Source organism: Phascolarctos cinereus, unplaced genomic scaffold (assembly GCF_003287225.1).
Source record: "Phascolarctos cinereus isolate Bilbo 61053 unplaced genomic scaffold, phaCin_HiC Scaffold_1;HRSCAF=81, whole genome shotgun sequence".
NCBI classification, from domain to species: Eukaryota; Metazoa; Chordata; class Mammalia; order Diprotodontia; family Phascolarctidae; genus Phascolarctos; species Phascolarctos cinereus.
In genome coordinates this window covers 210288215-210406469 of record NW_027555514.1, presented here as the reverse complement: position 1 = coordinate 210406469, position 118255 = coordinate 210288215, and the positions used below count along the sequence as shown (strand labels likewise).

Here is a 118255-nt window from a genome sequence, read left to right as displayed (position 1 = left end):
TTTTACTTGTATGGACTGATGCTGAGTGAAGTGAGAAGAATCAGGAGAATACTGTACACAGTAACAGCCATGTTGTGCGATGACTAACATTGATAGACTTAGTCTACCTCAGCAATGCAAGGATCTGAAGACATCTCTAAAAGTCTCATGATTGGAAAATGCTATCCACATCCAAAGAAAGAACTATGGAGTTTGAATGCAGATCAAAGCATACTATTTGCTCTTTTTTTCCCTTCTGTTTTGTTTTGTTTCTTCTTTCTTGTGGTTCCTCCTATTGGTTCTAATTCTTCCTTACAACATGACTAACGTGAAAATATGTTTGATAGAAATGTATACGTAGAGCCTATATCAGATTGCATGCCATCTTGGTGAGGGAGGTGAGGAGGGAGGGAGAGAAAAATTTTAAACTCAAAAGCTTATGGAAGTGATTGTTGATAAATCAAAATAAATTAATAAAAATTTTCAAACAAAAAAACAAAAACACAAAAACAAGTGTTTCACTTTTGTTCATCACCTTCCCCAAACACCCTCCATTTTATCAGTCCCCCTCCCACTTATACTATTCCCATCCCTTTTTACTTCCTTATAGGGTAAGACAGATTTCTATATCCAACTGAGTGTGTATGTTATACCTTGTTTGAGCCAGTTTTGATGAGAGTAAGGTTTAAGCTTTGCCTGCATGTCTCTTTTTTTTCTTATTTGTTTGTTTCTAGGCAATTGGGGTTAAGTGACTTGCCCAAGGTCACATAGCTAGTAAGTGTTAAGTGTTTGGTCTGAGGCCAGATTTGAACTCAGGTCCTCCTGACTTCAGGGTCGGTGCTCTATTCACTATGCCATCTAGAGGCCCTTCATGCCTCTTTTATGTAGGATAATTTACCACATTCAATCTCTCCCCTCCTTCTTCCAGTGCAATATTTTTTTATCTCCTCTTTATTTTGTTTTTTGGGATATCATCCCGTCAAAGTCATCTTATATTCACAGCCCTGTCTACATATACTCCTTCTAATTGCTCTTATAGTAAGAAAGTTGTTAAGAGTTACAAATATTATCTTGCCATATAGAAATATAAATAATTTAAACTTATTGAATTTCTCAATGGTTTCTCTTTCTTGTTTCTTTCTTACCTTTTTGTGTTTCCCTTGATTCTTGTATTTGGTGATCTAATTTTTTTATTCAGCTCTGGTCTTTTAATTAGAAATGCTTGAAAGTCATCTATTTTGTTAAATTTTCATTTTTTCCCTGAAAGATTATATTCAGTTTTGCTGCGTAGGTGATTCTTGGTTGTAATCCTAACTCCTTTTCCTTCCAGTATATCATATTCTAAGCTCTCTGCTTCTTTAAAGTGGAAGCTGCCAAATCCTGCGTAATTCTGACTATAGCTCTACCATATTTAATTTTTTTTTCTTTTTGGCTACTTGCAATACTTTCTCCTTGATCTGTGAGCTCTGGAATTTGGCTATGATGTTCATTTTGGGATCTCTTTCAGGTGGTGATAGGTGGATTCTTTCAATTTCTATTTTGCCCCTTTGTTCTAATATGTTAGGGCAGTTTTCTTTGATGATTTCTTGAAAGGGGGCAGCTAGTGGCACAGTGAAGAGAGCACTGGCCCAGGAGTCAGGAGGACCTGAGTTCAAATCCTGCCTCAGACACTTGAAACTGTGTGACCCTAGGCAAGTCACTTAACCCCAATTGTCTCACCAAAAAAAATAAAAATAAATAAAGGATAATTTCTTGAAAGATGTTGTCCAGGCCTCTTTTTTTTTTTATCATGCTTTCAGATAGCCCAGTAATTTTTATATTATCTCTCCTGTATCTATTTTCTAGGTCAATTATTTTTCCAATGAGAAATTCCACATTTTCTTCTATTTTTTTTTTTTACTTTTTAATTTCATTTTCTCATATCTTAATGTTTCATAGAGTCATTAGTTTCCACTTGTTCAATTCTAATTTTTAAGGAATTATTTTCTTCAGGGAGCTTTACAGTACATCCCTTTCCATTTGGCCAATTCTATTTTTTAGGGAGTTATTTTCCTCAATAAATTTTTGCATATCTTTTCCCACATTATTGACTCTCTTTTTTCATGATTCTCTTTAACTACTCTCATTTCTTTTCCCAAATTTTCTTCTACTTCTCTAATTTGCTGTAGCTCTTCCAGGAATTCTTTTTGAGCCTGAGACCAAATTACATTTTTCTTTGAGGCTCCACACGTAGCCATTTTGATACTATTGTCCCAAGTTTATGCCTTGATCCTTCTTATCACCATAGTAACTTTCTATAGTCAATCTCTTTTCTTGTTTTTTGCTCATTTTTCTGCCTTTTTTGTGACCTGGTGTTTTTATGTGAGAGCTGGGCTCTGGTCTTGCACCGTCCCAAGCTTTTTGTGCTAGGGCTCTGGGTCTTACTGCTGGTTTTCACTGGGCTTCAGGGCTTAGCTGCTTACTTTCTTTGGAGGGCAGACTCCCCTCCTGGCTTGTACTTGGGAGTGGGGCCTCCTTATTGGCCTCCCTTAGGTGTGGGCTTTAGCTGCTGGCCTGCTCCAGGGGTGTGGCCTGGTTGCTGGGTTGTTACAGTAACAGTCTTTCTGGTGGCTGGCCCTGGAGGAGGGACCTTATTGCTGATCTGCCCCAGGGGTGCTAGGCTGCTGAGGAAATAGGTCCTCTTTGCCAACAGGCCCTGGAGGAGTAATTTTGTTGCTGTGTGACCTCAGAGGTGAACCCTGCTGATGGGTTGCTATAAAAACAGGATCTCTCAGCTGGTAGGCCCCAGGAGTGGGGTGGGGCTTCGCTACTGGTCAGCGATGGGGTGAAGGCCTTGCTGGTGGCTTCTGCTGGGGGTGGGTCACTGGGTTGGGACCTTGCTGCACTGCACAGACTGCTTACTTGCCTGTGGGGCTACTGGTTTGCAGGAGGGCAGGGCGTTGCTTGTGGATTGCTCAGAACCCTGCTGCAGGCCCCCTGCTATGAGGCAAGCTGCTGCTGCTGCTCTTGGACCTCACTCTTCTCCCACCCCAAGTGAGACAGACCTTTCCTGCTGTACTGGTAAGCTGCTTCCCTGCTCGTAGGCCAATTCTGAGGTGGTTTTCTAGCTGTTTGGAGGGGAATCAGGAAGGGCTCCAGAGGGTTCCTTCCTCACTCTGCCATCTTGGCACCAGAAGTCCCAGATCTTCCCATCCGTTTCTGATGTTGAACCATCTGATCACATCCAGAAACTATTTTTTTTACGTCTTGGCTATTATTCAACACAAGAAGTAGCCCCAACATACCATGCATTAGTCAGACCAAATATAGAACACTGTGTTCAGTTTTGGCATTTCACATTTTAAGAGCCAGAACTTGTCCAGAAAGGGCCAACCAGCAGAGAGGGGAAAGTCAAGAGCAAAACCATATGACAAGTTGAAGAACCAAGGCTGTTTAATCTACAGAAAAGGAGGCTTGGGGAGAGTATTGAATCATTTCTTCCAAATTTGGAAAGTTTGTTATGAATAATAATAGCTAGGATTTATACAGCACTTTAATGTTTCCAAAGTACTTTACATATACTATCTAGACCTAGCTTTACAACAAACCTTAGCGGTAGATGCTATTATTGTCCTCATTTTACAGAGGAAGAAACTGAGGCAGACAGAGGTTAAGTGACTTGCCTGGGGTCATGTAAATGTCTGAGGTAGGATTTGAACTCATGACTTCCTGACTTCAAGTCCAGAACTCTACTAATACACCTCATGAATGCCCTGTACCCCTGGGGCCCCTCTTATTGAAAGGTGTAACAGAGAGCTCCTATCAGAACCTCCATTTAAGGAGGGTACCCAGGACAGCCATGTCTTAATTTCCTGACAGGCTGCACACCTTTGGACTTCTCCATCATGCCCCCAGCACTAGGTACCTTCCTCCTTTCCCCCCTTTTCAGGTTCCTTTTATGTATTGTTTTTAGATTGTAAGCTTCTTGAGAGCAGGAACTATCTTTTCTTTTTGTATTTATATTCACCATGCCCTGCATAGTACCTGGTATATAGTAGGTACTTAACAAATATTTACTGATTTACTGGAGCATGCTTTTTTTGGCCACATGAAGGGAAAGATGTGCTCCTAGTACTAAAAGACTTGTGCTTTGGGACCATTGGGATCACGATGCATGTATGGTGACAGGTCACTACTGTGGCCTCTTGCTAAAGGACACATATATAAGCAAAAGTTCTTGGTTGCTACCCATGATCCTTATCACTGGGGGCTGGGTGGGAGATGATTGAGGAGTCACCCACTCAGGTTTAAAAGGAGAATCACCTGTTTCCTTCTCACTGAACTTGGTGCTTGGGTCTTAGCTAGCAATGGAGGAAGAAGGAATGAAGCCACTGGCATTGGGACATGGCAGCAAATGTTTATGCTCATCTGATCTTATGCCCCTAGTTGCCTCTTTGGCTTTGTGTTTCTTCCCCTGAGCACAAGTGACTGAACAGTGATCCTGAGATTATGTGACTACTCTTGAACACTGATAAGGAGGATGAGCCGTGAATAAATCACCGCTGGCTACAAGATATAGACCCAGCCACAAGTTACTTAGACAATGCAGATTGAGTTGAAAATGAAATCCATTCAGCCACCCCACAAGTCTCCCAGGGAGTCTTTCCTACTTTCCAGGAGGATATAATAAGAGTGATGGGTCACTATTTCATGCTTTATTTGTTAGTACGTACTTGGGAGTTTCCCTGTGCTTTCAGAATTAGGTCTGCTTAACATCAAGGAAGTCCACCCTTCATTCAAATATCAGAAGCATAGCTACCCAGTCCTGAATAGTAGCAAACTGGGGAAAACTCAGGGCAAACAGCTGCTTCCAGACAGGAGAAGCACCCTCTAAAAGCTTAGCTCTGAAGCCTCTGAAGCAGGTTGTTCACAAAGGGACTGGAAAACATCCAGCTGATCAGCATTATTTAATTATTTACACAGATAATGATGAACAATTATTGAATTATTTAAACTCAGATAACAAGGGCCCTCCCTAGCCTACTTCTAGGTAGTAATAGGGCAGGTAGGAGACCTCTTTTTATCTTTTTTTGGCTAGGCAATGGGGTTAAGTGACTTGCCCAGCGTCACACAGCTAGTAAGTGTTATGTGTCTGAGGCTGGATTTGAACTCAGGTCCTCCTGACTCCAAGGCCGGTGCTCTATCCACTGTACCACCTAGCTGCCCCTTGGGGACCTCTTTTTAGAAGACTAGGCCTTCCTGATTCCCACTTGAACCCATCAGAATAGAGATAGTTAGATCATCTATTCTAGCTAATTAGCATGTTTTAAAAATGATCTTACAACAGGGAATTCTGCATCAATTCCCCCAGTTTATGGAATTCAGCCTCAGTAAACAAATCACTGGCTGCCTACAAACGAATCTGCCAAGCCCATATCCAGCCTCCACTTTCCAAAAGTATATAATCTCCAGGAAGATTATTTCCCTCCCAGATTACTCCTAATTTTTTCCTGTTCATACCATCTCCTCCACCAGAGCATCCTTGAGGTGGTGATTGGATATGTCCTCAGAATCTTGATCTTTGGGAAGGGCAAGGAGCCAGCACTGGGGAAAATCTTCTTCATTCCAAGCCTCAGTCTTCTAATTTTCATTTCTAATAGCTCTAATTTCCTAGAGCAGATAGGTTAAGTTAGGGTCTGATTCTGATGCCCACTGTTGGCCAGTCCCTGACGGGAATGGAGCCCCTCACACAGGCCATTAGATGGTGCAGTAAATAGAACACTGGGCCTAGAGTCAGGAAGACTTGAATTCAAATGTGACATCAGACATTTACCAGCTGTGTGACTCTGGATAAGTCACTTAACTGTCTGTCCCAGTTTCTTCATTTGTAAAATGGGGATAATAATAGCATCTTACTTTCCAGGACTGTTGGGAGGATCAGATGAGATAATATTTGTAAAGCAAGCCTTCTTCCAACTGGATTGTCAAAAAAATCCATCAACTGTCCTTTCCACCTTCTGTTTGGGTAACTAGCTCGCTCTCATTTAGTTTTGATTTTGTTAATTCAGTGACCAAGTTTTCAATAGCAGTTGGCCAAAAAGTAGTGCATCCTAGAGGATTTTTATACACCCAGAACCCATCCCTAATTCATTCCATATAACCCATAATTCCTTCTTCACTGAATAATAGGGAATCAGCCTTATAATAGGAACACTTCTATCTTTTTTCCCTTCCTTCTTTCACTACTATCCTTCTTTCTAGCAAGCTTATCTTCATTCTCACCAGGTCCTGATCCCCAAGACAGGCTGGCCCAAAAGGCAAGTTCCAGATCTTTAGTAATTGAATCAATGAGGCGAATAACAATAACAACAACAATAATAAGCACTCCTTTTGGTAAATATAAATGGATTACCTTGGCCTCCCCTACCTAATGGCCAGGTATAATAGATTTAACCTCTTCCTCCAGGGTTCTTCAACACTCCTTAGCATGGCTGGGATATGTGTCTGCCTAGGCACCTATCTTTTCTCATAGCTTCAGTCCCGACCCATGGTGTTCCCCCCAAGCATAGTAGTGGCCCATGTACCTAGTTCCACTCAATAGTCAGATCAGCTTTTTACAAAAGAATATTTACTTCAAAAGGTATAATCACAAAATTTACTTTCCCAATATGTGGGGCTTAATCCTACACAGAAAGTTTATTACCTCAGTGTCTGGGGAGAAGAAAGGAGAGAATAATTATTTACATTTACTGCCAAGCACTTTTTTTTTTTTTACAAATATTATCTCATTTGATCCTCATAATAATCTCTGATGTAGGTGCTGTTATTATTCCTGTTTTACAGTTAGGAAACTGAGGCAAAAAGACATTAAAGAATCACACAGCTAGCAAGTGTCTAAGGTCAAATTGGAACTTGGGTCTTCCTGACTCCAAGTTCTATTCACTACACCACCAGCTAGCTGTCTCTGATGGAGAAGGGGATTAGGTTTATAGTTTAGCTCAGTTCCTATAAAGCACAGTCCTAAATCCCAAACCCCCTCAGGCCCAAGTCCCAGCAATTCCCAGACACTTTGGATTCTCTGGGCTTTCCTGGCAAGCTGGCTGGCTGTAAGCCTGCAGTCTGGGTTCCAAGGTCACCAAAACTCAAACTCTGTGGGTGTGGTGGGGATTGCCGTGGCCCTTGAAACTGAGAAGGACAAGTGAAACAGAACAAGACAAACATTACTGTAAATATATATATATATAGGCTGTAAAAGGAGGGAGACAGGAAAGGATATGCCCACTCCTGGTTCAGTTCATGATACCTGTGCTGTGGGTCTCAAGAAAGAGAGAGACTATCTCAGTCTGTCCAGTTTTAAAGATACAGCCTGGGGACAGCTAGGTGGCACAGTGGATAGAGCACCGGCCCTAAAGTCAGGAGGACCTGACTTCAAATCTGGCCTCAGACCAAACACTTGACACTTACTAACTGTGTGACCCTGGGCAAGTCACTTAACCCCAATTGCCAAAAAAAAAAAAAGATACAGCTTGCCCTAACTACACAGCCCAGCAAAGGAGGCTGCCTCCACTAATGTGGTAGGAAAACACAAGGTACCTCTGTGTTAGGCAATCTGGGCACACCCAGGGAAAGCCCCTTACGCATACAAAGCAAAGATATATATATATATATATATTTTTTTTTTTTAAATTTGGCAGGGGTATACTGGTATAGCTCTGTGGGTCTCCACTTACAGGGACAGACACACCCAGATCAAGAATAATAGCAAACTTAAGAATAAAGTTCATCATATCCAGAGAGCTACCCTCCCATCTTAATATTGGTTCATATAAGTTCCTCCCAAAGCAGACCTTAGTGCATTGCTGGGGGCACAGTGCCTATGCCCACGGGTCTCCATGACTTAAGGCCATATGATTATTCTTTAAATCATTAAATCAAGTAGCCTAAGGGCCCAAGGCCAGAGCAGAACAAATAAAACCTAAAATAACTTAATCCTGGAGGAGAATAGTCCTTGCCTCCCTGTTTGCTCCCAGAATGAATAAAAATAAGTGGGAGGCACAAGGGATCCTGGGAGCTTCTAAGTAAAGTTGTTAGTGGAAGAGAACTTTGACCCAATGTATTGGTTCATCCTAGAATGGTTGCCCGCCACTCTACCATCCACTCCCGTGCATCATTTAAATAGAAAAATAACAACAATAGGTTATGCTTTGACAGAATTTAATGTGAATTTTATATCCTCCTTTATACCCGTCTTTACAAAATAATTTTCCCTCTTCCTCCTTCTCCCAGTCATATGTAGTTTTGAAAAAGAATTAAAGCAAACAGACAAAGTACCAGGGGAATTCCCAGACTGGTAAAGTGTGACCAAATACAAATAGAAGAGACCTGAAAAAGCCCCAAAATGAGTATGTGTGTTTACACATCCACACAACTCACCTTACACATGAATCAGCCCCCCTCCCATCTCATATACATCCAGAGGTCCAACCCCCTAATGAGAGATCCAGATAAACTAAAGTGAAATAATCTTTTCTGACATATGTCATACAGACATATACATATATACAATTAGCATATAGTATTTTAATATCTGAAAGTACTTTATATACATTTAGTCATTTAATTCTTACAACTCTGAGAAGCGCTATTATTATGTCCACAAGAAATTGAGGCTGAGAAAAATTAGTGACTTGTTTGTGTTCACACAACTAATAAGTATCTGAAATAGGATTTCAACTCAGATTTTCCCTACTCCAACTCCAGCATTCTATATATTGTACTACCTAGCACACACATACATGTGTAGTGCCCTGTCTAAGATATTTCCCCAACCTGGAGCTCAAAAGTTGGGTCCCTAGGGGTGTGACTAACATAGATTCAAAGTACTTTGTGGGGCATTTACCTTTAATAGTCATCCATAGATATAATTAACTCAAAGTAAAGGCATTTAGATATGGTATCCTAAAAACAATAGTAATAAAGTATTTCTCCCCATAAACCTGGGGAATACTCTCACACAAATATACAGTGTCAGTAGGAAGCATGAATGTGCTGATAAATGTTTAACAACTGTCTACATGGAAAAAATGTATATAGAACATACTTTTAAGTTTAAGTTGCATTATTAACATTTTTTCCACCACTTTTTAAAGTCTAGGCAATTAAAAAAAAACCAAGAAATCAATCCCTGATTTGTGGTGTCTGCTTTATTTCCAAGGTGTAAATGCTCACACTGAAAATTGAAGGATTGGCTTTGTTCTGTCACGCCCCTGGTGGGAAGGGTGGGCACACATAATACATGTGAAGAGGCACACACCAGTGCCAGCAGCCGGTGTGATGTGTGACAGAGCAGTGAAGAAAAAAGGGGAAAGGGAACTGGAGAAAGAAAAGTCGGGCTAGGTGAGTCTGAGACTGATGCTCATAAGACTGGTTTATTTTCAGAGGTTACAAGATTATATAGAAAACAGCTTTGCACCATGAGAAATGATCTACAAGAGCTAATTGATAACATAAACAATCTAAGCAGCTAAAGATCCTCATTATCTCATGAGAAAGTAGTTTTAATGCCAAATTTCATATCTATTGTTTTCCTGCCCAGTTCTTAGTATTGTCTACCCGAATCAGCCACTTAATCTCAAGGCTGGGCATGAGTAAGAACTTAGAAGCAACAAACTATAACAAACAGAGCTAGGGCAAGAGTCATGGGAGCATTTATCCCGAGGCAAGCCTCTATATGTACTGACCCCTAAAGTCTATAAGGACTTAGAGATTTTCCATAAGGACTCAGCCTCCCACACACCAGAAACTCATATGGCCCATAGAATTCATTCACTAAAGTCCTTCTTTTCAAAGCTGCCTCCTGACTCATCCTGAATGAATGAATGAGTGAGTAAGTGAGTGAATGAATATTAGTAAATAGCACCATGCTAATGTTGAAGATGAGGCAGCTAGGTGGCTCAGTGGAGTCTAGAAGACCTGAGTGAAAATGTGGCCTCCAGGGCAGCGAGGTGGAGCAGTGGATAGTGCTCTGGCCTTGGAGTCAGGAGGATATGAATTCAAATCTATTCTCAGACACATGACACTAGCTGTGTGACCCTTGGGCAAGTCACTTAACCTCAATTGCCTCACCAAAAAAAGCAAAAAAAAAGTGACTTCAGACACTCAGTAGGTATGTGACTCATGGCAAGTCACTTAATCTCTGTTTGCTTTAATCCACTGCAGGCAGAAATGACAAACCAATCCAGTATCCTTGCCAAGAAAATCCCATACAGGGTCATGAAGAGTTGGACACGACTGAACAACAACAACATGAGAGAGTAGATAGTACTCTGTAGTGCTCTACAGTACAGTAAATATTCCATTACTTTAATGTGCCACAATGCATTTAGTCATTCTTCAACTGATGGTCATCTACTTTGTTTCCAATAGTTAATTATCACCAAAAAAAGTGCTGCTATAAATATTTTGGAGTACATAGGGACTTTCCTCTTATCAATGGCTTCCTTGGAGTATAAGCCCAGTAATGGAGTCTCTGGTTCAAGGTATGAACAGGTTAGCCACTTTCTTTGCATAATTCCAAACTGTTCTGAATGCAGATCGAACCATACTGTTTGCTATTTTTTTTCTTCTGTTTTGTTTTGTTTTCTCTTTCTGGTGGTTCCTCCTATCAGTTCTAATTCTTCCTTACAACATCACTAATGTGAAAATGTTTAATAGGGATGTATATGTATAGCCTATATCAGATTGCAGGCCATCTTGGGGAGGGAGGTGGGGAAGGAAGGGGAGAAAAATTTAAAACTCAAAAGCTTATGGAAGCGATTGTTGATAAATCAAAATAAATTAATAAAATAAAGAGTATCACTCAAAAAAATTAATAATTCCAAACTGCTTTCCAAAATGTTTGTATCATTTCACAGCTCCATCAACAATTTAATAGGGGTTGCAATCACTTTTTAAATATGATTTGGCATTGAGCTCACAAGATTCTGGAATATATCCTTTAGTTTTTTATCATGAAACCAAACATGGCATTGGCTATTAAACATACCTTTAACGAGCAGTCCATTTTCCTAATTCTAGCCTTTATTATACTGCATTCTTTTTCTATGGGGCTTAAATCAAGAGGGCTCCCAGGCCACTGAAGCATATTTCTCTCTATCTTTTGGATAAAATTCTTAACCTTTCATGACACGGCATTGTTGCAAGGTTTAGTTGCAGTATTCCATCTCTATTGGAAGATGGAATTTCCATAATCCTGGAACAATTTTGCTTCTCAGTATATCAATATATTTATCAGACTTCTTCATTCCCTCAATGAGGACAAGAATTCCAAGCCCATTGGAAATAAACCCTCCTCCCAAAGAATGTTTAGGGGTCTTACAATCCAATGAAGATGCCTAGAACTTAAAGATTCACCTAGACTTCTTCCAACAATAATTTTGGTGTAGCCTTAAATGAAAAAGTGAGTTTCAGGAGGAAAAATTACCATTTTCCAGTCAAGACTCTTGTCTCAGTTATTGTCTTGTCCACAATCATTTTTCTTCATAGCAACAGTTAGCTGGTGATTTTTAAAAAATTATCTTTTCAATGTTCTTCCAGCTTTAAGAAAACCACATTGAGGTGTCAGGTCCTTCAAAAGGCCTTTGCTTATTTTCTAAGGACTTATTAAGCTGTAAAGCAACAGTTTATCTGTTCTTGACGTTTTCATTTTCAACAGCACTTCCCTTTGAGCTTTGGTGTAACTAATTTGTATTCCTTGTGGTCCTAAGTCATCCTTGAAATAGCTGGAGTACTCATACCGATAGCCACTGCAATACCTCTGTGCACTACAACTTTTGTGTATTTCCTAGAAATAATATCCATTCTTAAAAACCATAGAACTAAAAGCAATAAAAGAGAGCACTGAAATGTGTATGTATGCTCTGAAATACAGCATTCAACTGACAGAGAACTAACTAAATGTGGGGAGATCGGCTCAATCCAGTTTTATCTAGTCAAAGTGAAATATTAAGTCAGCCTAGTATCAAGAAGTACACATGCATTACCATTGTTGAACCCCAAAAGAAATAACATCAAAATTATTGCTTGCTGAGGTGGCTGGTGTGTATAGAGCTCAGTGCCTGGAGATGGGAAAATCTTAGTTCAAATCCAGCCTCAAACACTTACTAGCTGTATATCCCTGGACTTTACCTTATCCACTTTACCTTTATTTGCCTCAGCATCTTCAACTGTAAAATGGGGATAAGAATAGAACCTACCTCACAGGGTTGTTGATCAAATGAGATATTATTTGTAAAAAGCACTTAGCAGGGTACCTAGCACATAGTAAGTGCTATATAAATGCTGCTTCTCTTTCCCCTTCCCTTGCCCCAAGTAATATATAGACCACTGTGTATATTACACAGCATACAGATCTACACAGTGTATATTGCATAGTGTATAGATATATTATCTATTTGTACACACACATACATATGCATGTGCACATATATATTCCAATAGTCATGTCCACAGAGTTTATAGATACCATTACTCCATCTTTAAAAGGGAACCTTAGGAGAGAAGCAGTTATACTGTCATTTTGGAGAAACTGTTAGCTGTCATGGCTAGAAAGAAACTGTTTGAGGACAGAGAGAAAGGTCTGAGAAAACTTTCCTGAGAAACTGAGCTTAAACCCTATCCTGTGGAAAAGATATAGTAAAAAGAATTCTTGAGCAACTCTGACTAACCATTTCAAGAGAAATGAATGGTAGGACTCTATTTCCAGAGAAAAGATATTAGCAGTTACAGTTGATAGATCTAGCTATCATCTTTCTTACTATGATATTGAAGTATTTAAATAGGGCTTTGTATTATTTGTCATAGTCTTAATACATTGTAAAGCCAGTAATACTGATATTTATTGAAGCCTACGAGATTGGGGGGGCAGTATATAGAAAGAAATAAGTGAACACTTTTGGGTGAAAGTTTCTTCAGTTTATTCAATAAATTAAGGTAAGTGGTTGTAGTGGGTTTTGGCTAGGTCCTCTTGTGACCTCCTCCCCCTCCCAAGTCCTGGTTGTTTACAGAGAATCTGGGTAAGGAAGTACACTTAGGGTGGCAAAATAATGGAAAATTAATTGTGAAAAGCAAAATTGTAAAATAGTTATAGTTAGCTTGAGCGAGTCCAAAGCTGTTGTAAAATGAAGTACTTGGGGGAAGAGGAAGTCATTGTTTTTATGACCTATCAAGATCCTCCCCATTCATGCGAGCTGTATCTATCAGGACCCAGGACAAGCCTCTTTGAGAGACTTAGACAAAGACATGGAAAGCCAACAAAAATTGTCTCCAACTTTTCATCCTATTCCTTATTCAACATTTCCCTGTATTCTTTGATGGCTTTAGTAAAGATTATTAGCTCTCTTGCAGTCTGAATGTGGATTCTTTGCCAAATCAAGAACTTGAAGCAAATTCAGGGGCTCAGAGCCAGTTGGTTAATTAATAACAGAGATTGTACATTTCTGTTCTTTATGTGCAGGTATTGGAACATCCCCCTTGGTTGCCTTAGAATTAGTAAATCAAGTATTGAGCTAAGGAGTTGGGATTTATAATACAGGCCACCTGACCTCATGATAGGTTAAAAAAATGTACGTATAGATGCATGTGTATGTGTACATATACATGTAGGCATGTTTTCACTTGACCAGACCTATAATTACATTGGTGTAGAGAACTCCCAGTGAGGAACTTATTCCATCAATGATCCATACCCATTAATTGTGGCCTCTCCTCCCTTTTGTGGCTGTTTACACAAGGCACTTCCACTTCCTCTCTTCTCATTCACATCTAAATGCTCTACAAGCTGGTTTCCACCTTGTCACTCAACTGAAACTGACCTTTCCAAAGTTATCATTGATCTATCTTTTAATTGACAAATCCAATGGCCTTATCCTTATCAATCCTTATCCTTCTTACCTCTCTGTAGCCATTGACACTGTCAGTCTCCCTATTCTCCTTGATATTCTTAATGCCCTCTTCTCTCTAGGTTTCCTGGATAACTGCTCTCTTCTGGTTCTCCTCCTAATAGTCCCACTGGTTCTTCTCAGTCTCCTGAGGATAAGCTGGGTCTTTATCCAAGTCATGCCCACTAACTGTGGGTATCTCACAGGGCTCTTGTCCTAGGACCTCTTCTCTTCTGCCTCTATACGATTTCATTTGGTGATCTCATCAACTCCAATGGATTCAATAATCATTTCTGTGAAAATGACCTAAGATCTCTCCTGATCTCTAGTTACACATTTATAATTGCCTCTTGAACATCTCAAACTGGATGTCCATAGACATCTTAAACTCAACAGGTCCAAAATTGAATTTATCTTTTCCCTAAAACCCTCCCTTCTTCCTAACTTCCTTATTTCTTCCCAGTCAATCAGTCACACAACCTAGATGTCATCTTTGACTTTTCACTCTCTCTCATATACACCCCCCCTTCTAAAACTGATAAAACCTCGGTAAAAGCCCTCATCACCTGATGCCTGGACTATTGCAATAACCTGGTTGGTTTCCCTGCTGCAAGTGTCTCTCCACTCCAATCCATCAGCTCCACTCTTTCTATAGTAGAAGTTCAACCATGTTTGACCTCTCCCACCCCAATACAACCAATTCCAGTGGCTCCATATTGCCTAAAGGATCAAATATAAAATCCTCTGTTGGGCTTTTAAAGCTCTCCATAGCCTGACCCCATTCTACCTTTCCAGTCATCTTATTCCTTACATTCTCCTTCCTCCATACTCTACAGGCGATTGATACTGACTTCCTTGCTGTTCTTCCAATAAGACACTCTATCTCTCAACTTGGTGTCCTCCTGTGCCTGGAACTCTCTCCCTAAGTTCCATGCCTGGAACTATCTCTGCCTAATAACTTCCCTGGCTTTTTTCAAGTCCCAGCTAAAATCCTACCTCCTATATATAAGAAGCCTTTCCAGATTCCCCTTAACCTTAGTACCTTCTCTCTGTTGTTCACCTTCAATTTATTCTGTCTTTAGCTTGTACACAGTTGTTTGTATACTGTCTCCTCCATTAAACTGTGAGTTCCTTGAGGGCAGGGGCTGGCTTTTGCCTTTCTTTGTATCCCCAGGGCTTAACTAAGTCCCTGGCATTGGTAGGTACTTAATTAATGTTTATTGACTGACTGAGACTACTTAGAACTTTACCTGCAATTTACAGTGTCAGGGAGCTGCCTGGGGGCAGAGATGTTAAGAGACTTGCCCAGGGATGTCTAGTCAATATGTGGCAGAGATCATGCAGTGTGTTCTGCAACTCAGGAAGCTTCTCTCAGTCCAGGTTTTGGGATGGTGCAAAGGACTGAACCAGTTCCACTATGAGGGTATATAAAAAATAGGTTACTTACTTCATAAAGATACCTTGTTGAATACAAAGCAAGGATACTTGTTGGTAGGCCCTGTGCTGGTGTTCATGCTTGTATCCAGTTCCAGTTAACCCTGACCCAGTTCTAGTTCAGTTAAGTACCAAGATCTCCATTTGTTTCCCTTTTCCCATGAAGGGAATGCTCTCAGTGATGGCTGGTGGCTAGTACAACTCATAGGGTGTTGGAGAACCCTTAGGTTTGAGGATGTATCATATTTCCTGGGCTGGTTGGTTTTGTATGTCCCAGGGGGCTACCAAATATCATACTAGTGAAAAGGATCAAACAAAGAAACATTTGTAGCAACTTAAGGGGGAAGGAGGCTACTGGCTAAAAGCATCTTTTAATTCTCAGGGGTGGGGAACCTGCAGCCTCAAGACCACACGTGGCCTTCTGGGTCTTTGGGTGCACCCTTTTAGTCTAAGGTTTACAGAACAAATCCTTTTATTAAGGGGATTTGTTCTCTGAAGTTTGGATTCAGTCAGAGGGCCACACTTGAGGACCTAGAGGGCCATGTGTGGCCTTGAGGTTGCAGGTTCATTACCCCTGGCACTGCTAGGGAATTCTGTCCACACTGAAGCGTAGGAATTTTCCTCTCTTTTCATGTATATTTTATTGTTGTTGTTCAGTTGTTTCAGTTATGTCTGACTCTTTGTGACCCCATTTTGGGGTTTTCTTGGAAAGATACTGAAATGGTTTGCCATTTCCTTCTCCAGCTCATTTCACTGATGAGGAAACTGAGGCAAACAGGGTTAAGTGACTTACCCAGCTACTAAGTATCTGAGGCTGCATTTGAACTCAGGTCTTCCTGCCTCCAGGCCTGGCACTCCATCCACTTCACCACCCATCTGCCCGTTAATGTGTATAAGCCTGGCCATTGCCTAACATAGGCTGGATCTGAATCCAGATCTGACTAAATCCAAGGTCAGGTTCTATTCTTCTATGCCATGCTGTATATATGTATGTTAGGGTATGATCTAATACCACTCTGAGACTTTGGACTGATAGTATCTACATATCAAAAGGCCAGAAATGTGGTTAGGTAGATAGAAGAGGCAATGATCTGATTAACTAGTCTGTATGATTTATTTTCCTTCACTCACTCATCTACAAAGGAGAATGGAAGAGAATCTGAGTTTAAAAACTGAGCAACCGGGGCAGCTAGGTGTCTCAGTGGATAGAGCTCTGGCCTTGGAGTCAGGAGGACCTGAGTTCAAATCCAGCCTCAGACAATTAATATTTACTAGCTGTGTAACCCTGGACAAGTCACTTAACCCCAATTGCCTCACCAAAAAACAAAAAACAAACAAAAAAACCAAAACTGAGCAACCCCCAACCCCAATTCTAGGCTAGTTGTCATTGCCCTGGCTAAAAAAGTACTATGGCATTTCAACAGAAAAGACTGCCATAACACTTCAGCTGAAGAGAGCACAGTATTATCCACTACATAGGCAGCGGAAGACTGAAGCTGAAGCTGCCAATTTGAGAGTGCGCCTAGATCAATCTGTCTAGCAGAGATCTTGTGCCCTAAGATGAGTCCAGTGCTGAGTAGTGTTCCCAACTGAGTACAGTTCAGTAACCAAGTGACCCGCCCATTCCAGTCTGATATCAGCAGCCCAGAGGCAGAACAACTTGCCTAGACCATTCCAGCAGTAGCTACCTTATGGCAAAGTGGCCAGCAAAGTCCAACAACAGTTGCCCAGTGACCAAGAGACCTGTCTAGTCCAGCCCAGCAGTAGCCAAGCCCATTGAAGAGCCAGCTCAGTAGCTGAATGACTCGCTATGAGAATGTGAGGTCTGTGAGGTCAAGGTCTAGTTTTGTCTTTCTTTGTATCCCAAGCACTTAGCACAATGCCTGGAACAGAGTGAGCACTTGATCAGTGTTTGTTGACTGACTGACTGATGGCTTGGCCTAGCCCGGAAGTGGACTGACCCATCTAGTTGAGATAACACACCCTACAAGGAGAAAGCCCAGCTGAACTGTCCACCCAATGCTGAGCCTTGAAAGAAGCCAGTCCAGCTGATCATGAGAATGACACGTCCATAAGTGATGTCATATCCTACAGTGAACTTCATGAGGAACCTCCAGAGAAAGAAAGGACTTCAAGGTCCTCTAGTGCCAAGGTTATGAGTTACCCAGGCCAGTGGAAAGAGATTCAGAGGGAAACACAGATGAGTGAGACAGCTTCGGATCTCATGCAGTGGAAATTCATGGTTCCATGTATAATTCTCTTTTTCTTTTCTTCTTTACATAAGGAAATGTTCACATTTGTTGACATTTGCCAAGTTCAAAATAGTAAAAAAAATTAAAATGTGTTAAATAATAAGCAAATACATTAGCTCATGAAAACCTAAAAGCCACATTGGGATGTAGGCACTACAGATATTATTATCCCCACATATGGGGAAACTGATGCTTTAGGGCAAGTAACTTACTTATGGTCAGACATCCAGAAGTTGTCAAAGGTAGAATCTGAACCATATCTCTCCTAACTCTGAGTCCAGCTCTCTTGCCACAATCCCACACTGACTCAACAGCATATCAATAAAACAATCAACAACTATTTATTAAGTGCCTACTATTTGCTAGAAACCGTGCCATGGTGCTAGAGATACAAGTACAAAGAATAAAACAATCCTTACAATGAGCTTATGTTCTCATGTACACAATGTTTTACTTTGTCATAAGAGAATTTTAGTATAGCCACTGAATTGATTAATTTATGAAATTATGAAGTGGGAGCTGGCACACTTGGTTCTTTGGGTACTTACCAGGAAAGACTACACCTGGCAGTGGGAAATGGGATGGCAATCACACTTTAATCAGGCACAGAGAGTGTGGGGGTAAATACCAGGGCAGAGACAAGTAGAGAAAGGGGTAGAGAAAGGCAGACATCACGGGGACAGGGGATGGGATGGTGAAGGAAGTCAAGCAGTGTAACAAAGAGGATGAGGAGGAAAGGTCTCATGATGGAAAATGCTATCCACATCCAGAGGAAAAACTATGGAGTTTGAATGCAGATCAAAGCATACTATTTGCTATTTTTTCTTCTGTTTTTTTTTCTTCTTTCTTGTGGTTCCTCGTATTGGTTCTAATTCTTCCTTACAATGTGACTAATGTGAAAATATGTTTACTAGGAATGTATATGTAGAGCCTATATCAAATTGCATGCCATCTTGGGGAGGCAGATGGGGAGGGAGGGGGAGAAAATTCAAAATTCAAAAGCTTATGGAAGTGAATGTTGAAAACTAAAAATAAATTAATTTAAAAAAATTTATTGAGAGGATGCCCAGCAATTGGGGAATGGCTGAACAAGTTGTGGTATATGAATGTAATGGACTACTACTGTGCTACAAGAAATGATGAACAGGCTGACTTCAGAAAAACCTGGAAAGACTTGTATGGTCTGATGCTGAGTGAAGTGAGCAGAATCAGGAGAACGTTGTACACAAAAACAGCCATGTTGTGTGGTAACTAATATTGATAAACTTAACCCTTCCCAGAAATACAAGGATCTAAGACATCTCCAAAGGCCTCATGATGGAAAATGCTATTCATAAAGAAGAAAGAACTATGGAGTTTGAATGCAGATCGAAGCATACTATTTGTCATTTTTTTCTTCTCTTGAGTTTTGTTTCCTCTTTCTGATGGTTCCTCCTATTGATTCTAATTCTTACTTATGACATCACTAATATGAAAATATGTTTAAAAGAAATGTATATGTATAGCCTATATTAGATTGTGTGCCGTCTTCGGGAGGGTGGTGGGGAGGGAAAAGGAGAAAAATTTTAAACTCAAAAGCATATGGAAGTGATTGTTGATAAATCAAAATAAATTAATTCAAAAAAATTTTTTAAATGTTTTTAAAAAAGAGGATGGGGAGGAAGAGAGGGAAGAGTATCACCCACATCCATAGATTAGAGCCTTGGAGCACTAGCCAGCATGGACTTGATAGAGATGGAAGACTGCTGGGGATGGGGTAGGAGTTTGAGGTCTCATTTTTATAGTTTTTTTTTGTGGAACAGACCAACTCTTACCTGTTCCACCTTGGGGTTAGTTCATTAACATATCCAAATCATCTCAAAATTGTCAGTAAAACTTTAAGGTTAACATGTCCACATCATCTGAAAATAATCAGCACCTTTTGGAGTTCTGCTGGTCTTACTGTAGATGTCTAGAACTTATCTAGAACATATCTTAGGACCAAAAGACCCTAACAGCAGAGTCTAGATATCTTTCCCTGATTCCACACATATTACCAGGATGTGATTTTTTGGTTAATATATGAAACAATTTAAAAATTGTAATCCTTTGATCTTTGGAACAGTTAATATGTGACTTCTAGGTTCCCCTTTGCAATCTTCCTTATAAAGGGGCCCCCTTTATACTGGCTACTTATGAAGTTATTATACTGACTACAGGGGGGGGGGAGCGAGTGGTCAGGGAGATGAGAACATGATACAATTTTAACATAGCCGCCAATGGCAAGTCACATACTTAGTGGAAGCTTTTTGGAGTTTAGCTAAGAATTCCATCTGGTTAAGCATTAAAAAAAAATTCTGGCTGAACTTTACTAAGTTTATTTACTCATGATAGATATTTCCTGGCTAGTTGTAAATTCCAGAACAGATCCCCTAGTGTTTACTGATCAATTTACAAATTGACCTGGTAAAAATTTTCTCCTTCTACTATCTTTAATATGTACATATATAAATAGATACAGCATAAATAAAAAGTTAATAAATATTTCCATATATACATATACACAATATATACAAAGAAGTTAAATACAAGGTAGTGTGGGACAGAGAACACTAGCAGTTAGGAGTATAGAGAAAGGCTTCAAGTAGATTTATTTAAAGGAAGAAAAGGACTCTGTGAGTAAGAGGTAAGAGACATGTGGAATGACAGGCATAGGGATGGGGGATAGAGTGTCCTGTATGAGGCCAGTTTGGTTGGATCAAAGAGCTCGGGAGGAGTGGAGACTGGAAATACAGTTTGGGGCCAGGTTATATAGAGCTCTAAAAGCTCAACAGAAGAGCTTATATTTATCCTCGTATTCACGGGATTTCATTAAGCAGGGGAATCACATGGGCACATCTGCACTTAAGGAAAAATATTTTGGCAACAATGTATAGGATAAACTGGAGTGGGGCAGGTAGGTGGTGCAATGGCCTTGGAGTCAGAAGGACTTGAGTTTAAATATGGCCTCAGACACTTACTAGCTGTGTGGCCCTGGGCAAGTTAACCCTGATTGACTGAGAGAGAGAGAGAGAGAGAGAGAGAGAGAGAGAGAGACAGAGAGAGAGAGACAGACAGACAGACAGACAGACAGACAGAGACAGAGACAGACAGAGTCAGAGAGAGAGGAAAGAGAGAGACAGAGACAGAGACAGAGACACAGAGAGAGGGAGACAGAGAGAGAGACAGAAACAGAGAGAGACACACACACACAGAGACAGAGATGAACTGGAGTACAAAGAGTATTGGGCAGGGGGGATCAATTAGGAAACTAATACAATAATTTAGATGACAGATCATAAGGGACTAAATCAATGAGTTCCAGTGAGTAAAGAGAAGGGGTCAGATGAGAGAGATATTGTAAATTTAGCAACAGCAAGATTTGACAACTGATTGGATGTGGGGCATGAAGGAGGGTGAGGAGTTCAGGATAATGACAAGATTATGAGTCTGGGAGACCAGAAGGATGAGGGTATCTTCAACAGAAATAAGAAAGTTTGGAAGAAGGGAGGGTTTAGGGGAAAAGATAATGAGTGCAGTTTAGACATATCAAGTTTGAGATATTTACAGAACATCCAGTTTGAAATGGGAGCTCAGGGGAAAGTCTGGGGCTGGGTATATAGAACTCCAAGTCATCGTCATAGAGATGATTGGTAAAATCACAGAATCCGATGATGTTACCAAGAGAGAGATCATAGAGGGATAAATGGAGAAGGGTTACGGTACGTCCTGGGAAAACAGTCATAGAGAGAAAAGTAATAGGAACAAAGGAGATTGAGGAGTGGTCGGACAGGTAGGGAGAGAATAGTTTCACAAAAACACAAAGAAGAGAGAATATCCAGGAGGAGATACAGGTCAATGGTGTTAAATATGAGGGTAAGGTCAAGAAAGATTTAGGACTAAGAAAATATCATCAGATATGGCAATTAAGAGCTCACCAGTAACTTTTGGAGAGGACAGTTTAAATTGACTGATGAGATCAGAAGCCAGAATGCAAATGGTTAGGGAGTGAGAAATGAAACTGAGACAGTGATAACTTTTTCAAGGAGTTTGGCTGAGAAAGGGAAGAGAGATATAAGATGACAACTTGAGGAGGATACTAGGATCTAGGACCATCACAGAAGTCAAAGATATAGACAGCCTTATCCTGCAAAACTAATTCCCTGCTATCCTACCTCACAATGCAGGGGTCCACCATCCCATTCTTCACTATCACGGCTCATGACCCAGAAGTCCATGGGGATTGGGAAAGAAATGAGGATATAGGAAGGGCACAAGGTAGGATGTTACCCCTTTGTTTCAGGACCCTGTAAATTATTCCTCACTACAACAGAGACCACAAGGAGATTACCAATACTTCCCAAGCTGAGCTCTGGGGTGGAGTGGAAGATGTGTGGGAAGGAGGATCAAGATGAAGGAAGGAGCCCCAGTTTGAACAAGCTTGGGGAGCTCAGAGTCATTCCCTCGAACATTCCCAACACAAACATATAGGTAGTTCAGCAAGGTTGACAAGACTGGTAGACTAGAACAAAGGGCAGAAGATATCTCTTACTGGCAGATAGCATGGTTCAGTGGAAAGTTCAAAATATAAGATGTAAGATATTTGATATAAAAAAAAACTGACCTGGAAAACAAGTCAGGGAGAGATAATAGCAATCATGATGCCAAAAATAATGAAACATTTTTAAAAATTTTTTTCCTCTGAAACATTTTAAGAAATGCACAGAAGAGAACAGAAAGAAGGTCAGAGGGAAGCCCAGACAAGTACAACACTTTTGAAAGGAATTTGTGGAATTGATTATATACTTTTTGTTACTCAAAATTTTGCTGGTTATTGTGTCTCTCTATAAGGCCACTCCTTATTGGGCAAAAGTATCATTAAGCCAGCTTCTCTGAATTCTTCTGCTTCTTCTGAATTCTTCTAGCAGTCTCTGCTAGTCTTACAATTTCAAGGCCAGTTTACCCTTCTCAATTTCAGTCTGCTAGGGTATACTGGCTAAATCTCTACGTGATAAAGATAGGCTTTTAGCTCTTTAATCATAATCTTTAAACATAGCCACCAGACACAGCTAACAAAATCCAGACGGTGCCCCCAGGGTAAGATTGGGTCTTTCCTTTTCTATCCCTATATCGGGGCTGGAGATCAAAGCCTTGTGTTACACATAGCTACTTAGTTTAAAGTGCAGGCAATTTGAAATGCTCCTAAAATTCTCTCTAATTTAGAATTTGAGCCAGAACCAAATACAGAATAAGGAGGCAAGGTCAATGCTCTTCATCTACCTGCCCAAATTCCTGTCATTATGCCCATTGTCATCTCTATCAGAAACAAAGCCTGAGTGCTTTGGTTCTGTATTTTGGCCAACAAAAACCTCAGTCTTCCTACTCTAAAATTTGGCACCCAGGACTGAACACAGTAGTACAGATGTGGACTGGCCAGTGTAGTGTACAGGGATTATCCCCTTCCCTATAACTGGACATTGTCTCACTTACTGCAGCCTAACATCTTGCTATCTTTGGAGGGGTCAGACATATCATGCTTAGAGCTTTCAGTCTCACTAAAACCTCCAGATTGTGGGGTGTTTTTTTTCCTTTCAAATAAACTGTGGTACAATCAGATCTCTCCCATCTCATACTTCTGAAGTTTTTTAAACTCAGGTGTAAGACTTTGCATTTATCCCTATTGCCTTTCATCTCATCCTTTTTGAGCCAACATCTCATCAATATTTGAGTCAAATGTTAAGATCTTTGGGAATATTGCTTCTGGAGCTTTCTCTCCTTGCTTTGTGTCATCTACAAATTCAATAAGCATGCCTTCATCTGAGTCCCTAATAAAAATGCTTGCTTCACAGGGTCATAGTACAGATCCCTGGGGCATTCCACTAGACTCAAATGTAAACTCCTTGAGCTCAGGCATGGTTTCTTTATCTTCTTCTTTTTTTTCTGCTTTTTGGTGAGACAATTGGGATTAAGTGACTTACCCAGGGTCACACAGCTAGTAAGTGTCATGTGTCTGAGGCTGGATTTGAACTCAGGTCCTCCTGACTCCAGGGCCAGAGCTCTATCCACTGTGCCATCTAGCTGCCCCAGATGGTTTCTTCTTTATCTTTGCTTCTACTCCCCATTGCTTTGCACAGTGCATACTCTAGGTCCTTAATAAATGCTTACTGAATGATTTATTAGATAAACTTTATGGGGACCCATAAGGAAGTGAATTAGGATAATGACATAGGGCTATATCCTACTATCCTCAATGAAGTTTGGGGAAATAAAAACTCAGAAAATCAAAATGGGATGATGCAAGGGGCAGTGGGTAATCCCTTCTTCAGAATATTGCCTTCCACTGCCATAAATCACGCCATTAGAGGTTCATTGTTTTTGGTGTTGGATGACTTTCTAGAGTCCCTTTATCACAATGCAAATATGCCTGGTTTTCTCCTTGGCTGGGGACTGTGACCACTAACTTGTCCAGGTCCACAGTAGAGCAGGCATAGCTATGTCAGACTTGCTGTTGCTTTAAAAGTAGGTGCTTAATAACTGACCTATAGAAGAATATTGTCTCAAGTTGAAGACTTCTCATGAGGCAAACAGCAATTCAGCAAAGTCTTACGATACTCACTTCCTGGTGTTTCCTGACCTATTATGTACTGATTTCCCTCCCTCCACCCAGTTTTAGAGCACCCCTCTGGTTTCTGTTCCATGATTTCTCAGGAGTTTTTTGACCCCTGCAAGGCATTAAGTTTCTCTTCTGGGATCCTGGCTGGGACAATGACCCTACTCCCCTTTTTTCCTCACAGTGTGCCCTCTATCTCTGGGCCTATTAGTCATCCTTAATCACAGGCTCAGCCACATAATGGGCAGGGGCTCCACAACTCTATGAATAAAGTCTGAATTTCTGGTTAAAATAAACAAAAAAAAGATCATAAAGGAGACCAGCTGTATGTCTGTTACATATATTCCAGCAAATATCTAAAAAGGGGACCAGATAGAGCAATGTTCAAGAAAACTGAAGATATAAAGTAAACTCTCCAAATCTGGTCCATGACTAAAAACAAGATGGCCAAAAGCCTAAAGGTGCTAGCAGAAAGGTCATGCCAGGAAAACCATCTCAAGAGCTGCTACAAATACACCTGAATCTATGAGTATTCTGAACAAAGACACTGGTTGTGGGGGTGGGGTGCAGGGAGAATGGTAGCAGAAGGTGGGGAGAGTGTCAGAAGTCATCATAAGCTCATGTATTCTTATAAGTATACTTATTCTAATATCAGTTAACCAGCATGATTTCAGCCCTGTCCTGTCAAAACTGAAGCTGGAGACAGACCCATTACTTGCATAGAGAGACAGGGCCTAGTTATACACTCTTCAGAACACTGGGAACCACAGCAAATTATAGGGCCAGTCTGGTGCCTGGCATGCCAGGGACCTTGCAGGAGGCCTGAGACTGGCATCAGTGTAATAACCAACCGAGATTCCAGGGGACCAATAATGAGTCATGCTGCCCATCTCCTAATGGAGAAGTAATGGACTTGCTGCAGAATGAGACATACAGTTTTGGTCATGGTGAATGTGGATGAATTTGTTTTGCTTGAACACATATATGTTTACTAGGGTTTTCTTTTTCTTTTTCAATGAGGGGAGAAATAGGAGAGAGAAAATATGAATCTTGCTAATTGAAGAAAAATTAACCAGTAGAGGCAAAAAAAGAATAGCTGGAAGAAATGAAACAAGAGGTAAAATATGAAAATGAAATTGAAATAACAGCTCTGGAGGAAAAATTGGAAGGAGGGCAAATGGTTTGGAACAAAAGGTAGAAAACCTTACCTTTAAGTGAACTCCTTGTAAACTGTAATGGAGCAAACAATTCAATGATTCTATGAGGCCACAAGAAATATCAGAACCAAGTCTAAAAATTTGAAAAAAAATAGAAGAAAACATAATCAGCCGCCCTGAAAACAATACAAAAACAACAACAAAAACACCTGGATTTGATATTGCAAAAGAAAATTGCCCAGATCTATTAGAATCTAAGGGGAAAAGAAAATAGAAAGAATACCCCAATCATTAACTAAAAGAAATCCCATGCTAAAAATATCCAAAGACTGTTAGAGCCAAAATCCAAAGCTTTCAAATCAAAGGAAAATTCTGCAAACAATCTGAAAGAAAATATTCAAGTTGCAAGAACCCCAACAAAAACCACACAAAATCATGCTGAAATTATTATAAAGAAGAGAAAATCTTAGAATTATATCTGAAAAAGACAAAAGATAAGGGCTAACAACCACCATGAATAACTGACCCTACAAAAATCCTACAAGGTAAAAAAAAATTATCTCTAATAGAATAAAGCACATTCAAGCATTCCTGATGAAAATATCAGAGATAGACAGAAACTTTGAAATACAAACACAGGAGTCCAGAAGAACCTAGAAAGGTTAACACATTTTAGCAACTAAAGGGGCTAAATGATGGTGAAATGCTTGTATTCTAATGGGGAAAGAGACACAACTGTCCCTTCAGAAATCTCACTGTCTTTAACGATCACAGAGAGAGTTAAGAAAGACAGAGACACTTGAAACTTAGTAGCTGTGTGACCCTGGGCAAGTCACTTAACCCCAGTTGGCCAAAAAAAAAGCTTAAAGAATAAATAATGGGCATTCGATAAATATTGGGGCAGCTAGGTGGCACAGTGGATAGAGCTTCGGCCTTAGGGTCAGGAGGATCTGAGTTCAGATGTGACCTTAGACACATAACACTTACTAGCTGTGTGACCCTGGGCATACTTACTACACTTAACCCCATTGCCTAACCAAAAACCAAAACAAAACAAAAGACAGAGACACAGGGGCTAGGTGTAGTTTTATTCTCTTTTGTTGGTTTTAAGAAAGGGGGGAAAAGAAGGGAAAGAGAGTTCATTACGGAAGACATAAGGAAGAAGAGAGAAGAAATTACTATTTCTCATAATTGAGGTATGTAAGAAGAAGAGTACACAGATATGGAAGAAAGGGTAAAGAGATAGGCATTAATGAAACTCATTTTTATCTAAACAAAAGGAGGGTTTAACATACACACACATAAAAAGAAACTGGCTTACAGATATATTAAACTTGACAATGAAAGTCAAGGAAAGGTAGAAGGGTTTAAGAAGGTAAAGGCAGGATGGGAATAGTCATAAACAAACTTTAGCTTTAGAAGGTAAATCACATAGGAAGGATTAAAAGGAGGGAAAAAAAGTATAAGAAAGAAAGAAATCAGGGTTTGGTCTACAAAGAAAGGAGAGGAAAAAAAGTAGAAACAACACGTTTCAATAACAGATTACTAGTGTTGATCAGATTCTGTTTCTTTGTTCTTCTTTGAAAGGAGGTGAGATGGAGGCAGGATACGGTAAAAAAGAATATGATGTGGGGAAAAATAAAATTAGCTATCATAACCACGAACTCACAAGTGGCAGTGGCAACCACTGCCAATTTTCCTTTACCTAACATCAGGAAGGAATTAATACACCAGAGACAGAAAAATAGGCAGGCTATGCCTTTACAAGCCACATGTAAGCTCAGATGGAGAGTGTCTAAAGCCTTTTTCTCCCCTCTTCCCCACAGAGACTCATAGTATATCTTCTCTCGACTGCTGCTAGGAAAAACAGAACAAATGTGACAAGTCAATGTCTTTTATAAGTATACTCAGTTCAGGCTCAGCAGCCAGCCAAAAAGCCCTATCTTCACCACACAGTAAGGGGGTAGGAAATAGTTACAGAATATCTACATGTTCTCTGAAAAGGAGAGTTGGGCCCCTTCACTGAATGACATCACAAATTTCTGGAAGCAGGTTCCCTAAGGCACCAGAAGGACCTTCAAGCGTCTCTGTGCATGCTCCAAGACTGAGCCATCACTGGCCTGTCCCCTGTTATACAAGCCATCACCAACCATATGAAAAAGCACTTCAAATCATTAATAATAAAAGAAATCCAAATGAAAACAACTCTGAAATTCTACCTCATACCCATCAGATCGGCAGAGATGACACCACTGGAAAATGCCAATGGTTGGATTGGCTGCAGGAAAAGAGGCACAACAATGCATTGTTAATAGAAGAATGAGCTAGTCCAGTTATTTGGGAAAACACAATTTAGAACAGTGCTCCGAAAGTCACTAAACTGTTCATGCCCTTTGACCCAGAGATACCCAAAGAGATAAAAGAAAAGAGGAAAAAGACCTATGTGAACAAAAATGCTCTAAATCACTAATAATTAGACAAATGCAAATTAAAATAATTCTGAGATACTACCTCCCAATCATTGGGTTGTCTAAGGTGACAGATATACAGGAGGCAGCAACAAAGAAAAACATACCAAAGAAAGAGAAGACAAGAAAGCAAAATGGCTGCCTGATGAGGCTTTACAAATAGCTGAGGAAAAAAAGGAAAGGGAAAGGAAAAAGGGAAAGATACACCCACCTGAATGCAGAATTCTGGAGAACAGCAAGGACAAATAAGAAGGTTTTCCTAAATGAGCAATGCAAGAAATAGAAGAAAACAATAGAATGGAAAAGACAAGAGATCTCTTCAAGAGAATTAGCTCTATCACGGGAACATTTTGTGCAAAAATGGGCATGATAAAAGACAAAAATGGTAGGGACGTAATAGAAGTAGAAGAGATTAGGAAGAGGTATCAAGAATATATAGAAGAGCTATACAAAAAAGATCTTAACATCACCAATAACCACAAAGGTGTAGTTACTATACATCCTAGAGTATGAAGTCAAGTGATCCTTTAAGAAGCATTGCTAACAATAAGCCTAGTGGAGGTGATGGAATTCCAGCTGAGCTATTTAAAATCCTGCACTCAATATGCCAGCAAATTTGGAAAACTCAACAGTGGCCACTGGATTAAAAAAGATCAGTTTACGTTCCAATCCTAAAAAAGAGCAATGCCAAAGAATGTTCAGATCACTAAATAACCAACCACGCTCATTTCACATACTAGCGAGGTTATGCTTAAGATTCTGCAAGCTAGGCTTCAGCAATATGTGAACCAAGAATTACCAGAAGAGCAGGCTGGTTTTTGAAGAGACAGAGAAACTAGAGACTGAATTGCCAACATTCACTGGATTATGAAGGAAGCAAGAGAGTTCCAGAAAAACATCTACTTCTGCTTCATTGACTACACTAAAGCCTTTGTGTGGATCACAACAAAATATGGCAAGTCCTCAAACAGATAGGTATACCAGATCATCTTACTTGTCTCCTGAGCTACCTGTATGTAATCCAAGAAGCAACAGTTAGAATCAAATATGGAATAACTGATTGGTTTAAGATTGGAAAAGGAATATGACAAGGCTGTATACAATTGTCACCTTATTTATTTAACTTAAATGCAAATCATGCAAAATGCCAAACTGGTCTTATCAAAAGTAAGAATTAAGGTTGATAAAAGAAATATCAACAATGTCAAATATTCAGATGATACCACTTTGATAGCAGATAGTGAAGAAGAATTAAGAAGCCTCTTGATGAAGGTGAAAGTAAAAAGTGTAAAAGCTGACTTGAAGCTTAACACCAAAAAAACTAAGATCTTGGCAACTGGTCCCATCACTGCCTGGCAAAAAGAGGGAGAAGAAATGGAAACAATGTCAGATTTTATATTCTTGGGCTCAAAGATCACTGCAGGTGGCAGCTGCAGCCATGAAATTAAAAGATGCTTGCTCTTTGGAAGAAAAGCTATGGCACATCTGGATAGCACACTAAAAAGCAGGGACATCGCCTTGCTGACAAAAGTTCATATAGTCAAAGCTGTGGTTTTTCCAGTAGTAATATATGGCTGTGAGTTGTACTATAAGGAAAGCGAAGCACCTCAGAATTGACACTTTTGAATTGTGGTGCTGGAGAAGACTTTTGAGAGTCTCTTGGACAGCAAGGAAATCAAATCAGTCAATACTTAAAGAAATTAATTCAGACTATTCATTGGAAGGTCAAATAGTGAAGCTGAAGCTTAAATACTTTGGCCACATAATGAGAAGACTGGATTCATTGCAGAAGACCTTGATGTTGGGAAAGATCGAAGGCAAAAGGAAAAGGGGTTGGCAGAGGATGAGATGGATAGATAATGTCATGGAAGCAATGAACATTACTTTGGGAAATAGTGAAAGACAGAAGGGCCTGCTGTGCTATGGTCTATAGGGTCACGAAGAGTTGGACATGACTGAATGACTGAACAACAACAAAAGATGAAGAAAAGAAAAATTATAAATTCTGAAGGAAATGTGGGAAAATAGGCACACTAATGCACTGTTGCTGGACCTGTAAACTAGTCCAACTGTTCTGGAGAGCAATACAGAACCATGCCCAAAAAGCTACAAAACTGTGCCTACCCTTTGACCCAGCAATACCATTACTAGGTCTGTATCCCAAAGAGATCAAAGAAAAAGGACAAAGACCCATGTGTACAAAAATATTTATAGTAGCTCTTTTTGTGGTCGCAAATAATTATAAAACTGAAGGGATGTCCATCAGTTGAGGAATTGTTAAACAAATTATGGTATATTAATGAGATGGAATACTGTTGTTCTGTAAGAAATGGTGAAGGGGATGGTTTCAGAAAAACCTGGGAAGAATTGTATGAACTGAGGAAAAGTGAAGTGAGCAGAACCAGGAGAACAATCTACATAATAACAACAATATAGTAAAGATAATCAACTTTGAGAGATTTAATAATTCTGATCAATGCAATGACCCATGACAGTTCCAAAGGATTTATTGTAAAATGTGCTATCTACCTCTAGAAAGATAACGGATGGACTGAGAGTGCAAATTAAAGCATGTTTTTTTTTCCTCTTTCTATTTTTTTTTAAACATGGCTAATGAAGAAATGTATTTTGCATGACTACACATATTTGTGATAGGTTTTGTTTTTATTGTTCCTCATGGGATTGAGGAGGGAATAGGAAAGGGAGAAAATCTGGAGCTAAAAAAAGAATTTAAAAGTCCCTGTTCTTTAAATAAATAAATAAATAAAATTTAATTTAAAAATAAAATACATAGACCCTATTTCTCCTAGGATCAACTATAAAATCGACTAAAATTCAAAGCCCTTCATAACCTGTCCCCCTCCCTTACTTTTCCAGTCTTCTTACACCTTACTCACTCCCATGTCCTCTTTGATCCAGTGGTACTGAGTGGCCTCCTTGCTGACACATGACACTCCATCTCCTAACTCCAGGCATTCTTTCTGGCTGTCTCCCATTCCTGGAATTCTCTCCCTCCTTCTCTCTGCCTCCTGGCTTCCTTGGTTTCCTTTTAAGTCTCCAACTAAACCCCTGCCTTCTATAGGAAGACTCTTTCCTGATTCCCCTTTATTCTAGTGCTTTCCTTCCGCTGAATCTCTCCAATTTACCTATCTGTATCTTGTTCGTATGTAGTTGTTTACATGTTGTCTCTCCCATTAAACTGTGAGCTCCTTGAGAGTAAGGACTGTCCTTTGTTGTTCTTTGTATCCTTAGCATTTAGCACAGTGCTTGGCAAATAGTAGGTGCTTAATAAATGTTTATTGACTGATGGACTGACTGACTGTAGGGGACAGCATTATAATTATTGTTAAATTTAATTCATACTTTTAAAAAAGCTGTTTGATGTAGAGACTCATGCTTTCATATACAATAATCTTTGTCTGTTCTTTATATATAGAAATGTTCATACTGACAATTATCAAATGGATAATGAAACACTATGTTGCAAGCCCTGCTATTCCATAGGAATAGGAGAGATTTAAGCAGACCATTATCTCATAATCCACCAGCTGGTGACATGTTTGAACTTGGATTTCTGGTATTTTTGTAGGTCTTCTAGGAGAGGGAAGCTAAAAGCCAGAATAACTAGTCACTCATGGGGAGAAAGGCAGGCAGCATCCATCTGTCAGGAGGCCCAATATCTGGGTACCAGCTCCTCTTCCCTTTCCTCAATGGGAATCAGAAGCCTCCCCCACTCCCCATTCCCCACTCCCAAGAATTGGTCAGCAACGTCCAGAGGGAAGCGTGCATTTTCCTTCACTTACCTGGTAAAGAAATATTGTCTCAAAGCTCAGATGTCTCTTAAGCTGGTAAGTTATTTCCTCTATCAAGCAGAATAAAGATGATGGAGGAGAAGAAGCCTTTCGGTCTAGCTCATCCAGTATAACTCCTGCTCAATGACCTAGAAAATACACCAAGCCCAATTCTGATGAGACAAGCCAAGAAAAAGTCACAATGAATCATTCTTCCAGCCCAGGGCAGCTTAGAGAGACAGAGAGAGAAATCTACAGATGCCGCAGTTGGGGTCTGGACAGGAGCCCACAGCAGTGGGGAATACTCCAGTGCACAGAGACAGAAAGAGGGCCAAGACAGAGCAAGAGGGCAGGAAGCCCTGAGGCAGAAAGTGATCCCAGAGGATCCCAGAACTAGCTCACTGTGCCAGAACGGGTACCATCCAGAAGCTCTGTTGTCTACTATCCAGTTCTGGGTCACAGATCAAGGATGGAGCAGAGTGGTCAAGAGCATGGGCCCTAGCTGTGTACTGGGCAAGGAGCAAATTACAGAAATGGAGCTGTGTGGTTCTGACCCCAGCAAGCAGAACAGGAACTCTGTTCTAATCTATGGCCCAGCATGTAAGCCTGTCATGGAATAACCAGGGCAGGAGTCCCAGGCCAAAAGAGAGCCTCAAGTTCAATCACTCCAAATATGCAGAACCTCTCATCTGGCTTACAGTGACAGAATCCACCAGCAATTTACCAAAACTCAACTGTACGAAAGGAAACGTACCCAAACCTGGGTTAGGAACTAGCAGAGCTCAGACCAGGAGGACGGTGAACATACCTCTCCCCAGATCACACACCTTGGGGAGCACTGAAAACTTGTGACCCCCACCCAGACTGAGCTTTGAAAGCAGGGAGTGATTCCATTCCAAAGTCACAAACTCAGTGGAGGCACATTAAAATAGTATCTCTCCCTTGGCAGGGCAGCTAGATGGTGCAGTAGATACAACACTGGGCTTGGAATCAGGAAGACTCATCTTCATGAATTCAGATATTGCCTAAAACATTTACTAACAGCTTCCTCATGTATAAAATGAGCTAGAGAAGGAAATGGTAAACCACTCCAGTATCTTGTCAGGAAAACCCCAAAATGGGGTCACAAAGAGTTAGACATGACTGAAACAACTGAACAACCCCCTCAGCAAGCGTGTTTCCATAAATAAGAGAGTCTATAAACATAGAGATTTAAAATATAAATATAAATTGACCATCCCCCCCAGGCTAGAGATATACCCTTTAAGCAACATCAAGCTAAGGCAGGAAAAGGGGTATCTGTGCTACCACTGGGTTTCATCTACCACCTCCCTTCCAAAAAATAAGAGATATCTCCATTCAAGAATTATATGTAATGACATTGTATAAATGTTATATGTACATACCTTTCTTCTTTTAAAACATTCCACCTGGGAAATCCTGACAACCTTATAATTTTGCAATAATAATAAAAAACTTTTTTTTAATGAATAGAAATCATCAATAATGAGTTAAGCATTTGAGAATATACCTTACAGAATAAATATGCAGTTTTGTTTAAAGGATAACTAAAGCTCAAAGGATCTGATTAAAGTGTCAGCAAATTAGAATCTACAAGCTTTGAAATCCAACTCAATTGTCTTCTTATAACATTAATGTTTAAATTAAGATGTTACTATTTGAGATGTCAAAAAAAAATTTGTAAAATATTCATAGCAGCTCTTTTTGTGGTGGCAAAGAATTGGAAATTGAGAGGATGCCCATCAATTGGGGAATGGCTGAGCAAGTTGTGGTATATGAATGTAATGGAATACTATTGCACTATAAGAAATGATGAACAGGCTGACTTCAGAAAAACCTGGAAAGACTTATATGGTCTGATGCTGAGCGAAGTGAGCAGAACCAAGAGGACTTTGTACACAATAACAGACACGTTATACAATGACTAAGATCATTAAACTGAACCCTTCTCAGCATTACGAGGATCTAAGACATCTCCAGAGGCCTCAGGATGGAAAATGCGGTCCACATCCAAAGAAAGAACTATGGAAGTCGAATCGCTCTCACTTATTTTTACCTTATGTTGAGTTTTATTTCATCTTTCTGATGGCTCCTCCTATTGGTTTTAATTTTTACTTACAACTTCACTAATATGAAAATATGTTTAATGGGTATGTAAATGTAAAGCCTATATCAGATTGTGCACCGTCTTGGGGAGGATGGGGGGGAGGAAGGGGGAGAAAAATTTTCAACTCAAAAGCATATGGATGTGATTGTTGATAAATCAAAATAAATTAATAAATTTTTTAAAAAAGAATTGAAAGAAAAAAAGAAACAAACAAACAAACAAATTTTGTACCCAGTTTTAAAGAAGAGTAAAGTCCTGTAGAAGTAGGATACAGGACCAGAGCAGAACAAACAAGCTATGTCCTGAAGGAAGCTGGGATTTTACCTATTTCACAATTTTTCATAGACTTGGTTTTAAAGCTGATAATCAGGACTTTAGCAATCATATGGTCTAACTTTCCCATTTTTCAACATCTAGCAAAATGCTTAGCACATAGCAGGCACTTAAATGCTTGTTGAATTGAATTTGCAGATGAGTAAACAGAGGTGACTTGCTGGAAGATCACAAAGCAAATTAGTGGTATAGTTGAGTCTAGAATTCAGGTCTCCTGGTACATAATCTATTATGTCTCAGTATGACCCTCCCCAGTATCATGAATTATTTATTTAGACTTTTAAAAATATTGATGATAGTTTAAATGATCTTTTAAATCAGACTGTTTATATAGGAAAGTTGAGTAAGGAGAGGAATTTGGCTGATACTTTCATATCTAGAGAGTCCCTGGGAGAGCAGTGTTTCAGGAAAGGTACATAAATTTCAGCTATTTTTGGCCCTGTAACTCCTACCTCTTAGAAGTCCTTGGGTTCAGTTGGACTTTAGACCAGATGACATATAGACAATATCACCTTGATTCTGGTGTCAACTCTTAAATGAACTTGGACCTGACTCAGACAGGAAGCTGAGTGTAGTATGTTAGAACAAATATTACTAGCACTTCCTGCCCTATGTGCAGTGAGGGCTGCTTGTTACAAATGGGAATTCATTTTCTGTATCTATAGAATCTCAGAATTGGAATGGACCAAAACAGTCATCCAGTCCAGCCTGTACCTAAACAGGAAATCTCTGCAGCAGGACGACAATCTGGTGTAGAGGCAACAGCACTTAATCTGCTAGAAACCCTGAAGACCTGGGTTTGAATATTAAATAGCTTTGTTCCTTACTTGCTTAATTTCTCTGGACATCAGTTTATTTATCTATCAAAAGAGAGGATGGGACAGCAAAGTCTTTACTGGTGATCTGTAAAGCCTCCTGCTTCAAATTTCATGGTCTAATCTAGGATATCCCTCACAATCACCTTCTGCTTGAAGACTCCTGGACTTATTTTTTTTTTCCATCTTCCCTGACCTTTCTCTCCCCTCCTCCCAAATGTGGGGAAGCATCTGACTCGTATTTTTAATTTCTCTGTGTGTGTGTGTGTGTGTGTGTGTGTGTGTGTGTGTGTAAAGAGATATTGGGAATTCCCAATGAGGAAACTCCTTGTGCCAACCCAGGTCCACGTCTGTTTTGTAACTTGCCATTTTAGATAATATTTTGCCTGGGGCAGAGGTTAAATTGTGTTTTCCCTAGGTGAGTCCAGGAGGGCTTCTTGGAAGAGATGAGCTCAAAGATAAGAAAGAAAAGAAGCTGAGGCGGGGGGCGGAGGAGTAATGTGGGGAAGAACCAGGTGCTGTTTTGCCAGCCAACTCCTCTACCTTAGAATAGAATCTGTAGCTTTTGGCAGGTTAAGTCCCCACCAGGGCAAACCTCAGTACCTTCAAAAGTCCGGTTTAACTTAATTTCCTGCCTTCTGGGCTGGTTTGTTCATTGCTTCCCATCACTATCTGGCTGACGTTGTAGTTTAGCTACGGTTCATCCCTCCTTTTTTCCTCCACTCCTATACAAATGCAGAACTAAGCACGGGAATCCCCCTTTGGGGGACCAGCAGTCTACAGCTTTAAGGGGGGGAAAAGGTGGAGGGAGGAAAGGCTGTGACTCAGCTCCCTCTGCCATTGGCTGTTGGCAGGTCGGGGAAGGGGGAAATCTCATTTCAGGGATTGGCTCTGAGGGGGGCCACCTCCTCCCATGATAGGCTGAACCGTCAGGATATAAAGTGGCCAAACCAGCCTCTTCAGCAGTTGGAGGGAGGTAGGGGAGTGGTGTGGGTCGGGTTTTGAGCTCTCGTTTGAGAATCCCCTTTCCTTGTTCAAATCTGTGTCCCACTGGAAGCCGAGGACACCATGAAGGAGAGACGGGCCCCCCAGCCGGCTGTGGCCAGATGTAAACTGGTTCTGGTAGGGGACGTGCAATGTGGGAAGACAGCGATGTTACAGGTGCTAGCTAAGGACTGCTACCCCGAGGTGAGCTGCCTGATGGAGAGAGTGCCCACCACCCCCTCCCTTCCTGGCCAGCCCGAATAGAACCCTGGTGCTTTCTGAAGCCAGCTACGACCCACTTACCGCTGAGCGCTCGAGACGAGGTCCCCCTGGGACCTGTCCAGCTTCTGTCATTCTGCAGGTCTCATTCTTGTCCTCTTTATCATTAGCCCTCATCGCACAGAGGAGCCTCTGCATTGCTTCTTTCGCACCTCTTCTCCCTTCCCCAGGCTCTCCCAGGCTCTGGAAAGGAGTCCGAAGGAATTTTTTTATATTTTAAAATCTAGATTTTCCTCTTGAAACCCACCCCTTCCCTTCTAAGGGTTCTGATCATGAGCAACTCCCCAACCAGGCTTCTGTTGTGTAGTTTCTACTGTTCCCTTGTTGTGTGGAGAATTGTATGCAGATGGGGAAAATAGAATTGGGTTCCCACCCCTAAAATGGGGAAATGGAATGAAGGAGAATAAGTATATTTGACTATCTCTCTGGGCCAAGGGCTGATCCTGTATTTTAGGTATATTGAACAGTATGCCTGTTCACCTGGGATTCCCTTGACTCTCATATCACCTGACATTCCAGGAAGGCGGTAGAGTGAGTGGCACTGCCCATAGAGGCTCAGCTGAAGGATTGGGAAGCAAAAGAGCCTTGGGCAAGGGTATGATAGTGGCTGTTTCTTCCTTTTCTTATCCCACAGACTTATGTGCCTACTGTATTTGAGAATTATACAGCCTGTCTGGAGACAGAGGAGCAAAGGGTAGAGCTCAGTCTCTGGGACACCTCAGGTAAGAACACTATTCCCAAATGTTCTTCTGACCCTACCTGTAGCAGCTGTTTTCTCTTTGGAGATGTCCTCCCTTTAGTAGGGTTAGGGAATAGAGAGAAGAAAGGATGTTGGTTTTGGCTTTCACTCAGCAAGAGGGGAACAGTCATGCCAACTGGATGGCCTTGGGAATGCAAAGTTGGCAAACCCCAGAGAGTTCTAGGGCTGAAGATCAGCTAACTGACAGAGCCTATGTTGGTACTATATAACCTGGGCAGGCTAGACATAGCAGGTCAAGGGTTGTAGCATTCAGATATGACATTTCCATCTCTCTTCTTCCTCCCTCCCCACCAAACTAAATAACAGATAGAATGAACTATTTTAGGAGATAGTTATGATTTTTAAAAAGGGAACTAGCTTGCTAGAGGTGCAGGGTAGGAAATTAGATTGGGAGAAGTAGGTTGGTAATGTTAACTGGGAGTGTGTGTGTGTGCGTGTGTGTGTGTGTGTGTGTGTGTGTGTGTGTGTGTGTGTGTGTTTTATGTCTGGTTTTATTCTTCCCATATTCCATTTCAAGGATGGCAGCAGTGACAGTATAACACAGCATAGCTACTGCAGCTCATGGATGAGGAGATGCATTATCTGGTGTTTGGGAGGGTGAGGAAATAGTGTATATTTAATGTACAGAGCTCCTTTCTGAACAGTGGCTAGTGAAGGGAGGGGGTGGCTCTAAAGATGTCACTTACTGAAGGGGGGGGACAAAAGCAGACACCCTGTTTTCCCAGAATGTGGAGAAATGACGTCTTTGCAGCCCCATCACAGATTTTAAGAGCCATGTCCTCTGCGCTAGAAAAACCTTTGCTTTGCTTCTGACCATCCCAAATTTCTGAACGACTCAATGTCTGTTTCCTTTTTCCAAACTGGGCCTAGGTCCATGATTAGGGATTAAAAACAAGGAGTAGAGGAGAAAAAAATCTTTTTGCCTCCTTTCCCCTTCCCTCCCCCTAAGTGCTTATTCAGGCTGAGTTTAAAGGGGAACTCTGTCAGACAGTCTCCTGTTACAGAAATATAATGCCCTACTCACCCAAAGCTCTATTGTATAGTCTCTCCCCAGGCAGCTTCTCAGAGTGAGGAATAAATGGGAAAGGTGGCAGGTGGTCCAGATAGGGAGCTTGGCACTGTTGTATACTCCCTTTTGCCTACTCCCAGCTGACCTGAAATGCAGAGGGGCTGCAGGTCTGGGTTGTGCATCTTCAGCACCTCCTCTCACACCCCCTCCGGGACTCTGACTGCAGCTCTAGGTTCTCTATACATAGCAGTGGAGAAGAGGAATTTTCATCCTTTTCCTCAGGCTCCTGAAAAAAATAGAAAATGTACCACCCCCCGCAACAGTCCTCAAATTTCCTCTCTCAGCTGGGTATTCATGAGGAACGAAAATATAACATAGAAGGCTGTGGGACAGAGATAGTCCATATTGAGGGCAGGGGTTTGAAGCAAAGACCTGTTCTGATGATTTACTTGTCAGACCTGGATGAGGGGGTCTGATTGAAGCCAAAATGGAGGTATTGCTTTCAGTCCACCCCCCATACCTCCACCACTCCCTTTGTACCATAATGTTCTCCTTTTCCTAGTGCTGCAATAATGATATGACCCTACTTCAAAAGGGGGCGGTGGTGCAGGGGAGAGGGTTGTCGTCCTTTCTCCCCTTTTCTCAGCTCCTGTCATAAGCTTGGATTCCCCCCAGTTTCCATGGTAATTGCGGGTGCAGAGAGAAAGGCTGCTTGCTATTCTCAGCACGGAGTGTCTGGGTTCCAAAGCTGATGCTGTTCCTTCTCCTGGGGAGGAAATGGGTAGGCTGGCCTGGTCCCTAGTGTTCTCCCATGTTGGACCACCCAGGCTAACAGCTCACCCCCTTCCCATAGGACCCCTTCTCTGCCATCCACATCTGGGCAGCTGTTGGCCTTAGCGTGTTTAATCTATATGCTGGTTATTTATCTTATCCTTTTCTGGTGTGAGGGGATTTCAGAAGTTACGGATGGAGGTACTGGAGACTTAGGACTCTCCCTTCTTCCCTTTCCCCCTTCATGTCACAACTTCCACAGTGTTGACCCTGTGGTATGGCAGCTGGGTAGCTTGTTATATAACCAGTAGAGCCATTTCCTAAAGGGGGAGACACTGGAATGGAGGGAGGGTGAGATGGATGAGCACTGAATAGACTATAGAAATAGATTGGGCCCTTTACAAGCCCTGGGCTTGGTGACATGGTGTACTGTGAAGAAACTAGCTGAATTTTAGCACCAAATATACGGCTGAAATTAAAGAAGCCTCAGACAGGGTCAGATTTTTCTTTCTTTTTCTCTCCCTCCTTTCATCTCTTCTTATACTCTAGGCTCTATTGGATATGGGGGACAAAGGCTATTGATCTTCCCTCATTCCTCAGAGCCCTCTGCCCCCCTGCTTCTTCCTTTACATTTTTATAAAGGACTAGCTTAACTGCTCTGGGAAGACAAGGGGGGAGGGGAACAGATCAGCAGATGGGGGCAAAGAAAAGGTATTGCCTGAAGGTCCTCTCAGTGTAGAAAGGGAAAGGATTTTTTTGGGGGGAAGGGGCAGTCTACCTACAAGAAGAGTCCTCTGCTCTGATGCTGGTTATGATAGCGGTGGGAGAGGCATTGACAGAAATCCCCTGAATACACTGACTCTTCTTCCCTCTCTTCCTTTCCCTTCCCACCACCAGGTTCTCCCTACTATGACAATGTCCGTCCACTCTGCTACAGCGATTCAGATGCAGTATTGCTGTGCTTTGACGTCAGCCGTCCTGAGACTCTGGACAGTGCGCTCAAAAAGGTGAGACTCCAAGAATCCTAGGATATTAGAGCTGGAAAGAACCTGAGAGATCTTCCAATCCAGCTCCCCCACCCTTTTTTTAAGATGATGAGGGAGCCCTAAATGAGTAAAGTTGCCCTGCCTAAGGAGGGAAGTTGAAATGAAAATCCAGGTCTCCCGATTGTCAATTCAGTGATCTTTCCATTACAGAGGCTTAGCAAACTGATGTCAATAGAGGGACGGAATGGGGTAAGAGACCATGGGAACTTCTCAGTAAGGGGGTCACAGAGTAGGCAGTAAAATCATATTCGTAGGTACCGATTTGGAAGTATTTTCTTCTGAAGCTTAAATCTGTTACTGAAGTGCTCACTTTTTTTTTTCCTTTGCCAAGGAAACACAGATTACTTGTTCTCTAGCATATCCTTGGGAACTGCTTATCCTCAGCTTTAGGGTTCTTTTCTTGGGTGCTTGGCTTGGATCCTCTGATAAGTGGGAAGGGATACATCCCCATTCCCTGGAGATATCACTGAAATGAACTTTCTCCAATAGGGAGCTACCGTACCTAAGGAGGTCACAGAACCTTTTCTTGGCTTCGGTTTTGTGGGTAGGTCATAGGACCTCTATTTCCTGGTACTTTTGAATCAGGCTAGGGTCCCCTTTAAGGCCTACTATAACTACAGATACCTTGGGTAGGTCATTTCTTTTTTTCCATTTCCCTATCCCTACTCCCCACTCCCATTCCCTGTTTTCTCCAGGAAGTAATAGAACCCAGTGGTCAGAAGCCCTTGTATAGATAAAAAGGGAGGCAGGGAGTGAGTCATGGTAGTAGGCCTGTGGCCCAATTCTCTGCTGGAGGATTGAGGAGAAAAGGGAAGTAGGCCTCCTGGATGAACATATCTGTGGTATGAGAAGCCTCTTGGGAGGTAGCATGGCATAGATAATGACTCATGATTGCATATTAAGCATGGTGATACCTGTGGGTCTGATGGAGGGTCTGATGAGCTTGGTGACATAAAACTTCCATTATCAGTTCTCTTAGTTCTGCCTCATTCCTTGGTCTTCTCATTTATGATATTTATACTTAGCATAGTGCCTGGCACATAGTAGGGGCTTAATAAATACTTATTTCCTTCTCTTCCTCTCTTCTCTGCCTGCCTCGTCCTTCAGTGGAAGATAGAGATTCTAGATTATTGTCCCAGCACCCGTGTGCTGCTCATTGGCTGTAAGACAGATTTAAGGACGGACCTGAGCACACTGATGGAACTGTCCCACCAAAAGCAGGCACCTATTTCCCATGAACAGGTGTGTGTATGTGTGTTGTAGGGGGCTGGCTGTAGTAAGAGGGTTGCCACAGTATATGGGATTGCTGATAAGTAAGACATCTTGGAAGCAGTGTGACCTCTCCCTGGAGTACTTTACCTGCTGCCTTTAGATAAAAATAGCAGAGATTCAGATATAAATAGCAGCTATTTAGAAGATGGAAGGTGGTGGGATAGCTATGGTCTACAAATCAGTCCCCTGCATGGGCAATAAACATCTGTTTAGTGTAAACAAATTTCACAAGAAAACAGCTGAGTTGTTCTTTTGTATTATTAGAAAAGGAATCTGGACTGCTCTCGGTTACCACTGGTCCTGGAGCAGGAGGAAATTTAGGGTAAAGCCCTCCGAGGGCTGCTTCACATGGACAAGACAGTATTGAACAATTTGGGGATGCTAGAATATTCACCTCTCCACAGGGTTGTGCCACAGCCAAGCAACTAGGTGCTCAGATTTACCTGGAATGTTCAGCCTTTACATCTGAAAAGAGCGTCCACAGCATTTTCCGGACAGCTTCGATGGTGTGCCTGAACAAGGGCAGTGCCCTCCCACCCAAGAGCCCAGTGCGCAGCCTCTCCAAACGACTTCTGCATCTTCCCAGCAGATCTGAACTCATCTCTTCTACCTTCAAGAAGGAAAAAGCCAAAAGCTGTTCTATTATGTGAAGGGAAGGTCTGGGGGTGGGGGGGTTACCTCCCATTTCCTCCCACTTCCTCTCCTAGGGAGAGGAGGCAAGGGGAGAGGGAGGATGAGACATTTTAGGACACCAGACATGAGTTTTTTCAGATAGCCAAGGTGAGGGCTTAGAAAGTGACAGGGACGGTACGGGCCCAGGACAAGGATCTGGTACGGAGGGAGAATCATCACACCCCAGGCCAGGCAATAGAGTCACAGAGGGGGCCAGTTTACTCCAATGCCCCCTGCCGGGAGGAAGAAAAAGTATGGGGGGTGCAGGAGGTACTCTGGCCTCATGGGCCCAGGGCCAGGTGCCTCCATCTTCAGCATCTTCCATGCAGTGTTTCCATGCAAGTCCGGGAGGCAGATAAGGAAGGCCAGCTCCCCAGTTCCCCTCCCAGGAGACAGCCGGGGAGTGGGGATGCACAGAGTAGGCAGCAGAGGGGTCTGCCCTGGCAGCTTAGCTTGGGTGCTTCCTAAATGAAGTCAGAAGGGCAAAGGTTTAGTCAGAGCCATTGAGAAAGAAACTCATCTCTTTGCACAGCCCATGTCTCATGTAGATGTGACATTAAACATCCATATGCTTCTCACCCAAGTCCCCAGGGCCCAAGGGAGAAGCCTTGACCCCCTTCTCCTGCCAGAGCATGAGGCGGGGGCATGCTGCCAGGGACAGGGGCAGGCGGGGGCACAAGTTTTCTCAGCCCTCTGCAGGGGCAGCACAGGTGGAATTTGTTTTATAGCCTTTTGTCTTTGGAGTTGGTTAGTTGGGGGGAGGGACAGGGGAGTGTTTCACTCTGTTACATGTTCTGTGTTTAAAGAAAACTTATTTATTAATGAAAAATATAACATACGAAATCAGGCTCAGTTTTCTTGGTGACTTTCTTTGCCCTACATTGACTGACCCTTTAATAATCTCCCCATCCTCCTTGCTGTTTCCCTCAAATGGTTCTCTGGAGGAAAGGGAGGTAGCTGGTCTAGGGACCTTCCTCTCTAAGTGGCTAGACACTACCCAACTTAATCTTATTAGAAAATTCACCTTCCTTCTCACTCCTCCCCACTCCTGCCTGCCCTTCTTAGCAAGAATTACTGCACTAGCAGAAGTCTTGTATTATTTTCCCCTTGCAAAGTGTTTGATATCCATTGCTGTCCCTCCTCACCTCTACCTAATGGCTCCTTGGCTTCCTTTAAGTCCCAGCTAAAATCCCACCTTCTACAGGAAGGTTTTCCCAACCTCTCTTAATTCCAGTGCCTTCCCTCTGTTAATTATTTCTTGTTTATCCCGCATATAGCTTGCTTGTTGCCTCCCCCGTTAGATTGTGAGCTCCTTGAGGGCAGGGACTATCTTTTGCCTCTTTTTGCATCCAACAACTCATTCAATAAATATTTATTAAGTGACTACTATATGCCAGGCACTGTGCTAAGCCTTTATCCCCAGCGTTTAGCACAGTGCCTGGCCTATAACATGTGCTTAATATTAAATATTTATTGACTGACTGAGGAAGGGCAGAACAGTTCTATACTCTGTTCCTGGGGGTATAGAGATAAAGCCATGGCTCAGCCATGACTGTAAGGACTAAGCACTTTATTCTTAACATCGGTTCTTGGTATGGATGAGAAATGAGACGAGTCATGGTTCTGGTCTTGCCTAAGCTCTAGGAGCGGGCAGTTGCAGCCCTAGGACTGACATTCCTAGTCATCATAAAGCAGAAACCTTGACCATCTCTGAGCACCAGTGGCATAGAAGAAATTGGCATGCGGCAGTTTATTTTTACAGTATTGGGGGGAAGGCGTATTTCTGCTTGGGATGGGTAGGATCTCTATGTTCCTGAATGGTTACTTACACCTATTTTCCCTTTTAAAAAAAATCATGTTTCTGCACAATCAAATATGGACCATGGACCATTAAAGAGAATACTGCTTTCTCTCCTCCTTACTCCCCCCCCTGCCTCTCTTGTCATCCACCTCCTGTGGGCTGGCTCCCTCGGTCCCTTCATCCTGGTACCTGCAAGCTCTTACTGCCCTCCAAGGCCAGCTTTGGTCATCTTAACCCACAGGTATGAAGTCTGACCAGACTTTATCCTAACAAAGGCGCCCTCTACTGGTTCATTAGAGTAATTACACCCTTCTGGAAGCCCTTTAGGCTGCAGGGTTGTGAGAGGAATGAAAAGTTAATGAGCTATGTCTCATGTCAAGTCACTTTGGACTAGGGGTGAGATGGAGCCCTGTGACTGGGCTGCCCTGGACTCTGGATAGTTTTGTATATAGAAATTCTGTACAAATGGGGGATCAGAAATAGTTTAGGGGCACCAAGTAGGTGATAAGTGTAGGAGGACAAATGCTCAGCTTAGCTTTGACTCTGTTATCTCCTTTATGGTACAGTTCATCAGGGTGGTTATGGCCCTGGTTTTAGCGTTATTGTAACTTTACTATACCTGGGAGGGATAAATAGTTGTCGTGAAATTGTCAGCTTGATTCTGTTTTGATCCTCATTGGAGCTGACTATTCCTGGGTGGTCTGGGCTGCCCAACAGGTGCCTTCAAAGAGGAAGAAGACACCTCAGAGTCATGGCTGCAGAGTGAAAGAAACCTCGGGTGCAAATTCCACCTTAACACTTAGATATCTGTGCCCCACGGGCGAGTCACTTAACACAGGACCATCTCTTTTAAGGTGGAAAGGATCTCAGAAGCCATCTAAGCCCAACACTCTCATTTTACTGATAAGAAAACTGGGGCTTTCTCTGTTTAAGTGACTTGTTCAAGGTCACACAAGTAGTAAGCCCCAGAGGCAGAATTTAAACCCAAATCCCATGCAGAGTGAGTGCTCTTTTCCACAGTGCTATGCTGAACTTATATTAGAGGGAGGGGAAATGGGAAAGTAGGATCTATAGTAGTAGAGCCAAGTTTCCATCCTCAGGGAGTTTACACGGAGTGGGAAGCCCTCCACTCACAACACAAATAGTTAGAAATAAAATTTCATAAAAGCTGAAGAAATGGAAATAGCAAAAATTTTCTCTTAAGTGGGAAAGAAGAAGAAGTAGACTTTTGGGGGAAGGAATTAAAATACAAAATGATGCACTTATTTTTAGCTGTTACTTCCTTAGTTTAAGAACATAGAAAATATATTTGTTATGATTTTGTTCATAATATTATTTTATATAATAGATTTAAATGTATTCAGATAATCCTAAATGTTCTTAATTTATTGAATTTGGCTTTTTCCTCCAAAAGTTCTACTCCAATACCTCATTGTGGCCTGGAGGTGACTCTTACTTCTCAAAGAGTACATCAGCTAAGTATAAACTCTGGATAGGTCTACCATCCTGGAATGTCTGGATCTGCTATGTGAGTATTGATCTAGCCTACACCAACAGGCCATCGCAACCAAAGGAAGAAAGGAAAGTTTTTTAAAAGGCCCTCTTCTGATCTGACAGTGACTGGTGGAGTACCAGAACAGAGGGCGGAGAATGCTAAGTTTCATACAGTTGTTACAGACTCTATATGTACGATCACTGTTATGGCCAATGAATTGACATACTATTTGAAGAACCAAACCATATCAATACTACTATTCTCCTGATAAATAAGGCCAAAAGAGAAAAGAAAGTTCCAGCTAAATGGAAGTATAGGTCACAGGTGCTCCTAGAACAGACAAAAAAGTATGCCTGCTGGTGGCAACACAGGCATGAAAACATTAAGGGATCCTTTTAGAAATTCTCAGAGAGAGGAAGATATAAGAATAAAAGAAGAAAGAATCACTGGCATAATTCTCTCCAAATAATCCACAAAACAAACATCAAAGGCTGCTAACCCATATACCTATTTCCTCATCTTCATAAAATCTGTACAAGAATAATCTACCGCATACATATGAAAGGGGTCCTTGATAAAAATGAAGCTAGTTAGACCTCCCAAAATATTTTGTATAGCAGACTACATCTTTATGGTCTCACAACTGCCTGAAAGCTACAGAGGGTACAAGGTCATAAAGTTGTTTACTGATACCAAAACAACATTGGATTTGGCAAAGAAAAATTCAGTCTTAAATTGTGGAAATATATTAAGATGCAAATATTCTCTCCTTAAACTTTTAAAGATCAAATGTATATTTAAAGAGGTAATATTTACCATGTGATGATTACATTCCTTAAACAAAAAAAGTACTAAGCAAATATGGGTTCCAAAGATGTTACCCTACTTAAAAGTGCATTATACAGGTTACATTTCAATTAAGTTAATCCATTGCAAAATGCCTTTCTTCTTTTATATAGCTATGCATGTTATATAACTTTGATATATTAATACCTCAATGGAACTAAAAATTAGAGTTGATTGACTTCCAAAGAGAATTATTTTTTAAAAGGTGCCTGATAGGATTACTATAAAAATGTATTTCCCTGAAGACTTCTGAACTATGATTCAATTCAGAAAATACCAATTTATAATTATACAACTATATAAAACAAGCAATAAACAATAAAATTTCAAACATTTAAATTGAATAAACTCCTAAAATAGTCCAGACAGATTTCTCTTTTTTATTATAATAAAAGGAAAGTTAAGTATCCAAGAAATAAATTTTCTTATTTTAGTCATTAATAAGTTGCTCAAATTCAATGAATTGTTATCATACACTACACAGTGTAAAGGGCTGCTTTAGGTGTAAAGTTCTTTAGTTAGCTTGAGGGGACTATAGGGTCTCAGTCATTAGATAATAACAACAACATTAGATTAAGGTCATGGGCATCACACAAGGAACTTCTTATGACTGGTTAAATCAGTCACACCTCTTTGGACCTATGTAAAAGCAAGCTAGAATTGTTTGAGGAGCTGAATGTACTTTTGGTAGCTATGTGAATTGGTCCAAACATGCAGGAAAGCAATTTGGATTTATAGCCAAAAAGTCACTAAAAAGTCACTCTTTGACTAAGCAAAACCACTAGTAATCAACAAACAACAAGCCATTTATCAAACTACTACTGTGTAAGGCACTGGAGATAAAAAGACGAAGAATGAAATAATCTCTGTTCAAAAGAAGCTTACCTTCTGCTGCAAGGTATATCCCCAAAGTGTCCAAAGACAGAGGGAAAGGACCCATATATTCAAAACTATTTATAGGGAGATGGAAGAGTAAGGCAGGAACTTGCTTGAGTTCTCCCAAATTCCCCTCCAAACAACTTCTAAATAACACCTTAAAATGAACTCTAGAGTAGCAAAACCAACAAAAGGATGAGGTGAAACAATTTTCCAGTCCAAGATAGAAGAAGTCTGTCTCACTAAGGTGAGAAGGGACAGCAGGGGCCTGGTCAAGGCAACAAGAGGCCAAGCCCCAGCAAACCAGTGCAAGCCTTTGGGGGCAATTGAACCAACAGAGAGTCCTGGAGCTCTCAGCCCACAGATGGCAAAGGGGCCAGACAACTGATCAGAAGGAGCTTACAGGAGACTCTTTACTGGCACTGGATGCAAGACTCTGTTGCACTGCCCAAATGGGGACCTGGGTCTCAGATCTGGGTCACAGTCCCAGGGTGAAGAAGAGCACTAAGCACACTAGAGTGTGCAGTCACAAGGGAGTGGGGATCCTGGTCACAGGTCAAGGACGGAAAAGAGTGCTTGTGGTTGCTCACCGACCAGAGCACAGGCTAGGAGAGCAGTGACCACCCCTCTCCTTAGATCATACCATCTTGGAAGAACCAAACACTTACAAGTCCGAAGAATTCGCTCTGAAAACAGCAGCCAGCGCAAAAAAAAAAAAAGAAAGAAAAAGCTTGGGACAGTGCCTTCTCTACCCTAGGAGCACAGCCCAACTTTAACATAAAATTAAAAGTCAAGAAATGGGTTGGGGAAAATGAGCAGAAACCAAAAATAACAACAAAGAATCTGACCTTAGAAAGTTACTATGGTGACAGAGAAGAACAAACAAAAACTCAGAAGAGGACAACAATGTCAAAATGGCTAAATGTGACACTTCAAAGAAAAATGGGAATTGGTGTTAGGCCCAAAAAGAACTCCTAGAAGAGCACAAAAAGGATTTTTTAAAAATCAAATAAAGAGGCAGAAGAAAAATTGGGAAAAGAAATGAGAGTGATGCAAGAAAATCATGAAAAAAGAGTCAACAGCTGGTAAAGGAAGAACAAAAAAAAAAGGAAAAAGATGCACAAAAATTCACTGAAGAAAACAACCCCTTAAAAAGTAGAATTGGCCAAATGGAAAAGGCGGTACAAAAGCTCACTGAAGAAAATAATTCCCTAAAAATTAGAACTGGGTAAGCGGAAACTAATGATTACATGAGATGCCAAGAAATAATAAAATGAAATCAAAAGAATGAAAAATAGAAGAAAATGTGAAATATCTCATTGGAAAAACAACTGGGCCGGAAAATAAATCCAGGCCAGATAATTTAAGAATTATTGGACTATCTGAAATCCATGATCATAAAATGAACCTAGACATCATATTTCAAGAGATTATCAGGGGAAACTGCCCTGATATCCTAGAACCAGAGAGTAAAATAGAAATTGAAAAAATCCACCAATCACTTCCTGAAAGAGATCCCAAAATGAAAACACTCAGGAATGTTATAGCCAAATGCCAGCAGCTCTTTTGTGGGGGCCAAGAATTAGAAATTGAAGGGACATCCATCAATTGGGAAATGGCTGAACAAGTTGTGGTAGATGATTGTAATGGAATACTATAAGAAATGATGAGCAGGATACTTTCAGGAAAACCTGAAAAAACTTATATGAACTGATGCAAAGTGAAATGAGCAGAACCAGAAGAACATTGTACATAGTAACAGCAATGGTGCACAGTGTTCAACTGTGATCAAGTATTTTTAGAAATACAATGATCCAAGACAATTCCATAGAACTCATGATAAAAAAAAATGCTATCTATCTCCAGAGAGAGAATTGACAGAGTCTGAATGCAGATTGAATGAAGCATAATTAAAAAAAGAAACTTTTTTAATTTTTCTTGGCTTTGTTGGGCTTTTTTTTTTTGGTCTTTGTTTTATTTCACAACATGACTAATATGGAAATATGTTTTGGACATCTGCACATGTATAACCTGTATCAAATTGCTTGCTTTCTCAATGAAGGGGGAAGGGAAGAAGAGAATTTGGAACTCAAAAATTTTTTAAATGAATGTTAAAAATTGTTTTTACATGCTATTGGGAAAAAATTAAATATCCTTTTAAAAAACTATTACAGCAACCCATTTTGCTATAGCAAAGACCTAGAAACAAATTAGATGTCCATCAACTGGGCAATGGATAAACAACTTATGGTATGGGATTTTTTTTTTAATGTAATGGTTTTTAATGAACAAAAATCTATTTTCTTTCTCTCTCCCACTCCTTCCTACCATTTAAAAACAGGAAAGAAAAATAAAACTCTTATAATAAATATGCTTGCTCAAACAAAACAGATTCCCACATTGGTCATGTCCAAAAAATATATATATCTCATTCTGTACTCTGAGTTCACATTACCTCTCCGTCAGGTTGTTGAGTAGCATGCTTCATCACTGATCCATGGGAATCATGGTTAGTCATTGTATTGGTCAAAGTTCTTATATCTTTTAAAAAAATATGTATTTTTATTTATTTTGATAAATATTTCCCAGCCATATTTCAAAAAATTTTAACATTCATTTTTTAAAATTTGAGTTCCAAATTCTCTCCTAACCCTTGAGTGAGGGAATCAAGGGGATTAGAACAGCAAGTGGTATTGGAAATTGGGTGACTTTATCTTGTGATTCCATTCTAGAGCTAGCTCAGTTTCCTTTCTTTTCAATTATGGGTCTAGTCTAACTTCTGTCTTGTGAGAAAACTATTCAATTGTTGGAATTGAGAGAAAACCTTATTGTATTGTTTGAACCTAATCCTTCATGGCTGGGAAGATGGACCACCTCTACCTGCTGTTTAGAGACCCTTAACTAAGGACCTAGGTTATGCTGACAAGAAACCCACTCACATCCTAAGATTGATGCAAGGAGTTTTTTCACAATTTTACATACATCTCAAACAACCTATATGTCTTATCTGAAAACAAGTCCTGTACTGACCAATCAGTTATTGTTTCCATGTGGTTGGTTTTTTTGTTTACAGATACTTGGAGAAAGTAGAACACCTTTTTTTCTTTCCCTGGCAATTGCACCTATTTACTCTCCCCCTCCCAACCTGAAAAGTCCCTAATCTTTCCTCCAATTAGCAATCAGATTACCTAAATTTGTATACTCATTAATTGTTTTATTTTAATTAATTGGTATTATTTGATTGTTTTTCATGTATAAAAGTCTGTCTCTCTCTGTATTTGGGATCCAGCCCAAAGCTGAGGAAGGGGCTTGGTCCCAATTTGTTAGGCAATTGGCATGCATTACTTAATAAACTGAAATGCTTGTAAGCTCAAACTTTTGTTTCTTTAGTCATTTCATTTTTCACCTGCCACATGAGAATGCAAGCAATGTGACACTGATCATACGTGTGGAGTTATGCAAAACATTTTTCTATATTAACCATGTTGCAAAAGAAAATACACACACAAAAAACCAAGAAAAAATAAAGTGAAAAGAGTATGTTTCAATCTACACTTAGAGTTCATCAGTTCTCTCTCTGGGGATGATTATCATTTTTCATCATGGATCCTTTGGAATAGTCTGGGATCATTGTCTTGATCAGAATAGCTAAGTCATTTACAATTGATCATCATTACAATATTACTGTTATTATGTAGAATGTTCTCCTGGTTCTGCTCACTTCACTTTGCATCAGTTTTTCTGAAACCATCCCGCTTCTCAGTTTTTATAGCACAATAGTATCCCATTACAATCATGTACCACAACTTCTTCAGCTATTCTTCAATTGATGAGAATCCTCCCAAATTTCCAATTTTTGCCACCACAAAAAGAGCTACTATAATTTTTTTACAAATAGGTTCTTTTCCCATTTCTTTGATCTCTTGGGGATAGCCATAGTGGTATGGCTGAGTCAAAGGGTATGCACAGTTTTATAGTCTTTTGGGCATAGTTCTAGACTGTTCTCCAGAATGGTTGGACCAGTTCACAGGGAGTTCTTAGAAATTTCAAAATTGCTTGTCTTTTCTCTGGTATTAAGTAATATAATGGAATATAATTGTGATGTAAGAAATGAGAGGAATGGATTCAGAGAAACCTAGTAAGACTCAAATGAACTGATGCAAAGTGAAATGAGCAGAGCAAGAAAACAATTTAAATGACTACTAAGTAATATAAAGGAAATAGGCACTGATAGATATAGTGCCTACTATGTGCTTTACAAATATTATCTCATTTGATTCTCACAACAGCCCCTGTCAGGGAGGTGCTCTTATTATTCCCATTTTACCACTGAGAAAACTGAGGCAAACAGGTTTTAGTGACTTGCCCAGGGTCCTATAACTAGGAAGTATTTGGGGCTAGATTAGAATTCCAGGCCCAACTCTCTATCCACTTAGCCACCAGCTGCCTCTAAAATAGAATGTAAATGTAAAGAAAAACAGTTTTGAGTGACCAACTATGGGTTTAGAAGACTAATAATGATAGTTCCCACCACTTGACAAAGAGTTGATGGAATAGATATGCTGAATGAGACATAGTTTTCTAGATACATGTGAATTTGTTTTGCTTGATTTATACCCATGTTTCACAGGGAAAGGTTTCTCTTCGGGGAGAAGAGGTGGGCAGTGAAAGTGATGCACAAAAAAAATAAGAAAAAGAAAAAGAAATGAAATAAAAAAAATACTACAAAAGACAACAGAAGGAAGTTCATATTTTGTTGCTATTATGTTAAGCCTTAATATACATTTTAAAAAACTAAATTGCACATAATAAAGTTCATCGTTCTGTATTCAAAAATAAACAAGCTAGCCAACTCTGGAGTGAGCTGAGACAGTGAATTCTGAGAAAAAAAAAAGTTCTCTTCATCTTTTCCTTTGTACCTCCTCCAGAGTACAACAAAGGAGAGAAGGGAATTCCTCTTCTCTCTCTACTGGAAATGGTGTCTTGCAACAAAAGCACATAACCCTAAGAGACCCCACTACCAGCAGAGAGCAAACATTAGGAGTTCACCTGGGGAGTTGAGCCCCTGGATCCTGGATCCTGGTGCTCAGGAGCCAGAAGATCTCAAAGTGTAAGATCCATGCTGGTCATAGATTGTAGGCTCAAGTTCTTTCTGAAGGTGCATAGCAATGCCCTAGGTCAGAATGTCAGCTAAGCTTGAAACTGGAGGCAGTGATGGCTACAGGCAGGCAATGAAGTAGAAAGTAAGAGCAAGGTCAGCAGGGGCATTTCAAGGCATCAGTGGCCCAACAGCCCTGCAGTCCTGGGGGCATTCGTTGCCCCTCCCCATGCACTGTGAGTGACAGAGCTAATAAACTTGAGCTCCAGCGTTTCCATAATGTCCAGGCTGTAGTTTGAAGCCTATTTCTTGATAGATGAACGAGTACATGATTTAGTTTTTTTTAAAAGGATCTTCTAACTCCAAGTGCTCTCCTTCCTAACTCTGAAGAATGTAAATGAACAAATATTGCTAGCTACATAATACTACCCCAAGGGATCCAACCCGCAAGCTGAATTGGGAGGAAGAGGGTAGTCAGGGCCTAGGAAGTATTCCACTTTGTGGAATTATCTGGGATTTATCTTGGGTTTGCATTTGCAGGAGCCCATTGGAAAGAGTCTCAAAATCTCCCTTGTAGATGCTGTTCTAGTTACGGGACTACAGGAATCAACAGGAGAAGAGTCGGTATTTTTCCTTATTTTTTTTTTTAAGTTTTTAATGAGTCAGTTTTGATGTCTTTCCTTTACAGGCCAGACCAGTTGCTTAGAGAAAATTTAAACTGAGTTCCACTGGCCTTTCACCTCTGGAATTCCCATCTTGTGGTCACCTCAGTTGCCTGATGCGTCTAGGCCCAGATCTAGTCAAGCTTTACTTCACCCTATGGCCATGTCTTCATCAGTTGACATGCTGCCATGCACACACCCTTTGCCCCACCACCCCTCCTCCTTCCAGTTCTGGAACCATATTCAAGTCAACTCTGTCATTGCTCCCAGTAAAAGTATGCCAATCTATTTCCTTATGGCTCTGCTTTACCAACCCTGCCTTCCAATTCAATATATCCCCCCTTTACCACCACTCATATGTACTTTCTTGTCTATTAGAATATAAGCTCCTTGAGGGAAGGAAAGAAAATTCCTGTCTTTCTTTTTGTATCTGCAGCACAGTGCTTGGTATACAGTATGCACTTAATTTATGCCTTTTCATCATTCATTTTTATATACTGAAATCTGTCTTATTATTGTGTTCATTACAAGTATAGAAGTTGCTATGTGAAGTATGGTTGTTGCACTCCTAGAAAAGCAGCGCCTAGAAAGACACCAGAACACCTTGTGGGGCTCACCCATATTAATTTAGTTTTTAATAAATCTTTAAGTAGATATGGACAGCCTGCCCTGCTGTGGTATTGATGAAGTAGATGATGTTCAGAGTGCGGTTATCTGTAAAGAATTCAAGAGGCAGAGGTTCTCCTAGTCAAGAGGGCCTTATTGATGCAAAAGCAGCGGGCTAGTCCTTAAGAGCACTAGCAAATTTTTTTTTTTAGTGAGGCAATTGGGGTTAAGTGACTTGCCCAAGGTCACACAGCTAGTACCCATCAAGTGTTTAGTCTGAGGCCACATTTGAACTCAGGTCCATCCTGACTTCAGGGCTGTCGCTCTATCCACTGCGCCACCTAGCTGCCCCCAGGAACACTAGCAATTTGAGATAAGACAGGCTTACTTCCATACACAAGTGTTGGACCCTCAGCTAAAGGTGGGGGCATGCTCCTACGTAGGCAGTTAACCACAGGGAAGGATGTCAGGAAAAGGGAAGCTGATGTGTAAGGGGAAGCAGGAAAGCAGAAGCAGGTGTGTTGGGTACTTTACTTTACAGAACAGTTCCGGGATGTAGTCAAAAAACAGGGAACTTAACTTTCAACATTCAAGGATATGGGCATAAACCATAGGGGTTAGTGTCACATACAAAGAAAATAACAAGGTCTTCTTGTCAACACAGCCCCCTGTTACTGGGCAGATTTATATATAAGCAAGGCTCTCATTATTGCTGGGCAGAAGTCAGCCACATCAGTATCAATCCATATAGTTTGTCTGAGATCCTTAGGGATGCAGTTCCTTAGGATAAGATTGCTTGATGGCCTAAAAACCCCAAGGAATCAGCTCTAAGAGCTTAATCCCTTTTATGAAACTCCACCCAATTTTGAAACTTTTTTGAGTTTGATTTCTTTTTCCTTTGTTTGGAGGGGAGACAAGTTTGATTTTTTTTTTGAGGCAATTGGGGTTAAGTGACTTGCTCAGGGTCACACAGCTAATAAGTGTCAAGTGTTCACCTTTGAACTCAGGTCCTCCTGACTCCAGGGTCAGTGCTCTATCCATTGTGCCATCTAGCTGCCCCGTTTGATTTCTTTTTAAGCCAGGTTGCTGTCCTGCTTTGGGGTAAGTTTAGAACATTTTACAATAGCATCTCTCAGATCAAAAGAAAATGGATTCCTAACCAAGTGAAGATTTATTTTAACAAACTTCAGAAAGATCTTAGGAAGTTGGCTGCTTGAAAACCCAGTTCTTTTTTCTCAGGATATCTGAATAGGCCTTAATCAGTTATAATAACAGGTTTTTCTTTCTCTTTTAGGCATCTACTTTATCTTTTTTCACTCTCTCGGTCAATTAAAATGTCAAAAGGATACCAAATGTCCTAAAATAAAAAGCTTTCTTCAGCTATAGACTAAAATCATAAAGATAATACCTGTTGTTCACACCACAGAACAATCCCAAAAGGCAAGTTTATTAAAACTTAACCTCTTTGAGACTTTCTCAGTGATAAAACGGCAAAAATGTGGTAAAAATTACATAATAATATCTGTAGTATCTACCTCCAAGGGCTATCACAAGGGTCAAATGAAATAATACTTGTAGAGAGCTTTAATTTAATAGCAGCTCAGGAGTGAATCAAACCAGTTCTGAGAAAAGTCGGTCTTCATGTTTTCCTCTTAGAGTGCAAAGAGGGGATCTTTCTTCAGCCAAAATGTCTTCCAGTAGTAGCATGTGAGTGAAAGCGAAAAGATGCTGTGCCCAACAGAGAACCTGCAAGGAGTCCAGCTCTGGAGTATAAGAATGAACAGGAGCAAGGAGCAGAGAATCCATGCATAGTAGTATCCTAAACCAGACTGAAAGCTGAGTGCAAAGCTGGAGACTGTGAAAACTATAGATAAACAGCAGAGACACCACACACATCAAAGATTAGGCCCAGGAAGCCTTTCCTATACAATTCACTATCTCCACATTTGGGACTTGGAAAATATGCACCCTGGCAGCTCTGCCCCCTTTTTCTTGCCCTTTGAGATATCAATAAAATTGTAGGGATACACACACACACACACACACACACACATATGTGTATATATAATAAGATATAATTGTATTTATTATATATAACGGTCTTTTATACCTCTTTATTTTCGTCTCTCAGAACCCCATGCCTTCCATTTAATTTCCTTTGCTCCAAATTTTATCTTCTCCAATTGTTCTTCCTCAGCTCCCCCTAGTCCGCGGCCTTAGGGCTTCATATTCCCGATTCCATAAGGTTGTTTAAGGTACTTGAAAAATTAATTAAACCATTGTCTCTGCCTTTTTTTCCCCCTCTTCCTTTCTGTCTGGCCTCCTGCTCAGCTTTTTTCATTACTAATATAAAGGAATCATGGAACTGAAGAGCTCAAAGGGACCTCAGTGACCCTCTAGTTCAATACATATGCAAAAGAAACCCCACTATAATATAACAAGGTCTAGGAGGTGTAATGGAGGCGCAGAAGCTGACAGGATCAGCCCACACCATATAAAAAGCAAGCTAGCCAGCTCTGGATATTTGGGGGGTTTTTTGAGAATTATTTAAAGAGAGGAAGATGTGCCCCTGCATGTGCTCAGGCATACAAAATGAAGGGCTCAGAAATAAACAGTGCGTTTGGAAGAACTGAAACTACCTGGAAAGTTTAGCACTAATACCTAGTGTCTAATGAATGCTGATTACCTCCACCACCCCACTATCCCCCTCCCCCACGCCAAAAAAAAAAAAAAGACATGGAGCCTGATTCTTCATGATTATACTTCCACCAAAAGTCTCTGAGCTCTGCAAAACAGGTAGCATGACAGCTTTGCCTGTCTAGGCAAATAAAAGGGCCTCGTTTCCTTCATTTTTAAAAAGAAGGAACTGGGCACCACGCCGTCCCACTCTAGCTCTAAAGTCTTCAATTACGATACCCCAGAGCAAGCTCCTCGAGGGTAGTATTTCCCAGACAACACACCCCCTTCTAGGAGGTGCCCTAGAAGAACCACATTGCCAGCGGCTCCGCCCCCTCAACCGATCGCCCGCGCTATGCACGTTGGGAATTGTAGTTTTCTGGCTCCTGCGGTAAGCCCAGGCCCAAGAGGCCGGGGACTCGCTTTCCCAGCTTGGCGCGCGGCCCCAGGTGCCGTCTGGGTGATTAGGAACCGGGAAAAATGGCGGTCCCTCTACGACGTTGAGGCCGCGTTGAGCGGTTCAGTCCGGTGTGGTGAGTCCCGAGCTCGCTGGGAGTGAGGACGAGATGGAGCCCCCGAGGCCTCAAACCCACGGGGAATCAGAACGGGAGTGGGGCTCGCGAAGGCGCCCTGGGGGTACAGGAAGCCTGGGAGGGCGGGGACGGGGTGCATCCCTTGGACCTTCCGTGGGGATACTCTTATTACCTGCCTGCAACCTCGGGGAGCTGCTCCCGACGGGCGGCGGGGTCCGGGGACCGCTTCCGCCTCTGAAGCATGCTGGGCTCTGCAGGACAAGGGACCGCTTGGAAGGGGCTCTTCCACAGCCCCTCAGTCCAGGGCCTGGTGGCAGCCGGTGGGACATTCATCACCATCCAAGGCCGGGGCCGGGCCCTACCCTCATCCCTAGAGCCGGCTGGTTCATACTATCCCTGCGTGCTAAGCCAGGGCACTGTGCTAGGCACCGGGGGGGGGGCACCGAGAAACGGGGAGAAAGGTCAAAAGTTCAGATCAGAAAAGCACGCCCTCCTCCTAGAGCTTATAGTCTAATAGGGACGGTGGCCCATAGCATAAATGACTAATCCTGTGTAAGTGCATTAGAAGCCCGAGTGTAGAAAAGACATTTCCCAGTTACATCTGGGAAGATTTAAGGGACACGTTTTACTTTTCCAACTTCAGAAAGTATGGATAGATTGTTATAAGGGATGGTTCTTTGGCAAGATGGAAGAGGTGGAAGGATGTAGGGGAAATTAAAACAAAAGATGTAAGTAAAAATCTACTTAATACAAAAGCATTAACACACACACATAAAAAATGTATAGGTGAGGATGGTGCCAGGCATAGGGAAGAGTGTAGCAAAAAAAAACAAACTTTAAAAGCCTCCATAAGGGATGCCAAATAGGCCAATTTGACATGAACAGAGAGTATGGGATCCTAGAAAGGTTGAAGAAAGTGTTAAATGCTGGACCAAGGAGTTTGACCATTATTTGGTGGGTTGCAATAGAGAACCTTTGAAAGGTTTTGGCCAGAGGAATGACATAACGAGGAAAGTTAGTTTGGGAGCAACATGAAGAGGAATATAAAAGAAGTGAGAGTAGAGGTAGGAAGACTTGCTGTTGCAAAGCCTAGATCAGTGGTCTCCAAACTTTTTCCATTTCACACTCTTACCAGTAGATAACTCTGAAGGACACTTCCAGTATATGCGTATTTATTTTAAAATGAAATCACAGGTCCAGTGCCTATCCTATTTGCAAATCGTTATTATTCACCTCTCATGACATGTATTACATATCAGTACGTAATATACATATGTATAATCAAACAGGCACAAAAATGGAAATTTTAAAAGGTTGACATAAATTTTATTAGATACAAAAAAAATCTTTTAAGTGACATTTTTAGCTACCAAATTATGAAGTTCCTCATTATTTTTTTAAAATCTTGGTTTAACACTGTAATTTTTGGTTGAAGGTTTGGTTTTAAGTTCATTGTATTTTAATATTTGCTTTTAATGACTGTCACAGCTGGAAAAAAAGCTTCGCAAGATATAGAGATCCACATGGAAGAAGTGCATCATTGCCTATACTTAGGCTGAATCATGAAACACACTTTTCAGTCCCTTCCACCAATCATGCAGACATTTTTGTTGAAATTTGGCTAGTAGATTTCCACCTTCCTTTATAGTGATCACTTCTTGCAAGCTAATCAGGAGTTATCCTCAGCTCCTCATTCTTCCTTACCCCATCTTTGTATTTTTCACAAATGCATTTAAAACCCACTGAAACTCTTTTTAAGATTTTTAAATAGGTTATAAAGTTTTGTTTTCAAGTTGTTTTTTAAAGTATGCAAACATGAGATATTTTTTATAGATGGCAAACCTACCGTTTTTGGCAATAAAATTTAGGGTTTTTTTAATGTTTTATTGTGACAGCATTAGCTAATATCAATCACTAAGTGTGTATCAAGCACCTACTATCTACCAGGAGCTGTTGTGGGCCCTGGAAATACAAATACAAAGAGTGAAATAATCTCCACTTGCAAGGAAGTTTACATTCTGTCACGGGAAATAATATATTATTTCCCATGGGAAGTACATGTATTATAAAACTATGCAAAAGAGAATAAATACAAAGTAGTTACATACAAGGCATTTTGAGAGGGAGGATACTAGAAGTTGGGATCAGGAAAGACTTCATGGAAAAGCTGTTTGAATTATTCTTCATCCTTTATATTTGAAGAGGACCAATAACATCATGGCATTGGGTTCAAGGTACAGTTTGTTTGACTGGCAGTCTTGAAAGACTTTATCACAGGTCAGGTTCATTTGAACATTTGGGATGGAGATATCTCTAGATTTGTGCATCTTATGTTTCCTTTGTGCTACTGTGGTTCTGCTTTGCTCATGGAGCATAGTGTCTTTGATTCGGGCAGGATGCCAGTGTCTCCTGTGTCCCACAATTGATACTAAAGTTTTTCAGAAAGTCTTTGAGAGTGTCCTCGTACTGCTTCTTCTGACCTCTGTGTGAGCATTTGCCTTGCTTGAGTTCTCTGTAACATAGTCTTTTAGGTAAACATACATTTGACATTCAGGCATATAGAGTTGGAGTGCTTAGCAGTTTAACTTGAGAAAGCACCTCCTTGTCTATTACCTTATCTTGCCAGGTAATCTTAAGAATTTTCCTAAGGAAGAGAGGGATTCTCTTTGCTCTCTTGCAGGAGCTTGAAGTGAACATAAGAAGGGAATGCATTCTAGGGACAGCCAGTGCAAAGGCTGAGAGATGGAATGTGGAATGTCATATTTATGAAACAGAAAGCCAATTTGGCTGGATCTCTTCGTGCAAGAGGGAGGACGTAATATATAGTGAAGCAGGAAACGTAGCTTGGGACAGTGTTGTGAAAGCCTTTGAAAACTAAATAGAGAAATTTATACTTAATTCTAGAAGCAAGGAAGTTGTTTGAGTAGGGGGGTGATGTGGTTAGATCTATGCTTGAGGACATCATTTTAGCAGCAATGTTTAGGAAGGACTGAAGTGGAGAGCGGCTTGAGACAGGGAGACCAATCAGGAGGCCTTCTAGGTGAGATGTGATTAGGATCTGACTAAGGTGGTAACTATGAATACAGATAACAAAGTCAAGTGTGAGATGTGGTGGAGGTAGAAAGGATAGGATCTGATAACTAATTGGACATGTGGCAAGAAGGAGAGTTATCTAGAATAATTCCAAAACTATGAACCTGGGAGACTGGAAGAATGGTGGTGCGTTTGACAGAAAAAGGGAAGTTTGGAAGAAGGATAGGTTTTGGGGAAAAGATAGTAAGTTCTCTTTTGGCCATGTTGAGTTTGAATCATTTTTTAAAAAAATTTAATATTTTATTTTCCCCTAATTACATGTAAAAACAATCTTCAACATTTATTTTAAAAATTGAGTTCCAGATTCTCTCCCTCCTTCCCCACCCCCCTCATTGAGAAGGCAAGCAATTTGATGTAGGTTATACATGTGGAATCATGTAAAACATGTTTCCACATTAGTCATGTTGTAAAAGAAAATATAGACCAAAGTAAAAAAAAAACAAACAAGAAAAATAAACTTTAAAAAGTATGTTTCAATCTGTAATCAGACTCCATCAGTTCTTTCTCTAGGGATGGATAGCAGTTTTCATGATAAGTCCTTCAGAGCTGTCTTGGATCATTGTATTTCTTAGAATAGCCAAGTCATTCACATCATCTTACAATATTGCTGTAACTGTGTGCAGTGTTCTCTTGGTTCTACTCATTTCACTTTGCATCAGTCTCTCCCGGTTTTTCTGAGAACATCTAGCTCATCATTTCTTATATCATAATAGTATTCCATCACAATCATATACCACAAATTGTTCAGCCATTCCCCACATGATGGGCATCCCCTCAATTTGCAGTTCTTTGCCACCATAAAAGAGCTGCTATAAGTATTTGGACATAATTCCAAATTGAAATGATTGAATCACTTCACAACTCCACCAACAGTGCATTAGTGTCTCAATTTTCCCACATTCCTCCAACATTTATCATTCTCCTTTTCTGTACTAGTTAGTAGTCAGTCTAATAGGTGTGAGGTAGTACCTCAGTATTGTTTTAATTTGCATTTTTCCAATAGTGATTTAGAGTACTTTTTTCATATGGCTATTGATAGCTTTGATTACTTCATCTGAAAACTGACTTCCGATTTCTTTTTGTCATTTGGGGAATGGTTTCTATTTGTATAAGTTTGACTCATTTCTCTATATATTTGAAAGATGAAGTCTTTATGAGAGAAACCTGCATCAAAATTTTTTTCACAGTTATAATTGCTAACTGTATTTCCCTCCATCCTATTTCCCCCATTCTATTCTCTCTCTCCTTTCACCCTGTCCCTCCTCAAAAGTGTTTTACTTCTGGCTATTGCTTAGATAGATTTCTATACCCAATTGAATGTATATGTTATTCCCTCTTTGAGGCAATTCCAGTGAAAGTAAGGTGCAAGCCTTCCCTGTCACCTCCCCCATCCTCCTCTCCACTGTAATAGCTCTTTCTTTCCTCTTTTATGTGAGATAATTTACCCCATTCTACCTCTCCCTTTCTCTTTCTCCCAGTGCATTCCTCTTTCTCACCCCTTAATTTTATTTTTAAAGATATCATCCCATTATATTCAAATCACACCTGTGCCCTCTGACTATATGTACTCTTTCTGACTGCCCTAATAATGAGAAAGTTCTTATGAGTTACAAGTATCATCTTCCCGTGTAGGAATGTAAAGAGTTTAACCTTATCGAATCTCTTACGATTTCTCTTTCCTGTTTACCTTTTTATGATTCTCTTGAGTCTTATATTTGGAAGTCAGATTTTCTATTCAGCTCTGGTCTTTTCATTAGGGATGCTTGAAAATCCTCTATTTCATTGAATGTCTGTTTTTCCCCCTGAAGGATTATATTCAGTTTTGCTAAATAGGTGATTCTTGGTTGTAATCCTAGCTCTTTTGCCCTCCGGAATATCCTGTTCCCAGCCCTCCGATCCTTGTAAAAGCTACTAAATCTTGTGTTATCCTGACTATGGGTCAATGATACTTGAATTGTTTCTGGCCGCTTGCAATATTTTCCCCTTAACCTGGGAGCTCTGGAATTTGATTATAATATTCCTGGGAGTTTTCATTTTGGGATCTCTTTCAGTAGGTGATCAGTGGATTCTTTCCATTTCTGTTTTATCCTCTGATTCTAATATATGAGGACAATTTTCCTTGATAATTTATTGAAAGATGATGTCCAGGTTCTTTTTTTGATCACGGTTTCAGGAAGTCCAGTAATTTTTTTTTCTTTTTGGTGAGGCAGTCAGGGTTAAGTGACTTGCCCAGGGTCACACAGCTAGTCAGTGTCAAGTGTCTGAGGCTGGATTTGAACTCAGGTCCTCCTGACTCCGAGGTCAGAGCTGTGTCCACTGTGCCACCTAGCTGCCCCAGTAATTTTTAAATTATCTATGCTGGACTTGTTTTCTAGGTCAGTTGTTTTTCTAATAAGATATTTCACATTGCCTTCTCTTTTTTATTTCTTTTGGTTTTATTTTATTATTTCTTGTTATCTCATAGACTTATTAGCTTCTACTAGTTCAATTCTAATTTTTAAGGAATTATTTTCTTCAGTGAGGTTTTGTCTCTCCTTTTCCATTTGGCCAATTCTGTTTTTTAATAAGTTCTTTTGTTCGGTGAATTTTTGTGCCTCTTTTTCCATTTGGCCAATTCTGTTTTTTTGTATATCTTTTTGCATTTGTGCAGTTCTGCTTTTCAAGGCAATGTTTTCTTCATTGGATTTTTATACCTCTTTTGCCATTTGGCCTATTCTGTTTTTCAGGGTGTTTTTTCCTTCAGTATTTTTTTATGCTTCTTTTACCAAGCTGTTGACTCTTTTTAAAATTATTTTCTTGCATCACTTTAATGTCTCTTCCCAATTTTTCCTCTTCCTATCTTACTTGATTTTAAAAATCCTTTTTGAGCTCTTCCATGGCCTGAGACCAATTCATATTTTTCTTGGAGACTTTGGATGTAGGAATTTTGACTTTGCTATCTTCTTCTGAGTGTGTGTTTTGATATTCTTTGTCACCATAGTAACTTTCTGTGGTCAGAATTTTTTTCTGTGGTTTGTTCATTTTCCCAGCCTATTTCTTGACTTTTAACTCTTTGCTAAAGTGGGGCTCTGCTTTCAGGGTGGAGGGCACACTATCCCAAGCTTCAGGGATTTTGTGCAGCTGTTTTCAGAGATACTTCTAGGGACACTTCTAGGGACCTGTAAGTTTTCAGTTCTTCCCAGGTGGTATGAGAGGTTCGTTTACTACTCTCCTGACCTGTGCTCTGATTTGTGAGTGACCACAAGCACTCTTTTCTGCCCTGGAGCTGTGATGAGGTTCCCTGTTCCCACCGGGGCTGCAAACTCTGATGTGCTAGTGCTGCTCCTCACTCTGGGACTGCCCTCCAGCACTGGATCTGAGTATGGCCAAAGCAACAGAGTCCTACCTCCCAGTACCAGCAAAGAGACCCCTGTAATCTCCTTCTGACCAATTGTTTGACTCCCTTTACCATCTGTGGGCTGAGAGCTCTGAAGTAGCCACTGTAGCTGCTGATTCATTGATTCCCAAGGCCTGTTCCTGGTTTACTGGGGCCTGATCTGTGCTGACACAGCCTGCACTGAACTATGCTCCACTCTCACCCCGTTGTGACAGGCCTTTCCTGCCAAACTTTTAAGTTGTCTTGGGCTGGAAAATTGTTTCACCTCATCCTTTTGTGGGTTCTGCCACTCCAGGATTTGTTTTAGGGCATTATTTAAGAGTCTTTGGAGGGATTTTGGGTAGAGCTCAGGTGAGAGTCCCTGCCCTCTCTCTGCCATCTTGGCTCTGCCCCCTGAGTTTGAATCATTTTAGGAACAACTAAGTTGAAATGTCCAGAAGACATGTGGCATTGTGGGATTGAAGCTCCAGAGAGAGACGGGATGGGACGAGGTAAATGTATCTAAACATCTCAAGGCACATTAAAAAACTCAGAGTGAGGGTCATTGATAGTAGATGTGTGTTCATATTTCAAATTATTTTCTTTATTATTTTTTAATTTGGGGTGGAGTCTTGTCAGAGCTGATTAGATTGTCATTGTTTTTGCCTTATAATATGAGGAACAGCTTAGTTAGACCCATCTCAGCCCAAAGACTGAGACTAATCCACATTATCCTTCTGTGAAAAATTAGTGTTGCTGCTTTCCTTTTGTTTTCTTAGATTTTAAGTAAACATTGTACATTGTACTATCTTCAATCTTTGGTTTCTTTGCAGATTATCTTTTAAAGATGCATTTTGTGAGGGTAGTTTGCTTAAAATTAGATAAAATATAAGTTCCTGGAGGACAGGGACTATTTCATTTTTGTCTTCATCTCCCTAGGGCTTGCACAGTGCCTGGAACTTAGGTGTTCCTTGCTTCTCGGTTGATGGTGTTGATAATGTAGATCATTTAATCAGACACATATATTGCAATACATTGTAAAGGAAGAAACAAGTAAGGGCACTTTCCTCAACTCCTTGCAATCTGGAACTCTGACTCTCTCCTAACGTAAAGAATATTAACTTTTAGCAAAGCATACTTTATTTTTTAGATAAATATAAGTAGAATTTCAAATATTTTTCCTGTACCCCAGCAGATCATTTTGCATATCCCACTTGGGAGACTGCTGGCCTGGGCATCAGGTGAAAATGAGTGCTAATATTTAACTAGGATATTGGTAATAGAAATAGGGAAGAGGAGACAGATATGCGAGATATTAGAAAAGTAGAATTAATAACACTTGGTAACTTATCATATGAAAAATGAAAGCAGGGAAAGAATCGAGGAATCAGTGTAACTCAGGAATGTTTGTTGAGGGTCCTTATGGCTGTGGAGAAAGTAGTCTAAAAGCTCTGCTTGGTCAAGGACACAGCTCCCCTGACACACACAGGCACTACAGGAACAGAGGCAGTATCACCCTGAAGAGCTCAAATACCTTGAGTGTAGGGCTTTGTTGAGGAAGGGATTGCCGTAGCCCTCCTGCCCCTACCACTTGGCCCTGTGGAGCAAAGGCCACTTTATGCAGGGAGAAAAACCTATACACCAGCAACTTCCACAAGAATTTTCCTTGGGGCTACATAGAATTATAGTGTCATAGATCTAGATTTGGAAGAGCCCTCAAAGGGCCCTGTAGTCCAACTCCCTCATTTTTACAGGTATTAATGTATAAAATGGGACGGTCACCAGCATACTTCCTTACATTGTTAATAGATCTAGCGACATAGATCATTATAGAGATTTCATGATTTTTCTCTTCTTACTCATATACATTTATTGACACAGCCACCTCCTGCGCTTTGAACACTACCACTTTGTGGTCAGAAGTTAGAGAACCAATGATCTAGACTTGTAGAGGATGAAATCCCAGTTTATGAGTGCTCGGAGTGGGTTTGGTGGACCAAGTGGTGTTTGGAAACACTGAGCCACAGTGAATAAAAGTGGCAATGTTGTTCTCTTTAGGTTGGGACTTGAGAGTACCCCAGACAAAAGGGGGAACAGAACCACTTTTGCTCAGCCCTTCGATGAGACAAGGTAATGCAGACAGGATGCAGTTGAACCAGGCAGTGAGATCTGTTTGGCCCTAATAGCAGTATTACTTTCCAAGTCTCAGGTCCTTGGGACAGTGAGATCTGTTTGAGTATGGGGAATAGGACCTCAAGACTTCTTGTTCCTGCATGGTACTGTTTTCTTAGTCTGACCTAAGGTGAGTTGTAGTATCCAAAACCAATTTCTTTTGAGATTGACAGCCTTATGGATCGTAATTCCAAACCTCTAAGTTTTTCTTTAGATTTTGGTAGCTGAATGGTAGCATTAAGTGCTGGGCTTCGAGTCAGAAAGATTAAGAATTCAAAACCTGCCTTAGACACATTCTAGCTATGTGACCCTGTGCAAATTATTTAACATCTCTCAGGCCTAATTTTTTTCATCTCTAAAATGAAATAAAATGTAACATCTGCTTCACAGGGTTGTCACAAGAATCAGTTGAGATTGTGTGTGTGTGTGTGTGTGTGTGTGTGTGTGTGTCTGTCTGTCTGTCTTTATAAACCATAAAGCATTAAATAACTGTTAACTATTACTATTTTTACTACACCCCCCCCAAGCATTCTTTCTGGACCTTGGACGTGTTATTCAGGTCCAAGGAAGGCTAAGGCTAGCTGACACAGCATTGTCCTCAGATGTCCGATTTGAGATGATTTTGTGGTTTAGTAGTACCCTGTTTCCTCACTACCACTCCTTGTCCATCAACAGATGGCAGGAGAGCTGACTGATAAGAAGGACCGTGATACATCGCCTTCTAAGGAAGAGAGGAAACGGTCACGGTCCCCTGATAGAGAGAGGGAGAGGGACAGAGATCGAAAGTCTTCCCCTTCCAAAGATCGGAAGCGTCACAGGTCAAGGGACAGACGACGAGGAGGCAGCCATTCTCATTCACGTTCCAGGTCCAAGTCCACAGAAAGGTAAATGTGCCTGGTGTGGGGAAAAGAACTGGAGGTTCCAACTCATGCCCACCCTAGCCCTTGGGATGGCTCCACATTGCATTTGTCAAAGAGTTAGGCCTGGTATAATCACAACAGGCAGCCAGCTAGGCTGTGGCAAAAAGGGGTGCGGGAGTGGGGCTGGAGTTAAGGACCTTTTTTAACATTTTTTGTAAGTGCAAATTTTAAAGCTAGAAAACTTGGTTGTTTCAGAGGCCCACAGGTAATGTTATTTTGTGCTGAGTTTAATTATACTTGTTAAAATGAAGGTTCAAAACCTCTTGTGGAAAGTAACACCAATGAAAATTTAATTCAGCTGAATTCAATAAACATTAAGTACTTGCTATATACAAGGCACTACACCAAATAGTTAAAATATAAAAATGACATAGTCTCTGTCCCAAGGCAGTTTAGAATAGGTAATTCTCTGTTTGGTGCAGCATAGTACAAATTAAGTAATACAAATGTTTCTGTAAATCATATTTTGTTCCTGCTTACTTTGTGTGTTGGGGGTCCAGGGTGGAAAAGCTGAGAAAGAACTGAAGATTTCAGTGGAATGTAAAGATTGTAGACCAAGTACACATTCATATAGCACTATAAATCACACTCATCTCAATAACGTGGCCGATGATTTTATAGCCATTAAAAGTAAAGAAAGTATTATTGTTAAAGGCACGTAAGTAACTAATTTTGTTCTGCTGGCCTTGTTACAGCTCTAAAATAGAAATAAACTGCTCTTTTAAGAGGTAAAATTGTGTTCATACTTGGCATTAATAGAGATGATGAAAAATTTCAAGCCTTTTCCCAAAGTGCATATATGCCTTGGCCCAGCTCTATTTCTACATATCCCTTACCTTTATCCTTGGTCATTTGTAGTTATTACCAACACCAATCAGCTGCTGTTTGTCACTTGGCAACTTCCTTCTCCTTCAGTATAATAACAGATCTACATGACTCCTTTAGATCTCATTCATGATCTCTCTAAGAGCTCTATCTCCCAGTTTGAGGAACATTTCTTTAGTGTGATAATGAAGGAAAATATTGCTTGAGGGAAAGGAAAAGAGAGGGAAAAGGGAGATTCTTATAGTTGAAGAAGGAGTAACATAAATGATTCCTTAAATTTGTTATCTTTCAGAGAAAGGCGACATAAAGATCGAGATCGGGACAAGGATAGGGATCGAAACAAGAAGGACCGGGACAAGGATGGACATAGACGAGATAAGGACCGTAAACGATCCAGGTATATGAGAAATAGGAAAAGGACTGAGTATAAACTCATCTGGCTCTTTGCATCTGCATGATGAATGGCCTGAATTCATAGAAAAGCAGATTTGAAGTATTGGCACATAACCTCCCTCTTTCTTTGCGGGGATAGGGGAACTATGAATGTGGAATGTTTCCTATACTGTTAGACTTGGTTGATGTGTTTTGTTGAAGTGTTTTTTTTTTTCCTTTTCCTTTTCTTTGTAACAAGGGATGGCTTGCTGGATAAGGGAGTGGGGAGGAATAGATTCAGAAATGAAAGTGATATAAAAATATGAATTAGCAATAAAATTATATAAAAATCAATGAAGCATTTAACCTCATGGGGTGACTTTGTTTGCATGTTACTTTTTATTAAAAAGGCATTTGAAATTATGCAGAGGCTGCTACTAAGCTCCACTAATTTAATCTTTTGCTGTATCTGGGAATGTTTCTACTTTTGATCTTCTTTGGGTATATGCCTTGTATTGAGATCTCTGCGTCAAAGGAGATGCACATTTTATTCACTTTCTTTGAATAATCCCCAATTGCTTTCCAAAATGGTTGGACCAATTTGCAGTTCCACCAATAACACATTAGTGTACCTGTCTCTCCATGGCATCTCTGATCTTGATTTTTCCATCATTTATTATTATTGCCAATTTGTTGGATGTGAGGTGAAACCTTAATTTTTTGCTTTTGTTCTTAATATTTCTCTTACTATTAGGAATTTGGGGTAGTGTTTCATGTGGTTGTTAATGGTGGATGTGAGGTGAAACCCCAGGGTTGTTTTTGCATTTCTCTTACTATGAGCAACTTGGGGTAGTGTTTCATATGATTGTTAATAGTTTGAAATTCTTCTTTTGAGAACTGTTTGTTCATATCCTTTCATCACTTATTGGGAAATGATTCTTGATCTTATGTATTTGTGTTAGTTTCCTAGAGATCTTGGATATCTGACGCTTATCAGAGATGTTTGATAAAAGCCTTTTATTTTCCCAATTTATGATTTCCCTTTTATCCTAGTTGCATTGATTGTGTTCATGCAAAAGCTTTTCAAATTTATACAATCAAAATTATCTGTTTTATTTTAAAAGAGCTATCCCTTGTTTGGTTAAAAATCCTCTTGGCCGGAGTCATTGTGAAAGTTACCTGGTCTTATTTTCTTCTAATTGTTTTTGTAGTTTGATCTTTTATACTCAGGTCTAGTATCCATTTCATACTTATGGTATATGTGCAAGATATTGGTCTAAACCTAATTCCTATCACATTGCTTTCTCTAAACAGTACATGTCAAAGAATGTTCTTCCCCAAGTATTTTTATATTCCTAGGGTTATCAAACACTGAATTATTACATTTTAATTTTTTTTAGATGATTCTTCTTTTTTAATTAGTTAATTAATTTGTTTATTTTTGGTGAGGCAATTGGGGTTAAATGACTTTCCCCAAGTCACACAGTTAGTAAGTGTTATGTGTCTGAGGCTGGATTTGAACTCAGGTCCTCCTTACTCCAGGGCTGGTGCTCTATCCACTGTACCCTAAATTCTTATATAGCCTTTGACTTTAAATGTAATTTTAGGGGAAAAAAATACAAGTCTATTAAGTATCTATCAATTTTGTTATTGTAATGACTTAGTGCCTCAATTTATTCACAAGTGAATAAGAAATAATGTTATATTTTTCTAAAATGCTGATATTTTAGAGGTTATTTCAAATTCTTCATAGCTTAACCTCAAGTAGAAGACTTCAGGAGAAAAAGAATGGTGCTAGAGGAAGAGGGAATATTTGTTAATAACTGGGAAAAGCACTGCAAGGGCTGTTGTATGGGATATAAGAAGTCATTTATATTAATTTGGGATCATTTACAGATGAGTAAGATTTTTTTTTCATGCCTACGACCAATTTGGAGAAAATAGCTTTAACATTTCTAAAGGCCAATTGAGGACTTATTTCTCCATATCGACTTAGCCTCTGAGGGAGGAAATTCAAGTAAAACAAAGAACAGAGATTCAGTCCATGTTCAGCTATAGACAAAGCGCAGTTATCTTGCTTGGCATGATTCCCTTAAGAGGTGGTTGATTGGCAGGTCTTGTGGCATTCTGACTCTTCTTCAGCTTTCCTGTCATGCTTTTTCTGGGGCTGAGTCTAAGCTTGCATAAATAAAGGGCCTGAGACAAGGCAGTGACAAGGGATTTTTCTCTTCCCCTCCCCTTAAAGCTTATCCCCTGGCCGAGGAAAAGACTCTAAATCAAGGAAGGACAGAGATTCCAAGAAGGATGAAGATGATGACCATGGGGAAAAGAAGCCAAAAGTAAGGGAATGGACAGATTCCTTTACTTTACTTACTGTCTGCATTCCCTAGCCACTGATAGTCTTCAGAGAAAGGAGAGTTTTATGTGCCAGTAACAGGTACCATTTATGTCTGCAGGCCCAGCCCTTATCTCTGGAGGAACTTCTGGCCAAGAAGAAGGCTGAAGAGGAAGCTGAGGCCAAGGTAAGAATTGAAATGTATGGATTGTTTCTCCCTGGAAGTCCTGTTGCCTACAACTCTGGATTTACCCCCTTCCTTTCTCTGGATTGGTTAGATGGTTTGGTAGCTTTATTGACTGTGCTAATCATTTTTACAGCCCAAGTTCCTCTCTAAAGCAGAAAGAGAGGCTGAAGCCCTCAAACGGCGGCAGCAGGAAGTGGAAGAGAGGCAAAAGCTGATTGAGGAGGAAAGGAAGAAAAGGAAACACTTCCAAGACCTGGGCAGGAAGATGTTGGGTGAGTGTGCTTCTAGATGAAACAATATGGATTGGATGACAGGGAGACTAGGGAACAATAGAGACCTCTTGGATCTTGATATATGGGCAAGATGAAATAATAGATTTGCCATGAAGCGTAATTCTCCTTATACCAGGACTGTATTTTCCTTCATTTTTTACTTGTTACTGTACTTATTTTCCCATTCATTTCCTTCTTTTCTGCTAACCCTTCCTTTGTTTTCTTCTGGCCTATAGAGGACCCTCAAGAGCGGGAACGCCGAGAACGAAGGGAGAGAATGGAAAGAGAAACGAATGGCAATGAGGATGAGGAAGGGAGGCAGAAGATCCGCGAGGAGAAGGACAAGAGCAAGGAGCTACATGCCATTAAGGTATCTACCTCACCAACCTCTCACTAAGAAAGTGAAAAAGGCCGGTGGAACCTAAGCCTCACCAGCAATGATCTGTCTCCTTGGGCAGGAACGTTACCTGGGCGGTGTGAAGAAGCGGCGCCGTACAAGGCACCTCAATGACAGGAAGTTTGTCTTTGAGTGGGATGCCTCTGAGGACACATCCATAGACTACAATCCATTGTGAGTGGCTGTGGACTCAAAGTCTTGGTCCTCGTACATTAAGATGCTCCCAGAAATGGTGGAGTGGGAACAATGAGAATAGATCAGTGGCAAACGGGAGAACTGACTGACTGGAAACAGTGTTCCTTACCCTGCTCTCCTGGGAAATAGAGACCCTGGTCAGGAAGAGGAGCTGAGGTTTGTCACTCTTTTACCTTCCTCACTTGCTAGCTGAACACCCACTTTTCCTGTCGTTTTCCATTCCACCTCCCAGGTACAAGGAAAGGCACCAGGTACAGTTGTTAGGCCGAGGCTTCATTGCTGGCATTGACCTGAAGCAGCAGAAACGGGAACAGTCACGTTTCTATGGAGACCTGATGGAGAAACGGCGCACTCTGGAAGAGAAGGAGCAAGAAGAGTAAGTGACCAGTGCTGAGGGTGGCAGGGTGAAAATATAATGCCCCCGCAGAAATGAGTGCGAGGTTCCTGATCCTTCTTCCAGGGCACGACTTCGGAAACTTCGGAAGAAAGAAGCTAAGCAGCGCTGGGATGACAGGCACTGGTCTCAGAAAAAACTAGATGAGATGACAGACAGGGACTGGCGCATCTTCCGGGAAGACTACAGCATTACCACCAAGGGTGGGAAGATCCCCAATCCCATCCGCTCTTGGAAAGACTCTTCACTACCCCCACACATTCTGGAGGTCATTGACAAGTGTGGCTATAAGGTGAGTGGAGCCAGGGAGATCCTGTGTGGCCCAGTTACAAGAACTTGGCCTCTTCTCCGCCTGCTGTCCTTTCTGACTAACTGGGCTTTCTCTTTCAAAAAGCTTAGGCCTGTTGGTATTTCTATTTATTTCCTACCTCCCTTTACCTTAGAATCTTACTTGGTGAGTGTGTCCCCCACTTGAGCACCAGCCCTGGCAGAATGATCCTATACAGACTTACTGATCCTTCCTTGGATCTCTGCAGGAACCAACGCCCATCCAGCGCCAGGCAATTCCTATTGGACTACAGAATCGTGACATCATTGGTGTGGCTGAGACTGGCAGTGGCAAGACAGCAGCCTTCCTTATCCCCCTGCTGGTCTGGATCACCACCCTTCCCAAAATTGACAGGTGACACATGATGGAGTGGATGAAGCTGGGTGGAAGAGGGCAGAGGCAACAAATGAACTCTCTGAATTCTTTTTTCTGCCCCTTCAGTGAGCAGACCCCTCTGTAAACATGGATCCATTGAGGGGTTCTCCACTGCAGAAGGTCTTACATGAGGTCCAGAGCAAAGGAATAGGACCACAGACAGGGTCACAGAATATAGGACTTTATAGCTGGAAAGGGACTCTAAAGGTAATCTAGTTCAACCCCTTATTCTACAGACAAGGAAACTGAGGCCCAGAGAGGTTAATTAAATTATCCAGGGTCACATAACTAGTGAGAAAAAGAGCTATCACTAGAATCTAGTTTTTCTAATTCCTGTTCTAAGTCTCTTCTCTATCACTCAGGCATGGCGAAAGGGGCTGGGACTGTTGAGAATATAGAGGATGATTTAATAATTGTTTTCTAGTTTGTGAGGGGATATCACACAAAGGAAGGTGAATGGCTAATTTCTGTTTCTCTTAACATCTGAACAAGAAGAAACAGACTTAAAGTACAGAAGGAGAGATTTAGTTTAAACATTAGGAAGAATTTCTTGGCTGTGCATGGTGTGAAACAGTGGAATAGTTGATGAGTAAAATTTTAGTATCTTCTGTTCCACTGATCTCAAGAATAGGAAAGACTTTCTTCTTCCTAGACTAGGGCTAGGCCTGTCCTGCCCAGAGGTAGGTGAGAAGTTAAGAAGAGTTGGAGAGCCCTGCTAGTCTAAGTATGGCCCTTACTCTGCAGCTTCCCTTAAGGATGATTGTACCTCCTTAAGACCTACCTGGGGGCAGCTAGGTGGCGCAGTGGATAGAGCACCGGCCCTGACATCAGGAGGACCCTGAGTTCAAATCCAGCCTCAGACCAAACATTTGGCACTTACTGGGCAAGTCACTTAACCCCAATTGCCTAAACAAACAAACAAAAAAGACCTGCCTGCAGAACAGGAAGAAGGGAAGTGGTTTATTAGAGGAAGAACTGAGGTTGATGACAATGGGGTGGTTTCATTTGTCACAGGATTGAAGAGTCGGACCAGGGCCCCTATGCGATTATCTTGGCTCCTACCCGTGAGTTGGCCCAGCAGATTGAAGAGGAGACTATCAAGTTTGGGAAACCCTTAGGTATCCGTACTGTGGCCGTCATTGGTGGCATCTCCCGAGAGGACCAAGGCTTCAGGCTACGCATGGGCTGTGAGGTTTGTTTGTTTAGCCAGCAAGTCAGCCATCTGGTTCAGGGGACTCTCCATTGTGTGAGACTTTGGGGCTTGTTTGAGAGCTCCTTCTCTGGGTATTTAGTGGAATTAAGAGTAATGTGTCTTATCTGGCTAATTGATACCCTGTATACCTCTAAACTCACTCTGGGAATAAGTTTGCAAGTTCGAAATGAGGTTCTCCTCCCAGAGTTGGAGAGGGAAGCATGAAGCATCACTTCAGAAGAATCAGGGTGCTAAGGCCCAGCCCTTCTGCCTTTGGTTGCCTGCCTCTGTCACTCTCTTTATAGAATTCCACCTTCATACGTGCTTTCCCCTTAGGAAGTTCCCTTGGATCTTATCTCTGCTCACCCTCCTCACTTATTTAGTCCATTCTTTCTTGGAGGAATCTGAAGTGGTCTTGGGAGTGTATCATTTTTGGCCACTTTGCACTGCCAGACATAGTTGGGGCTGAAATAAATCAGGGGTATAAATGTGCCAGTATTGATGCGCCATTCCTCAGGAAGAAACTATAAATGGGAAGGAGAAGAAAAGAATTGTCTTCTTGCAGATTGTCATTGCCACCCCAGGAAGACTGATTGATGTGCTTGAGAACCGTTACCTGGTTCTGAGCCGCTGCACCTATGTGGTCCTGGATGAAGCCGACAGGATGATTGACATGGGCTTTGAGCCAGATGTACAGAAGATCCTTGAGCACATGCCTGTCAGCAACCAGAAGCCAGATACAGATGAGGCTGAGGATCCAGAGAAGATGTTGGCAAACTTTGAGTCAGGCAAGCATAAGTACCGCCAGGTAAGACTGGATCTCGGGACAGAGCCTGCTCGTCCTGAGGGTACTTTTTTTGCCCAAGTTGGTGGCAGAGAAAACTGTTAACTAGGCATGATACTGTGGTAGTGAGGACATGATTAGGCAGTGGCTTTGGAGGCTAGGGCATTTAATCCAGACCTTTAAAGAGTTTTTCAGTGTCTAACAAATAAGACTCCATTGTTACCATTGCCCTGAAAGTCAGAGTCCCATGAGAGCCCTCCACTCTTTAAATGAGATCTTAAAAGAACTTTAAATGACGGTAAGGTTTTCCTTTTTTTTTTCCCCAGCATTTTAAGGCGTGAATTTCATTTTAAAGCTAATATTCATGCATAGCACCTTAGGTCCCGCAGCCCAGGCTAAACTGTCAGTGGGAGTGAAAGGATGTAAAGGATTGAGATGATAGTCTTTTGCTTCTACAGACCGTCATGTTTACAGCCACCATGCCTCCAGCAGTGGAACGCTTGGCCCGTAGCTACCTGCGGCGTCCGGCTGTGGTGTACATTGGCTCTGCAGGCAAGCCCCATGAGCGTGTGGAGCAGAAGGTGTTCCTCATGTCAGAGTCAGAGAAAAGGTACAAAGGGCAGTCCGGCTAGGATAAAATGGGGTGGGAAGGGTCTCTAAGATACCTCTCATCTGAATCAGGGCATAGATACCAGAGCTGGTTTGGGGGTGAAATATTGATGGGAGGCAGAGTGAGGAGGGGACTAGGATGATAGATTTTAAGACTCAAAGTGGTAAATTGGGGTTGCTTACTCCGCTCTGCTATTTTTCCTTTGCCAGCTAGTAGTGCCAAGCAGCCTTGGGAGCCTACATTGGGGTAAAGTAGGTCTTTCCATTGCAGGCACCTTTCCTGTGGTTCTGGGTGTGCAGTCAGTGGGTTGGAGAGCTCATTTGCAGGATCCTGCCTTTTACTGATCTTTCTCTTCTTAACCCAGGAAAAAACTCTTAGCAATATTGGAGCAAGGCTTCGACCCACCCATCATCATCTTCGTCAACCAAAAGAAGGGCTGCGATGTGCTTGCCAAGTCCCTAGAGAAGATGGGGGTGAGTATTGGGGGAAGAAAGAAACCTAGACTGGTGGGCACTGGCCACAAACTATGGGATTCTTTTCTAACCCTTTTCTGTCCCTTTTTCAGGATCCTAGAAGCCAAGGACAGTATGATGGGGATGATCTCAGGGTCAGGGAGAGCCAGGTCGACCTAGCAGTGACAACCACAGCAGTCTGTGGTTGAGTCCTATTCAGATTTAATGGGGCTAGGAAGGGTTCTTCACTACTTCTCCTGTCAGGGATCTCTGGGCATGCAAAGTAGAGTGGGCCTCTAAAAAGCCCAGAGCTGGGGATGAGGTCAAGTGCTACAGTCCAGGTTCCTTCTCTCCACTGGTGGTGATTGAATATATTCCTTCCATTGAACTCTCAACCTTCACCAACTCAGCCCTTTATACATCCCTTTTCTTCCCATCCCCTGTCCTGCCTGACCTCTTCATTCTCCCCTCTGCTTTTCTTCCTGTATCCAACCCTCCTACTCCTTGTCCTCTCCTCTGCCTACTCTGATTTCACTCCTTTCAGTCATTCTTTCTCATAGTGTCTTCCCCGCCCCCCGTCCCCCCCAGGGTACTTAAGTATTCTTTTCAGTTCTGCTGCACTCTCCTCCAAATCAGGGTCTCTTTTCTTGGTCCCTTCAGCAATTCTTCTGTCCTTTTCTGGATGAAGTATTCTCTCCTGACCTTCTTCCTCTCTCCACAGTACAATGCTTGCACGCTGCATGGTGGGAAGGGGCAAGAGCAGCGTGAGTTTGCACTCTCCAATCTCAAAGCTGGTGCAAAGGACATATTGGTGGCCACAGATGTGGCTGGTCGTGGTATTGATATTCAGGACGTATCTATGGTTGTCAACTATGACATGGCCAAAAATATTGAAGGTAAGAAGGAAGTTAAGTTGCCTCAATCCAGAGTGTGCCATGACAATCTCTCAAGGCTATCATTCCTGTTTGGCCACTGCTTTCACGTCTGGCACTCAGTATCGAAAGGCGCTATCTCCAGGAAATCCTGATCTCCAGCTTTTCCTGCTGAGACCCAGGTTTGCCCCTCATCCTGGGAAGACCTTCAGCCCTTTCTCCTAACTTATCTTGCTTTCACTTCCCAGTGATCTGTGCCCCTGTCCATTGGGGAAAAAAAATAATGTCCCTAGGATGTTGGGGGAAAGACTTTAAGTTCTAAATTGTGGCCCCTGGGACAGTCCTGGCCAAACAGTCTCAGGAAAACTAGGTGCCCTGGAGGACAAGGAGTAGCAACTCCAGGTGTAGGAAGAACATGTGACTAGCAGGGTAGAGTCTTCAGATCCTACTTAGCCAGGAGATAAATATTAATGAAATGGACTTGTACCTAATTATAACCTTCTCTCCAACTCTCCAGATTATATTCACCGTATTGGACGTACAGGGAGAGCAGGCAAGAGTGGTGTAGCCATCACCTTTCTCACCAAGGAGGACTCTGCTGTTTTCTATGAGCTAAAGCAGGCTATACTAGAAAGCCCTGTGTCATCCTGTCCCCCAGAGCTGGCCAACCACCCTGATGCTCAGCACAAGCCAGGCACCATCCTCACCAAGAAACGTCGAGAGGAGACCATCTTTGCCTAACCCTACAGCCCTTTCCCTGGGAGTTGCTCTGTGGCTTCCTACTGTTGCTTCTTTGGGCCTTTACATCTCTTTTTTTTCAGCTTCCCACTGGGTGATGGAGGCTGATGGAAGCATTTAAGACCATCCTGCCTAATCCCTCAGACAGGTCCCAATACCTGTGATTAGGGCTGTAAAGGGAGATAACAGGTGGGGGTTAAAGTAGGAGTGAAGTAAACAACTGCAAACTCTGGCCTCATCATACCCATCTGTGGGCTCTCCTAGGATAGTAGAGACTTCCCTCTGGCTCTCAGCTGGGCATTGGGTTGGCATTTTCCTCTAGACTGAAGAGGCCCTTTGGTGCCTAGATGGAACCTTCTTTGGCACAGTCTTCTGATTGCACTAAGCCACAGCAGCATTGCCTGGAGTGATCTGGGGGTACTGATACCATGAAGGCTTTTTGACATTGGCAGTTTTTCTTCATGGTCACTTTGATCACCTTTTCCTATTTGGCTTCTAAAGCAAGTCAGGAGCATCTGACCTGTATATAGCTGCTGTGCCAGGGAGAAAATGTTCTGCATACTCAGGCCACTTCTGGCCCAAGGGGAGTTTTTTTTTTTAAAACAAATATTGTGGGGTCAGAGTAGGACTGGCTGTCTGAATCTCAATTACTAGCTGTGAACAGTTCTGTTTTCTATTCTCTGAGATGAAAATTTGTATGTTCTGGGAATAAATATATAAACATTATGTATGTGTTTAGTCAATCTCGAGTCCTAGCTCGCCTCCTGGACATTGCCTGACATTTTGAAGACAGAAACAAAAGAAAAACCTAGTTTCTAGATATATGTGGGAATAGTATGGGAGAGCAGGGCTCATTTTTACTAAATTCATTTGGAGTAGAAACTTTGGGCCAGTGGAGATCCGAAAGGGCAGTGGAAGGGTTGGGGAAAAGAACCAATATTGGAACCCAGAGAAGACATGCACCAAACAGACTTAGGAGCATACTGTGTTTGTATGGGGGGTGCTTTTGTGAGATAAGCAGCAGGATAGCAATGATGTCCTGCCTTTATTTCCGTGATTACATTGAATATCCTACAGGAAGTTTTGCAAAGTAAGGGGGCAGCCAGCTTGTTGGTGTGTTTTTGAAGTGTGGGAATGGTTGATACCTCAGGTAAGAGTGCAGTTGTGTCCAACGCTGCGTCCTTTTAGCCTCAGGTCCTTTGTGGTTACCTAGAGTTCATTGCCCACAGGGAAAGATCGGGGAGGCAGGGGCAGAATTGCCTTTCCTGGAGAATAGTGAATTCCATGTACTTAGAACCAGTTTATAACTGGGAACCTAAGCTAAAGGCTTAGTGCCACACTCCCTCCCCACAACAGCTGCTCTTCACTCACTGTTACTGATGTGCCTTTGCCCATCAGAAGGGGCTAGACAGATTCTAGGAGGAAATGGAGGCATGACTAAGGGAATACTTGATGTATCTAGCCACGAAATCTCAGTGCTAAATTGACTTTGAAAATTGTCTGACCCAGCTACCACATTTTGAGGCCCAAACAGATAAAATGATTTGCTTATGAGTTACCAATATTGTTAAAGGGAAGAATCCTGGTCCATTACACTTTCTATTATGCTGCTCATAATCTAAGTTAGAAAGGGATCATAAGTTTAAGAGGCTGAAGGGGGCCTGGCTGTCTGTGGCCTGGGGATCCTGAGTCCCTGAAGGAAAGGAATTAGGAAACATATGAGGCCTAGACCAAACCCAACCTCCTTTCTTCCTCATTCCCTTGTGAGAACATAAATACTTCTTCCTCTACGCTCTTGGATGTAGGGGTGGGCGGACAATGTAAACCTCATTTCTTCTCTCCCCTTTGTCCACTAACTTGACAGATTCTTTAGGGAAAACCAGATAATTCCTTTCCACTCCAGACATAAGTCAGCCAATATGACACTCGTATTGGGTACAAAAGACATTGACCCTGGGAAGGATGGGATGGGGTACAGTGGGGCAGTACATGATATTTATTGGTGATGACAGCAGGGTGGAGACCATGGCCATGTGGGGCTTGGGCTCAGCTACACAGTCATATGGGAAGGATGCAGTAAGATTGTCCAGAAGCCAGAAGAGATTACCCACCTCTGCTCCTTTTCTTTCCTCTGGCCTAACTGTAACTTAAATAGTTGTGTATATGAGGCAGGAAGAAAAGTTTGGGGTCCGTGGCCCCCCTTGGTCATGACAGGATAGGGAAGGAATTAAAGGAAAATACAGGAGCAGATGAGGGGCCCCAGGAGTTTTCAATATTCTCAATGCTGCTACTTCCCTTACTAATTCCTTTTTGACTTCTGTACCCTTGCTTCTGCTTCCTCTTGGACCCGTTTTGAAGAGTAAACACTCAGGTCAGAAGAATCCTAGATGTGAGCGCCCAGCTGTCTCCTATTCTTGACTCCTGTTCCACCCTACAATCTCCAAGTGGTCCCTTTCCCTCTCCCCAACATAGTTTGGTGATTGCTGTTGTCATCTCCACCCTTATCCCATCCCCCACACCTTGACCACTGAATGGATGAATAGAAGCGAAATTCAGGCGTGGAAATGGGGGCGTTGTCTCATTTCTTGTTTGTAGTTTCAGGGCTAGAGGGGTCCTATAAGGACCCCAAAGTGTGAATCCCTTGGCTGATGGAGTGATAGGACCCTTACTCTCTGCTGGACCTTGGCACTCTGCCTTGCCATGGCCCCTCCTCATCTCCGAGTCACCTTTGAGGGGACATCCCTTTCCTGAGTCTGGAAGAAATGGAAGGCCATTTCTACAGGAATCTTAGACTTGAAGGTGCTGCCCAATGAGGGCAGCTTCTTGTGCAGGAGAGAAGACAAAGGTGCCAGGGGTACAAAACTGTATACAGCTAGTACTTGGAAAGTGGAGAGCACGGGGGTCCTTAGCCCAGAAGGTAAAAGGGCCACCTATAGCTTGGAATATTGGGGTCCAGAGCTGGGCAAGGGGAACTAGGGGGCTAAGCCTAGTGCCAGCCTAATGCTAGCTTAACTCCAACCTGCCAATAAGCTCGTGCCCTGCTATTCCCATTTCCTGCTCCACTCCCTTGGACAGACCAGGGCAGGGCATGAGGAAGGAGTTCAGTAGCTGTCCTTAGGCCAAGGCCGGTTGCGTTGCCAGTTCCTTTCATTGTAATTATGCTCCGAGTTCCGGGCCAGGAGCCGGTCTTGAGGGTCCTGTCCATTGGCACTGGGTAGCCCTGATGTGTGCTGACGATGTGGCTGGTACAGATCTTGGTAGACATCGGTATACTCATCCTCTAGATGGTGAGAACTGCGCTGAGAAGATCCAGTCCAAGCTTGATGTGAGCTTTCACTGGCCTCATCTGAAGGCATCAGGCTGTCGCGCTCCAGGGGTGAGCACTCTCCTCCTTGCTCCCCCAGCAGCTGCTGGTTCTGGGCATGACATCAAGGCAAAATCAAAACTGACTTCCCTCTCATCCTCTCCCCAACCACATTCTAGGCAGGCAGAGCTTGAGATGGGGAGGAAAGAGGAACTAGAATGAGTCTCTTTCTGACCACACTTAAGGTAATTTGCTTCCTCAGAAATGGGGGGCTGGAATTTAATCACACTTTTCCCAATCATCTCTATGGCACTGCACCCAAGTCTGAAAGGAGATGTGTGCTGTTTTCCTCTTTCCCAGCTATACACAGGTCGAATTCTTGACTTTCCTCTTCTCCACCTATATTGCAGTTTGCCTTCCCTGCCCATCAGTCCTTCACCCTGTCTTGTTTCAGTTCTTCCCACTAACAGAAACTATCTGCTAAACCAACTCATCATCCCTTACTCTCCAGAGATTTGGAGACTAATATGCCTGCCTTGGCAATAGTTTAAGAAGGAAATCGTAACTAAGGTACTTGGTCTGAGGGCAGTCTGGTTACCTGAAGGTCAGAGATGGCACTGGGTGGGCCCAGCAGGCCAGGCCCCGGGGCTGGGTAGTGAGTGGCTCTCCAGTACACTTCCAAGTACTCAGCCAGGTGCTCACAGGCATCTTCCAGCTGGTTTTCATCCAGGATCACGTCAAAGGATTCCTTGGAGATGGGGGTAAGGGGGAGAGGAAAGGAGCGAGCATGAGAGATCACAGATCTGAGGTTGGAAGGGATCTCAGAGACCATCTGATCCATCTCCATCATTTTACAGATGAAGAAACTGAGGCCCAGAGAGGTTACGCATCTTGCCTAAGGTTACATATGAAGAGCCAAGCTTCTTCTTCTATATTTCCCACAATCTACCCCAACCAGACCCTAAAAAAGTAAAGTGGGAGCAGAGTTAATGCACTCACTGGTGGGCATTGTACCAGCTTGTCATATGCCATCATCTGAACATTCACATGTTTCATCTGTGACTTTCCCCGGGAGCGGATCAGACGATGAAGCACCTAGGGGACAAATAAACATGGGCACAATGTCTCTTGGGAGGGGTCATGAGTAAAATTGGGCATGATGTCATTCGAGGGAATGAGGGAGGTTCTGGGTATGCTGTCTTCAGGGACATGAGTGGAGCTGGGTATGGTGACTATGAAAGGTATAAGGGAAAATAAGCCCAGCTGCCAGTGGGCAGGAAGAGAGCACAAACATGCTTCAGGCTTAGGCAATGACACCGAGCTAAGCAGGCTCATCCCTGGTAGGTTTGGGGGACCCAGGTTGGCACCATCCCCATCCCCCTTGCACCTCCCTGCTGACCTTGGGTGAGGACACTTTGACATATACGATGATGGGGGCCAGAGAGGTCTTAGCCAGCTGGGCAGGGTGGTTGATGGTGTCGGCATCCAGCACTACCAGCTGCAGAGACTTGGCCAACTCGAAGATCCGCTCGATCTCACTCTGCACCTCAGCTGTGGGGGGAGTGGTCAGCAGGTTCCCCCCACCCCCCAAGGGGGAAACTCCAGGACTTTGGGAGGTTTCCAAGAGTCTACTTTCCCCCACACTGCCTTGTGACCTTAAATGTTCTAGATTGTAAATTCCTTGAGGGCAGTGGCTATTTAATGTGAATCTCCAGTACCAAGGCCAGTTCCATATATACACAGTAAGGCTTAAATATCTGTTGAGTCAAAGTGTTTCTCAAAAACATTCTGTTTCAGCTTTCTGAAGGACTGAGAGTGGGAATGAGAGTACCTTGGTAGGAATGGGTGATGGGATGGCATAGCATGAGTGGAGCAGCAATGGGATGTGATGAGGTTGAGAGCAAATGGAGGAAGTAGAGGGAATAAGGCATCTGGGAACGAGGAGGAGCTTTATGTGAGCTGGGAAGGGTTCTCACCAATGCTGGATCGGGCTGTAGAGCGTTCAATTATAGTTCTCTTTCCTGGGTTGTTGAGCAGCGATCTCTTTGCCAGAGAGAGGTCAGCTGTGACTCGAGTAATAGAGATCCTGGAGAGGAGAAGAAATGGAATGGAGGGTCACTACTGGACTATAAAGCCAAGAGAGTTCGACTCCTAATGCCTCTACAAGTTTAGCCACTAATTACCCCCCTCAAAAATTACTGCATTGCAGGCACAATGGATTAGGGAGTGTGACCCCACTCTATGCAGGCGAGACTCACCTGCCATCAAATCGATGCTTGAGAAAGTCGAAGAGGGCCTTCTGCATCATGTCTGTGACCTGATGGGTTAGGGTATGGAAACACTTAGATTGATTGGATATAAAAAGCCCTGTGGAAAGAGATAGCATGCTCCATCCTCCATAACATGGTCCCATCTCTACATATATCCATTATTCCACTGGGAAGGGGATCAGATCTCCTTGTTGCCTTTGGCATTCTCTGAGACCTTGCCATGGGATCTATGCCCTGGACAGTGGATATCTCCAAGGGGCTTGGGGCACAGTCAAGATGGGGAGTTGGCCTGAAAGACCACTGCCCTACTTACCTCATAGCCCTTCAAGGAAGGCCCCACACAAGCACCACAGGTCTCATGGAGGGTACCACATCATATGGGGGCACATGTTCTGCCTGAAGAGGGCAGAGAACATCACAGCCACATGGGGTCCCATCATTCATTAAAGGACACTTGTCCTCCCTAATGCACTATGTATGACTATTCATTGGACATGGGTAGGATAGATAGGATTGAGGGTAAGCGGCAGGGAGGTATCGGAGGGCAAGCAGAAAATCAGGATGCCTTGATCCTTCCAGACCTCTTGTCCTTAGTTTCCTTCCTTGCTCTGCTCCATTTCCTAAAATTAGAGGTCCTAGAGTTGTAGAAAGCATATAAGATGGAAAGGTAGGGGGAGAGAGGCCAAGGTAAAGACTTGCCCAACCATGTGAAAGTGAGGAAGGGTTTCTTCCTCAAGCTTTGCCCTAAGTTCTCAGCTATATCCTCACTATTCTCCCCTCTTCCTGGGAGCTCCTAGATTACCCTTCCCACAAAATTCCTCCAGGATTGGGCAACTGACTCAATTTCCACTTCCTTTGTTCTGGCTTGGAGGAGAAGAGGGGTACTGGGGAGCTTGGTAGGGGGAAATTCTAACAATTCCCCATAAATTCTGAGCCTCCCTAGCCCACAACCCCATCCTTGCACTCACCTGCTTTTGCTTCTGTTTGGCTTTTTGGAAAAGGAAATAAGAGACTGAGGTTGGTGAGGGGGGAGGGAGTCCTGGGAGGGACATGGTGGCCCCTGTCTTCCCCATACCCACACCCACACCCACACCCACACCCACACTAGTCAATGGGGTGAGGGTGGCCCCAACTTATGGGAGAGGTGCCAGCTTCCCCCAGTACTATATCTTTCCCTCCCCTCACCCTCTTCCCGATCAGCCATTATGAGATCTCTCCCTCCCCTCTTGGACCCTTTATCCACCAGAAATGGGAAGGGAGGAGATTACCTAGAGATGGGGGAGGGGAACGGCGGTTGCCTATGTCACCAGATGGGTTCCCAGATCTCCTGAAGTTAGACCAGGATTAGAAGAGTAGGGTGGGGAGAAGAGTTGAAGAGAGAGAAGAGAAATGTAGACAGTAAGTGGCTCCTGCTTTTCAGTATACTTAGCTCTCCCAATATTAATGCCTGTCCCATACCTAGCCTTCTGTTCTTGCTTGAGGCGTATGGTTTCCAGATGCTGAGGGCTGGGGATGAAGGCAACATCCCCACCCTCCTTCACTAGCCTCCCAATCCACCAGTCATTGTTGTATTTCTAGAAGCAGATAAGGAAGGCAGTTCAGGAATTTGGAAAAAGGTGCAGGAGAAGGGGCAATTACTTCCTCATTTCTTCTCCACAGTTTTAGATCCTAAGTTTGGAGCCAGAGAGTAGGTCAGTGATTTGGCCTGGGTGGAAGGCAAGAAGGGAATGTAATAATAATAGCTAGCATTTATAAAGCATTTTAAGATTTGCAAAACTCTTTACATATTATATCTCATTTGATTTCGAGCAGAATTTGAACTTATGTCTTCCTGACACCACATCCCTAGCTTATTCCCCTGAGCCACCTAGCAGCCTCCAGAGGAAAATGAGGGTCTAGGGAGTTTGCCCAGAACCTTGACCCTTTCTTATCCCAACAGGGTATTGGGGGTTCTTCCACCTCATCCCTGACTCACCCCCCAAAGATGGGGAAGGAACTGAGGGGTGCTCTCCATAAGTGTCCATGAGACCCCTAGGAAGAGGGAAGGGAAAGAAGAGAAATTAAGGGGAGGAGGCAAGGAGAACAGTAAGAGTTGGTGAGGTTGGGGACCTAGTCTTTGGGGATTGGAGAGTTAGGGTCCTAATGTTCAGATGGTAATTTGAAAGTTCATAGGGACTGGAATCTCAGCGGGAGACCTAGGAAATCAAGGAGACTGGGAACAGGACAAAGTTCACCTCTTTGATATGCAGGAAGTCTCTGGCTTCAAAGTTGACGCCTGAGCCCTGGACAGGGCACTCCTCATCCAGCACCCCACAGTAACTGACATTGGTCCTCACAGCAAATGCCACTGGTTTGTGCTGAGAGAGGGATTGGCAAAGGATACAGATGAGAAGAGGGGCAAGGAACTCCTCAGTTTCTGAGTTATCCTCCTTCCATAACTCTTGGTACTCTAAGAGTACAAGTAAGATGGCTGGGGAAGGCCAAAGAATCAGGAGTGACAGGACAGGTGGACACGTTGGATACCTTGGCTCTCTCCAGCTGCTGCTGAGCCTGGCTCTCCACCTCTCGACAGGCACTCTCCCTGTCCTCCTCCAGGGAGGGGTATGAGTCCAAAGATGGTCGGCTAGTATAGGAATCTGCTGAACCCTAGGTGGAGAGAGAGGCAGTGATCCCTGGGCTGAGCACTACCAGAGATGGTACATCCTATATGTGGCATGGAGACTGCAAAAGCCAGGACAGTACCCTGAAACTGTTATAATACTCTCCTTCTCACCTCTTCCATGAGGAAGGAGGAGGAGGGAGAATTGCCAGAATTCAATTGTCCTCACATTATCGCATGACCCCATAGCTGGAGCATCAAGTTACAGAAGCTGGTCAAAAAGTCACCAAAATCTGTGTTTGCCAGGATCTACTCTGTCCATCCCCTACCACAACTGGACTTGAACTGCTAAGCTAACCTATTTGTACTGTCTTTATATAATACCTGCTATACTTTCTCTTTTCCCTCTCTTTCCTGCTTCATCTGTCTTTCATGGCAAACAGAGGAAAACCCCAGACACAGGGTTAACACCCAGGAATCCTGTCCCCCTTCTAAAGGATCTGATTGAATAGTGCCCTTTCAAGATACATGACAGTCATAGGGAGCTGGCTGAAGTACAACAACAATAAAATCAGATATGCATGGCACTGATCCTCTCTTGTCTACTTATACCCATCTTCTCCCTGGGTGCTAAGATCCCACCCTCTTCAGTTCCCGCCTCCTTCTCAGGTAGAAAAGGGAAATAAAGAGTGCCAACTTCTGGTAGTCACTTCCTGGTGCCTTCTTCTCCCCCACTTGCCAGGGCATCAGAGCTGGGTGCAGCTCCAGACCAAGACGGCCAACACAAAGCTGTCTCCCTTGGCACCAGCTCCTAAGCACCTGTGAGGAAAGGCCCCACCCATCCTGACCTTCTTTGACCCACCCCCTTACCATCCCCACAGGATGCCAGGCTCTAGAAAGAACAATGCTGGTGCCAAGCAACTCAGGCAAGGAGAAGGACCTGGATTTGGGGAAGGTACAATTGAATTATTTGGATTCCAAGACATTCTAGATGCAGAGATGCTTTCTCTAAAAGCAAAGGTCCTTGAATGTAAGGACAGTGAGTAGCAGACTATTGCGTGTCCAGGATTTTCTCTGGGGCTTAAGAAAGAAACAAGAAATAGAGAAGGGCAGATAACTGGACTCTGGAACAAGTAGCAAGGAATCTTTCTATTTTAGTTTCCCCCTTTATGAAGGGAGCCCCTCAGGATAAAAGTTTTGAACAGCTTTGTTCACAGCATTTAAAGTTGGATAGGACCTTATTCCAACCCCCACAAGATACAGATGAAGAAACTAAGACTCGGAGAAGCAAATAGCATATGATTACACTGATAGCAAGCCTCAGAGCTATTACTTGAATTCAGACCTCTGACTCTAAAGTCAGTGCTCTTTGCGTTACATCATGTCTCCATTTCACTGCATTGAATTGCTTCATTGTATCTAGAAGGCAGGAAATCTTGAGTCTGATTCTGTTCAAGGGATGGGAAGTTTAGATGAGAGACAATGTGTTGAGAGAATAGATGGAGGGGCATCAGATCAGCTTCCTGGATATTCTTAGGCTTACAGACATATCCTTAGGACTCCTGTGTACCTTTAAATCTAAGAAAACTTTTGACAGAGAGCCAAAGCTTTTTGATCGGGAATAGAGACCACCTAGTATGAGAAGAAACAGCACCTAGGACACAAATCTGCCCTCCCACCACAGCTTTCCATTCCACATCAGACCCAGTCTCCAGATCTCACAGTCTTTAAAAAAAAAAATAGGTGGCCTGGAACCACGGAAAAAGGATGATGGAGACTTGATTTTGATGAAGTTTTTGATTTTACACAGAACAGCAACCTACTCACTGTGCTTCACCTTCCCTGAGAGTAAAATAATGGACTGGAATCCCCATTTATTCATTCATACAATAAACATTTATTATACCCCTAGCAGTTAGATGTGTTCTTAGTTTCAAAGGTCGGCCTGAATCTGCTAAGGGTTGGGCTATGGGAATGTCCCTAAGTCTTATGGCATTCAGAAACATTCGGAGACTCCCTTCCACCACCACCCCAAACCTCAGTGACTATTACATAAGTACTCTCCTCTTTCTGCCCACTGGGCAGAATCAGGAAGAATCATTTGGGTATCTGACCCACAAATGCTCATTTATTATTAACTACTTACTTGAGAGTCAGCTTTATTATTTTCTTTCACCTACCCTCAAGTTTGAAGTGGTTTCTCTGTCTTTCATGGCACCTCATTTGTACCTCTTGTGGACACCTATCTTAACATTTGATTTCATATATTTGCCTTTTATTTCCCTCTGGGAATGTAAGCAGGGATGATCTAATATTTATACTGTGTCCCTCCCCCAGTACCTAATTTATGTTGGTATCACTCCCTAGCACAGTGACATAGTAGGTAAGGAGTTTAACATATCTGCTAGGATTTGGAGGAGGATTAGAGGATCCCAATTTGTAACTTCATCCTTGTAAGTAATTTCCAGCATGAAAACTACATCCAAAATATATAGCAACAATTCATCCACTCCCAGCCTCAACTTACCTACCTGTTTGGGGCATCAAGATTAAATTGTTCTCCTTCCCTTGCCCCCACTTAAAGGCGGGAGATGGAGAATTGAATTAATTCATGGTGACTTAGTGTTAGGTTATAAATAAATGTCTCTAAACCAACAGGATCATAGATAAGGATCACAGATCTAGAACTGGAAGGGACCTCAGAGACCTTCTAGTCCAACCCTCTCCTCTTACAGATGAGGAAACTCAGGCAAAGAGAGTTTTAAGTCAGTTGTCCAGGGTCACTTAGGTAGTATCAGAGGTGAGATCTGAAGCCAGCTCTTCAAACTCCCCAGCTAGTACTTTTTCCTCTGTGTCACATGCCAGAGGCAACATGGCATAGTAAAAAGAGTACTGGAATTGTAGTCGGTAGACCTGGGCTCTGCTGCTTACTAAGAATTTAATCTTGGGCAGATAATTTCACCCCTCTGTTCCTTCATCTGTAAAATGAGAGTGTTGGAGTTGATGTTTTCTAAGGTCTCATCTAGTTTGAATGTTATGATCTACTCTTAGCACACAGACCTAGCACCCTGCCATTACCTTGGAGAAGGCAAGGCTGTCCTGCCAAGCCAGACCCTGGAGACCCAAGTTCTTTCTTTCCCCTCACACAAGGCAGCCAGAGGCACAGTGCTGTGGAGCTGCTGGAAGTTGGCATGGTGCCCTGATGGTGCCCCCTTGCCTGGTGAGTGTGTGGGCAGGCTGCAGCACCGCTCTTGCCTGGCACAAGGAAAGGAAAGAAGGAAGATGAGCCTATGGATTTATTTAGAGCCCGGATCTGCCTCCTACTGCTTCAGTGGGGACCCTGGAGAGAGGGAGGATTGAAGTAGGTGGAGGGCATTGGGGGAGGAGATGGTAGATCTAGGAATCAGAGTAGGGTAGAGAATGGGCATGGGGCCAGAATGGCCAAGATAAAGGCTTCTCCACTTAACATCCCCACAAAGTTCTGTCCCTCGTTTTTATTCCTCTTTTCCAAGTAATATTTTTCTGCCACTTGCCTAAGCTTTTCAAAGAAATCCTCTGCTCATTCACCAGGGATAAGAAAGACCTGCCAGGTCCCTCTGGCCTCAAACATCCCTTCTCAGGCATAAGCTGACACCCTGGGTAGTGCCAGCTGCCCCTTCAACAAACAGTACAGATGAGACCCATAAAGCCTTGGACAATGAGTCAGAATGCCAGACAATTAGCCCCCTGTGGTTCAGCCTAGAACAAAGGGAACCCCCAACTGGGAGCATTGTGGGTACCACTTGTACTCTTAACTCCCTTACCAGGATATACCCTCAGGCCACATCTAACCTGGGATTTGGTAAAGGTCAGGAATGGATGGGAGAAGGTTTGAAACGTGCTCCTTCGAAAACCTCTTTGACTAATACCCTAAATATCTACTACCTCCACCTAGAATCATAGAGACATCTTTTGGGACATTCAGGAATTTCTCCAAGGAATCAGGAGAGAAGGAAGGGGCAAGCATCCAGGGAACAACAAAAAACCTGTTACCCAACCTTTTGCTCTGTCCTCCCCAGCATAATTCCCTCCTTTTCCTCCTATCACCTCACCTCCCTAAGATCACCAGAATCCTTGCCTAATGAGCTGATTTGTCTCCAAAGAGTCAGGAGATAAAAGCAAAGATGAAAATTAAATATTTATCGGTCGCCTGTTTCCCTGAGCAAAAAGCTTCCTCCATCCTCTGTCTCCCTCAGCCCCATCACCCAGATTTTTCTCTGCTGAGAAAGCAAAGGAGTCATCTGGCACTAAAGTGGCCATGTGTAGGCAACACCAGGAGTCTGGTGGGCAATTCAAGCTCTGGCCCAGTTAGCCCAATTATGTGTGCAGTACTCAGGTCTCAGCCTTTGATCAGGAGTTTGAGCAGGAGGTGTGTAAGGAGAAGAGGAAGTTTTGGAGGCAGGAAAGAAGCAAAGGCCCTGGGGATAAGGGCAGGAGAAGAGGTTTCTACAATCTGGAGCCCTTTTGGGGGATCCCTCCCAAAAGGCACCTGACCACGTTTTGGCTAGAAGGGGCCCAATCCTCCTGTACCTACCCCACCCCCACCCCCCACCCCGGTCTCCCAGGTGTTTCATATCCACCTATTTGTCCTATTTTTCCAAAATGCATCCAGATCCCAATACCATTTATTTCTGGCTCGTCCAAGCAGTTCAGAGCCCCTGGTGTCTTATTGACCCTGCAGAGCTCGTCCTCCCACCTCCCTTCTATTACCCCACATTAACCCTATCCCTAGTGCCCCTTACTTTAGTGACATCCCTCCTCCTATCAATACCTCTTCAGGGTCTGTCTGCTGCCAACTCCAAGCTTCCTTCCCCACCCACTCCCCCCCCCCCAGCCCCAGGATCTCCAAGAGCTTAAACTCTGTTCCAGTCCTCATCTTCCCTAAGGTTTCTTTCCCCCACCCCACACCGCCAATCCCAGCCCCAGAGTTCGTAGGCCCTTAGAGGTGGGGCGGGGGGACGACAGAGAAACAGTCATTGGGAAGATGATCCTCCTTCCTTTCCGACAGTCCCTTCCCCTCTTCCTCAGCAGAGATGTTTTTCATATCTCAGAATGGGAGGTGGAGGGGGAAGGGGTGATGATGTCCCCAACTTCCCCACCTCCACCGCCGTGGGCACTCACCGCCTCCGAGTCCTCAAACCCGGGCACGTAGGAGTCGTCATACATGGGGGAGTCCGGACTGGGGAGCGATCAGGGTCGCGGGGGTGAGGGTAGGTGGGGGGAGGGAGGGGATAACCCGGGGCAGGGAACGAGGGCAGCGCCCGGGCCTGTGAGATGTCACCGGAGCCCGGGGAGACGGACAGGCGACGAGGGAGCGAGAGGAAAAGACCAGCTGCCAGGAGCTCAAATCTCAGCTCTCTCTCCCCGACCACCCCCTTCCCCTCCCTCTTCCCAGCCCTCTCCACACACCAGCCTGGTCCCACCCAGAGCGCTGCTGAGGAATCCAGCTCCGGCCCCTACAACAATAGCGCCCGCCCACCAGCGTCCCCCCTCCCCCAGCTCCTGGTAAGGAGGCTTGGGCGGGTGGGGGGGGGAGGGAGACTGGGGTGAAGGGAGGAAGGCGGAGGGGGGGGCGGCGAAGAGGTAGGATGGATCCCTAAGCACCTATCCCGCTAAAGGGAAGGTGGGGGAGTGGGAGGGTGAAGGAAGAGGAGGAGGGCTTGGGAGAGAGTGGGGCGGGGCGAGAAAAGATGCGGAGACAGACACACAGAAACCCAGGAAATACTCCTCAGGGAAACAAAGAGCTGAGGGGGAGGGGAGGAGAGACATAGAGAGAAAAGGAGGTAGCTAAGCAAAGGAGGAGAGAACTATAAAGAAAGCAAAGCAGAAAGGGAGGCAGAGGAAAACGAAAGAGCTAGAAAGTAGAGAGGCCTAGAGAGTACAAGAGGAAGGGGTGCATTGGGGTCGGGGGAGTGGATGGGAAAAAAGGGTAAAAGACAGAAGGAGTAAAAGACAGAAAGAAAAGACCTGTGAGGGGGCTTTAAATCTATTTTGAGGACTCCAGGTCAAAGCCTACAAGCAGTTTTGCCCTTTCCCCACCCCTTTCAAAGATCAGCAGGTGTCTGAAGGATGAGGAGTTGATGCAAAGGACCACACTTCCAAATCCAACTCAAGGACTATTAGAGTGAGTTGGGCACTGCCCCTCCGAGGGGATACAGTAAATGTCACAGAGTCATTTTTCTTGGTGAGAATAAATGGCCTCCTCTCTGTCTTATCCCACCCAAAAGTAGGCTGGGAAGTATGTGGGGAAAAGGTTATTCCTTTGGTCATTCCCAAAGCATCCTCAGTACCTCGGACAGAGCTGAGAGCTTGAGAGGGGAGGTTGCCCCTGTGAAGGTTCCTGAAACCATACGTTGTAGTCACTTTTCCATCAAGGCCCAACTCAGGTACCTTCTTCTCCAAGATTTTACTTCCTACGTCTGCCCCAATTGAAAATGATCTCCTTTCTGTTAAATTTCTCATAACACTCTGTTTGGATCTCTTCTTTGCACTTTTCATACTTTCCCTTGTATCACAATTATCCCTCTGTGAGTGCATATGTATGAGTGTGTATGTATGTAGCTAGCTACCTATTTCCCTTATGTTGAGTTTTAAAAGCCATTAAGCTTCTTGAGAGCATAGTTGCATCTATCTTTACATAGCTATTACCTAGAATCACAACTTGTACTAAGCAGATGTTTAACAAACAGTGTTGAATTGGATTATTAAACTCTGAGGAAGGAAGCAGGAGCATAGCTTGGGGTGGGGACCTGGGAATGAATATAAACTATCATGCCCTGTGGGTATCAGGGGTAAGCCTCCTTATTTCCACCCAGTCACTGATGCTGATGTCAAATTCCCTTCTTCCTACAGAGATTGAAGTGGGTGGCACATCTCTGAAAACATTCACGCAAAGCATTTAGGAGCTTCTCCAGATCCTCTGTCATTCTGACTTTCTCCTTTCCCCATTCTCTGGACAGTACAAGAAAGAAAAATCATTTGTGTTAGTCTAGACACAAATTCAAAACTGTCATCTTGAGGGATTCTACCCTCAGGGGGCAAATTGATCCAGAAAGGGAGAAGGAACTAAGAGAGAAACCCAGGCATTCTGACCTCCAGCTCCTTGACTGAGAGTGTAATTGTTCATTTTCACATTTTCCATTTCTCCCAAGGAGAGTGCACCAAGGACCCTGTCAATCCAATTCAGTCTAAAAAAGCATTTATAAAAAGTCTACTGCTATGTCCCTTCTTCTTTCAATAGTAGGAATGGGAACAGAAGTTGGAGGGTGGGGTGGGAGGTACCAATAGATGTCTCAGTATTACAGTTTTTTGTTAGAAGGGACAGGATCTTAAAACTAATAGGGGTACCTAGTCTGAGAAGCAGGAGGTCCCTAAGAGGCTAGAAGGAGATATCAGGGCATGATAAAATGAGTAATAAAATAGGAATCAGGAGACCTGGCTTCTAGTTTTGCCTTTGTCTCTAGCTAGTAAGAGCGAACTTGGACAAGTCACTTAGTCTCCTCTCTGGGGCTCACCTTTCTCATCTGTAAAATGTGGGGATTGGATTAGGTGGACTAGATTCTAAGGCCCATCCAATTCTAACATTCTGATTTTGAGAGTTTGTGATAGAGGATGTCTAGGTTTTAACTTCAACTCTGCTACTGACTTTTTTTTTTTGAGGCAATTGGGGTTAAGTGATTTGCCCATGGTCACACAGCTAGTAAATGTCCGAGGCCAGACTTGAATTCAGGTCCTTCTGACTCAATGACCTATCCACTGCACCACCCAGCTGACCCCCCTTCTCCTGTTATTGACTCCTCTTTCCATACTTCAGTTTCCCTGCTCCGTAAAATGTTCTTTTAGCCTTCCTCTAATATTCTTTTGGCACAGTATGGAAGAAGAATTGAGGAAAGTAGCAGGGCACCCAGAGGGAAAGTCAAGCGATAGCAGATGCCAGGCAAGTCAAACCACCATCACCATCACCACCTTGACCACCATTTCCCCTCAGACCTTGACAGAATCAGTGCAGGACCCTGAGCACAAGAGCCTTGGGAATAGCAGTGCTGTGCTGTCCCCAAAGGGGCAGCTAGGTGGCTAAGTGGATAGACTACTGGGCCTGGAGTCATGAAGACCTCTTCCTGAGTTCAAATCTGGCCTCAGACACTAGTTGTGTGACCCTGGGCAAGTCACTTAACCCTGTTTGCCTCAGTTCCTCATCTATAAAATGTGCTGGACCACTCCAGTATCTCTGCCAAGAAAAACCCAAATGGAATCATGGAGAATGGGACACAAGACTGAAAAATGACTTAACTACACCTCCTGCTTGCAGCCCAGCCCTTACAGCCACTAATATAGTGAGAAATCATTGTGGGGAGGTGGCCCAGCTTCCTCATCACCACCAGCAACAGCTGCTGACCAGCTGCCAAGGACAGGCAGAGGGAATAGGAACCCTGAGAGTGACAGTACTCCCAGAGCACCAATCCTGCTTCCAGCCAGATCCTCAAAGCCGTCATCTGGGAAGGCAACTCCTATGGGGAAAGGGCTGGCCATCCCCAGCAACTGTCAACTAACTGACACATGTGGGTTCTTTTTTCCCCACACACAGGCAGTGAGAGTAACAGGGTACCCCCAGGGAAAGATGGGGAGTAGTATGTGCCAGGCAAGTCAGATCTCCACCACCACCTTGACCACCATCTACCCTCAGCCCAGGACCCTAAACCCAAGAGCCCTGAGAATAGCACTGCTTCCAGCCCAGTGCCCGCAGCCATCCTGGGAAGCAACCCCTATGGAGATGCAGCCTGGCAACTGCTCTGGTAGGTGTTACAGCCACAGCTACTCAAGGCTCAAAAAGGAAAATTCCTGCCTCCTTGGCACAGTCAAAAACTCAACATCAGAAATTGATAGGATTGGGCAGCTAGGTGGCGCAGTAGATAGAGCACCGGCCCTGAAGTCAGGAGTGCCTGAGTTCAAATCTGGCCTCAGACCAAACACTTGACACTTACTAACTGTGTGACCCTGGGCAAGTCACTTAACCCCAATTGCTTAAAAAAAAAAAAAGAAAGAAAGAAAGAAAGAAAGAAAGAAAGAAAGAAAGAAAGAAAGAAAGAAAGAAAAGAAACTGATAGGATTAGATCAGTGGAGATGACATGAAAGAAGCATTAACATCTGCTTTGCCACCTAAGGACCCTGGGGCTTTTCCATCTGACTTGCGGCTGAAACCTTCCATTGTGTTGTCTCCACCATTAGAATGTGAGCTCCTTGAGAGTAGAGACTTTCTGACTTTTCTATTTGTATCTCCATGTTTTATTCATTTATACATTCATTCAAAGAGAAATTTCACCAAGTTCTCTGAGGTCAAGAATGGGATTATTAGAACAAGATCTGTCTGTACCTCTCTCGAGCCCCTTCCTTGGTCCTTTATTGTTCCTCTTTTCTCCAGGGAGTAAGTAGCACATTCAGAGGTAACAAAACATCACAGTATAAAGTCAAGGTCTGTGAGTGTGGGGAGATGGCAAGGACTGTAGCAACAGCCTGAATATTGTCAAGGGCAGTTGGTTTACCATACTTCTAGTGTCATTAACAGCAGCCTCGTCCCCACTTGTTCTTAAAAGGTACCCCTCCCCAAACCCAACACTGGTGGCAGAAGCTTCCCTCAACACATGTTCTTCATGCCTACACCTATCCTCACTGTGGTCTACCTTACTCACAGCTGTGCCCCACCCTCTCCCAAGTCCACTCTGCCACTCCAGGAATATTAAAGACATTGAATGCTGCAATTTTCTAGAATCATAGGATTTTGAGTTGAAAGGGACCTTAGAAATCATCGAGTCTGCCCCTTTCATTTTACAAGGAAGGAAATTGAAGCTCAGGAGGTAAAGCGACTTGTCCAAATCACAAAAAAATGACAAGACCTTGGGTTTAAACCAAAGCTTTCTCACTCCAAAACTAATGCTCCTTCTAAGACATTAAGCTTCTTGGGAGTACATTTTTATGATCTCAAGTTGTGTCTGTTACACTGAAGTCTCAAAATCTGGGTACAGTAACACATCAGGTGTGGGGGGGGAGAGATTTTTTTCAAATAGGAAAGAGTCTGTTCAATTTGCAAAACTTGCCTAAGGAACCTAAATGCCTTGTCCAAGATTGGCTCTAGAGCTACTCCCTCTCATCTCTTTAATTTCCCACCACAACCCCATGCCTGCCTCGTACCAAACTAAAATCTTCCTATTCTACAGCAGGCTGTGCCTCTAGGAACTCACTTTGCCAGCAACACCTATTATTCTCAAAGGAACAGCACAAACTGGAATTCAGAGGAGAAAGTTGAAGGCATAAGAGAACCAGGGACACCCCTCCCAGAAAGAGGAATGAGCTGAAAGAGTGGGGACAAAATCAGACTTTAACACCCTGATCTTTCCTCGGTGATAAATGACTACCCACCATTAGATATCACAGCTGGTGAGATGTAATCTACCAGGTGTTCAGGCACCAGAGAAGGGCAAAACACAGATCAGGATGGCCAGGATTGGGGGAGGGATGTGCAGGTGAGTTGCAGGCATAGCAGTCCTTAAAAGACATCCTATCTTCCTTAAGTGCACCAGAAAGCAGAGCATACATCCCAGAATACTGATTAGGAAATCAAGGAAGAAGCTGAAGGCATCCCTGGAAACCATCCTTCTCAGCTGCCTCCAGGATCTGAATGGAGCCCCCAGTAATTCCTAGGTTATCCTCGGAGACCGTGGGGGAGGGGCACAGCTAGCCATAGTCCTCCCTCTTTCCTAGGCAACTTTGACGCCTGCCTCTTTCCCCTCTACATCAGTCTCTTCAGCCTGGAACTAGATACCACCCCTATCCAAATACCCAGGTTTTCCCCTGCTCTGACCCTTTCCTTTCCTTTGCCCACGCCAGTGATTGATTCTTCCATCCCCCTGAGCTCTGGTGCTTCCCTCTTCTGGCTCCCTATCGCTGCTACCTTTCCCAACTGAGTACTTCCACCCCGCCCAGGGTAGCTTGTACGATATCCCCCCTCCCAGACCTGTCCACGGAGCCCGGTGGTTTAGGGCCGTGGTTACCTCGTTCAGCAGAAACGTTGCACTGGAGTCAGAAAAAGACATAGACAGGGTTAGCGGCGCCCCCGGGCCAGCAGCTCAGAGGCGGGAGCAAAACCACAGCAGGGAGCCGCCAGGCACACAAGCTCTCGCTTGCATGCCTGGACTCACCCAGCGCCAGTCCGGACCCGCTCCACCAGCCTCCTCCCCTATCGGTTCCCTCCCATTCTCCTCCCTTTCCCTTACTTTCTCTCTCTCTCTCTCTCTCTCTCTCTCTCTCTCTCTCTCTCTCTCTCTCTCTCTCTCTCTCTCTCTCTGTGTCGTTTTCATATTTCCTTCTTTTTGTGTTTTTCTCGCTGTCTTGGTCAGTCCTCTCTCTCTCAATCTTTTCTTTTCAGATCCTTTAGTCCTTTGGTCCTCTGTTCAGGTCCGTTTCTTTCTCAAGCAATATTGGATGCAGGTACTCCCAACAATACCCGGGGGCATGTTGGGAAGGGGAGGGGGGAAGAGGGGAAGATGTCATTCTATTCTGTTCAATTATAATGTTCAAATGAACTGCCCCTTCGATCTCTGACCCACCATCCACCCCAGTTCCTGAAAACTAGCTGCCCTGGCATCTCCTATTATATTACTTTGGGTATTACTTAGCCTGGGGGGAAATCAAGGGGAGAAGATCAAGGTTGAGGGAATTAAGAGTAAAGGAAGCATCTGGAGGCGCCCACAACTCCTGAGCCTAGTGGTGAGAGATTCATTCCTAGTCGCTAGTACTTCTGCAAACTAGCTCAACCCTTTGCTTCCAAAAAGGAACAGTCAAGGCTGCAGCATAGCTACAAATAATAGCAGAGCTGAGGACCGAAAATAAACTACTCAATTTGCATGTCACTTATGAACAATTCACATGCCGTTTTCTTAATGCTCAAATCCACTGAAATCCCATTCTGGTTCCCCAATTTCCTGCACCTTCTTGACTGTCTCCTCTCTCCCATCCCCACCCCCGACCCCCAAGCTCCTGTATTAGTCTAGTGATAAGCCAAGTTACTAGCTGGGCTTCACGTGTGTGCTCCCATTTCCATCCCCTTTTGACGCCCCTCTCCCCTCTTCATACCTCTCCCTGTTCCAGGGCTTCAATATCATCGTCCAATCCTTTCTCCCAAACCAGCTGCACTGTGTACCAAGTTTAGTGTACCCTCAACTGCTCCAGACCTGAGGTCCCTGGTGATACTGGGAAGGATGGAGTGAGGCAGGGGAAGCTCGGAGGGGCAGTTAATCTTTACAGGCATTTTGGGATCCCGCAACCCAGAGTGGGTGGAGAACTCCGGGTGCTGGGGTGCATCTAGGCCAGCAGGAGGCGCTGCCTTGGGCGCTAGATGAGGACCTTAGCCATAGGAGTTAAGATCCCAATAGCTAGCCCTTCCCGGTCCCTTTCCGTGGAGCTCAATCCTTCCTCCTCACTCTGGTTCTGTCATCTCCCGCCACGACCCCCTCTTTGGCTCCTCCCCTCCAGCCCAGACCCTTTAGTTGCCCTCTTCTTTCCTCCTCCCCACCCTGCCCCCAGACTCCCAGACCACTCGGACTTACCTCCATCCTGCTGGCACCGCCGCCCCCTCGGAGCACGCCCGCCCTCTACGTTCCTAGCAGAGCCAGACCGAATCCCTAGACGCTGCAGCCAGGCTAGAAGACAGGAGTGGCCGGAGCAACGGGGACTGTTCCCCGGGTCAGCACCCCCCCACCCCCTTTCGGCACGTCAAACAGGACAAGCCCAAGTCCTGACGGGGGGAGGGGGGAGAGGGAAAAGATGGGGGCAGGGTGGTGGTAGTAGTGTTGCTTCTGAAACCTAAGCCTAGTTGTCTTTATGCCCCTTCCCCGCCAAGAGCTTATCCAGTCCGCCTTCTTCTTCTCCATCCTTTCCTATCCTATAAGTCTGTCCCCCTCCCCTTCAGAGGCCCTACAGAGGGACCCCTACTTCTCCCAAGTATAGAATAAGCAGACAATATGAACCAGGACCTTGGTTTCACCGTGAAACCAAGATTTTCCCTCTACCCCAAGTCAACACGCTTCTCACCCTTTTACATCCCAATCCCATCACTCCCCTAGATCGTTTCCCAAACTGGGGATCTGAGAACTTTCCTCTCCCTACCACTGAGCTCAAGATCACCTGCCCAAGAAATCAAGGCTTCCTCCAACCACCCATCCATCCAACTCCAACACTCCAACCCTCCCTTTCATTCCAATGGGAGCTAGTTTGGAAGAAGAATGTCATTGGGAGCATTAGATTCTCTTCTCTATTTATCACCTTGCCTGACCTCCTTCCATGCTAGCCACTTATCCTCAACCGGCCCCCACCCCAAGTGAAAGGATCTGAATACTCTGAGATCTGAAAGAGCAGAGTGTGTGTGTGTGTGTGTGTGTGTGTGTGTGTGTGTGTGTGTGTGTGCTCGGTTAATCTCATCTCCCATCCTACCCCTGACCAATTAAAGGCATTGAATGTGTTCCTCCCTATCTCCCCCAATTATTCAGCTTCAACTAGTCAGGAAATAAAGAGGTTGTGTGTGTGTGTGTGTGTGTGTGTGTGTGTGTGTGTGTGTGTGTGTGTGTTTCCCCAGGGTTTTTACTTTGTGTATGTTTGGAGTGAAGCAGGGATAGTGCCAGCCATTTGACAGTGAGCTGGAGGAGAGAGTCACCCCCCCCCACCTGCTGACCACAGCTAATGGAGTGGCTCCTTTGGGCCTTGGGGGCATCTTGAGTTACCCAGGGAGGAGCTTTGGGGTAGGGGCTGGCCTGGTTAGAGCATTCCCCCCCTTTTCTCTCTCACTCCTTTCCCTCTCTCCCAGAGCCTACAGTCTAGAGAAATGCCATTTCCACTTCTCCCCACCCCCTTGCTTTTAAATAGAAACATCAATTGTTTCTTTTGAGCCTGAGGTGGGGGGGGGATAAAGTTGGGGTGAGTAGCTACAGAACTCTATCCCCTCCACTGCTCCCCTCGACCTATACCTACCCTAGATGACTGGTTAGAAATACCTTCTTTTTGTCACAAAGAGTGGGTAGATGGAAAATCCAGGCCCTGACCCAATCTATATGCCTGGCCTTGAACTTCCCCTCCCCTGAGGGTCTCCAATATAAGATTACCGGTAAAATTAGTAATTCCCTCTCCACCACCACCACCCCTCCTATCCTAGATTCAGATCCCTTTCTTCCCACCTGGAATCTTCCTCCAGACATCCTCCCACCCTGGTTTTGTCACTGACCTCACAGATCTTAGGAACGTTCTGGATACTCCTCTGGGGGGGGGTACACTAAAGAGTCAGAGTATGGAGTGTTAGAAAGGATTATCAACGCATCCCTGTTCTTACTGGAACCAATAAGCTCTTCCCTCTACCCCACCCAACCCCCCATCTTCTCAGCAGCTAGACTCCTGAGTGTCTGGAAGCAACAACTCACCCTTCCCTCTACTTTCTTTGGTCTGTCCTAAATCAAGTCCTTGGGGACTTTGCAATCAGGACCAAAAGGGCAGCTTAGGGCAGAGAACAGAGTTCACACTGTCCATCCCTCAGTCTCTGTGAAGGAACAGCCTAAAACAAAGCTTTTTTTCTTCTGTTCTGAGAGGTCTTTGGGGAAGGAGTCTCCACAAGCACTCTCCATGACACAATATCATACTGGGGAAGTTCTTCCAAAATCTAACCTCAGTCCTTCCTATTGTAAATTTATCCTCCCTCCTCTGGGCTCCTCCTCTGGGCCCATGATGTTATTCAATGCTTCCAGGCAGTTTCAGGCTCCATCCCCTGACACAGCACTTGCTATAAATACATCTGGAGAGGTTCTTGCTTATGGACCCAGCATCTGGTGAGCTCTCCCAACCCCCATCAGTTTCCCTCTAGGGGACTGGGGCTGTGGCTAAAAGGCCCATTCTGCTGGTTTTGTGGCTTCTCATCTGCCCAGTAATTATTGTGAAGTTTGGGGGGCACTCCTAGTGTCAGAGGATGGAGGAATCAGGTATTGAGACAGGCAAGATACCTGGATTCTTCTCCCAAGCATCCTCACTCATTTGCTGACTAGACCTTGCCAGAGGCCTAAACATCCTTTGGTATCTTTTTCTATTTTGTACTCAGGGTTGAGATGATGTGATATCTATTCTACTGATTGGGAGATTCTTTAATTTAGAGTGAAGAAAAGGGCCAGAGAAAGAACAGTGATGCACTATGGTCAAAGTGCCAGTAAGAAGATTGGGTGTGGCCTTTATAGGGCTTGCAGGGTTCTCTTAAGGGGACTGGAAAACAGCCTGGCTGTTGCCCTCTGTACTATAAACATTTACTTAGCTCACCCTAGTCCTTGGAGGCCCCTTGGTACTTCCAGATACCCTGAAACTCAGCACTGAGGGAGAGGGGGTTAAATTCAAAGTCCTCAGGCAGTATGAGGCATCTTCATGGTGACCTGGAGTAGAGAAGACCTGACTTAAACTCTTAATAGCAATGTGACCTTGGCAAGTCACATTACCTCAATTTTCCTCCATTTCCTCATCTGTAAAATGGGAATAATAAGAGCACCTACCTTTCAAGATTGTTATGAAGATAAAAATGAGATATCTGTATCTTGCAAATCTTAAAATGTTACATAAATTTTAACTATTATTTTTATTATTATCCCAAGTGAAATAGATGAGGGAAGAGCAGATGAGTCTGATACCAGAGATCCCAACAAGGAACTCTTCCTTTCCTCACAGACAAAAAGCTAGAGGGTTGGGGGTCTGAAGAGTAGGAGTTGCTCAGTGAGAGGCCTCTTCCGGGGAAGGGAGCAACTGAGATTTCCTTTCTTAAAGGGAAAGACTGGATCTGGGAGATTAGAAGCTCAAATTTTGTTGGGGGGGGGGATTGTGCTACTGCTGATGGGAGACATGGCAGTTTGGAGAAGATACGGAGACGCGTGGGGAGAAGTTCTGGTACCCTCAGCTAAATGTGTGTTTATAAGGGTGATTCCTTATCTGTTCCCTCCTCCCTCTGCATTGTAGAGCTTACTCTTTTGTAACCTATCCCTCAATCGCCACTGCTGCAGAATTAACTCTATATTACCATGAGGTCTGTAAAAACTTGTGAGGCTGAATTGGGGAGCCTGGAAAGGCTGGGTGCCCTCTACCCTCTCTATTCCAGCCTCCTCCATATCCCCATAAAGAACCTAGTTGCGATATCTTCAGCTCAGAATGAGGGCATGTTGCTGGCCAACCTCCTCAGGCATGAATTATTAAAGAGGGTAAGGGAATCATGCTCAGAGCTGAGTGCCCCTTGGGTCCCCCATTGCCTTTCACTTCAGTTCTCACAGTGTTCTTCCAACTCCTTTGCAGACTGCAGGGAGAATGGGCATAGTGGGCAAATCGAAGAGGAGAATTGGGAGGCATAGGGGAAAGGGGCCTGAAGTGTGGGTGGGAACAGTTATGCCCACTCTATTAACTAAGAGGGGCTCTTTAAGATAGAATATGATCATTACCTTGGAGTTGAACTGGAGGGAGGGGCAACAGAAAAGGTGTATGGAGTTTCCCAGATCACCTTAGCATCGAGGCCTCTTAAATACTTCTGCACAGTAACCTAAGTCCAGAAGGTTTCTGGATTCCATATCAACTGCTTTTCACTAGTATTTGGGAAGGGGGCACACCAAAGAATTGTCAGGCCAGATGTAGTGATGCTCTTGTTCAGGAACCCTGGAATTCTGCTGTCCCAACCCAGAATGGACCATCTGGTCTAGAGTTATTGTAAGTGTGCACTTGCAAAGCATTAGTATTGGGAAGCATCCCAAGCACAGTGCACACATACTCAAATTCTTCCACTCAAATCCCTATGGGCAGTGGTGGGCTGTGATTAGATTTGAAAAGCATTGTGGTGCCTCAGACACTAGCTATATGTAAGCCATGTAACCTCTCTGTGCCTCAGTTTCCTACTGTAAAAAATGAGAGGGTTGGATTCAATGGCCTTCAAGTCTCTTTCAGCTCTAAGTCTATGATTCTAAATATTAAAAGGATCTGCAATCTCACCAATTTGTATGTTTGCTCCAAAAATGAATCTCATCCCTGCCCAGCCTGTGTAAATCTTCACCATGCCCTCCCCTAAGTTTGTCACAGTGGGTCTACCCAATATGGTTGGAGACGCTCCTCAATTTCTTCTGATATATCAAGGATACCAGTGAAGGTGGCTGTCCACCTGTCATCCCTCACCCTCATCAAATGACCAGCCCACTTCTCTTCCTAGGGTATGTTTTTCTGATGACACCTTTTCCTCATAATTTTCTCTGAAGTTCCTCATTGACTATATCTTTTAGCTCATTCACAACCATTTTGTTCTCTCTCTGTGTGATATTCATTTTCCATTCTTGAGAGAATATTGTGTTGGATATCTCATAATCAAACAATGACAAGGACCCATTGGTAGAAAACTGGCATTTTTAAAAATGGTCTTTTGTTTGTAGGAAAAACATGGTGATTAAAGGAGCTTTGTAATTTCCTCTTAAATTTTAGGCCCAATTAATTCATCCATTTTACGGTCTGTCCCATATATGCAATACATACTAATGGACATATTCTAGGTTGTCCATCTAATCGCATCATCATTTGGTCAATACACATTCTTCATCCTCTTGGTATTTCCTGTGTGGATAGTTGAACCAAACTTTTTTTTGAGTCAATAGGCATCTTTTCCTAGAGGCTCCACAATATTTCAGGGCTTGAGGTAATCAGTCATCCCCCCACCCACCAAAAAAAACCCCAACAACCCACATCTGAAAGACCTCATCATCCATGGGGAATAATTTGGACTTGCACTGGATTCCCACTATAACAGCAGCAAACACTTTCGGTAAGCAAAAATCTCCCTGTTTTATGCCTTGATGATCAGATTATCATCATTATCAGATTATCACTTATGATCAGGGAGCCATTCTTTGGAGCAATGCGTAGCACTCTTTCTAGGCCTACTCCCCACAATGTGCCTTCAAATTCACAGTTTGCAGGTTGGGTCACTGGGGGCCTGACTACTCCTCTATCTTTAAAGGTAGTCTGTGGGTTCATTCTCCTAAAACTAAAGCTCACAAGCCCCTACTGGTGAACTTCCCTTTAACAATCAACCAGTAGAAACAATCAGCTCGCAGAATCTGAGAATTAGAAGGGACCTCAATAGCAATAAATCCAATATATTCATGAAAGGAATACGGTGGGATAGATGTAATGTACTTGGCAAGTAGTCATCAAGCTTTTATTTGAAGACCTCCAAGGAGGAACAACCCATTTCACTTTTGAACAGCTCAAATTGTTAAGAAGTGTTACCTGACATTAAGCTTAAATTTACCTGTTTGTCACTTTCACCATTTCTCCTGATTCTGTTTTCTGGGGCCAAGAAAAACAAGCCTCATCCCTCATCACATGACAGTCCTTCAAATACTTGAAGATAGATATCATATCTTTCCTGAGTCGTCTTTTCTCTAGAGGAAATATTTCCAGCTCCAGATCCTCATATGTCATGGACATATAAATTGTCCATGTTTGTCTCACTAACAATTTACAGGACAACTCAACACTCTCCCATAAATATAGTGAAAATCCTAGACTGAGGAAAACTTAAAGAACAGTAGTAGTGAGCAAATTTTTAGGGGACAAGTTCTTAAGTTCATCCTGTGTAAACTGGTTTTGCTTCTATCTTCTGTTTATTTCTTTTAAAAATCTACCTTAGTAGGTGAATTCCTTATGCATTCACATCTGTCCCATTTTTTCTTTCTCATTGGGATTATTGCCCTTTTTGTCTTCATAATTTCATTCTTGAGCATCTCCCATCTCTCCTGGGTTAACTTTCTCCTGGACCATTTGATCCATGGCATTCTACCTATCTTCCCTCTGAACCCAGACTCAAAGATAGAGTGGTCACTTACGTGTAAATATCATTTCCACCCCAACCACTAATCTTGTTAGTGAAAATCAGCTCCAGAATAGGATTTCCCCTTCTTAATTCCAACACCTTTTAAAGGATGAAATTATCACTAAAGCAAACAAGAAATTATTAGTTGCTCCGCTTTTGACATCAAGAACTCCAGCAGATGTTTGGATAATTGAATTCCCCCATCACTATTATATCTTACCCCTGCGATCTGTTTCCCAAATTCTTCTCCTAATTCCTTTTTCTATCCAAGTGATCTGTAGAATACTACAATGGAAAAAAAATCACTTCCCAAAGCAAAGGCATATTAATAACAGTGCTATAAAACATTCCCCCCCATAAACCTTGGGAACATGCCCACAAATATATACAGCATCCATGGGAAGAGTGGGCACAAACTTAGAGTCCATAGAGAACATGTGGTGAGGATATTTCATTCCTCTGATACTCCAGAGCACCCATGCAAGTCTGACCATGTCACCCTATTACTCCAAGTAGTTCATTTAATTACTCCAAACTCTAGTAGCTCCATATTATCTCCAGGATCAAATATAAAATCCTCTTTCTTGCTTTTAAAGACCTTCATAACATGGACCCTTCCTACCTTTATACTTTTCTTACATCTCACTCTTTTTCACATACTCTATAATCCAGGGACACTGGTCTTCTTGCTATTTCTAATACACAATATTCCATCTTCCAATTCCGTGACTTTTCATTGGTTGTTCCCCTGGCCTGGAGTCCTCTTCCTCCATACCTCTACCTCCTGGATTCCCCCTCCACTGCTAACACTTTCCTTCTGAGATTACCTTTCATTTACATTATCCTTCCTTCCTTCCTTCCTTCCTTCCTTCCTTCCTTCCTTCCTTCCTTCCTTCCTTCCTTCCTTCCTTCCTTCCTTCCTTCCTTCCTTCCTTCCTTCCTTTCTTTCTTTCTTTCTTTCTTTCTTTCTTTCTTTCTTTCTTTCTTTCTTTCTTTCTTACTATCTTATATATACATAGTTATTTGCTGGTCATCTCTTCCATTAGGATATGAGCTCCTTGCAGGCAGGGACCATGTTTTTGCCTTTTTTTATGTCTCCAGTGCTTAGCACAGTTCCTGTCACACAGTAAATGCTTAGTCAATACTTGTTGACTGTCTCTTCTCATGGTGTTCTAATGATGCTCCCCACTGGGAATAACAGTGGGAAGGTCATTCAGCTGGAATCCCTGGGTATGCTCCTTTCTTAAGTTTAACCTTAATTGCCAGGTTCTCTTTCAAGAATCCATAGTCTGTTTTCTTCTCTGCTGCCAGAGGTCATGCTCTTCAAAACTGCTTCCTGCTCCCAACTTGCTGTATCTCTGTCTTTCTCAGCTTTCTGCTTAACATGGTATCTCTTACTGTATAAGTAACTCTGCTGCAAGATGCCTTGCATCTTGATGTATCAAGATGGATGAGGGAGAAGGGGAGAAAAATCATCTTCCTTACCCCCTCCTAACTGTCCTCTGGTAGAATTGAAATGGTCACACTTTACCAAGTTTCTCCTGACTCTGTACTACCATGAATCTTCAAGTGTCTCCAGGGCTTGGAAGGCTTTAAAGGTATATTTAGAAATATACCCCCACCCCTCAGCTCACCAAATTGCACATACTTTTTGGCTCTGAAATACCATTACCAGGCATATAACCCCCAAAGAACTCGAAGAAAGAAGGAAAGGATCCATATGTACAAAAACATTTATAGGAGCACTTTGTTGTTGTAGCAAAGAACTGAAAGCTAGTAGAAGTACCATCAAATTGGGGGATTTCCAAATAAATTATTACATATGAATGGAATGAAATATTGTTGTGCCATAAGAAATGATGAACAGGATAGATTCTAGGAAACTTGCATAAAATGATGCAGAGTGAGTGAACGGAGCCGGTAGAACTATTTATACAATAACCACAGCATTGTAAAGGAAAATACTTTGAAAGACTTAAGAACTCTGATCAATGCACTGACCAAGCTTGACTCCAGAACACTGATAATGAGACAAGCCTACCACCTCTTGCTGGAGAGATGATAGATTGAAGAAGCACAATGAGATGGACATTTCCAGACCTGACTAAATCAACACAAATTTGTTTTGCTTGACTACACTTATGTAACACTCCATTTTAGTTCACTCCCCTAGCTCTCATTGGCACTGGCAGATTGAACCCCAGAAGAAGAGGCTGCTGCACTTTCAGGATTTTGAGAGCAGCTTTGTGAATTGCTATTCTTTTAACACTATCTTATGAGCTCCCACCAATGTGCTTCCCCTTAAAAATCAGACTTTAGATTCAGTTCTTTAGCAAAGTCATTTGCTCAAAAGACATGACAATAATACTATTTGGAAAAGCATCCCCTCCCCCAAACCAAAAATAAACCAAAAGTCTGTGGGGAAAAGTTAGCATGAATTTAAAGTAAATTGTTCACAACTCCAGAATTGCTGGGCCTTGATGTCATTTCTTTCTCAAGAGGGTCCTCATGAAATTAACTGCAAGGCATGGCATATGTAATGAATAATTCACTCTCCTGCTCAGTTGGGCCAAACCCTCACAGAGGCTGGTTATCTTTTCTGGGGGTAGTTCTAGTGGGTAGGCTTTTCATAGGGCATGGTGTCTCAACTGAACATGACAATCTATGGCTGGGTTGAGTCAAGTAGGTTGGTAAAGCTGCTATGTTGCCTCTCTCCTGAGGTCTGTAATTTGGGACTGCTCAAGTTGTATCACCCAGCCAGTGTACAGATGCTGGATTGGGCTAGGCAAGTTATTCAGCTGTTGGAAAGCTGCTTTTGGACTAGTCAGGGCAGGATGCTCTACCAATCGGCAGTAGCTGCCAGCTGGGCCAAGCAAACCACTCTGCCACTGGTCAGCTCGGGCCAGGTTGGGCTGGCCAGGTCGTCGAGCTCTTTGACTATTCTCAAGGCAAAGCATCTTTAGTAGACTGTCCAACAGATGGAGTCCCTGGGCTCTTTCTTTGATGAGCAGCTGCAATTTTTTTGTACTTTTAGCCACTGACTTGGCTGGGTGGTACTGTGTTTTCTTTAGCTGGATTGTTACTATACCCTTATCAAGTGGAGTGCTGATCATGATCTTTCCATTAGGACAATGACCTTTAACTTAGTATTGGCAAAATGCATCTCCTCTTTCATTCCCTTAGAGCCTTATCTCTGAGATATATAACCTAAAACAACAACAACAAACAAACAAACAAAAAACAAGGTAGGAGGGACTAGCCTTTCCTATTCAATGATCCTTCCAGATTCAAAAGTTCCTTCCTTTAGAAATGGACTCCACCTTGATTTACCATAATCAATCTCAATTTAGTCATGGATGTCTCCCAAACTCCATTTGGGATCTTATGCAGATGAGTGGCTTGGGACAAATTTATGAATGCATTCTGTATTCTAGAAGCAAGTTCATTGTCTTAATAGACTGTTCATATGGAATTGAAGTGCTCAAGCCTCAAACTCTTTCTAAGGTATAGAATGTTTACTTTGCATCTGAGTAACTTCCTCTTTTAATTTCAATGTCTCTGTCTTTTAGCCCCTTCAGACTACTAGTTTTTAATGAAGTCTGGGGTAGGAGAATCCCCTTTACAGTTGTTTTCTAATTAATTAATTTCAATGAGCATCTATTATGTCTCCCTCCCACTTCCTGCCCTCGATAAACAATGAAAAAATAAAAAATAAAACACTTATAATAAATCTGTGTAGTTCAACAAAATTGATTCCTATGTTGCCCAAGGCCAAAAACATACCTTATTCTCCATTTTAAGTTCATCACCTAATTGGCAGAAGGTGGGTAGCATGTTTCATCTGTAACCTTCTGGATTTATGATTTCTTATTGCATTGATTAAAGTTTTAAAGTCTTTCAAAGTTATTTTTTTCTGCATGTTATTATTGTACAAACTGTTCTCTTAGTTCTGCTCCATTCATTTTGTATCACTTCATATAAACATAACAAAGGGCCAATTGTATGGAACTCTCTCCTCATTGGAGATTGATTATTCAATGCCCCACCTCTGAATGAGAGGCTGGGTAGAATTATAAGAGCTAGATTTTAGAGTTTTGAGAAGACATTTGTTTCTTATTCTCCTGTTATCATGTCAATAATTCATACCCATATATTCCCTTCCAATTAAACAAACATGTGTCTGTCTGTGTTTTCACTGGAGCCTGTGCTTCCATTTCAAAATGTCTACTCAATTCTGGTCTTTCACTCAGAAATTCTTAGAAATTCTCTATTTCATGAAAGGTCCATTCCCCACCCCACCCCACCCCCATCCCACCACTATAGAATTATACTTAGTTTTGCAGGATAGATTATTCTTGATTATAAGGTTTTATCTTTTGCCTTTGAGAATATCATATTCCAAGATTTCCACTTCTTTATAATGTCAGCTGCTTAGTCTTGTGTAATTGTTATAGTGGACCCTTGGTGCTTCAACTCTCCTCCTCCTCCTCTTCCTCTACCTCCTCTTCCTCCTTCTTTTCTGCTTGTAATATTTTTCTTTGACCAGGAAGCTCTGGATTTTGGCTATAATGTTCCTAGGAATTTTCATTTTTGGACTTTTTTCTTCAGGAAATGATCATTCTATTTTCATCTTGCCATCTGGTTCCAAGGATTTTAAGCAGTTTTCATTTATATTTTCTTGAAATATGGTATCTATACTTTTTTGGAGGGTCATGATTTTAAGATAGTCTGATAATTCTTATATTATTCTCCTTGATCTTTTATCCATGTTAGTTGGGTTTTATAACATGTTTCTTACATTTGTTTTGTAAAGGAAAGATTTTACTTGATAGGGCTAATTGGTGAGGAGATTATGGGACAATATAGTAATGCAAAAAAAATAGAAGAAAAGAAAGAAAAGAATGTCAATCATTTAAAACATGCAGAACAGGGTAGAGGGAGAATAAGAAAAAGGGATATATACAAACAGGGAAGTGTTGGTATTATCACATTTAATATATGTATGCATATGTATATATGTGTGTGTATTCTATACATGTATATATACATACATACACACATATACATACATCTACACATATATACACATTGTGCATATGTATGTATACACATACATCTATATATATTTAAAACCAAGCTGTATGTAATAGATTCAGTATTTCATATACTATTTTTTCCCCCTCTTTGGAAATGGAATGGCTTGTGCTTTTCAGCGCTTTTCTAGTTCATAATAAATTTTCTGAAAATTTTAGAGGTTTCTAGGGATGTGGCCAATCTTTGATTAGTGAATACCATCTCCTCTAGGGACAGCTAGGTGGCACAATGGATAGAGCTCTGGCCTTGGAGTCAGGGGACCTGAGTTCAAGTCTGTCCTCAGACATTTGACACTTACTAGTTGTATGACCCTGAGCAAGTCACTTAACCCTGACTGCCTCACCAAAAAAATAAAAATAAAAAAATCTCTCCTTTCAGTTTAATCAAAGAAACTTTTTCATACTTCATAAAGGGATAACAAAGAATACACACTTTAAATTTCATTAGCATATGAATACATTCTTACCTGTAATCAACTCCTTACTCTTTGGGATTTTTTAAAAGATTTATTATTTATTTTTAATATTCTTTTCTTTTTAAATTTTGAGTTACAGATTCTCTTCCTCCCTCTCACCTGCCTCCCACTCACTGAGAAGGCAAACGATGAAATCATGCAAAACAAATTTCCATGGTAGCCATATTGACAAAAAAAATAAAGTGAGAACATTATACTTCAATTTGCACTCTGAGTTCATCAGTTCTCTCCCTGGAGGTGGAGAGCATTTTTTCATCATCAGTTCTTTGGAGTTGCCTAGGATCATTGTGTAGCCAAGTCTTTCACGGTTATCATCATTACTGTGCACAGTGATCTCCTGGTTCTTCTCACTTCACTTTGCATCAGTTTGTATAGGTCTTGCCATGTTGGTTTTTTTCCTCAAAATACCCCTTCCTTTGTCATTTCTTATACCACAATAATACTCCATCACAATCTCATGCCACAACTTGTTTAGCCATTCCCCAATTGGTGATAATACTCTCAATTTCTAATTTTTTGCTATCACAAAAAGAACTACTATAAATATTTTTGTACATATAAATCTTTTTCCTTTTTTTATATATCTCTTTGGGGTACAGACCTAGTAGAAATATTGCTAGATCAAAAGGTATGTACAGTTTTATAGCCCTTTGGACATAGTTCTGGACTATTCTCCAGAGTGGTTGGACTAGTTCACTACTCCACCAACAATTCATTAATGTGTCTATTTTCCCTCATCCTCTCCAGCTTTTGTCATGTATGATAGGTGTGAGATTGTATCTCAGAGTTGTTTTAATTTGCATTTCTCTAATTTGTAGTGATTTCGAGCATTTTTTTGGCATGATTATAAATAGCTTTGATTTCTTCTGCTGACTTCTTCACATCCTTTGACCATTTATCGACTGAAGAATGGCTCTGATTTTTATAAATTTAACTCCATTCCTTATATATTTGAGAAATTAGGCCTTTATCAGAGAAACTTGCTGTAAAATTTTTTATATTATTTCATTGTCTATGGTATCTTTAGCAAATAATCCCTGATTATTTCTTTCAATTATTTCTTTAGGTCTGTTTTTGCTTTTGCTTTGTCTGAGATGATGATTGCCACTCCTACCCTCTTCACTTCAGAAGAATCATAATACTGTGCTCCAGCTCTTCATTTTAACTCTGTGTGTGTCTTTTTGTATCAAGTGTGACTTTTGTATACCACATATTCTCGGATTCTTGTTTCCAATCTATTCTGCTATCTACCTCCATTCTATAGGTTAGCTCATCCCAATCACATTCATAGTTACGATCACTAACTGTGCATTTCCCACCATCCCATTTTCATTTGTTTGTCCTTATGTATGTGTATGTATATATGCACTCAGATGGTATAGAAATCATCTTACCCAATAGGGAGAAGGGAGGGGAAAGGGATAAGAGATATGGGGGGACATGCTAAGGGAGAGGGGAGGAAGTGGTTGGAAGCAAGACAGACTTTTCAGAAGGAACATGATAAAAAGAAAGATAAGGACAAATAAATGAAAATGGGATGGTGGGAAATGCACAGTTAGTGATCGTAACTATGAATGTGATTGGGATGAGCTAACCTATAGAATGGAGGTAGATAGCAGAATAGATTGGAAACAAGAATCCGAGAATATGTGGTATACAAAAGTCACACTTGATACAAAAAGACACACACAGAGTTAAAATGAAGAGCTGGAGCACAGTATTATGATTCTTCTGAAGTGAAGAGGGTAGGAGTGGCAATCATCATCTCAGACAAAGCAAAAGCAAAAACAGACCTAAAGAAATAATTGAAAGAAATAATCAGGGATTATTTGCTAAAGCTACCATAGACAATATGTGTGTGCATGAGTGTATGTATGCATTTTCCCCTCTTAAACCAATTCCAATGAGAATGAGGTTCAAACATTGCCTGTAAAACTCCCCCTGCCGTTTTCTCCTTTACTATAAAAGTTAGTGCTTGCACATCTCCTTTCTGTGAGAAAAACTGTCCCATTCTACCTCTCCCTTCCCCCTTCTCTCAATGCATCCCTTTTTCTCACCCCTACATTCTTTTTTTGGAAATCATCCCAACATAATAGACTCATACCTGTGCCCTATATTATGTAGACTCCCTCTAATTGCCCCAATAATGATAAAGTTCTTAGGAATTACATGTATCATTTTCCCATATAGGAATATAAACACTTTAACTCCATTGAGTCCCTTATGATTATTCTTTCATATTTATCTTTTTTTGTTTCTCTTGAGTCTTCTGCTTGAATGTCAAATTTTCTATTCAGATTTGGCTTTTTCATCAGGAATGCTTAGACAGAAGTCCTTTTTTAAAAAAATTAAATATCCATTAAGAAAGGATTTTATTCAGTTTTTCTGAGTAGATTTTTCTCGGTTGTAATAGTAGCTCTTTTGCCCTCTAGAGTATCATATTCCAAGCCCTCTGCTCCTTTAACATGGAAGTTGCTAAATCTCATGTAATCTTAACTGTGGTTTCATGGTATTTTTGAATTCTTTCTTTCTAGCTGCTTGCAATGTTCTCTCCTTGACCTGAAAGCTCTGAAATCTGGCTATAATATTCATGGGAGTTTTCATCTTGGGACCTCTTTTAGGAGGTGTTCGGTAGAGTCTTTCCACTTCTATTTTGCACTCTGGATCTAAGATATTGGGGTGTTTTCCTTTATAATTTCTTGAAATATGATGTCCAGGCTCTTTCTGATCATGACTTTCAAGTAGTCCAATACTTCTTAAATAATTTTTCCTCAATCTATTTTTTCAATTAGATGTTTTACTTTTTTCTTCTATTTTTTTCATTCTTTTGACTTAGTTTTATTGTTTCTTGATGTCTCATGGAGTCATTAGCTTCCACTTGTCCAATTCTAATTTTTGAGGAATTATTTTTCTTCAACAGGCTTTTGCATCTCCTTTTCCATTTGGCCTATTCTGCTTTTAAAGGAGTTCTTCAGTGAATTTTTGTACCTCTTTAACATTTGGCCAATTCTGCTTTTTAAGGCATTATTTTCTTCAGCATTTTTTTGTGCCTCTTTAACTTTCTTGCATCATTCTCATTTCATTTCCTAGTTTTTCCTCTACCACTCTTATCTCTTTCTTCAACTGTTCCAGGAATTCTTGCTAGCCTTGGGTCCAATTGGCATTTTTCTTTGAGGCTTTGCTTCATAGCTGTTTTCACTTTGCCGTCTTCTAAGTTTATGTTTTGGTCTTCCCTGTCACCATAGTAACTTTTTATGGTCAAGTTCTTTTTTTGTTGTTTGCTTATTTTCCCAGCCTGTTTCTTCTTTATAAACTTTCTGTTAATACTGGGCTCTACTTACCTGGGGGTGGGAAGACACTGTCTTGAGCTTCAGGCTTATTTGTGCTGCTATTTTCAGAACTAGTTCTGGGCATCTACAAGTTTTTGGTGCTTCCAAGGTAGTATTATGCTGGGTAGTATTATGGTCACTGTTCTCCTGTTCTGTGCTCTGATCTTTACCTAGGAAATGTCCCTGCTTCCCTGCAGCCACAACTACTAGTGCTCCTCTTGGTCCTAGAATTTTGACCAGGGCTCCTGCTCCCTTATGACTGATCACAAGCACTTCTCTTCACTTTAGAACTGCTTGTGGGCAATAGAGTTGCCAATCAGCATCAGCTGCACCCAATGTAAGCAAAGGATTCCCCACAATCTTTTTTCTGACAAGTTGTCCAACCCCACCACACCATCTCTGGGCTAAGAGCTCCCAAAGCTGCTCCTACTGCTATTGGGTCTACCTCCAAGACCCACTACTAGTACTCCTACTCCTCCAGGCCTGCACTTAGTGTTATAGGCCTATCCTGAGGATCTCCCAAGTTGTCTTAGGTCAGAAGAACATCTCCCTTTGATCTTTTGTTGACTCTACCAGTCCAAAATTTGATTTGAGGTATTACTTGAAGGTTGGTCAGAGGGGAATGTTGGGAGAGTTCAGCTGGGTTTCTGTTGATACTCTGCCATCTTGGTTTTGCCTCCTAACTCTTTATTTTCTGTGGTTACATCAACTGGAGTGGGGGTGGGGGAAAGGCAAAACCAAATCTATTCTAGTAGGGGAGAGAATACATATAAGAGGTTTCAGCTACAAGTAAGATGGAAAGGGCCAAGGATCTTTATGGTACAGTGGCAAAGCAGATCATAATGCATCTTCTTTAGCATCATTTGCATTAATGAAATCATATCAGTTTCTGATCTTGAGTCATTTAACAATGCCAAGGATTTTTGCAGTGAGAACTTTTTTTTTCCTGAGTCTTCAGTAGCTATAGTCTCTGAAGAGGCCTGCAGAGGAAGTTTCCAGATCTCATCTCCAAAGAACTGCTTCATAACGGCCTCAAGGGATGAGCTAAAAGTGGAGTCATTGAACTGGGGAGCACTGTTATTAACAGGGCTCTTGGACTTACCTGGGGATCTTCAGCAATAGTTTGATAATTTGTGTTGGTGGTAGCAAATGTGGCAGATGTCCTTTCTATAAAGATTGCTCCCATCTATGATGGTTTCTGGGAAACACCTTGAGGGGAGAGAGCCTTTAAGACAGCATTTTGCTTTACTGAATCAAATGCTTTTTTAAAAAATTAAACTTTAAAAAAAATTAAGTTTTTTCTAGTAACAAGAGTTTATTTTCCCTTCCCCCCCCACAAAATTGTAAAGAAAAACAAAGCCCTATAACAAATAGGCATAGTCAAGCAAAACAAAATACCGTATTAACGATGTCCAAAAATATATCTCATTCTGCATTTCAGTCAGGAGGTTCATCACCAGGCTTCTGAAATCATGGTTTGTCATTGTACCGAGCATAATTCTTAAGTCTTTCAAAGTTATCTTTCTGTACAGTGTTTCAGAGATTTTTTTCAGGGTTCTTCACACTTCACTCTGCTTCCATTTATACAGATCTTCCCAGGTTTCTCTGAAACCATCTATCTTGTCATTTCTTATGGCATAAAAATATTCTATTCATACACCATAATTTGATCAGCCATTTTTTAATAATGGGCACCCCTTCCATTCCAGTTCTTTTTTACCACAGAAAAAGAGCTACTACAAATATTTTTGTACATGTGGGTTCTTTTCCTATTTCTTTGATCTCTTTGGGGAATAAGCCTAGCAATGGCATTGCTGGGTCAAAGGGTATATAAAACTGAATAACTTTGGAGGCTGGTATAAGATTTTTTTCAGAATGGCTGGACCAATCCACATCTTCACCAACAGTGTATTGGGAGGCCTGTTTTCCTAGAACCACTCCAGTATTTGTCATTTTCCTTTTTTGGTCATTTCTGTCAATCTGATAACTGTGAAGCAGAACCTCAGAGGTACTTTAATTTGTACTTCTCTTTTTACTAGTGTTGGAACATTTTTAATATGATTGTTGACAGTTTGTGTCCACATACATCTGTCTAGATGTGGCTTTCAGGGAGGCTGGAATAAATATCTTTGCAGTCTCTCTTCCACCACTTCTCAAGGGAGATTGATTGCAGCCAAGAAAGGGAGGCAGAAGGTTGAGGCCAGAGCTAGGCCACTCTGCTCTTGTCAGAGAAAGGTGGTACCAGGCTAGAATTATATCTGTCTGCTCCCTTAAATACTGCTAGTCTACAGGAAATTATTTTTAGGTTCAAGCTGAGCTTCTGATAGCTATCCTTTAACAGGAAAGGCATGCCTGAAGTTTTATATCCAAAGCTTGATTCTTTGCACAAAGTGCCAGTTCCATAATAAATACACTGAGCAATAATAAGTAAACCCATTTATCCAAACTAATAGCAAAAAGAAATTTTTACAAGTACACATGTGAGAATAAATGTCAGACAATACACAGAGTGAATGAGCTAATCCATAGGGAATGAGATAGCTCAGTGAAGAGAGAGAAAAAGAGAATCCCAGACCTTACCCAAGGGGAAATTCCCTAAAGTCTCTAGTATAACAAGTTGGGAATGGGGACATAATCAAGGGGCCAGCTCCTCCACAAAACTGCTTCTTTGCAAGGTCTCTCTCCCTTTAGGGACCTGAAGACAATCTGGAACTGTTTGTCTTCTCTCTCAAATCTGGAAACCAGAAGACCACGATTTCTTTTCTCCCCGAGCCTCTTGCCAGCTCTGTTTCTTACACAGGTGTGGATCATTGAGCACAATCTATGCCCAATCTCCACTGATGCAGCACTCTCTCCACCAATGAGGAGAATCTTATGCAAATGACCTTTGAGCCTTTGAGATCAGAATGCTTTGAATCCTGATGATCTCCTTTTATTTGTCCATTGAGCAATGACTTTTGTCATTATAAATTTGAATCCAGTCCTTATCAGAAAAATTTGCTACAAAGATTTTCCCCCAGTTACCTGTTTCCCTTCCATTTTTAGCTTCATTAGTTTTGTATGCATAAAACTTTTTAACTTTTTACTACGTAATGAAGATTATCCATTTTAATCTTCTGTAATCCCCACTATCCTTTCTTTAGTTATATGGGTTTTTTTCTATCCATACATGTGACAGGTAATTTCTTCCTTGCTCCTCTAATCTGTTTATGATGCCACTTTTTATGTCTAAGCTATGTATCCATCTGGAGCTTATCTTGGTGTGAAATGTCTATGTATACCTAATTTCTACCTTTAAATTTAAAGGACAGCTTTCCATTTTCCTCAGAAGTTGTTATCAAATAACAAATCCTTGCCCAGTAACTTGGGTCTTTGGGTTTATACTATGTGTTTTCTTTTTGACCTAGTCAAACTTTCAGGGATCTCAGTTTCTGGGTAAGGTTCACCATTGTTTGTTCTAAGCTATTCATTCTCTTTCCTCCCTAGCTATCATTTCCTTTAACTTTGCATTTTGTGTTTCTTGTTTAATTTCTTTCAGGGAGTCTTGTACTTCTTGTGGCTAGGAAATACTTTTCTCTGAAACTCTGTTTGGACTTGTGAAGGTATATGTTCCTTCTGGATTTAATTCATAGGTTTCTCTCGGGGTATTTTTTCATTGTGTTTTGTATTTTCTTCTTTCCTGGTCTGACCCCTCTCCAAGCTTCTGCCTGTAGTTTTGTGGAGTTCTGTACAGGAAGAAGGAAGGAAGGAAGGAATAAGCATTTATTAAGCACCTGCTGTGATTCAGGCACTGTGATAATGTCTTTACAAATATTATCTCATTTGCTCCTCACAACAATCCACAACAGTACGATTATTAACCCCATTTTATAGTTGTGGAAACTGAGGCAGGTTGAAGTTAAATGACTTGCCCAGGGTTGCATAACCAGTAAGTGTCTGAGGCTGGATTTGAACTCAAGTCTTCCTGACTCTAGGCCCAGTTCTCTTTCTACTGTATCACCAGCTGCCTCCAATGCTTTCTTCTATTTTTCTTTGGTTTTCTTTATCATTGCTCTATCTATGGTCCTTTTTAGACTTTTACTAGGATGTTTGTGATAGAGGTGGGTTCCTCCACAACATTTCACATCCACTCATGTTATACAAGCAACATTTGCCACGCAAGTTAGGCTAGTTTTCCCTAAAAGTAGAGGAGAGTATCCTTAGCATTTGATTAGTCCAGGAAACAAAGAGTCAAGCCATTGACTTAGCTTCTTTGTAACCTAAGCACAAAAGCCCAGCACCTGATGAACCACTTTCTCCTCAGGGCTGGTAGGCAAGCTGCCACAACATATAAGGAGACAGCACCTGCACCCAAGTAAGTCAATACTATATTCTTGCTCAATACCTCTTTTGTGCTATTGTTAATTAAACTTTTTCTCTTAGATAGCAGACAGTCTACAAATGTCTCTCATTTCATTACAATTCCAAACCAGAACCACTGGCCTGAGTCAGGCTTGGTTTAGAACACCATCTTCACTGAAAGTTAAGCAATAACGTTTGAGAGTACAATGTCAAGTCAATCAATTAATCAATAAATCAATAAGCATAAATAAGTAAGCACCTACTGTATGCCAGGCACTATACTAAGCACTGAGGGACAAAAGACAGTCTTCAAAGAGCTCACAATCTAACGAGGAAACAAACAAATACGTAGAAATACGTAAGTGGTAGAGGCAAGAAATCTGGTTGCAAGGGGCTGAGAAATGAGTAGTGAAGAAATGCAGGCAGACAACTTTTTTTTCCTCCAGTGAGTTTAGCAGTAAAGGGGAGGGAATGGCATTGTAGCTGGATGGTCAGGAAGAGTCAAGGGGAGGTATTTTCTTAGGCTTGCTGAAAAAATTTTTTTTTTAGGTTTGCTTGTGTGTAGGCAGATGCCAAGGGGCCATTGGTGAATGAGAAATTAAAAATGCATAAGAGAGGAGTGACTGTAAGAATAAGGTCCTGGAGAGGCCAAAGTAAATGGGCTCACATTGACAACACATGGCAATTGCTTGGGTATAAGAGTTGAAGGAGAGAGTAAAAGATGAGGTTTTAAGCCTGAGACAAAAAAAACACAAAAAGAATAATGCCATTAACAAATTGGGAAATCAGTAGGAAGAGCAGATTTTGAGGGCAGATTAAATATGTTTCAGGGAGTCTTGTACTTCTTGTGGCTAGGACATACTTTTCTCTGAGACTCTATTTGGACTTGTGAAGGTATATGTTCCTTCTGGATTTAACTCAAAGATTTCTCTTGGGGTATTTTTTCATCGTGTTTTTTGTTTTCTTCTTTCCCGGTCTGACCCCTCTCCAAGCCTCTGCTTGGAACAAATGTGGAACAAAATTCCACATCAATATATTGAGTTGGAGGTGCAGGTAAAGTAGTCCAGCAAGCAATTGAAAATTGAAATTTAAAGGAGAGGTCAGGGCTGGAGAAGGACTAAATCAGTCAGTCAGTCAGTCAATAAGCATTTATTAAGCACCAACTCTGTTCCAGGCACTTAGAATGGCAAAAGACAGTCTTTCCTCTCAAGGGGCTCACAGTCTAATGGGAGAGACGACGCGCAAACAACTATGTACAGACGAGGATATGAGAGAAATTGAGATAATCAAAAGAGGGAAGGCACATCAAGGGGGATTAGAAACCAACTGAGTTACTGAGGGAATTATAAAGACAAATAAGAGAGGGGCCCTGCCTTCATCTCTTTTTAATCTAGAAGAGAAAAAACTTGAAACAAATAATTATACTATAAAGTATTGTAAATACATAAGAAGTAGTCAGAGTACTGTGATAGTTCTGAGTCAAAAAAGGACATTTTAACTTGGAGGATAAGGAAAGGAAATGCAGTATAGAGGATCTGTCATAAGGAGACCTAGATTGGAATCTTGACTACGTCACCTACAAGCTGTATGAATATATAAAAGTCACTTAATTACTCTGACCCTCAGTTTTGTCCATCTATAAAATGGGTTAATAATATTTGCACTAACTGAGGGGAGAGAGAAGCACTTTGAAAACCATAAAGCTGTCTCAGTATATACATGTGAATTGTTTATGTCACTTG

General features: G+C 42.3%; 3 protein-coding genes across 6 annotated transcripts; 2 read left to right on the top strand and 1 right to left on the bottom strand.

Moving 5' to 3' along the window:
- Positions 1 to 35853: 35853 nt before the first annotated feature.
- On the top strand, positions 35854 to 42540 carry RND1 (Rho family GTPase 1). 2 transcript variants are annotated; one of them, XM_020977186.2, is made up of 5 exons: positions 35854 to 36089; positions 36799 to 36886; positions 39602 to 39711; positions 40858 to 40992; positions 41427 to 42540. In XM_020977186.2, the coding sequence occupies exons 1-5, from the start codon at positions 35970 to 35972 to the stop codon at positions 41670 to 41672; spliced, it is 699 nt and encodes a 232-aa protein (XP_020832845.1). In that variant the 5' UTR covers positions 35854 to 35969; the 3' UTR covers positions 41673 to 42540. The 2 variants fall into 2 exon arrangements, with proteins under 2 accessions (XP_020832845.1, XP_078012911.1); XM_078156785.1 differs by lacking the exon at positions 40858 to 40992.
- A 13637-nt stretch (positions 42541 to 56177) lies between these two features.
- On the top strand, positions 56178 to 76881 carry DDX23 (DEAD-box helicase 23). 3 transcript variants are annotated; one of them, XM_020977176.2, is made up of 18 exons: positions 56183 to 56287; positions 64794 to 64865; positions 65583 to 65791; positions 66945 to 67049; positions 69270 to 69363; positions 69481 to 69546; positions 69680 to 69818; positions 70055 to 70188; positions 70277 to 70389; positions 70643 to 70786; positions 70871 to 71096; positions 71341 to 71486; positions 72522 to 72699; positions 73265 to 73507; positions 73942 to 74093; positions 74458 to 74566; positions 75267 to 75441; positions 75935 to 76881. In XM_020977176.2, the coding sequence occupies exons 3-18, from the start codon at positions 65583 to 65585 to the stop codon at positions 76156 to 76158; spliced, it is 2457 nt and encodes an 818-aa protein (XP_020832835.1). In that variant the 5' UTR covers positions 56183 to 56287; positions 64794 to 64865; the 3' UTR covers positions 76159 to 76881. The 3 variants fall into 3 exon arrangements, with proteins under 3 accessions (XP_020832836.1, XP_020832835.1, XP_020832837.1); XM_020977177.1 differs by lacking the exon at positions 64794 to 64865 and having other exon boundaries at positions 56178 to 56287; XM_020977178.2 differs by lacking the exons at positions 56183 to 56287; positions 64794 to 64865 and adding an exon at positions 64872 to 65037.
- A 1247-nt stretch (positions 76882 to 78128) lies between these two features.
- CACNB3 (calcium voltage-gated channel auxiliary subunit beta 3) lies at positions 78129 to 89925 on the bottom strand. The gene is given in 14 exon segments (XM_020977193.2): positions 78129 to 79571; positions 80058 to 80207; positions 80459 to 80554; positions 80859 to 81010; positions 81436 to 81545; positions 81718 to 81776; positions 82043 to 82069; positions 82072 to 82125; positions 82698 to 82717; positions 82998 to 83056; positions 83188 to 83303; positions 83964 to 84086; positions 84253 to 84375; positions 89489 to 89925. Coding segments are annotated over 14 exon segments (1449 nt in total). The 5' UTR covers positions 89534 to 89925; the 3' UTR covers positions 78129 to 79256.
- Between the last annotated feature and the right edge of the window lie 28330 nt (positions 89926 to 118255).

Excerpts from the sequence above, each read along its gene's own strand:
- DDX23 (XM_020977177.1), top strand. The coding sequence starts at position 65,583 with ATGGCAGGAGAGCTGACTGATAAGAAGGACCGTGATACATCGCCTTCT. Across the intron at positions 67,050-69,269 it reads AAGGACCGTAAACGATCCAG|CTTATCCCCTGGCCGAGGAA; the intron begins GTATATGAGAAA and ends CTCCCCTTAAAG. Across the intron at positions 71,097-71,340 it reads TTGACAAGTGTGGCTATAAG|GAACCAACGCCCATCCAGCG; the intron begins GTGAGTGGAGCC and ends GGATCTCTGCAG.
- RND1 (XM_020977186.2), top strand. The coding sequence starts at position 35,970 with ATGAAGGAGAGACGGGCCCCCCAGCCGGCTGTGGCCAGATGTAAACTG. Across the intron at positions 36,090-36,798 it reads CTAAGGACTGCTACCCCGAG|ACTTATGTGCCTACTGTATT; the intron begins GTGAGCTGCCTG and ends CTTATCCCACAG. Across the intron at positions 39,712-40,857 it reads TGGACAGTGCGCTCAAAAAG|TGGAAGATAGAGATTCTAGA; the intron begins GTGAGACTCCAA and ends CTCGTCCTTCAG.